The sequence below is a fragment of the Mytilus trossulus genome, chromosome 8 (genome assembly GCF_036588685.1).
Source record: "Mytilus trossulus isolate FHL-02 chromosome 8, PNRI_Mtr1.1.1.hap1, whole genome shotgun sequence".
Classification (NCBI taxonomy): Eukaryota; Metazoa; Mollusca; class Bivalvia; order Mytilida; family Mytilidae; genus Mytilus; species Mytilus trossulus.
In genome coordinates this window covers 35,749,160-35,877,361 of record NC_086380.1, presented here as the reverse complement: position 1 = coordinate 35,877,361, position 128,202 = coordinate 35,749,160, and the positions used below count along the sequence as shown (strand labels likewise).

At 31.9% G+C, this 128,202-nt stretch overlaps 5 protein-coding genes across 7 annotated transcripts; 3 read left to right on the top strand and 2 right to left on the bottom strand.

Annotated features, from left to right (window-relative positions):
• Positions 1-6,784: 6,784 nt before the first annotated feature.
• Positions 6,785-16,412, top strand: LOC134680904 (14-3-3 protein epsilon-like). The gene is made up of 5 exons (XM_063540197.1): positions 6,785-6,981; positions 11,879-12,078; positions 12,621-12,727; positions 13,466-13,809; positions 14,774-16,412. Exons 1-5 carry the CDS (start codon positions 6,918-6,920, stop codon positions 14,827-14,829), a joined length of 771 nt encoding a protein of 256 aa, XP_063396267.1. The 5' UTR covers positions 6,785-6,917; the 3' UTR covers positions 14,830-16,412.
• Positions 16,413-21,066: 4,654 nt separating this feature from the next.
• Positions 21,067-58,947, bottom strand: LOC134680903 (probable RNA-binding protein 19). 2 transcript variants are annotated; one of them, XM_063540195.1, is made up of 27 exons: positions 58,821-58,947; positions 55,265-55,447; positions 54,351-54,476; positions 52,170-52,229; positions 49,888-50,047; positions 47,691-47,746; positions 46,843-47,109; positions 46,183-46,251; positions 45,362-45,440; positions 40,707-40,778; positions 40,111-40,202; positions 39,767-39,805; positions 35,686-35,761; positions 35,249-35,379; positions 34,489-34,549; positions 32,635-32,689; positions 31,964-32,060; positions 31,006-31,116; positions 29,683-29,883; positions 28,949-29,059; positions 27,503-27,604; positions 27,106-27,172; positions 26,182-26,317; positions 25,527-25,643; positions 24,747-24,852; positions 22,293-22,416; positions 21,067-21,320 (listed from the first exon to the last, which is right to left on the bottom strand). In XM_063540195.1, the coding sequence occupies exons 1-27, from the start codon at positions 58,854-58,856 to the stop codon at positions 21,253-21,255; spliced, it is 2,802 nt and encodes a 933-aa protein (XP_063396265.1). In that variant the 5' UTR covers positions 58,857-58,947; the 3' UTR covers positions 21,067-21,252. The 2 variants fall into 2 exon arrangements, with proteins under 2 accessions (XP_063396265.1, XP_063396266.1); XM_063540196.1 differs by having other exon boundaries at positions 49,894-50,047.
• A 9,827-nt stretch (positions 58,948-68,774) lies between these two features.
• On the top strand, positions 68,775-77,551 carry LOC134681873 (uncharacterized). The gene is made up of 2 exons (XM_063541518.1): positions 68,775-68,860; positions 75,752-77,551. Exon 2 carries the CDS (start codon positions 75,758-75,760, stop codon positions 77,543-77,545), a length of 1,788 nt encoding a protein of 595 aa, XP_063397588.1. The 5' UTR covers positions 68,775-68,860; positions 75,752-75,757; the 3' UTR covers positions 77,546-77,551.
• Positions 77,552-84,169: 6,618 nt separating this feature from the next.
• LOC134680902 (uncharacterized) lies at positions 84,170-94,643 on the bottom strand. Of its 2 annotated transcripts, none has more exons than XM_063540192.1 (5): positions 91,657-91,777; positions 90,865-91,415; positions 87,057-87,171; positions 86,293-86,438; positions 84,170-85,508 (listed from the first exon to the last, which is right to left on the bottom strand). In XM_063540192.1, the coding sequence occupies exons 2-5, from the start codon at positions 91,407-91,409 to the stop codon at positions 85,313-85,315; spliced, it is 1,002 nt and encodes a 333-aa protein (XP_063396262.1). In that variant the 5' UTR covers positions 91,410-91,415; positions 91,657-91,777; the 3' UTR covers positions 84,170-85,312. The 2 variants fall into 2 exon arrangements, with proteins under 2 accessions (XP_063396262.1, XP_063396263.1); XM_063540193.1 differs by lacking the exon at positions 91,657-91,777 and adding an exon at positions 94,575-94,643 and having other exon boundaries at positions 84,171-85,508.
• Positions 94,644-94,693: 50 nt separating this feature from the next.
• On the top strand, positions 94,694-127,863 carry LOC134727611 (centromere protein J-like). Its single transcript, XM_063591993.1, has 25 exons — positions 94,694-94,800; positions 98,164-99,214; positions 99,578-99,775; positions 100,134-100,294; positions 101,969-102,190; positions 103,108-103,335; positions 104,303-104,402; positions 104,675-104,730; positions 105,378-105,722; positions 107,143-107,607; positions 108,099-108,188; positions 108,579-108,586; positions 108,753-109,513; positions 110,012-110,106; positions 113,242-113,397; positions 113,806-113,909; positions 114,308-114,401; positions 115,228-115,401; positions 116,001-116,112; positions 118,072-118,423; positions 118,910-119,054; positions 119,873-120,013; positions 120,524-120,597; positions 121,728-121,923; positions 123,165-127,863. The coding sequence occupies exons 2-25, from the start codon at positions 98,221-98,223 to the stop codon at positions 123,291-123,293; spliced, it is 5,400 nt and encodes a 1,799-aa protein (XP_063448063.1). The 5' UTR covers positions 94,694-94,800; positions 98,164-98,220; the 3' UTR covers positions 123,294-127,863.
• The last annotated feature ends 339 nt before the right edge of the window (positions 127,864-128,202 follow it).

Genomic DNA, 128,202 nt, shown 5'->3' with positions numbered 1-128,202 from the left:
AGTGGTCTGGCTGACCAGTACAAAATTGTCAATTAAAAATCACTGACTGCAATCACAATGCAAAGAATTGTACAACATGTGAAAAAATTGCATTGACAGGACTAGATTGTATTTTGTAAGGGGATCTTCAAATTTTAAGTTTAATACTTTACTTGCTCATGAATACCAGCACAGCCAAAAAAAATCCACAGGAATAAAGGCTAGGGATGTACCTGAGGAATTAAAGGCAGGGAAAACCATTCAGACTTGAATCAAAACATTTTCAAAAGGTTGGTGAACATATTAAGAAATGAACATGCTATTGCTGAGAATAGAAGCTCATTTACAGATTTTCTTTGGATGTGAGAACCTGACGAGATGAAAGGTGTAAATATTGGACAGCCATACGGGAATGACAAGCAAGTTATAACTTTTGTTCATTTCATTGCAAAAGTGAAACATCAAAAAGTTGTAAATTATATAAATGAAAGTAATTTTATAAGCATCTATCACTTGTCAAATGAATGTCATTTTAGCAGTACCAGTAGATTTTTAGTCCACTGGTCCAGCTGGCCAGTACACAAAAAACTTCAATTTGCCCCTATTAATAAGACAACTTTTCACAAGAGATCAAATGACATAGAAGTTAACAACTATAGATCTCCTTACAGTCTATAACAATGAGCAAAAGCCATATACTGCACAGTTAGCTACAAAAAGTCCTGACATGACAAATATTAAACAATTAAAACAGGAAAACTTGCAGTCTGATTTATATACAAAACAATGAACAAAAAACAAATATGATATACGGTAACAGAGACATATATGTCTCTGACAGTAACAAGGACCAACACTGAATCACAGAATCTAGTCTGGGACTGGCTATATTACCATTGCCAACACACTTATTGAAATCGGCTTTAAAGTATTTAGAAAGTTTACTAGATTACCGTAATTACAAATCTACTGTACCAGTAACCATATATGATCAGATTTTGTTACTTGTATGAAACCTATGCAAGAATCTTCGACATAATTTTCAGGCACACATATCCAGAAGTTTTAAATGTGTTTCTTATGGATTCTATCCCAATGACTCTGATTTTTACTTATTCAAACCTCACAGAGTCATTGTTTTGATTGTAAATTACCAGAATCAAAAACCAGTACTGTGAAACCAGATGCACATCCAGATTTTAGAAAGATGAAATGACCCATGTATATGAAAACCAGGTCAGGTGAACCATGCCCAACAAATACGTATACATCTTACAATCATTCCTTTTACCAAATGTAGTGGTTTTGTAGCTTATAGTACCGAAGTAACAGATCCAACCAAAAAACTTGAACCATAAAAACTTAACATTAACCAGTGAACCATACACGCATACAAATAAGGTCAAGATCATATGAAACCTACCAGTCGGACAAGAACCCCTGTTTGTCATTTTAGACATCAAATATATCACATGAAACCTATCAGTCAGACAAGAACAACTTGCAATCACTCTATACATCCAATATATCGGCCACATATTGTTTATAGTATCAGATACATAGACAAAAACTGAACAGTGCTGAATGAACCATGAATATACGGTCAGGGTCAAATAAAACCCGCCAGTCAGACTAGAACATATTACAATAACCATACATCAAGTACATCGGCCACACATTGTTTATATAGTATCTGATAAACAGTCAAAGCCACAACTTAGCAAATAAACATTGTTTTAAAATGAACAAAAAAAATAAGGTCAAGGTAAGAAGAAACCTGCCAGTCGGACATGTACACCTTGCAATCATGCAAACACCAAATAAAGTGACCCTATTGATTTTAGATCATTTTAATATCTAAGATATAGACCAAACCATAAACTAAACATTGTCCAATAAAGTAAATGTCGGATGAAACCTGCCAGTCGGACATTTAATTTATACTAAACAATTCTTCCATACACCAAAATGATAGGTCTATTTCTTATATTATAAGAGATTCAGAATTGACCACGAAAAAATAACCTTGCTCACTGACTAATGAAATGAGGTCGAGGTCAGGTGAAACCTGACTGACAGACACGTAGACTTGCAAGTAACCCATATATACCGATTTGTCTACCATTCGTTTGATGTTTTTAGCTTTTAATTTTCAATTTGTTAAAGGATTTTCGGTTTTTAATTTTCCTTGAGTTCGGTAGTTTTGTTATTCTACTTTATACCAGATAAACTTATCCTATTACTCACAACGGAGTTTTTATATGACAAAAAAACCTTTAAATTTTCCAAGCAGTCAGTGAACCATGAAATCGAGGTCAAGGGCAATAGACATGTGACAGACAAAATATTATTCCATAAGGTATCTGTATAAATGGTATAAAATTCCGGCCGGTCTTCCACCATTCGGACTATTTTAATTTTGCAACGTTACTTTCAGGATTATATATATCTTTGATTATATATATAATGTTATCTAATACAGTGTAAATGTAGTAAATAATGTCTATAGCGATGTCACTTCTGGTGGAGGATTCCATCCCGAGGTTAACACCATCACAGTAGTCATTTTAATTATCATTGATGAGGCCCCTCATGGGGGGTCCTAGTAATCACATAATCACCATTTTTTTGCCAATATAATCACATAATCATTAAATATTTGCTTACCTTTAGTAATCAAATAATCATAAACTAAAAATACAGTCCTAGGTAATCAAATAATCATGAAATATTTGGCTTAATAATCAAATAATCATTAAAAAAACGGCCAAGTAATCACATAATCAAAAACCCCATGAGGGCCCTCATTGATAATGCCGCATAATGGTCATATTTATGAATTTGTACTGTTCTTAAAATTGTTTGAAATACTATATTATAGTATCAGATTATTATAACCCAGGCATGGCTCCATTTGGCGACACTGGGGAGTTTTTATACGACCGCAAAAATTGGTCGTATATATTAGCGTCAGCGTCTACCGAAGACGGATGGTTTCCGGATAATAACTTTAGTATAAGTAAATAGAAATCAATAAAATTTTAACACAATGTTTATACCACAAAAGGAAGGTTGGGATTGATTTTGGTGGTTATGGTCCCAAGGGTTTAGAAATTAGGGGCCCAAAACATATCGTGCATTTATCTAGTTTCAGGACAATAAGTTTTGTATAAGTATTTCAATTGTTCTGAAAATGTACCACAATGTTCATACCAGAAGAAGAAGGTTGGGATTTATTTTAAGTGTTATGGGGCAAACAGTCTAGGAATTAAGGACCAAAAAGGGGTCAAAAACAAGCATTTTTGAAGTTTCGGGACAATAACTTATGTTTAACTGTATGGATCTCTCACACAATGTTCCATATAATGAATGGAAGGCTTGTTGTCAGTTTGGGGTTAATATCCCTGAACATTTAGAAATAAGGGGCAGAAAAAGGGCCAACAAGAAACATGTTTCTAGTTTACTATTTTGCGCCTGTCCTAAATCAGGAGCCTCTGGCCTTTGCTATAAAAGTAGAACCTCGGGTAATATGCAAGTTTTGACTACTACTTTGAAAACCCGAGTTTATAAATCTATAATACTAAAAAGACGAGGTCCAATTTGTCAGCCGTCATCACGTAAAATCGACGAATCAAAGAATTCAACTTTATATACAACTAATATAGTACAAAGGTGTAGATTAAAAATTACATCACTCCAGGTCCTTTTGTGTTCCACGTAATTAATATAGCCAATAATTAAGAAGTTCCGGGTCGGGTCCGATACCGATACCAATAGTATAGTCACCTGTTACCTATTACCTTATCTGTACGTTCCGCATCTGACAGGCGCACCACCAAACGGTGTATTTAAGATTAATATGCTATATACACGGGTCATAATCACAGGGTTGACACTACTAAATTGTCAAATTGTTACCTATTGTAGTATTTTAATCAGTAAGACTTTCTAAGAGGTTAACAATACGAATACTAAAAATCTGGACTAAAAATAAGGCGTATAGGTACAGTTTTCAATTTGTCAGCGGGTATGACGTTAAACAGCGAATCAAAGAATTCAACTTTATTCATAACTAATATAGGACAAATCTGTTGATTAAAAAATACCCCATTCCAGGACCTTTTGTCACGTTTCCAAATAATTAATATTACCAATAATTGATAAGTTCCAGTTCGACGGGTTCAAACAGAAAGATTTGAAAGCAGAGAAAACTGTGTGTCTTAAAATCGGCACGACTTTATCATATGACAATACTAATACTAAAATAAGGCTTGCGCATAGTTATATACTTTAATTCAGTCACGGACCCGCGATATCACGGGTGTGCTCTAGTATATACAAAAAATCTGACATGGGCGAAAACGTTCAGAATGGTTTGCTCTTCCAATATATAGTCCATATATGTCAAATATGTCAGACGACTTCATTTAGGAGTTATTGTCCTCCCATGACTTTTTTTAAATCTTTTTCATTTAAAAATTGCGTATTATCTTGAAAACTATACTTGAAAAAGAGAACCTTTTTAAAAGAAGTGCTACAAATAAGGCATAGTGGAAATCGTTTGTCGACGCCTTATTATAGAGGTGTTGCCCTTTAAGGGTTTTCGTTTTCTATCTTTATAATAGAATATAAAAATATCAGTAAGTCAAGAACTTAAATTAAGACAATATATGGGAAATATTTGACCACTCCAAAACAGAATTTTTTGTCATGAATTCTATTCTCGTCTATAATGTTGGAGAATGTCCGTTGTTGATTACGCACATATATACTTTAAGGTGAGCGGCATAGAAAAATACTACTTTTAGCAACGATCATCCGTGATTTTCTTTGCATCCAAGTTCAGCTGTTTTCTTTAATACTTTGCTTTGACAATTTTAATGATAATCTACTGATACTTTGATAATATTTGTTTGAGGCAAAACATATAAAGGACAATGTTTGACTTGTTGAAATTCAAGGACAGAACTGGGGAGGAAGAAAACAAAATAGAACTGTGGTGTCTATGAGTGACGCAATATGCATGGGAGAGGCCACAGATCTAAGGGAAGGACAGCTTTATTTGGCAAAACTTTTAGGAATTTTGGTCCTCAATGTACTTTAACATCGTACTTTATTTAGATATAGGAAGATGTGGCATGAGTGCCAATGAGATAACTCTCCATCCAAATAACAATTTATAAAAGTAAACCATTATAGGTCAATGTACGGCCTTCAACACGGAGCTCACACCGAACAGCAAGCTTTTTTTTTTTAACCTTTTTGTATTCGAGCGTCACTGATGAACTTTGTTTTGTAGACGAACCACACGTCTGGCCGCAGCGTTAATATATAAAATTTCAATCCTGGTATCTATGATGAGTTTATTTACACTGGTCTGATGCCACTGTTGGTGGAGTTTTAATTCCCCGAGGGTACCACCAGCCATGTATATAGTCAGCACTTCTGTGTTGACTTGAGTTATCATTGATATGTTCATAATTATAATTTAACTGTTAACAAAACTTTGAATTTTTGAAATACTTAAGGCTTTTCCATCTCAGGAATAGATTACTTTAGCTGATCTTAGCTGTATTTGGCAAAACTTTAAGGAATTGTTGGTCCTCTATATACTCTTTGAACAACGTCCTTTGTTTAGCCTTTTTAACATGTTGTATTCGAGCGCAACTGATGAGTCTGTATAGACCAAATTAAAACGCGCGTCTGGCGTAAACTATAAATTTAAATGTTCAATCCTGGTATCTATGATGAGTTTATTTTAAGGCTGGACACAGATTTTAGGCTATCACATATAGAAGCTAAAAGGATGCGTTTAAGGTGGTAATTAAAGTAAATTACCAGGCATAAAAGAAACTCGGAGCACTGACTGCCAAATAGAAGATCCGCTCCAGCTATGAATATAATCGGCAACCATCATGTATCTGTTTCCCACATCATCATGATCATAGGGCGGATCATAATATTGCTACTTCTAATATACCTCATATAACGGAATATGGTTTCCAAGTAAAGTTAAAATAAAGGAATATTAAGAAGCGGGTTGGGACAGAGGTCGATCCCTAAATAAAACTATAAAGAGTTAAATATGATAATATTTTACTGAAAAAAAACTCAGAATTCGTGACTAGGATTTTGTAATCTTAAATAGATTCAGCATTTGATTGAAATGCATGAAGGCTTTGACAAAACTGCATTCTAAAAGAGATTATTCACTGAAGTGTACGATAAGATAGACCATATATTATAAAGTTCCGTGATTTAAGTTGCCTTGAATTGACTATGACACGAGAATAAGACACATGACAACCGTTATTAGATCTGATTAATCAGATTGACTAAAATTTGCCGACCAGCTTGAACCGGAATTGATTAGCAGACAGTTTTCTGACTAACATTTATTTAAAAAAAAAACACTTCTCCGCAACATGTTTTCCATCTGCTCAGTCACTTTTCAAGTTAATGCTTTGACAATACAAAAGCTGCATATCTTCAGAGGGTCCTTCACGAAATTGACATTCCAGCTGACAACCTAGTTAACGCAACCTCCTCCTGCGTGGTATTTGTTAAATTGAAAAAACTGTGAACAGCAAGATGCGAAAAAAAATGCTAGAAATGATGTGTCTATAGTTGCTTTTTATCTTTTTAATAAATTACGTTGTTATGAAAGAGATTTTTTGACATAAATGACTAAATTTGTACATTTTTTGCATTCATATTGAAGTCAAGGTCAAATTGACAATCGTAAAATTATTAATATATCGTACTACGTCCGTGTGCAAATGGTGAGTAAATGAATTAATCATGAATGGGCTTGTTCCCGCGCATGGATACAACCGTTAGTAAGGAACTACTTTCATTGGCGGCATCGGCCATTTTAGAACAGTTTACGATAGTAATTTACAATCTTTCTGAATCTTTGGTAAATTGTGGTCATCGAAATGGCTGATAGAGAGGATTTAGTTTACATGGCCAAGTTGGCTGAACAGGCCGAAAGATATGATGGTATTTATTCGTTTACGATACATGTCAACGATTCAATCAAAATATGTCGGCTATCTTGCATTACTTCCTCTCGCATAATTTAAGACGAGGAAGCAGTTAAAACTTCTAATTTATGCCTCTTAATTACCTTTATGTCTGATATTCTGATTGCATGTTATGTTTTATAATTTACTGGTTTATGTTTTAAACTGTAATTGTCCGCAGAGGATAATATTTGCAGTTGTGTCCATGGATATTGACATGACACTGACGGTCGCCATTTTGGGTGATTCTAGTTGTTTCTAAATGCAGATTTTAAATATTAAATGCCAGTAAACTGTTCTAAATAAATGTAAAATATGCACTACGCCCATGTATCGTTAGGTTTCTTGAAGTTCAATCTACCAATTATATATTGTTTTGCAATGGTGAACATTGGAAAATCATTTGAAATGTATTACACATTTGAAGTTTGAACAGTCATTCTTTAAACTCCCAGACATATAATTTAATGTTAAATGGTGTACCCTTCTGACTGCTCATAATTCAAAGAGTTTTCCTTACATGTGTATGATATAATTTTCAATCCCCCTGTAGACGAGTTATAACTGTTGATTGTAATAATAAAGGAAATAAAACTTGAAGGAGTGGCCTCGGTAGAACTTAATCTGCAATTTTTTACTATTCCAAAAATCTTATTTACTATTTCAATTGTGTGATGTTCTATAAATAATGCATCTATAGACATACCGCCAATCCTGAAATATGTCCTGTCAAAAATTGGTCATTGTATAGTCAAACGAAACGTCTTAATACCCTTTATTGGGTTTGTCACCATCTTTTCTAATAAACATTGATGAAACAACTATTTGGTAAAAATCTTAGGCCCAAAAGATGTTCACTCAATGATTGTCCAACCAAAAACTGGTCTTGGATACCATTTTTGTTCGCTGTAATACACCTTATCGCTATTTCCGCTTGACCCGAGAATCTGTTCCGCTTGAACTATTGGCGTCATACAACAATCACTTTTCCATTGTGGCGTCAGACATTTTGAATTATGACGTCAAAATTTTACGGGACCCTGTGTGATGTCCAGTAATGGCGGACAAATAGCGATAAGGTGTATAGAAGTCCATCACTTCTACCCCATATGTACATGTAGTGCAGATTTGTCCAGAAATTGTTATGATCTTATTGGTAATATTGACCGGCTAACTTTAAAATGTCAACTTGAGTTAGTGAGCTTATCTTTTGGTTGATAAAATCGAACCATAAACTCTAAAGGAAACATTTATGGCGCTGACAGTTTAACCTTTAAAAAAATGCTTATAGAAATCAATGCAAGCAGGCAAAATATAAATCATGATCAACTGACTATTTTTGCGGTATGTACATGATGTATAAACAGGAACCAAACCTATTTTTATTTTTTTTGTAAGCTCTAAAAGTCTTCACTATGCACTTTAGTTGTTGGGAAATTTTTGTATTCTAATGAACATAAAAAACCCCAATCATAATTAATTCTAGGAAGCCTATAGAGCTTACACTGTTGCCACTTTTAATATTTATTACAAAATAAAAAGATTTCTTGTATCCCTACATAACCCAACATAGTCTTCACACATGGCCACAGACTCTGCATCCAAGGCTTGTTAAATCATCTGTACAGGCCATAAGCATCTTGACTAAAGTTATATGAAAAAGCGAGACCTAGCAATCCTACATTCAGTCACCAACAGTGTCCACAAATATTCACACTGTGGTTATAAGTTTTTGAAATTTAAATAACTTTCTAAAACTGTCCTGGATTTGTACCAAACTTGGACAGAAGCAAGTTGATGATCATAAGATAGTATCCAGGGATAAATTTTATAAAAAATAAAATTCCATTCTGTAATTTACTTATAAATAGACTGTTTTTCGCTAGGAAACAATACATTCACTCTGAGGTTAAAGTTTTAAAAAATTTAATTACTTTCTTATATTTTCCTGGATTTTCACCAAACTTGGACAAAAGCTTGTACAGTACATTCCGGTTATTTGCATAGCCTATTTGTCAGACGAAATTATGCAATAAAGCGGAGTATGCTTATATCCGAAATGACAAATTACGGAGTCAAATGACATCGATAGTGCAGATCAGCAAAGAAGAAAGATGTACGTCCATAGTCCACTTACAACATAATGAATGCTTATTTATTCTAATAAAAGTTATTTGTCTACTGTCATACATTTTATTTCATTGTGTATTCTTTCAATAAAGTTTATAAACACATTTTGTTTTTGTTTATTTATGTACCGACTTTTCCTTTACCTGAGATACGATAATAAAATTGTTCTAAAATTAGATTTGTTTCTATGACCCGGATGTACAAATTAAATTGTTACGCTTTGTTTAAAACAAACTGTTTAACAATACTACAGTTTATAATCATTGTAAACAATAATTGTGTAATGAACTGCCTTTGATATTCAGCATTTACCAATTACACAGTGATGTGACACTGTTACTTTAACACCGCTAGTTGTGTTTATGCAAAGCAGTTAACAGGTGGTGGGGCCATGCACGGGTTATTTGCTGGACACGAGTGTTAAAAGTGAGAAAATATAATAATCAGAAGTTAATTTTCTTTTAGAAAAATATTAAAAAGGAAAGATTGATGTATAAAATTCTTCAACCATATATAAATGCCCTGTAATATTTAACATAAATGTAGATCACCCAAGCTGAATTACGAAATTACACATTGGATAATGATCGATAATTAGCAGGCGTTAATGTTTTAAAAATTCACCCAAAATATAATCTATGAACAATGTTTGAAATCCAATCAATAATTAACACCTTTTGAGATAGAAGATCATAGAATGGTTGTGTTTTTACAACAATCAGCTGATTGACATTTTTATGACCTCGAGGCTTAAAATAGAATATGGGAAACTTTACCTGTGTACACATCGAGGCCTTTTCTATAATCATATAAACACGAAAGCTACTGTTTTAAAACTTTATTTGAATAACACACAAGTAAATGTGAAATAATAATAAAAATTATGATGCATTCAAGAAAAATATACTTACCAAATTGCCGTTTCCGGTCAAAAATCTCGTCAGTTTTAACTCAGCATATCTAGCTGGCGATTATTTTCTATGCAATAAACCGAAATGCCACTTGTAAGGCTATGCATATAACCGGACAATTTAACATTAGGTGAATGGGAAATGGTTTTGTGCAGGAGAAAAGTATGCAATTAACCGAATTATGCTATTAAGCGGTATGCAATTAAGTGGAATCGACTGTATATGATTTTATAATTAAAAGCTAATATTTAGAAGGATATTTTGTCTTGTTTATCTGTATTTTACTTATAAACTTATTTTTCTTCCAGTTTAACAACATAACATAGTCTGCACTCTGCAGTTAAAAATCTTAAAACATTTGTTAGATTCACAACTATCCTGGATTTTTCGAACTTAGACAGAAGCTTCTTACAATCAAAAGATAGTATCGAGTGGAATATTTTTATTGATTTTTTTTGTTCGTTCGCGATTAATAGCAAAAGTAGGCGAGACACTGGGTTCCATGGAACCCTTACAAAGTTTTACATGTATGTCTGTCATATATAGGTCTTTGTTGGTCTAAGGTTTACGTTTTACGTGCCTGCTGTAGCACATGGGGCATCAAGTTTAACTGCTCGTAGGTCCTGAAACTGGTTTCTGTTCTTTAACTTTAGTTTGCCTCAGCCTAATTCAATGAAACTTGTACACAAGGCTTTTAACAGCTTTAAACATGATCAGGTTTGAATTAAGGTGGCATCAGTTTAATATTTCTTGAGATATAGATATAGGAAGATGTGGTGTGAGTGCCAATGAGACAACTCTCCATCCAAATAACAATTTAAAAATTAAACCATTATAGGTTAAAGTACGGCCTTCAACACGGAGCCTTGGCTCACACCGAACAACAAGCTATAAAGGGCCCCAAAATTACTAGTGTAAAACCATTCAAACGGGAAAACCAACGGTCTAATCTATATAAACAAAACGAGAAACGAGAAACACGTATATATTACATAAACAAACGACAACTACTGTACATCAGATTCCTGACTTAGGACAGGTGCAAACATTTGCAGCGGGATTAAACGTTTTAATGGGCCCAAACCTTCTCCCTTTTTCTAAAACAATAGCATAACATCACAACATATAAAAACATACGATAAAATATTGTAAAATATATGTCCAATTACAAATGGACAAATTGCGGAATATTCATTTCTGTTCTCACTTGAGTTTACCTCGACCAAATATGAAACTTATCAACAATGTTTATTACCACAAACTCCTGATCTAGTATGTGTGAATGTGTGTAGCACCACTTAACATTATTCTTGAGTATGCCTCTATATAAGACCCCAAAAAAAATATGTCTGTTTTCTAATTTTGTTTTGCACTCCCTGTCAGTCTGCAGTCAGTTAAATGTCATGTTTGGTTAGGGTCCTGTACCCCAAAATGATGTAATCTCTTCAAAGAAGCTTTAATTGACTTATCCTTCCAGTGTTGCATTTTTGAAACCTTATGTAATTAATTGTAGCACATTTGTGCTGGGAGCAGTCATTTTGATTGTTTGGGCATGGTAAGATACAGATGTTGATCGGACCGGAAACGATTTTTTTCCAGAATTGAATAAATATCTAGGGTTGAGGGTTTTGAGTCAGGGTTGGTCGGAAATGTGAAACTGACTTATATTTTTTTTAGCCTAACTTTAAATGTAACCAGGGGAGTTTCCATTTAGCTTAACTAGCATACTATATTTGTTAAGGGGCCAGCTGAAACTGGCCTCGCTTAAGTTATTTTCTTAGTTGTAGAATAGCCATATATATATATTTAGCATTGAAACCATTTTTTTTACAGAAATGGTGGAATGTATGAAGAAGGTTGCACAAATGAATGTGGATTTATCTGTAGAAGAAAGGAACCTCTTATCTGTAGCATTTAAAAATGTAATTGGAGCAAGAAGGGCATCATGGCGGATAATGAGTAGTTTAGAACAAAAGGAAGAATCGAAAGGGGAAAGTGAAAAGAAAGAACAAATGAAAGAATATAGAACTAAGGTACAATAGAAATAAATAAGTCAAACTTTGAAGCTTAAATATGTTGAGTCCATGAAGTTTAACACTTCAGATTCTGCAGGTCTAATTTGTTAGGTACACAATGTTTTAGAATTACAAGTTGCACAATTTATTCATACAGCAAAAAACAGAAGTGCAGACTTAAAAAAACATGATTATCAGAAATAAGTATTGTTTTATCTCAAATTGTGACCATGTACAAATATAGCCCCCAGCTAAACAACATTTGTTCAGTTTTGTTTTGTTGTACTCCCACATTCTTTTATAACACAAGATCAGTGTACAAAGGAAGTTGACAGAAGTTTTCTGAAAATTGAAACTCCTTATGTTATAAAAATCAGATCTTTTACTTTGTCCTTTATGTAGCACTGTTGTATAACTTTAGATCTTCACTCTCTAACATTGTTCAGTCCAAAATTGAGTTGGTAGATATCTAGCCAATTTATGGAACCACACATATATTTTTATTTTGCCTTAAATAAACCTCATTCCAGGTTAGCCTTTACGTTTTATTTCTTTTATAGATTGAAGAGGAGCTTAAAGGCATTTGCAACAGTGTTTTAGATATATTAGATAAAAATCTGATCCCACAAGCAACAAATGGTGAATCAAAAGTATTTTATTATAAAATGTGAGTGTAGTGTATTATAAAGTACTAAAGTAGTGGATTAAGAATTTCCTGCATATTTATCATTTGGATTATATTTTGTTATGGTAGACTGAAGTGACAGATTGCATTACGAAATAAACTGAATGTTTATACATAATCTTCCATGATATAGATTAGACAGATATATTGAGGAATCTTAAAGTACAGCGCAAGTTTGTTTTTATTGTTGGTTTTCAATTTAAAAAAATATCTTTCATAATTGTATCTGACCTATGCATACATACTGAAAGTAAAATAATGTAAAACAAATTTATTTAATTCTAAAGAACATTTTCATGATATTCACATGTAAACTACATGTATGCACCATTAATTGAGCATTTCCAAAATTACTTCTGCTGACAAAAAGTTCACTCGATTTTCTGTGTGATAGTCAGGTGATGTACATGTTAGGAAAGTGAAATTGTGAGTTTCATTCATTCAGGTTTAAAATGTGTTTTCAAACAGAATGGGTCTAGAAACTGAAAATCAATACAGTATACATGTACACAGTTTAAAATTCTTCTTCAATGTCCATTAATTGCCATTGAAATGTAGATTGTTGACAACTTTTGAGTGGTTTATGCTACCACTTAGCTCAGTTTGAATATTCTATATTCTATTCAAAACACCTTGTGCATTCTACATAAATCAAGATACATGTACACATTGATGTATGCATTTGTATTGTACTGTAAAAAACAACCTATACATTTTCAGGAAAGGAGATTACCATAGATACTTGGCTGAATTTGCTACAGGAAATGATAGAAAGGAAGCTGCAGAAAACAGTTTAGTCGCCTATAAAGCTGCTAGTGATACAGCTCATACAGATCTAGCACCTACTCATCCTATACGTCTAGGTTTAGCACTGAACTTTTCTGTGTTCTATTATGAGATCCTAAACTCGCCAGACAGAGCTTGTAGGTTAGCAAAAGCAGCATTTGATGAAGCTATATCAGAATTGGATGCTTTAAGTGAAGAGAGCTATAAAGATTCAACGTTAATAATGCAGTTGCTAAGAGATAATTTAACACTTTGGACATCAGATATGCAAGGTGAAGGTAAGCATTCAACCAAGACGTAACAGTAGAATATATTTCTTTATTGAATTAGAGAATTGTCCCATTCTATAGTGGGAAAAGAGTCTGGGGTAAAATAGAATGACTAAGACACATTGAGAAAAACTTTCATTCATTAAAAAAGTCTAATTGATTTTGATATTCTTAGAATTAATAGGACTAGAAAAGGAAAAATATATGGGTGGCCTAACCAGACAAACATTACTGTTCTCTAGCTTCTATTCAACTTGAGTTGATAGCAGACTTATAATTATCCAAGTAATGAATATAGTATTGCTAAATGGATGGATTTGAAAGTTCACAAAGAAATTGAGTACATATTTTCAAACCAGTTTTCACTTGTCAGACGAGGAATGTGATTATTGATTTGTTGAAGTATTAAAGTGACGCCAGCTGTTTCCATGCAATAACTTAATAAGAACTTTTTAATTGATGCTTTTCAAATTTTAATATGGTGTTGCTGATGACAAAATGGAGGTAAACCTGGATATTGACAAATCTTTTTTTTTTTGTCAGAACACTTGTTCTAAATCCGTGTCAAGTTTGATTGTGTTGTTTCTAAAATCAAAAATCCAAACAAATGAAGGTGTTCACATATATAAAGAATTATTGCTAGAAGTAGAACTTGAGGACCTCCTCTTCAAAACAAGTCGAAACATATTCTCAATTGTCAAGAATAAAAAACATAAGCAAACGAATGAAATCTTTTTCAACATAAACAAGCAGATGTGCTCAAAGCCTTCATGAAAACTCCCTTGATGCTGAAGTGATGTAAAGCTAAAGCCAACACCAATCATTGAAAATAATTTTTTACTACTTGTCTATTGATGTGTAAAGATTGAAAGGGAAACTTGTTTTAACAATCCAATCACATTCATGTATTTGTATTTGTAAATTTGCAAATCATGTAAAAACTTTTGTTAAACTATACAATTTGTTTTTGCAGATACAGAACAGAAACAGGAACAAGTACAAGACCTAGAAGGAGAGGATGCATCATAAGGAATGTAGTGACCTAGTTAACGATGAATTATTCAAATTTTTATTAAATTGACACATTAGTGTGATTGAAGACATCATCTGTATGGAAATGAGGAAAAGGTCACCTGCTTACGTCACATGGAATAGTTTAAAAAAGACCATATTCCTACAGGTTGTAACTGTGACGTACCCTGTATTGCCCCCCATTTGTAATCTTTCTTTGTATTGTTCAGAAATCTCATTAGTATGTGAAGCATGGAATATTTGTCAGCTATAGATTTTTTTTCAGTGCACATGACTCAATGTACTTTTGCATTGTTGTCGATTTAGCACCTTGAAAGTAGCTATCATTTACTTTATTTTATAATTTTCATATTCCCTGTGTCTATTTGAAGTGCTCTATCTTAGTTGCATAGTATTCCATGCTTCTTTCTGGTCTTTTTTGTTTTTTTATCAAATACCTTTCTTTAACAGTAGTAGGTTATTTTCATTGCTTTCGTAATTGTGCTTTGGAAAAATGGTGACTTGTTGTATACTAGTAAGAGGACCAAATACTTTCATCTGTGACGTTTTTGATACTATTGTGACACGTAACCTAGATTTGGAAAAGCAGGTGTGTATTTGAACTTTTTTTTGTGGGGATATCTGTGACATTATTATTGCGATATTGTCAAAATGCATGATATATATGTGTCCATTTATTTATTATCAGAATTCAGACAGTTGTAACCAGGTAAATTGATGTTGAAATTCTCTATTCTACTAAATTTTTCATGTTTAACAAATATCTATTCCCCAAATCTGTACCTCCAAATTGAAATTGAATATTATAGTGCTTATAAGAAGGAAAGCAGTTAAATTTGAAATCTGGATGTATTTTGATTGGAATTAGGCCAGTACACCTAGAAAATATCCTAACGTCATCTTTATCATGTTTTTTGACAAAATCCTTGTGCATTTCGATTGATATTCCTTCTTGTTGAGGGTTGAGATATCTCTTTACCTGGATTAAAATTGTAATATCTATTGTTCATATATAGTGTAGACAATTTGATGGAGTTTATTATATTTATATGTACTTTTTAATTAAGTGTGAAAAGGAAACAGTATTGGATGTTTACTTAAAACAGCAGCACACAATGTTGTACCTCGTTCTTCTCCGTAACAGCAGTACAGTGACAGTTCTGAAACATCGCTAGAAAATTGGCTTTTGGAAGAAAAAAGGTGTTTGAATATTAATTGACATGTAGACATTTATAAATGGAACGTTGAAAACAAACTTTATTCTTGAAATGTTACCATGACAATCTGGAAATTCACTCTTGTGGTAGAAATTATTTGAAACAAAAATCTGAACTAATTAAAACCTAACTGTAGTTATGAGTGATTTGTTAAATGATCTGATATAATAAGAGAAGATAATTTTTGTGATTATTTTTTATATTGTTTGTTTAGTCTGGCTGTCTGGTGTTGTGATCAAATCTCACAATCTTCTCTCTCTCACCATTATTGATAGTTTCAAAGCATAGATTATTCTAGATAATACATTTATATATGATAAATTTGTAAAATGTCATGCTTTTAACAGTAAAACATGCTGATCATTACTGTGTCATGTCTATCTGCTGCATTCTGGAAAATAAAGATAATTAGAATATGGGGTAGACACTGAAGAACTGGCAGCTAGGTATTACTAGCGAGCAATAGCTCACAGATTCACTTGTTGGTATTGGGACTTTATCAATTCAGGGAGAAAATATTGTCACTATAGAGTTGATTGAATTTTCAAATAATGTTCAAATGTAGATACAAGAAGATGTGGTATGAGTGCCAATGAGACACCTCTCCATCCAATTCACAATTTCTAAAAGTAAACCATTAGAGGCAAAGAAGTCTTCATAACAGATCCTTGGCTCACATCGAACAGCAAGCTATAAAGGGCCCCAAATATAAAATTGAGAATGGAAATGGGGAATGTGTCAAAGAGACAACAACCCGACCAAATAAAAAAAACAACAGCAGAAGGTCACCAACAGGTCTTCAATGTAGCGAGAAATTCCCGCACCCAGAGGCATCCTTCAGCTGGCCCCTAAACAAATATATACTAGTTCAGTGATAATGAACGCCATACTAATTTCTAAATTGTACACAAGAAACTAAAATTAAAATAATACAAGACTAACAAAGGCCAGAGGCTCCTGACTTGGGACAGGTGCAAAAATGTGGCGGGGTTAAACATGTTTGTGAGATCTCAACCCTCCCCCTATACCTCTAACCAATGACTATATACAAAAACAAGAAACACTTTTGAACCACATCAACTGAACATCAGGTTCTTGACTTGGGACAGGTGCAAACCAATGCAGCTGGTTTAAATGCTTTTATAGGTACCAACCTTCACCAAAGAAGACACATGATCATTTGCATTATTTTCAGCTAAGAATAGAAAGATGAAAACATTTGTAAATTAATTTTGAACACGTTCCAATCATCACAATTAAAACATGGAAAAGTAGTTATTGGAAACGGAAAAATCGTGTAGTAATGCATATGACAAACAAATACAGTACTTCTGAGAGGGTATGAAAATTCCAAAACTTGCGTAATCAATTTTTATGTGATCTATTATGTTACAAGAAACATTCCAAATTATGAAATACTTCTATTGACTTGCGCACCACTAAAACCAGATGCTTCGCAGGGCGTAGCTTTATACGACCGCAGAGGTTGAACCCTGAACGGTTGGGGCAAGTATGGACACAACATTCAAGCTGGATTCAGCTCTAAATTTGGATTGTGATTAAATTGTTGACACAGCATAGGTTTCTGACACAGAATGAATGTGTTCTAATGAACTTAAAATTTTTGTTTTCTCTTAGAGCAATTCACTATGCTGTTCAATATTAATCCTCTCAAAAAAATGTTTGAAGAAATTTTCTTTTTATTTATGAAATTTCAAATGAGAAAAATTGAACCCAATTTTTTAATCACATCCCCCTTTCCCTTATTCCAAAACTAATCTCAATTAAAATATTCTAATGGAGTTTGCAACAATAACTACTCATTTAAATACATTATAAAATATTAAGATGTAAAAAAAACTGCTTGTTATTACTGAATGGTAAAGATTATTTAAATTTACCAGTTGGTAGTAAAAAGTGAATATACATTGTATATTGTATATAACAAAGATTTAAGTTGATTCTGGACAAAGAAAGATAACTCCAATTAAAAAAAATTCTTGCAATAAGATATTTCTTGCTTACTATTTTGGACAAAGAAAGATAACTCTAATTAAAAAAAAATTGCTATTTCACAATATTGTGAAATTAGATATTTCTTGCCATTGCACAATACTGTGCAATTGGAAAGACTTGCTATTCAACAATACTTAATATAATAATTTTAGATCCTGATTTGGACCAACTTGAAAACTGGGCCCATTATCAAAAATCTAAGTACATGTTTAGATTCAGCATATCAAAGAACCCCAAGAATTTAATTTTTGTTAAAATCAAACTTAGTTTAATTTTGGACTCTTTGGACCTTAATGTAGGCCAATTTGAAAACGGGACCAAAAATGAAGAATTTACATACACAGTTAGATTTGGCATATCAAAGAACCCCATTTATTCAATTTTTGATGAAATAAAAAAAGTTTAATTTTGGACCCCGATTTGGGCCAACTTGAAAACTGGGCCAATAATAAAAAATCTAAGTTAATTTTTAGATTCAGCATATCAAAGAACCCCAAGGATTCAATTTTTGTTAAAATCAAACTCAGTTTAATTTTGGACCCTTTGGACCTTAATGTAGACCAATTCAAAAACGGGACCAAAAGTTAAGAATCTACATACACAGTTAGATTCGGCATATCAAATAACCCCAATTATTCAATTTTGATGAAATCAAACAAAGTTTAATTTTGGACCCTTTGGGCCCCTTTTTCCTAAACTGTTGGGACCAAAACTCCCAAAATCAATACCAACTTTCCTTTTATGGTCATTAACCTTGTGTTTAAATTTCATAGATTTCTATTTACTTATACTAACGTTATGGTGCGAAAACCAAGAAAAATGCTTATTTGGGTCCCTTTTTGGCCCCTAATTCCTAAACTGTTGGGACCTAAACTCCCAAAATCAATACCAATCTTCCTTTTGTGGTCATAAACATTATGTTTAAATTTCATTGATTTCTATTTACTTAAACTAAAGTTATTGTGCAAAAACCCAGAATAATGCTTATTTGGGACCTTTTTTGGCCCCTAATTCCTAAACTGTTAAAACCAAAACTCCCAAAATCAATCCCAACCTTTCTTTTGTGGTCATCAACCTTGTGTCAAAATTTCATAGATTTCTATTAACTTAAACTAAAGTTATAGTGCGAAAACCAAGAAAATGCTTATTTGGGCCCTTTTTGGCCCCTAATTCCTAAAATGTTGGGACCAAAACTCCCAAAATCAATACCAACCTTCCTTTTATGGTCATAAACCTTGTGTTAAAATTTCATAGATTTCTATTCACTTTTACTAAAGTTAGAGTGCGAAAACTAAAAGTATTCGGACGACGACGCCAACGTGATAGCAATATACGACGAAAATTTTTTCAAAATTTGCGGTCGTATAAAAAAAGGTCATGGTCGGATTATACCTGCCAAAGATGCACAGACCAAATACAGTTGAGAAAATTATCTTTTGTACAAAAACTTGATATTGGGCAATGAACTGAAAATAAGGTCACGGTTCTGTGATATAATTTTTCACCAAACTTCACTGTTTTAGCCACTAAAGGACAATGGAAAATTGTACTCTTCATTAACAGAATTGCAACCTATACATGTACACCCTACGTAACATTACATAAACCAAATGGGCGGGAGCCCTTATGGCTACTGTATTTGATATATAATGTTGACACTAGGTCAAGGTAAAGTAAAAAATTGCTTTACATGCAAGAGAACCTTGAAAGGTAGGCCTATACCAAAAATATCCATCCTATTGCATATAAGAAGAGAATTTTAAATTATAAAAAATATTTTTAAAGGTCTGAATCGTGAAACAATGGTGATGGTGGACATGCAACAATATTCATAATATATGGCATCCAGAGAGTCATCATTCTGAAATACATTGCATTTTGGTTGTTAATTGAAGCTGCCACTGGGGGAACAGTGTCTCCAAGTCTTGCTTGCTGCAACTGAAATCAAAGGGTTGAAAGAAATTGCTTCACATATTTTTGCTGGTCTTAAATATATATTGAAATAGAAATGTATATCATTGAAATTCTCATCAGCACCAAGAACTGCAGGTTATGATGATTATCAAACCATCTAGGTACAGGTTTTATAAAAACAAGCTATATTATGGCACAGTCAAATAAAGCCTGCTAGAAGTACATTCTTTGCACTCAATATAGACTAAATATATTAGTAAAGCACCATAGATTTTGAAAATAACTCTCTTTTGATTAGGTCAGTTTTTCAGATACTGTTACATAGTTTATAGCAATAGGACAACTAGATAAGTATGAAAGTCTTTTACAACACATAACATTGACAATAATCCATTAAAATGAGCTCCAAGTAGGATAACTCTGAAAAACAGATATGTACACCTTACAATCAAACCATTCATCAAATATAGTTGGCCTACTACTTATCGTGTATATGAGAAACTGGCATGTTGGCCCTGTGTTACATGTTTGTTTTTGTTCATTATTTTGAATGTCTGTAGCTGGCTTTGCTGTAATGGCTTTGTTCATTGTTGAAGGACATACTGTAGATTTTAATTTCTGGGTCGTGTGGTATCTTTGGAGAGTTGTCTCGATGGAAATCATTACCTATCTTTTTATAACTGATCTCACTATTACAAGGAGGTGTTGACCACTCACAAGGGTCCAGCACGGCCAGAATTTAAACAGATTATTGAACCATAAAAACTAGCTCAATGACACACAACCATATATTCCTTAGAATCCATTCACCAAATATAGTTGATATGCAGACTTTTCAAAAAAATCGTAACCATGATCACTTATCCATGAAATATTGTCAAGGTCAGGTGAACCCTTTTTGAAAATCATGCAGACCTTGCAAAGTTCCAATATATCTGGTTAATGACAAAAAATAACTCTTCCATAGACTAATACTATCAAAATAATTAAAATGAGAACGACTTCTAAATGGTGGAAGGCATCATTTAAACTATGTGCCACCCAATGTTGCATAAAATGGAATAACATATAGACCAAGATATGCAACTAAAATTCAATTTTTATTGACAAGTTTTAGTCACATTCAATATCTTCCACTTGACAATCTGTTATTCTTGTTAAATGTCCATGAACCCATGTATGCAATACTTCACGTAGAAAATGATGGTTTTTTTTTGTAAAATTTTTGTGCAGCATTTACATTGAAGTTTTTCTCAAGCGTTACAATCAATTTTCATTTCAATTCTGAAGATTCCAACTGTTCCATTATACTTGATTTCTTCATCTTCTTCCTTGGACCATCTACAAAATATGAATTAATTACATACAATTTGTAAGATTTCAAATTTTCATTGACACAAGAATATTACTTTTAAAAACAAATGATATGCCACAAGAATGGTTTTTAACAAAAATCTACTTCAATGCGGTTCAGCTTATCATGAGGACCAGAATGTTAATTTGTTCTATTGCCATAAATTCTGATTTTTTTTCTTTTTCACATTTTTAATTGTTAAATGAATTTCAATGTTTAGGCATTTACAATTTAATTCATTGAAAACAATGTCAAAGAAATTAGTGTTCTGAAGAATAAAAAACAATTTGCGGTGGCGAAACATATTTTGTACCATTCATTTTAGAAAAATTGGATGATCTGCATAGTTAAACAAACATGAACCCTCCAGTATCAAATGTCTCATGCATATTTCAGAACAATCACTGGGAATAGAAGAATCAATACCAAATATAAAATCACCATTGTATCTTTTCAAATATTACATTAATAATCTACTAACTTAATTATTTAAAATGTGCAACTGCATAAATAACATGATGCTAGTAATAGATAACGTTATAAAATAATCAAAGTCATCAAAAATTAACATATTGTTTTAAAGTAATTTGAACTATAAATCATTTTCATATTGATCATGTTTCCTTTATTTTTATTATATCATAAGGACCCTTTTGAGATACTAGTACTCAAATAATTGATTAATTGATGGGATTTATTTCATGACAGTCATTTTGTATTGGTGAAAGAAGTTGGAGTGTCTGGAGAGAACATCTGATTTTGGTACAAAAAGTCATTGGTGGATCCAATCCAAGGGGGGGGGGTTCGGGGGGTTGGAACCCCCCCTTTTTCAAATGGCTGGATCTGTCCCTGAAGTACATACATGTAAATACAACCCCTCATAGAAAAAAATGCCTCACTGGTGGAGGGGGAACATAGTATTTTCTGCTTCAGCCCTTAATATTTTAATCCCAACATACCGTCATGGAAATGTTCTGCTGTCTTTTTACGTAATTCATCCAAATCTTCAGCACTCTCAGCCCATTCTAGAACTAAACGTCTACCATACAAATGAGTACTATGACACAGTGCTGCAAATGCTCTCTGTAAAATTAACATAAGTTCTATTCATTTTAAAGTAAAACAGATTATTTTTTAGACCTTTAATTTAAGTGGTGCAGAGGTATGTTTAATTTCTGCAACATCAGACCAAAATAAAAGCCAAATTGTTTTCTATGAACGAAATGAACAATGGTTCTGATCATTTTGCTAGAACATTTGTACACCTCACTCCAAGGAGAGTTGCATATTGGTTTACTTTTTTGTCCATAATAGATTTCAGTCACAGATTTTTGATATGTATCAAACTTCATCTGGTTTATATACATGTGCAAGCATGTGACACATTTTCAGTATGCTTGATATTTTACTTCCAATTTATTGAAAACTTGTACCTCTTAAAAGTTCATAGAGTCAACAATTTTGAAGGACAATAGCCACAACTTAGATGGACAAAAGCCACTACTTAGATGGACAATAGTCACAACTTTGAAGGACAATAGCCTCAACATAGATGGACAATAGCCACAACTTAGAAGGACAATAGCCACAACTTAGAAGGACAATAGCCACAACTTTGAAGGGCAATAGCCACAACATAGAAGGACAATAGCCACTTCTTAGATGGACAATAGTCACAACTTTGAAGGACAATAGCCACAACATAGATGGACAATAGCCACAACTTAGAAGGACAATAGCCACAACTTAGAAGGACAATAGCCACAACTTCGAAGGGCAATAGCCACAACATAGAAGGACAATAGCCACTTCTTAGATGGACAATAGTCACAACTTTGAAGGACAATAGCCACAACTTACGACAATAGCCACAACTTAGACAGACAATAGCCACAACTTTGAAGGACAATAGCCACAACTTAGATGGACAATAGCCACAACTAAGAAGGACAATAGCCACAACTTAGAAGCACAATAGCCACAACTTAGATGGACAATAGTCACAACTTAGATGGACAATAGTCACAACTTTGAAGGACAATAGCCACAACTTAGATGGACAATAGCCACAACTTAGAAGGACTATAGCCACAACTTAGAAGGACAATAGCCACTACTTAGATGGACAATAGTCACAACTTTGAAGGACAATAGCCACAACATAGATGGACAATAGCCACAACTTAGAAGGACAATAGCCACAACTTAGAATGATAGCCACAACTAAGTTGGACAATAGTCACAACTTTGAAGGACAATAGCCACAACTTAAATGGACAATAGCCACAACTTAGGACAATAGCCACAACTTAAATGAACAATAGCCACAACATAGAAGGACAATAGCCACAACTTAGATGGACAATAGCCACAACTTAGAAGGACAATAGCCACAACTTAGAAGGACAATAGTCACAACTTTGAAGGACAATAGCCACAACTTAGATGGACAATAGCCACAACTTAGAAGGACAATAGCCACAACTTAGAAGGACAATAGCCACAACTTTGAAGGGCAATAGCCACAACTTAGATGGACAATAGCCACAACTTTGAAGGACAATAGCTAACAATACACCTACTGAATAGAAAGGAAAGGATATGGAATATCCATCCATGACACAAAATCATTAAGCACAAAACTCAATAAGCAGAGGAACAGAACTTGTATTGCTGTTCTTCATTTTAAGTCACAGTGAGGCCTTCAACACTGAGCAGAAAAGTCTAACCTCACAGCAAGTTTAAAACGGCTCATAGCACAGGTTTGGGCAGAATTCCTTAAAAATTAATTTGTATCTTTTCCAAACAAATGATAACCCTAATTGCTTTATTGCAAACCCTTGTTTTAACCAAAATTTGGGTAAATCTGTGGTAAACTGATACTAATAATCATATTTCCAGACTCACAATTTTTTTAACTGATAAAATTACACAAAACTGATCATTCAAAAGAAAGTGAATGGACATTCAATTCAGGAGCATGATAATGTATGACTTGCAGTTTATCCAATAAGCTTTTTGTTTATTGCTGGTACAATTTGGTCTTATGTTGTTCAGTTGAATCATTGTCCTAGGTTTAGGGGAGGGTAAGGCCCCATCTTACATGATTGACTCGTCCCATAGCAGGAGCCTGTAATTGAGTGGTTGTTTGTTGCTCTATACCTTAGTTGCTCTTCATTATTTAATTGTTTTGTATACCTTTCAAGCCATTAGATATCTCACTTCAAATATTTTGCATGTGCCAAATTGGGACCTTTTATAGCTTGATATGAGGCACAAGTTTCGCTCATTGTTGAAGGCAGTCAAGTGACTTATAGTTCCTTTCTTCTATTTCACTTGGCTCTCTGGAGGATGTTGTCTTATTAACAGTCATCAATATCTTATTTTCATACAGGACTTTTGAAAATTCTTACCTTAGCGTCCTGTCTGGTTAAAAAATCTACAAAGCCAAATCCCCTATGTGATCCAGTACCACTAAGTTTCTTGGGTAATCTGACAGACTTCAATTCACCAAACACTCTAAAAGTAGTAGCAGAGATATATATTACAATATGATAACAAAACATGCGATTTCAACCTACACACATTTATAATATTTGGTCTTTTAAGACATACATGTAAAAGCTGACATGTATACATATTTAATCAAAATGAATGGAAAAATGACAAGATACATTTCTGGCTTACCGGTATATATAATTAGGAGATGTGCTATTATTACAAATGAGACAACTATTAATTTATAATTTACTTGTTATCTGTCAGTGTTTTCAGCTTGTAATAACCAGATGCTCAGCAGGGCACAGCTTTATACGACCATAGGGTTCAAACCCTGAACATTTGGGCAAGTATGGACACACCATTCAAGCTTGATACAGCTCTGAATTTGGATTGTGATTAAATAGTTGAAGACGACGCCAATGTGATACCAATATACGACCAAAAAGTTTTCAATTTTTTCAATTTTTGTCGTCGTATAAAAAATGCATGTCTTTATTAGAAGGCAAGGTTATAAAATTGCAGTTGTATTGATAACCAAAGCATTCCTAGACTGCTGGATACGTTCTGTTGTCCATTTTACCAGAATTAACTTTGTACTGCCGAATTTTATAACCAGTTTCGTGTTATAAAGTATGTACTGGTTGGTGCATTGTACTTTAAGCTATGTTATGTTTATAAAATTCTGCACTTACTTAAAAAGCTCATATATTTCTCTCCGTGTAGCTTCAAAGGGTACATTCCTTACTAAAATCTTAGAAGTTTTGATTTCTTTCTTTGACTGTTTCTTTTTTTTCTCTACACCTGGCTGACTGCAAACATGAAATTATGAATATATTAAATAAATAAGTTTTTTGTTGGCAATTAAAAACATGAATGTGCATGTAGTACACAGATGCCTTTACGGGCACTTTCATTTTCTAAGTTCAGTGGACTGTAAAATAGGGGTCATAACTCTAATTTGGCATTAACATTAGAAAGATCATAGCATAGGGAAGATATGTACTAATTGACTGTCTAATTCTCAAGTTGACTGGACTTCAACTTCATCAAAAACTTTAATCTGAAGGGGGACAGACAGACAGACAAACTGATGGAGAAACGAATGGAAGGACAAATAGACGAACCAACCAAAAACAGACTGAAAACATAAATGACCATTAAAGGGGCATGATAATTAAAAATAGATTCAAATTCATTTGCTGATGTTAACATGAGATTGATTTGTATATGGTGTTTAGAAAAAGAAAGAATGTATTTATTTTAATGGCACAAAATTCCTATAGATACACAATACTTATAGGAGAGAGAAGGTTGTACAACCATAATTGATTATAATAAGTATATTACATGGTAGCTTTGTTTGAAATTTTCAGTTCTAGCTGATGACCATCTAAATCAGTATGTTGCAAGATTTTCATGGCCTTTTCAGCACTCTGTTTTTTCATATACTCCACAAAACCATATCCCATTGATAGAAATTTTCCTGAAAAATAATAAACATTGATAGAAATTTTCCTGAAAATTAATAAACATTGATAGAACTTTTCCTGAAAAATAATAACACATATTGGATGGTAGACAAAAAGAACTGTCCCTTTACATGTCTAAAAATTGGCCAAATTGATATGATGCCATGTAACCATAGTTATAGTACTAGTAACAGGTAAATACTTTTTCTCTTTATTTTTATGAAAGTTTTATTTATAATGTGAAGCTTCAGGCTATACATGTAATAAATGAGACAACCACACAGAGCACCTTTAGACATCTTTTGGACAACATAGAGTCAATAATACACATGTGTTATACAATTTTTCACACTCATGAAAAAACAAGAAATCTATAAGAAGAATCCCTATTTCATTTTTAATTCCTCAAAATAAGTTATTCCAAAACAATCATAAAATCATAATTGTATCCACTTTATTTAACTCTTTAATTAATGTATATAAAAAAGAATCCAGATTCTTATAATTCTTGAAATCAAGCAAATTTTATAAAATTCAATTTCAAAAAGGATATAGCTTTTACTGCAGTTCAGGGACATTTTGGAAATATTTATGAACCATAAATTTCAAGTTATTTTCTACCAGTACTTTCAAGTCTAACTTATAATGAAACAAAGCCAATCAATGATATTAAAATTTAATTTGCACACAAGATCATTTTTTATGCTTTGTTGCTGCTACCACACAACAAACAAGCATAAGTAATATGTGTGTGGAGATTTCATCTTAATTAGATAAAAATTAAATCAAATAAAACATTTACCTGGATTTTTCATATCTTTCTTTTTAGCAATGTACGCTGCCTTTATTTTGCCGCACTTCTCAAATTTCTGAAGAATAAACAGTCAACCATAATACTAACCATAACATATATACATATTTATAAATTGATTTGAAACAGAAAACAAGATAGTCCTAAAAAGTTTTAACATTTTATATGGAATAAATTTATGTCAACTCTGTGGTCTAACAACAAAATTGAATTCATATTTTGAATTTCCTATGCTGTCATGTCTTGATATCTCATTCAGCTACATTTGAACAAGACAAAGAGTCTATATTACAGTAGAGCAAAGTAATTTTAAAGACTCATTTGTTGTGACAAGTGTTAGGTTCTAATCAAATATTTTACTTCTGATTAGATGTATAAATAAACTGACCTGTGTAAAATCATCATCTGTTGTATCAAAGTTAACATTCTTCACAAATAATGTACTTCCTGCTTCTGCAGTTTCCTCTTCTTCCTCGTCATCCTCTGACTTCTATAAATAAAAAAGATTGAATTTCTATTCGTGTATACCAATATTTACATTTAAAGAATTCAAAATCAAAGCTGTATCACTTATTACCAACTGTTTGCCATAGGGCCATAGTTTTGTTTATCCTTTCTTAAAAGTATTGAAAAACACCATTTGCCTTTCAAAAATACAAGCTAGATTGCCTTATAAAAAAAGATGTGGTATGATTGCCAATGAGACATCTCTCCACAAGAGACCAAAATGACACAAAAATTAACAACTATAGGTCACTGCACAGCCTTCAACAATGAGCAAAGCCCATACCGCATAGTTTTGATATTTTGAATTCAGATGACTGGAAACAAACATTTTCACAAATGAATAGGCTATTTGCCAATTCCCGTAATTGACCCTGTAATTAGAGATACCTTCTTTTGGTTGTCTCCCTTATGAGGGATATAATTTTTTATTTACAATGGAGATCTAGCAGAAAGAGCAAATTTACCTTTGCGTAATGTGAGTAATCTGTTAGGTTTTCAAATCTTTTATTACAATAATTTGTTGTTCAGCTAAATACTTTTGACATCAGAAATTATTTTTTTATGAAAAACTAGTTAACCGGCAGACACACCACTTTCAATTCATCATGTTTTGCATTGGCAAAAGCCATTTTGTCCGGTATGGAACCAGTCTACGATTGACAAAGGGAAGTAATTTGTTTAAAAAGTGTGTTATTATAGAATCAAATCGGTAATTGGCAAATGGGCTATTAAAACTAATGAAATAAAAGATTTTAAATGGTATCTAATGGAAAACAATGCCTTACTATCAGTAAGGTTGAAATTTGAGATTCTTGTCACAAAAAATCTCCTTAGTTATGCTGAATGGTCATGACATGGCAGAGTTCACGAAATCTTTTTTCCCCTGGTAGTCCTTGGAGAATCTGCTGGTCCTCACTATTAACTCTATTGAAAATACTAAAATTGTGTCAGTCCTATGCAAAATTTTGGTGGTAAAATCCTGAGGACCACCACTTTTCACGAACTCTGACATGGACTTTCTTCTTGTAAGATTTTTGTGAAATTCATCACAGAACTTTATCCCACTCTTTCACTATGTTGACAGATACTGTGGATTCATTATTATTCGTTGGATACCAATTTTCGTGGATTTCGTGGGAACAGATGAACCACGAAATTTAATGTTCAAAGAATACCAAATTTTTCATAGGCTTTTATGCATACTTCGGCAAAACCAGGAAATTAAATATCCTCGAACATGTAAGTTTTTATCAATCCACGAAAATTGGTACCCATGAAAATAAATGAATCTACAGTAAATGTGCATTGACTATTTTGTCTAACTAACCTGAGAGGTATCTTCCTCCTTTTTGTCAGCTGGTTTGTCTTCTTTTACTTGGTTCATTGGTTTTAATGCCTCAGTTGGAGCCCATTCCAAATACAATGGAACATGCTGGAACTGGAGATAAAAATAATCATCACTATTACAATTCAAATACTGTAAATTTAGAAATAATTGTGATAGTTGAGCAATTAACAAAATTGTGAAACATATTATTTTGCAAAAAGATCCTGTTAAAATTTTTTGGAAAAATAAAAACAACACAAACAAGAATGTGTCCCCAGTACAAGGATGTCCCACTCGCACTATCACTTTCTATGTCCAGTGGACCGTGAAATTGGGATCAAAACTCTTATTTGGCATTAAAATTAGAAAGATCATATCATCAGGAACATTTGTACTAAGTTTCAAGTTGATTGGACTTCAACTTCATAAAAAACTACCTTGACCAAAAACTTTAACCTGCAGCGGGACGAACGGATGTACGGATGCACGGACGTACAGACCAGAAAACACTAGAAAAGAAGGCAGATTTACAAATAAAAAAATTGAATGTATTTTGAGCCTGGCTTCATAAAAGAAGTATCAGAATATCTTTAATCTTATACTTTTCAATGTTTGAAGTCATCACAATCATAGATTTGATAGTTACTGCTTGCCGATGTTGCTTTCTAGGTTAGAAACTATTAAATTCATACTGAAGCTAGCATGTATTTTTTTTTAACCCAGAGTATACCTACTTTTGTGTATGCTAGTTTTTTGTATGCCAATTTAGCCTCTGTAGGTTCCAGAAATTCGACTATAGCTGTAATACCAGAAGGAGGCAGTATGACTCTACCCAGTGTCCCATGTTTAGAGAAGACATGTTGTAATTCCTCCATCTTGGTCCCTGATGGTAAGTTCTTCACTAATATCACCGTCTTACTTCTAGGACCATCAGCCTGTAAAAAGAAATAATAATTGAAACTTCAAGTAGTGACAATAGAAATCACTCATGTGTCTGGCTTAAGGTGGTATGGGTGTCTTCCTCCATCTTGGATTGTAAAAAACAGAGAACCACAGGTCCATATTTCTATCAGTTCAGCAAAATCTGATGCAGGAATGCAGATATTTAATGTGAAATTCATTTAAAAGAACCAGTTTAAAAGAATAAAACTTACAAATATTAATATTTTTGCAAATGTTGATTAGTTTTGGTTGTTTTAATTTATTTTTTTTAAATTGGCATTTCAAGGGGAGATAACTCTAAAACAGTGCATTTTCTGAAGGATTCTACATGAAATTTTCCTATTTTGTAATTTAGCCGGAAAAAACGTACGCTGACCCTATCTTTTCTTTTGATATTCTCAAAGCATTGTCTGAAAGCTATCTTTTCCTTAAGTATTGAACAATTCTATCATTTTGTTTAATTTTTAATCACAAAATGGTGTTTTTTCCTGTATAATCTATACAAAATCTGTCATTTTGTCACGTACTGTAGCTTGAGAAAATGCACAGTGACCTATTATTTTTATTAAATTTTTCAACATATATCAATAGATACTACATTTTGGCAAAGTATGAACAAATTCTATCATTTTTATTTTAGACTCCCTTAAGTCTGTTCAATTCATAACTATCCTGGGTAATGTAAAGCACTAATTTGATAGCTGGATTGATAATATAAAATCTTTAACAACTGACAGCCCGGCAAATTATAATAATTTGAACTAATGTGTGTACAATAACAGCAATAATCTTAACTTACTGCATTAGAAACATATCTTATAGAACTGCATGTTGGTTGGTTGATCAAAGATAACTTATGTAGACAAAATGCGCATCTGGCGTATTCAATTATAATCCTGGTACCCTTGATAACTATTATTTCTATAAAATGTCAAGTCACATATAACAAGTACATTATATTTTTACATCTTACTCATTTGGTATCTGCCGGGAAGATGTATAACTGGTAAAAATACCACTTCTACTTATTTCATATTGTATATCCTTGACACATAGATATATAAAATGATATGAAATGTTTAATGGTTCTTCTTTAGTAACTATCTTATGTTTACCTGACTAAAACTATCTAACACAACACCATTATCTATTAAGAAGTCTCTTGTTTCTGATACAATCTGTGTTTCTCCTAGAGCCATCCGCACACCCAAACTACCAGATATCTCCTGTAAAAAGATTGTATGTTCACATCAAATTTGGCTTAAAACTAACTAATCTACAAATCTACTTGCTAAACTTAATGGCAGTCAGTTTCAGTCAAACACTTATCTTACACCAAGTTCCTACTTTTACACCTCCTTAAACTTTTATGTCGTTTTATAATTCTGATTGTTAATTTGAGAAAGAAAAACCATATTTTCAATATAATCATATAGGAGGTTATTTTTTTTTTTAACCTCAACATGCATAAAATTTCAAGGTTTTCTGTCTAAGGGCTGATCCAGAAAATACTATGTCCCCCCCCCCCCCCAGGGACGGCACTTTTTTTTTAACCCCCACCACCCACAGAAATGAAATTTAATTAGAACAGCTCTCCCTTTGCATTTTGGTATTTCAAATACAACCACCCACATACTATTTAAAAAATTGCCTTCCCTGGGGGGGGGGGGGGGGGGGGGGGGGGACATAGTATTTTCTGGAACAGCCCTAAATTAACCAAACATCAAATTTTTAAGAAAAGTGTCTTCCCACAACCTACCGTCCTTATTAAATAAAATCTGGAAATCCCTTAAAATGCCTTTATGCATTAAATTTGTTCAGGTTCTATACACAAACTTCAAATTAGAAAAGTCACCATGTAACATACCATAAGTTAATTTTTTAATCAATTCTTTTTATTTTGTATCAATTATCAAGTATTCATTTTGATAAAAATACCCTTTTCTAGGATAAAACATGTTATTTTTAGAAGTGCATTCAAAGACATGGAAATATATGTTAACAATATGTTGAAAACAATAATTTTAATGTATGTGCTTATTAAAAAGTTAACATATGATAGAAAAGACTTACTGCATCAAGAATTTGACTCTTTTCTGTTCCATATTTTTGTGCCATCACATTAGCTACAGCATTGGCACCCATAAACAATGTATTCCAGTTGTGAGAGCTAATAATATAAATTTAAAACTACAATTCTCACATTCTATTTTGTCTATTAAATCAGTTAAATCAAAGATACTCTGACAATATACATTTGTTGTTTGTTTTGTATGAATTCAATTTTAAAAGCTTATTTGATAAATGTAATTTAATATTGATCATAAATCATCGAATATACAAATCTAATTGATGTTCAGTTCTTTTTAGCTACAAGATAAAAGAAATCAAACATGAAAACTTCAAAATATCAAAAGTAAATATATTTTTGTGTAAGTTGGTTTATAATGGTGTGCTGTTGCACCATTGTCCCAGGTTTTGGGCTGGTTGTACACTTACAAACATGTTTTAATTGCTAAATTATCTTATGTTATGTCCTGTCATGAACCTTATGACTGTAATAATTGCAATTAGCTTTAATCAGGCAGATAATTTACTCTTTTCATTGTTTCTCATTTGTTTCATCACCTTTTATAGCTCACTATACACTATGGGTTAAACTCATTGTTGAAGGCCATACATTTTGGTGGATATAATGCAACCATATCAAATCTTCCTTATTATTCTGCTATGATTGTACCTACCTGCCAGCCATGGCTTTCTGTTTTGCCTGTTTTTGTGTTTTAAAAGATGAACCCTCTGAAAAAATATCATAATTTTTTTTAAGACATTCATTCTCAATAACTAATCAAAATGATCTAATAAGTTACAAAATGCTTTAGTGGAAAACTGTATGGACCAAATTCTGCTATAATTCGGTTTGCTTAACAGTCTTAATGTCACAGGTCAAGTACAATATACATGATTGTAGTTATATTATATGAGTTTTGCTTGACACCAGATAGTTATTCAGAGCAGATAAAAAAGGTCATATGGAGATAAAAAATTCTGCTGAAACCAAAAGTGTAAATATATGATTATAACCAAGAACCACAAAAATGATCTCAACAATTGAAAAAAACTTTAGCTATTAACTAATATTTGATGGGCCTAAACTTTTATTTTGTATGAAAACAACTGATACAACTTGGATAGTTGTCTCATCAGCCCAGTGATATTGTTTGCCTTTAATTAGTGGAGAACACAGGCTTATTGCGTATAGTGGGTAAGATTTCGTACAATGGCATGAAGTAAAAAAAAGACGTCTTGCTAGTTTGATAATGTAATGAAAGCTAAAGGAAGTACGTCAACTATAGTGACATTACAATCAAGCGGCGCGCTTTACTATACATCTAGTAAGCAGACTTTACAACTCTAGTAAGCAGACTTTACAACAAGGCTTTTTCCCCTGGAGAAGAATCCCAATTTGAAAAAAAATGGCTTAAAATCATTCCCAAAAAGACAACTTTTTTCCCAAACAGTGCAGTCTCAGTAGTAATTGTGCATGAATACAAACTGAAAAACACTCATTTAATAAGATTTAATCATTAAGCATTAAATCAATTTAATAAATTAAGATTATCGTCTGCTAAACTAGAGTTATCTTTTCTTTACTTTTGAAGGACTTGAGCGTCTTTTATTTACCTACATAATTTCGTAAGCGGTTTTCCCGCTTTTATTTGGTATAAAATTGCATGCTTTTCGTGAATTGTTCATTGCGTGATTTCAACTGAAGGAACACAAAACCCACCCTATCCCACCCTTGAGAATATTTTCTGCTCTCTGTTGTATATTTTCAGATATCGTTAAAGAAGCGTCATGGATTGGACAGAATATGATCTGAATATATTGATTTACTGAATGGCTGAATTTATTACAGTTGGCGTCTGGTAGCCCAGTTGCCATTTGGAGAAAACATATGATGGTTGCCCTTCTATGTTTTTATCTTGGACATTAATGAGACATTGTCGATGAATGCAAATTCATAGGCCGGTTGATATATAGTTGAACTGTCCTAATAAATCCATGACAAAAAATTGCCAAAATTCAAACTTACTATTTGTTGTTTTTTATTATGATTATTATTTAGTTTGTCTTACAATTTATCTTCATTTGTATAACGAAGGTAATCTGGAGTCATTGGAAATATTACGAGTGATTTCAATGGATTTGGGTTATCTTTTATCTGGTATATCGTATTCCTGAATTTATATCTGATGGTTTCTTTCGAATATTTAATAAACATTTGTCATGCCTAAAATGACTATATGTGCACATTTGAGGGTCTATTTATGTATCATCACTGACAAAATAGGGTCTTATTTTAAAGCTGGGTTTGACTCTTGAAAATGGGTCTGTAAATTTAAGTTTCAGTCAAATTCATGGTTTATTTTAAATTTCCCAATTTGATAAAAATGACCCATATTTTCCCAATAAAAAAGGGTAGAGGTAGTTTTGAAAAAAGACAACAATATCACTGTCAGCAATCATACCACATCTCCTTATTTTTATATTGTATAATATTATTTATGTTTGTGTTATAAATGTTAAATACCAACCTGATGCAACAGTGTCTTCATCTTCCTTTGACTTTGATGGTAAAATATGTAACATTCTCCCCTATAAAAGAAGGATTTATTGAAAATTCATGATTAAAATGCTGAACTTTTTTGTTATATCTTTGTGGCTTATTTTTGGTTACTATGTCTGGTAAAAATAACAACTCACTTCAGTATCTTTCCAAGAAAGAAAATCAAATCAAGCCAAATCTTAACTTAATTGTTACAGTAAAATAAAAAAAACTTTTCTCTCATTTATACCATTAAGATTACTATAAAGTATTCAACTTGCCTTCCCTACAATAAAGACCATTTTACTAACATTATTAGTCACTATGTAACAAAATCAATTTTATACCAGAAAGATCCTGAGTTGAAATTGAATACTGGTAACTCAATTGGCCATCTCAGATTCAAAAGGATTGTTGGTAATTTGATAAATCGTACTCCAAATTGAATATAACATCTCATCAATGTTTGAATATATCCATTGTTTAAGATGCTTTTAACCAATCACAATGCTTTGGTGTACACATATAAAAATGTTACCAAGAACTCATTTATATTCTAAAACAGTGAATCACTATTCTTAATTTCTATGTGACCCAACAATACACGGTCGTTATTTTTGTTTGTCACTTGAACACACTCTTGATTTCCATTCACAATCTCATGATTACTCTATAATTATAAAATATAACTACATGTATATATATACATATTCAAAATTGCATGACTTTTACCACAGTTAGAGACTAACCATAAAACTAGTTCCATCAAGGAATGTGAAAGCTCTCACAGCATGTTCAGGCATCATATACGTTATAAAGGCAAAACCTTTCAGTTTCTTTGTTAAAGTATCTATTGGTAAATGTGTTTCTGTTAAAGGTCCTATCAAAATAAAATATTTATATTTAAATGAAACAATTAAATAAAAGATTTACATGCTTTAACTCATTGATATGTCCCAAATTAAAATCTTGGATAATTCTACAAAATCTTCTGAAATATTTCTGGAACGATAAATTGAAATCAGATATTTTATATTGAGTAAAATTTTAATTTCAATTTTAAAGTTGACTGTTCTAAGGTATGTTTGAATTCTTCTCAACTAAGCTAAAATATCTATGTATGACATTCTATTACTTGTACTTTAATCTTGTACCTTAAAAATCATTTTGAAGTAAAATAACTTACCAAACTTTGAGAATAATGCTTCTATATCTTCATCTTTACATATGTATGGTAGGTTTCTGACGAACAATCTGCCAGTCTGTAATGCAGAAAATATATATACCTTTTTTATACCTACAGTATCAAGAGATACCAATATTTTGAAAACTTAACTTATAAATGCAACTTTTCCCTAATTTATCCATTAATAGAGTCTTAATAGACATATCTGGATTTGCCTGTTCAGTCATTTCAGGGCCTTTTAAAGCTCACTCTGCAGTATGGGCTTTGCTTATTGTTGAAGGCAGTTCAGTAACCTATTTAATGATTTTTTTTAAATTTTCCAATAGCTGAACTTCTTTTCTTAGAAGTTCCATACCATTCAAACATTTATGTAAGAAACAGGTAAATTTCTAAAGCTTTCCATTAAGGTAGATTTGATAAGGTTGCTTGATCTCTGAATTAAGTTTCAAAAAGTCTTTATTTTTTTGTTAAAACTGTCAATTGAGGGCGTTTTAACATCTATGTTATAAATATATCATTAAGTGGTAAATAGTGCGGTGACAGAAGTGTAAAAAGTCGTCTAGATCGCGAGTTTAATCTCCCCAAATAACACACGGCTAAAAATGGTCTTAACTTAAAGATAAATATGTCTTCTTTAGTTTTTGCCCTGTCGTCAGAATTTCGTACGGTCACATTTTTCTAAAAAGTCGTTTTAATGACTATTAGTATATTGGAGAGCTTCAACCCCCCTTTTCAAAATGAAAAATTGTGTATGTTTGCTTATATTTAACTGAAATAGTTTTTCCTGAAGCTATGTTTATATGTCAAAATATTCTACTCAATATTTCATTTTCTTAAATTGTATAAAATTTGCAAAGTTTAGACTGTTTAAAATTGAGGTAATTTTAATTGCAAATTCAGACACAAACTTTAGTTTTTTCTTCATAGCAGTAATAAAAAGGATCCCATAATATTCTAAGCATATAGTATTTCATAAAATTAATCAGTGATAAAAATTTCGGAACCAAAATATGAAAAAAACCTTAAGAAATGAATGGAAAAAGAATGGAATAAAAAACTTCAATTTCAAAACGGAACTTAATCACTTGCCTTCCGTCCCATTTTGTGTATTAGTCAATAATTTGCTCTCAACTGATATATGATATTACTACCTTTTCGCTGTTATATACACATATTTTCAATTAAATTGCACTGATATATGATACATACTTTATTTGTATGTGTTTATATTCGATGTTTTTTGTTATAAAACATCAAATATACTTTGTCAGAAAAGTCTTATTGTAAAATCAAAATAATTGACGGATAGGTTCAGTACATATTCCGTAATATGTCAAGTCCGTTGCAACTGGCTCCAAAGAAAAGACAAAAGTTGTTTAATTTTTTTCAGTGCTTAATATGCCACGAAAAGAAAAAAAACTCGACGGAAATTTTGAGTCAATTTACCAGTATAGGGAAGTCGATTTTTGTATCTGCATTGAATAAAAGATTAGATGAGGTGAACATTAAGATATTTCATATGATAAAAGTTAATTTGCAGAAGTCCGTGCAGGCAGTTTATCATCTTTCGTGCTACAAAAGTTATACAAGTAAACATATTTGTTCCCCCTTTTAGAACGAGGAAGCTTCCAATTTGATATTTAATGACGACATACAATTATCGGACTGTTGTCCCTCAGTTTCGGGTATGTGTACGCGTTCTAAAATGCAGTCGTTCAACTGAAGCGCTTGTATATTTTGTTGCAACAAAACATTTTTAGAAAGATCAAAAACTCCTCAAGTTTGATTCAGATGAGCGTAATATTAAGAATGTTTTAACCGTGTCAGATAAAGTTTAAGTTGAAATAGTTTCCCGTCCATCTTTTAAACTTCAAGCACTCTGTCATTTTGTTTGCGATACAAATTATTTGCCAAAAACGAAAAAAAAATCGTGGAAGCAGGTATCTTAGATCACGATACTGCTTTTACTAATTTTATTTTGGCTATTGCCAACGATTTAATGGTCATTCCTCATGACACCGTTACTAGATAAATATAGATCTTTTCTTCCAGCTGATTCTAATTTAAAATATTCTACTCGTAAAATGCAGTCTAAATTCATTGATTTCTATAGAAATTAAGTTGTCAAACAACTTCAACAAGTTCAAGGCAAATATAACAGTATTTTGTAGCAAAGTAACATGTTTGATTTGTAGCAAAATAACTATTTGAGAAGTCATATCAGCTGCTAGTCAATTGAAAACTGGCCTCAAAATCTTAATGTTAAATGTAAAAGACACAAATAACGGACAGATATTTCATTCCGCTGCAAGTATACAATAGAAAAGACTTCTCTACAAACTCTACAGAAGTTTACCCAACTTCGGAAGAGTTGTCTCTTTCTTCTCCAATTCAGCCAATGCCTTCTTCTTTATTGTAATTCATTTTATGTTAACTCGATGAAACTGCATACAGCCATGACTATTCTCAGGAAATGGCACCAGAGAAATTGCGTAAATGCTAAGCAATTGTTGAGTCAACCGTTTGTGTGGCCATTTTTTTTTTAACTCCTTTTCATTTAGAATTGGCTTTACAAATGTACCATGAGTTTGGTTCGAAACAAATTGTTGAAACATTGAATGCCAATGGATTTTATGTTTCTCAAATTAAGTGCAACGCTATCTAATGTGTTGCAAACCATGACATTGAGCAAATTTAAGATAGTGTGTACGTCTCATGCATAATGTTTCCCCATCATCTTTGCAGACAAGCATATGGATGTCATCTTTACCCCATTTTAGATCTATGTTGAATCTTGGGTGAATTGAAAGGAATGGTTGGAAGCTGGTATTTGTTTTAGGAACAAATGTCTTCGGACTTCCTACAATACCTTGTCTGTACTTGAAAAGACAAACTCATAATAACGTGTTTGATTTGAGCAGAACCTGTCATGTTCAGACCTGTGGCCATGAGTGAAATGTGTAGAAATATTAAAACATGTCTTGTAACGGTTGATGAAAATGAAGATGATGGAGATAACGGTCGATTAGGTGTAAAGCTTGTTGCACTGATACACACGGTCCCAGTCCCCGGGTAAGGGGAGTGATGGCGAGCCCTTAAAAAAGTTAAAACCCGCCACATTCTGTTTGTGTCTGTTTCAAGTCACGAGACGGTAATGCAGTGTTTGTCGTTTGTTTCTATATTTTATATTTGTTCGTTTCTTCATGATTTATTTTGTACCTTAATCAGGTTGATAGATTTTTTGTTTATTTTACATTATTCATTTCGGAAATTGAAGACTAAGCAGTAAAAATTTTACTCATTGTTGAAGCCCGTACGGGACGTATTGGTAATCTATGCATCATTTGCAATCATATCACATCTGCAAGAAAAAAAGGGGGGATATAGGTACAAAACTTATAATATAATAGATATTAACCAGAGTAAAATACACAACAACAGATAATACTATATGGAAGCAGTAATAATTGTGGAAAAAAACAAAAGCAACGAGTAGTCTATAATAAAACCTGAAGTATCCGCAATTCAATTTGAGGTCATATTTGACCGTAGTGTTCTATTGCTTTGATTTGCCTCACCCAATATGACAGTTTAAGAAATAATTTAAAAGTATTGTCTTGCATGACACTTGATTTATACTTGAAATTGTAATTGTTCATAAGGTTAAGGTGCTCTAAACATTTTATAGGTCAAAAAGTTAATTTTTGAAGTTTGTTTATAAAACGTCGTTTTAAGATTTTTTTGATAAAATAATTCTTAATGATTAAGGTTTATGTATAATAAAAAACATTAATAAAGCCAAAACAGTATCATTTGTATTTATGTAGAGTTACGAAATAGAAAAGAATGTCAAAATTGAAACCCTTCCAAATTTTTACAGATTTTTACATATGACCTTTGACCTCAATTTAGAAAAATTGTGACTATATTAAGTCTTGACGACAGGCATATTATTATAGTACACAATTTCCCCTTTCCAATGATATATTATATAGGTGTGTGTTCGGTGGGGAGATTAAATTCCAAAAAATCTACCTTCAGTCACCGCACTAAAAGAAAGTTACTGTAAAGAATAACTTACATCTGCAATGGCTGCTTCTGATTCTGCTGTTTCTTGTCTCTAAAACAAATAATGACTACATAAGTAAACATGTATATAATAGCATATATTTCAACTAATTTAATGTTGTGAAAAAGAAGACAATAGGAACTGAAATTTAATTAAAGAATTATTAATCAATTCTTGCCCAGAAAACAATGCATAATAACAATGTCAGTATTCCTGATTTTTTTTATTAATTTCCCTGAACCACTTTTTGTTGTATAAATAGTAAAAACATATATAATAATAGTACATTTTACCTGTTAAACATTACTGTATAAGCATTGATAGAAATGGCAAAAAAGCTAATAAGTTTTTCTCACCTGTTTCTCAAGATCTACAGCAGGAATGTGAACGTCTGCAACATCTTCTACCGTATCTTCTTTCATCTTTTTGAGAAGTATCCTCTTACCACCTTGAATATAGTTAACAATCTGTTATTGATGCTGTAATCTCATAATTTAATGCATGTATGTATTATTACAGGTGAAAAAGTGGTGAGAAAATATATGATGTGATCTAGCCTGTTTTTGCATGTTTCTTGGAATAGTATGGAAAGAAAAAGTTAACTTCACTATTATACCAATAGATAGTCAAACATACATACATACTCTTCATTAAATACTATTTTTGAATTACACAATATTCTATTAATGTGTTCAATACTGTATATACTATAGGAACATACTGCTGAAATATTCAAAAGTAGTTATCAAAGGTATCAGGATTATAATTTAGAACACCAAACATGCGTTTCGTCTACATAAGACTCATCTGTGACGCTCATATCAAAATATCTATAAAGCCAAACAAGTACAAAAAGATTTGACCTTCAGAAGCACAAGTCCAGCAGATATTCAAATAAGGGAAGATCAGTCCAGATAATGTTAATAAGTTCACCACTGCTATTGTTAATTACCTATAAACAATTTATTTTTTCTCATGGCCTCATCCCATTCCTTTTCTGTACCAAAGTCAATAAAAGCTACACCTACAAAATACAAATGCAACAAACTATGAAAATCGGTCCCAAAATATAACGGAAATCATCCCATTAAATTTCATGCTTGGCAGAGTAAAATATTGGTTTTTAAACATGTTTAAAAACATCCAATCTAATAACATTTATTTCTGGAATTGCCCTAAGCATACTGGTTCCTTTTTTTTAAATATATAAATGCTTGTGCAACAAATTTTTTAGTTTTGTGTGTCAAAATTTTGTTTTTATCAAAGTAAAAGACACAGTATGCAATTGTTAAGAAAATCGGAAAGACAGCAATCATTCATCTAATACCGTAAAGTCCTATGAAATTTCCGTCTTTCAGTCGATAAGAAATAATGTAGTAATCAAGTTATCAACTGAAATAATTACTTTGGAAGTTTGATTATTAAAAAATTTGTAAGGGTTCCGCGGAACCCAGTGTCTCGCCTACTTATGCTGTAAATACATGTAGCAGGCTCAACAAAATGAGGAAAAAAATCATTAAAAATATTCCTCTTGATACTATCTTATGATTGTAACTAGAGGCTCCAAAGAGCCTGTGTCGCTCACCTTGGTCTATGTGAATATTAAACAAAGGAAGCACATGGATTCATGACAAAATTGTGTTTTGGTGATGGTGATGTGTTTGTAAATCTTACTTTACTAGTCTTGCTGCTTACATTTATCTCTATCTATAATGAACTTGGCCCAGTAGTTTCAGTGGAAAATGTTAATAAAAATTTACAAATTTTATGAAAATTGTTAAAAATTGACTATAAAGGACAATAACTCCTTAGGGGGTCAATTGACAATTTCGGTCATGTTGACTTATTTGTAAATCTTACTTTGCTGAACATAATTGCTGTTTACAGTTTATCTCTATCTATAATAAAATTTAAGATAATAACCAAAAACAGCAAAATTTCCTTAAAATTACCGATTCAGGGGCAGCAACCCAACAATGGGTTGTCAGATTCATCTGAAAATTATTGGGCAGATAGATCTTGATCTGATTAATAATTTTACCCCGTGTTGGATTTGCTCTAAATGCTTTGGTTTTTGAGTTATAAGCCAAAAACTGCATTTTACCCCTATGTTCTATTTTAAGCAGTGGCGGCCATCTTGATTTGATAGTCGGGTCACCGGACACATTTTTAAAACAAGATACCCCAAAGATGATGATTGCCAAGTCTGGATTAATTTGGCCCAGTAGTTTCAGAGGAGAAGATTTTAGTAAAAGATAACTAAGATTTACGGAAAAATGGTTAAAAATTGACTATAAAGGGCAATAACTCCTAAACGGGTCAACTGACCATTTCGGTCATGTTGACTTATTTGTAAATCCTACTTTACTAAACATTATTGCTGTTTACAGTTTATCTCTATCTATAATAATATTCAAGATAATAACCAAAAACTGCAAAATTTCCACAAAATTACCAATTCAGGGGCAGCAACCCAACAACGGGTTGACCGATTCATCTGAAAATTTCAGGGCAGATAGATCTTGACCTGATAAACATTTTTACCCCATGTCAGATTTCCTCTAAATGCTTTGGTTTTTGAGTTATAAGCCAAAAACTGCAGTTTACCCCTATGTTCTATTTTTAGCCGTGGCGGCCATCTTTGTTGTTTGACCGGGTCACGCCACACATTTTTTAAACTAGATACCCCAATGATGTTTGTGGCCAAGTTTGGTTCAATTTGGCCCAGTAGTTTCAGAGGAGAAGATTTTTGTAAAAGATAACTAAGATTTACGAAAAAATGGTTAAAAATTGACTATAAAGGGCAATAACTCCTAAACGGGTCAACTGACCATTTCGGTCATGTTGACTTATTTGTAAATCCTACTTTACTAAACATTATTGCTGTTTACAGTTTATCTCTATCTATAATAATATTCAAGATAATAACCAAAAACAGCAAAATTTCCTTAAAATTACCGATTCAGGGGCAGCAACCCAACAATGGGTTGTCAGATTCATCTGAAAATTATTGGGCAGATAGATCTTGATCTGATTAATAATTTTACCCCGTGTTGGATTTGCTCTAAATGCTTTGGTTTTTGAGTTATAAGCCAAAAACTGCATTTTACCCCTATGTTCTATTTTAAGCAGTGGCGGCCATCTTGATTTGATAGTCGGGTCACCGGACACATTTTTAAAACAAGATACCCCAAAGATGATGATTGCCAAGTCTGGATTAATTTGGCCCAGTAGTTTCAGAGGAGAAGATTTTTGTAAAAGATAACTAAGATTTACGAAAAATGGTTAAAAATTGACTATAAAGGGCAATAACTCCTAAACGGGTCAACTGACCATTTCGGTCTTGTTGACTTATTTGTAAATCCTTCTTTACTAAACATTATTGCTGTTTACAGTTTATCTCTATCTATAATAATATTCAAGATAATAACCAAAAACTGCAAAATGTCCACAAAATTACCAATTCAGGGGCAGCAACCCAACAACGGGTTGACCGATTCATCTGAAAATTTCAGGGCAGATAGATCTTGACCTGATAAACATTTTTACCCATGTCAGATTTCCTCTAAATGCTTTATTTTTGAGTTATAAGCCAAAAACTGCAGTTTACCCCTATGTTCTATTTTTAGCCGTGGCGGCCATCTTTGTTGGTTGACCGGGTCACGCCACACATTTTTTAAACTAGATATCCCAATGATGATTGTGGCCAAGTTTGGTTCAATTTGGCCCAGTAGTTTCAGAGGAGAAGATTTTTGTAAAAGATAACTAAGATTTACGAAAAATGGTTAAAAATTGACTATAAAGGGCAATAACTCCTAAACGGGTCAACTGACCATTTCGGTCATGTTGACTTATTTGTAAATCCTACTTTACTAAACATTATTGCTGTTTACAGTTTATCTCTATCTATAATAATATTCAAGATAATAACCAAAAACTGCAAAATTTCCACAAAATTACCAATTCAGGGGCAGCAACCCAACAACGGGTTGACCGATTCATCTGAAAATTTCAGGGCAGATAGATCTTGACCTGATAAACATTTTTACCCCTTGTCAGATTTCCTCTAAATGCTTTGGTTTTTGAGTTATAAGCCAAAAACTGCAGTTTACCCCTATGTTCTATTTTTAGCCGTGGCGGCCATCTTTGTTGTTTGACCGGGTCACGCCACACATTTTTTAAACTAGATACCCCAATGATGTTTGTGGCCAAGTTTGGTTCAATTTGGCCCAGTAGTTTCAGAGGAGAAGATTTTTGTAAAAGATAACTAAGATTTACGAAAAAATGGTTAAAAATTGACTATAAAGGGCAATAACTCCTAAACGGGTCAACTGACCATTTCGGTCATGTTGACTTATTTGTAAATCCTACTTTACTAAACATTATTGCTGTTTACAGTTTATCTCTATCTATAATAATATTCAAGATAATAACCAAAAACTGCAAAATTTCCACAAAATTACCAATTCAGGGGCAGCAACCCAACAACGGGTTGACCGATTCATCTGAAAATTTCAGGGCAGATAGATCTTGACCTGATAAACATTTTTACCACATGTCAGATTTCCTCTAAATGCTTTGGTTTTTGAGTTATAAGCCAAAAACTGCATTTTACCCCTATGTTCTATTTTTAGCCGTGGCGGCCATCTTGGTTGGTTGACCGGGTCACGCCACACATTTTTTAAACTAGATACCCCAATGATGATTGTGGCCAAGTTTGGTTCAATTTGGCCCAGTAGTTTCAGAGGAGAAGATTTTTGTAAAAGTTAACAACGATGACGGACGCCGGACGCAAAGTGATGGGAAAAGCTCACTTGGCCCTTCAGGCCAGGTGAGCTAAAAAGCTTCTGTCCAAGTTTGGTAAAAATCTAGGATAGTTAATTAATCTAATAAATGAAAACTGCAGACTGCAGACTGTATGTAATGTTAACTGGAAGAAAATCTAAGTCCATTTAAAAATAAAATACAGAAAAAATGGAGATATCTTTTTACAAAATTTACTTCTTGATACTATCTTATGATCATAAATAAGCTTCTGTCAAGGTTTGGTGCAAACCCAGGATTGTTTAAGAAAGTTATTAAAATTTTAAAAACTTTAACCACAGAGTGAATGTAATGTTCCCCGCAGAAAAACTAAGTCCATTTAAAAGTAAAATACGGAAAAATTGGATTTATTTTTTTACAAAATTTACTTCAGGATACTACCTTATGATTAAAAACAAGCTTCTGTCCAAGTTTGGTGCAAACCCAGGATAGTAAGAAAGTTTTAAAAATTCTAAAAACTTTAACCACAGAGTGAATGTTATTTTTTCCGAGCAGAAAAAACTAAGTCCATTTATAAGTAAAAAACGGAAAAAATGGAATTTAATATTTACAAAAGTTACTTCTGGTTACTATCTTATGATCATAAACAAGCTTCTGTCCAAGTTTGGTAGAAATCCAGTATAGTTTAAAAAAGTTATTAAAATTTCAAAAACTTTAACCACAGAGTGAATATTTGTGGACGCCGCCGCCGCCGCCGCCGCCGACGGAATGTAGGATCGCTTAGTCTCACTTTTTCGACTAAAGTCGAAGGCTCGACAAAAAGTATGTATTTGTAGAATTTACCTAATGGTTTCTTCTTTGCATTCTTAGGTATTCTTACACCAATCGGTTCAAGTGGCTGGAAAAACTCTCTGATCATTGTCTGAAAAAGGGAAATGATAATGAATGAACCAAGTCAGGAGCCTGTAATTCAGTGGCTGTCGTTTGTTTATGTGTTACATATTTGTTTTTCGTTCATTATTTTACATATATAAGGCTGTTAGTTTTCTCGTTTGAATTGTTTTACATTGTCTTATAGGGGCCTTTTATAGCTGACTATGGGGTATGGGCTTTGCTCATTGTTGAAGGCCGTATGATTACCTATAGTTGTTAATGTTTGTGTCATCTTGGTCCTTTGTGGATAGTTGTCTCATTGGCAATCATATCACATCTTCTTTTTTATATTTCATGGTTAATATATAAGATTTTATGAGAATAGCAGTGTGCTCATTTAAACATGTATACAACAAAAGATTTATGGAAATTGAATTGACACGATTTTTAATCAAGACTCTCTAACTTTTGTTTATTATTCACATATTTGAGAGGATTTTATAGTTTCAAAGGAGACAACTTTAGCACTTAAATGTTGTTATTAGTTTTGTTTATGATGATGTCGCAATGGAATTTAACCATCTGGTGTAAAAATATAAAAAAATGGCAGCTGCAAGTTTATTTTCCATTGACATATATTTTTGTCAAAAGTTATAAGTCTGTAGAAATAGTCATGTTTACAATTTTGAGCTTTTTTTTCCAGACATAATATTGTTAAACTTTCCAGCAAAGTAATAACCCATTAATCATAATCACAGAATCAACAACTTGAATTATCAAACAGCACTTACCTCGTCAACATAACCAGTAAATCCTCGTAACTTAATCAAATACTTCTGTTTGACTGGTTCCTTGTCGTCCTAAAAAAACCAAGGAAGCTATAATCTATTTCACATGAAAATGCAGTTATCTTATCTTAACTGCAAAGTCTAATTGATAGTTTATCAAGAGCTATATAAATATTACTTTCTTTAATCAAAATTTAGAAAATATACGATACAACTTTGTTTCATACAACACTATTTTTTTTTATCAAAATAATGATAAAATTGAAATAAGAATTATATTATATATAACATGAATAACATGTATCCCGCTTACATGTTTAACCCAACACATTATTTATGTATGTGCCTGTCTTAAGTCAGGAGCCTGTAAATTCAGTGGTTGTCGTTTGTTTATGTGTTACACATTTGTTTTTCGTTTATTTTTTTACATAAATAAGGCCGTTAGTTTTCTTGTTAAAATTGTTTTACATTGTCTTATCAGGGCCTTTAATAGCTGGCTATGCGGTATGGGCTTTGCTTATTGTTGAAGGCAGTAAGGTGACCTATAGTTGTTTATATCTGTGTCATTTTGGTCTTTTGTGGATAGTTGTCTCATTGGCAATCATACCACATCTTCTTTTTTATATTGCATTTGTTAGATGTAAATGTACAGAATAAACTTACTTTTGCAGGTATTTCATCCTTTTTTAGTGTGAGAAAATCATCATCATCATCACTTTCAGACTTGTCATCTTTGTCTTCACTTTTAGATTTGTCATCTTTGTCCTCACTGTCACTACTGTCACTTGTGTTACTTTCGTCATCACTGTCATTCTTATCACTATCACTGTCACCCTCCTTGTCACTTGTGTCACTGCCGCTATCGTCTTCCTTCTCACTGTCATCTGAATCACTCAATAAATCCTTGTCCGCCATTTTAGCTTTTAAGTACTGCAAAATAAATGTTATGTATTTCTTTTTAAATTTTATTTTTAAAAACAAAGCTTTGTAATACACTTCTTGATATAATATAAAGGTAAATTGCTTGAAAACATATCATATGAAATAAATGAAAGAAAAAAAATCCTAAATTTTAACACAATTTCATAAAGTATCCAATTTTTCTTTCAACACAGGATATCATCTTTCCATAAATGCATGATTGTGAATAAAATGTTAAGGTGGTACCCAACACTTTCACTAAAATTAATTTGGCTCGTTTAATTTTCATAAAATTTTGTCAAAGTATTTACTTTGACCCTTAAACATAAATATAAAAAATTCACAAATTTTGAACCAACCGTTTTGTCAGAAAAATTACACTGGTTATATACCAGTTTGACAAATACCAATTTTGATCATTGAGAAGCTTAATATTCCTCTTACAACACAATGTAATTAAAACATTTAGCTGACTTTAAAGAGTTATCTTCCTGTAGTGTTAGGTACCACCTTAATTTACAAGTGGAAGTGTACTTGTCTGTAGGACAACATATTTAATATATTCTTAACACAGATTTCTTTAGACTTACATCAAGATCAGAAACTTTCTTTGGACTTTCTTCATCTGTTTTATCAACTTCCATTTCTGTTAAAAAATTAGAATACTCATCAACAACTATGTGACTGTTACATAAGGTCCTATAATGTTATATTGAAAATTTGATTCTCTATTTATTTTTCATTTGGAAAAAAAATTCAAACAATAATGTGTCTATAGTCATGATAGTACATGGATGCCCCACTCCCACTATCATTTTCTATTTTCAGTGGATTGTGAAATTGGGGTAAAAACTCTAAATTGGCACTTGTATTTTTGTCCATCTGATGAGTTAAGCCTTTTTCAACTGATTTGTATAGTTCGTTCTTATGTTGTACTGTTTTACCACTGTTCAGATTAAGGGAGGGTTGGGATCCCGCTAACATGTTAAACCCAGCCACATTATTCATATATGTGCCTGTCCCAAGCCAGGAGCCTGTAATTCAGTGGTTGTTGTTTGTTTATGTGTTACATATTTGTTTTTCTTTTGTTTTTTTATATTAAAAATGTTGAAGGCTGTACGGTGACCTATAGTTGTAAATGTCTGTGTCATTTTGGTCTCTTGTGGACAGTTGTCTCATTGGCAATCATACCACAGTCTTTTTTATATTGAATTTAATAGATCATATCATATGAAATATAAGTGTCAAGTTGATTGGACTTCAACTTCATCAAAAACTACCTTGACCAAAAACTTTAACCTGAAGTTGAACAGACAGACAAAGGGACAGGCAGATGCAAAGAACAAAAAACAGAATGCGCATAAGTGGGGCATAAAAATTATTTATTAACTATTTCTCCATTACAATTCATTATTTGTTATTCAGTTCTTTTTTTCTTTTTTTAATAGTAAGACATTATAGCAGTTCACAAGGTTTAATGTAAGCCCTCTAATTTCATAGTACTGGTACAATGAAACTGATGATATCTACTGATTTCATCGTGTTAAATAAAAAAATTTGGTTCCATCCAATCAAGCACCTGATTTCACATGTTTCAGGTTGTCAATCCTTGGTAGGTTCAAATCACACTTTAAAATTGATATTTGCTTACTCTCAACTAAGCACAACATTTTAAGAGTTAAGGCAAATTCTGCAAGCACTTGCAACTGGGTGACTTGCTTCGTACAGATATTCATTTCAATTTCTATCAGATCAAAGTTTAAGCTTAACATATCAGCCCAGTATAAATAAGGTCACATTCACATCACATTAACATTTGATCGTTCTGGTTATGCATATTACATTTAGTGGGGGTCTCATTGGGGGGTTCTGATCCCATATCCCGCTTACTGTTTTGTCAGATTTCTGTATCCTGCTTATACTATGTACCTAATAAAGCAATTCTCATTTTTTTTGTAATTTCCTGTGTCCCACTATACTTTAATTCCAGTTTTCATGGCACAATAATTTGACTTTCCCGTGTAACACTTACGAAAAATCGGCAATCCCGCGTCACGCTTAAACACCAATGAGACCCACCATAGTATGAACAAATGTACAAATAACAAATATACAATAGAACCATAGGGATTCATAAAAAAAAAAAAAATATCTTACAGTTTGATGCAAGACATTAAGGAACAATCAAGAAACAATGTAATTACAAAAAGGGGGGGAAGGACTTTTTTTGGGGATGTTGGGATTTCACCTTTATATTTTTGCAGGAATTTGTGATTTACACTAAACAAAAGACTCTCATTACAGATGTTTCTGGGTCTGGGAAAAATTGCATTATTTCTTCTGGAATTCCGGATTCAGTATTTATTCTTTTTAATCTAAGACCAAACCTCCTTCGTGACAGTTGTGGCATAATTATTTAATTCAATTAATGAATGGTTGTTATTTATTTTGAATTTATTGAACCATAAAATTAATTTTTGACTCTTTACATTGAATAATCTGCAAAGTGGATTATGTTAAATGTGAAGAGTCAAATATTAATTTTATGGTTCAATAAATCAAAAATAAATTATTGCCATTCATTATAAATAAATTTCTATCAAAATAAGGCTCAAAGATATATATTTATACGAATAACAACGTACACAGATGTTTGCATATGAATACACAATGTTAGAGTGAGCGTGTCACCATAAAAATTGATAACATTGAAAATAAAGCTAATTCTTTTAACCAATCAGAAGACAGTAAATACATTAAATTTATTTATTCAAAAATGATATTTACCAGTACCTTCAACACCACTGTCAGAATTCTCATCATCACTGTTGTCAGATTCTGTCTTTTTTGTTGTCATGGTAACTATCTCGTCATTGTTCCAGATTTGTTTTTTACCACCTTTCATATGAGCATCAAGAAATTCTTCAAATTTTGGATCATCTTTTAACTGAAAAATATGAATATTGTAACATATTGAAAACAATTTGAAAGCATAGCAAGTAAACAAATGAATACGAAGAAAAGTAAACAAAAAATAAAATAATATTGAAATATTTTAGAAGTGATACATTTGGAAAGTAATTTTCTCAAGGCCCCTGTCATGCTGATTCAAAGACTGCTATGAAATCATTAGCACGCTTTTTTTCCCGATTTGTTACTGGTTACTGGTTGCTGTTATTGTTGATTAGGTTGCAATGTTTTGGATTGAATAAATTTGCCAATGTAATGCACAAAACTGCCAAGCTTATAATGAGATATATGTGTTGTATATTACTAGCTTCATCTTTTGACTTTGTCAGATTTTAAGGGATTGAAGCACCAGCATGATTGGCAGTTATTGTATGATTTGACTGTATTTGCCATTATTATGAAAGATTCTGACATGGAATCCAGAAATTTAGTTGACAATTTCTTTTCCGTTTGTTCCAGAGGTCATTCCTGATCAACAAAAGTTGGATTCTATTTTTTTTAACCAAGGAATCACAGCAGAAATTAACTTGCAATGATTATTTCACTGCATGATCATTATCCTTATAAAAGGTCTAAATCGATATTTGGAAATCAAGTTAAATGTGTAAAATCCTTTTTGGAACTATTTTAATGACTGAAAGGAGGTTGTAAACAAATCAAGAATAGATAATGTTTACTACTTTCGGTTTAAAATGAAACGAAAAAGGGAAGTGACATGTGGATAATAAATTCAAAATAAGTCTGGATTCATCAGGAAATAATCATGTTTCGATTGAAATTCCTTTAGAAAGAGATATATATTTGTCTCTCTCGTTTAATTGATTCTAAATGATTTCGTATTTTACATTTTTAATGTCTATACATAGTCAAAGGAATATTTTCACGCATGCATAGAACACAATACAGGAAGCACCTGGTTAACTCTAAAAGTTTTGAATAAACACATTAAAGTTCTTTATTTTAAATGGAAATTGTCGAAAGTTTTTTGTTGAAAATTTAAATCAAATATGACGAAAATGCCTTTGAATGACGAATCTACCACAAAAGAACTACAGATTGTGATCGTTTGAGAAATATTGAAATTCAAATGCGAACTGTTCGGGTTGTTATTATTTTGATTCAATGAAGAAACTATACTCCTGGTTGTTGAAATGCCAACTGACTGATTTTCCTGGGGAAATAATTATGATGGTCATTCAATTATGGTGTTTATTAATAATCAACAGATTAGTGACCCATCCGATGGCGATAAGCGGATTAGTTGTAATCACAACTTGTAACACCTGTTGAAAATGTTAATGACCTGGAGGTCATAAACTTGTCAAAAACATGAAGACAGGTAGATTTATAGTTTTTATTGCGATTTTTTTTTTTACACTATCAAAATTAAAGTGACGAAATTGATTTGAAATACTTTCGTCAATGAGAAAACCCTTTTGAAAATAGGAAAGTGACGAGCGCTAGCAAAATCACTGCCTTAGTGTGTTTATACACATGTTTTGGATGTTGTTATTTTTTTTCTTTTATTTATTCTGCATCTCTGTATTAAAAGTGTTTGTAATATAATGTTTGTGTGTTCTGAACAACAGTTACTGGCATATCATCTAGGACAACATAACAAAAGGCTCACAAGGGTCTAAATTGCTCATCTGGTAAAAAAAATATGCTATTCAGATATCGTTTTTTTCCCCTATAGTCAGTTATGTCCAACGGGCAATCACTCCTGTAAGCAGAAAATTTCTACAAAGTTGACTTATAAGTTGTTCCAATTTTGCTAATCATTTTTTTGCCTTTTACAATTTCTCTCTGCTTTAGTTTTAAATTGAATTATAAACCCAAAACTGTATTTTGATCCTATGTTCTATTTAAGCAACATCCTTCATGTTTGTTGATGTTTCAAATCTCTTTTTAAAAAACATTATGACAAGAATGGATGGTAAAGAAAATTATCTCTACAAACCAATTTGACGCACAATAGAGACAAAAAAGAAAATTAAAACATTATAAGGTAAACACAGATTAAAGCCAATGAGGAACAAATAAGTAAGTATTTATTAACTGGGTATCAGTTGAGCACGGGAACAGGTTCACATCCTTACCTCTCCCATCATGTCCTCTAATGCCTTGTCTTTAGCCGTTTTCTTCTTTTCAGACTTGGACTGGAAAAAAAAATTAAACATTAAATTTTCAAAAGGCTGATCTATTCATTGAATGATTAATGAGATAATAATCAGAATTGTTTTTTTGTATTCATATGAAATTTAGTGTATATAACAGTAAAAATTGGTTAGACAAAGAGAAATTGTTCTTAAAAATTGCAATTTAAAGCAGAGGCATTGAGTGTATAGTTCAAGGTATAATTTTTGGTTATAGCTGAACCTAAAGGCATTAATAGGTTAGATATACATGTACTAACCTCCTTTTGGAGTAGTCTAGTCCAACAGACAGATAGATTGGTTATCTGTTGGATGAGTCTTCGATAGTAACCCAACCTAACAATGACTTCACGGTTCACCTAGCAAGTAAGCTAACCAAAAAATATTACCTTAACCAACACACTCATTGATACATTCTGCTGTAAAGGAAAGTTAAAGGAACATTTGTATCAATGAATGCTTTGCCACATTTTAATGCAAATGTTCAGTAGCTAACTGAATCACATAATGTAAAAGCATGAATAACATAAGCATGTCCCAAGCTGCATTGAGATTCTAGAAATCAAACCCATACACACACAGAAAAAAATAGTCTGTTCAGTGTGAGCCGTACCTTGACCTATAATGGTTTACTTTTATAAAATGTTACTTAGATGGAAATTTGTTTCATTGGCACTCATACCACATCTTCCTATATCTATTACAGTGTTCCAGCTAGGATTTCAAAAGGGCAGGGTGCCAATCCTGAAAAGGGCATTTAACGCGCGTTATGATAATATGAAAAGGGCATATTTTAATAAAAGATGTTAATCAAACATTGTGTTTATTCGTTGAATCACAGGTTATACAAGAACAACATCATTAGCCCATATAGAACTCTATCTTTCTACTTTTTTAAAAGGCTGAAAAACTTGTCAAGCAGCTTGTCACACAAGTTTTTTTTATCATTGCTTGGCACAGTTGAACTTTATATGCAGTATGTTTTGAAAGGTGACCTGTTTCATACTGTTTCTATGGTCTGCCACATTTTACCAGTTTCACCTTTCTACCCCTGCTGTGCTTAATGGCAATACAGCACAAAGCAGCTGTGCTTAGTAAATTGCACAACTTTAGGATATATAGCAACAGTGAAAAATTGCATCAAAAATAAAGAATACAGAAAAAGATGACCAAGGCACCCTACCAACACTGCTACTAAGACCCTCTTTAACTTTTCCCATAACTCAAAATAAATACCTAAACATATATATTCCTAAGCAAGAAGTATGTAGACATATTTTAGAATATGTAAATGGGTTACTCAATGCTAGGAAAAAAATCAGATTGAGTTATCTTTCTTTATTCGGGTGTGCTCCTTCTTTGGAGGATTATAAACATCACGTAAATATGATGTTAATATGATCACAATATGGCGGCCGATTTTGTTATTTTCGTATCAAAAATGAAGGCAGTCAATGACAAATACGTCTGATTTTTTTGTTTTTTCATGGACAACAAGAAAAAAACAATGTCTTCAACGAGTTTATTATGGTTTTCAACTTTCTGTCATTACGTTTCCTCCATGAAACTACGGCAAACATCGCAAATTGTGCCCAAGTTGTTGTACGCACATTTCTTCAAAGATAATTGCCGACTAACCGATTCTATTTGAATGAATTAATGTTGATGATCACTAATGACCCATCCGATAAACGGATTACCTATAACAACAGACACCAGTTGTAACCGTTGATTAGCTTGGGGTCGTAAACAAAGTTAAACTTTTCCCCAGGTAAAATTTAGTAATTATCGTATCATATCAATTATATACGAACAAATTAATATGCAATCGATCTTCAAAAAAGGCAGGGCGCCCTGGAAACTGTAAAAAGGGCACAGGGCGCCACTCGGAAAAGGGCGGGCGCCGCGCCTTCTGAAAACGGCCTAGCTGGAACACTGTATTAAACTAAATTTCTCCCAGTTTTTATGTGAATATCAAATATTTGCAGAATTATCTTGCCTGGGTAAAAAATTGTGTGTTCCAAGACTGACCTGAAAATTTGTTGGTGAAACTCTATATGATTGGACAAAAATACTTGACCCCTCCTGTTCCCTGAAAAACAAGAGAAGAATAAAAGCACTCACAGCTTTATCAGGCTTTTCCTCTGTTTTGACAGCAGCTGTTTTGGCTTGGAAAGCTGAACTATCCTTAGAATATTTACTCCATGATCTTGGTTTATTCTGATCTCCAAAATCTTTTGCATATTCAACCTTTAAAAAAACAGAACTTCAGTAAGATTATGTTGTAGTTTAAATACAGCAGAAAGTAACCTGTAAGTTACCTCTAATTCTCAACATTTTTGTGCATTCTTCCTACTTAAAATGGGGTCTGTAGGTTCATTGCATTATTTAACCTTATATTGAATCAGATAATAACATTGAGAATTGAAATGGGGAATATGTCAAAGAGACAACAACCTGACCATAGAGCAGAAAACAGCCGAAGGCCACCAATGGGTCTTCAATGCAGTGAGAAACTTCTGCACCAGGAGGAGTCTTGTCAGCTGGCCCCTAAACAAATATGTGTTTTTTGTGAAAACTAGCTGTCATGTTATTATGTAATTTAATATGTTATCTGAACTTTCAATTGGAAAAGACAGGTTAAAAATAATTAACTTTTACTGAAAAATTAAGTATAGTTTTGTTAAATGTAAATCCAATACTGGAAATAGACAATAAGATTATAATACTGTTAATTCAGAAATTATTGTGTGCATTTATCATGTTTATTGCGATTTTGTCATTTTAGTCTAAAAAGTGATATTAATTTGCTATATTCAGAAAAAATCCTGTTTGATTCAAAAAAGCAAGATTTAATTATTGCGAGGATATCCCTGTTGTATTTTACCCAATAATAAAAACATTGCAATAATTTCGGAATTTACAGTATATGTTTTTCTTCCTTTACTTTCCATATATAAATATTGATATATGTCATGCATGTTGATCCTTGTTTAAACCTGAGTGACAACTTTTATCTATGTAAAACGTACACATACCTGTATTCTAGCTGTGTCAATAAATGTTTTGTTAAGAGAGTTTAAGGCATTTTTAGCTTCTTCATCTTTACTATATCCAATAAAAGCAAATTTCCTGAAGCGACCATCTTTAGTGAACTTCAAGGTACAATCAGTTATCTCCCCTTTTGTACTAAATACAGTCCTCAATCGCTCTTCTTTTATCTAAAATTATACAATTGAATAAACATAAAAAAATCAAAAAAATTCTGAATTTCACACAGGGGCTGATGGAAACCTTTATCTAGTCTATGGCTGCTACTCTGTCAGTCATAAAGAGTAAAATTTTACTGCTTTGAAATAAGTCTATTTATCAGCCATGTCAGTAAAATGTGGAAAATGAAGAAAAATAATTGTCTCAAGATTCTATCTCGTATTATGAAGAAGCTTTTAAACAATTTGCTGAATTCAGGTTTTAAACTATTTAACCAAAATGTTAGACTTGCTACATGTCCCTTCCTAATTATGTTTTTTCTTTTTTTTTCAATTTTGCCCCTTTAATAATTTTACTGCTAGGAGATTACAATTATACTGACATCTGCAGGAGACAATCAGTAGGCTGGCACTTATCAGTAAACATATTAATTAGTAAGAGAGAAATAATAGAAAGGGAATTGTAGCAAGTCTACCGAAATGTATGTAAATGTTGACTTAAAAATACAAAGCCAAAAACATCGCAATAAATTCTGAATTTACAATAATTAATATGTACATGTATGTAAGGAATTAAATTGCTTCATTCTAAAAAATGTTTGGAGCTGCATGTCCAAATTTTGATTTGTTTCAATACAAAGAGAAAGAAATAAAATCAGCTGGACATTAGAAAGGTTCCGTAAAATTTTGAAGTCTAATATTAAATATCTGACGCCACAACATGCACAATGGAAAAGTGATTGTTTTCTGACGTCAACAGTCCAAGCGGGACAGATTCTCAGGTGATAAGGTGTATACACAGCAGACGCAGCACCAACAGTGTATTTTGGTGTATCCTGCTCCTCATGCATCAGGGTAAAGATACAAATTAAGAATCAGTCATCAGTATGACGGTGGTTTGCGGAAATGTAATGTTATAGATTTCCTTTACTGTTTTCGACGTGTTCAATGTACAGTGAAACTTCTCTAAACCGGTCCCTCTTAATACCGGTTCTCCCTTCATACCGGCCAAAACCGCAAGTCCCAGCCGGCGTGTATGTAAATAAACGGTCAGGTAACCTTATAAAACCGGCCACCCCTTTAAACCGGATACCGGCCGTTATTTGTGTATTTGTGTAATCAAAATCAATAAAATATCACCTCATAAGACCGGCCTTCTCATTTGTAATCATTAGTCCATATATAATACTGTTATATAAACAAACAAGTTAATCCGGTCAATTAGACACCTGCATGGCCACTGAGTAGTGTTCACCTGTCAATGTCAAATCAATACCCGAATAAATATTATCGGTTGAGAGATTTTGATGTTCACCCACGCTAATCAATGATGAAAGTTGATTATTATTAAATGTTTTAGCTTGGCTACTTTATTTGATCATTTAAAAAAAAAAAATTTAGGCAAATTATAAAAATTAATCACTCACTTCGACTTTTGCAATTAAATCGTAATTCGTTATCGTCGAGAGATTATATTGAAATTTAATAAACCTGTTTAGTTTATTTAAAGGGTGAGTTATTAGTTTGAGGTGTCAAGATTTAATGTGTATGCAATGCTTATGAAGTATGTTTTTTTTCTTTAATGCTTATGAAGTATATGAACATCGTATGGTACCGATGTGAGGAGCTTACATTTTCAATAATATGTGATATTGATATTAAAATTGTTTTGTTATATAGTTGCATTTTATTTGTTATTCCTGCAAAATAAAAAATAATAAAGATACAAATGATGTTTTAATATTTATTTCATAATCAATTTAGAATACAAAGCTAAATTTACACAACAAAACAAACTTTATGATTGAGGTACAATACATGATAAAAAAAACAAATGCACACATATTGAAGGGAAGTAACTCTTATATTGAAGGGAAGTAACTCTTGTTAATTTCAAATTCATTAAACCGGCCACCCCTGAAAACCGGCCGAATCCCGTGGTCCGACGGGCGGCCGGTTTTGAGAAGTTTCACTGTAGACATATTTGATATCTTAAACTTTAATTTAATATGATTTGTTGCATTAGTAACTGAAATAATACATTTGTTTATTGAGGTCACAATTAAAAAGCTAAAACAATTAATTTTTTTTTAAATGCGCTGTTCAGCGATATGCCATGTATGCGGTTTGGGATCGGTGATGAAAGATTTACCGTCTAATTAATATTAGTTCATGCATTTTGTAAAGTTATTTTAATACCACAGAACACTAAAAATATACCACTGAACATAAAAACAAACAACATAACAACTTCTGTATAGTCGCCGTCAGCTGAAATTCGTAGCGGTTATCGGTAAAAATAATCTAAACTATCAACCGCGTTCTCTCGAGATATAGTTTTTCTTATTCCATTCATAAATCGCGAAAAGAAAAACCACTACTGACCTACCTTTTAAGTGATCGCACTGTAATAAATTATCCTGACCTTCACATTTTCCAGAATGTTTTCCATTGTAATTCCGCCATCTTCGTTTCTACGAGGATCATTTGTTTACATGTGAAATTCGTCATTTACGCAGTTTCCTGAAATGTTCTTTCATTGATGTGATACGGTTTCCCGCGCTTTATGCAAATGTTATGAAATTGAACTCCAGGGGAACACTTCCGGAAAAAACAATGGCGGATTCCACCATTCAAAATAGTCTTGGAAAATGTGAAGGTCAGGATTATCACAGTGCAATCACTTAAAAGGTAGGTCAGTAGTGGTTTTTCTTTTTGCGATTTATGAATGGAATGTGAAAAACTATATCTTGAGTGAACGTGGTTGATAGTTTAGATTATTTTAATTGATAACCGCTACGAATTTCAGCTGACGGCGACTATAGTATACACCTTATCACTAATCCCGGCTGACCCTGTCGCTTGAACTTTTGACACAAACAACAATCACTTTTTCATTGTGGCATCAGATATCTTGTTTTATGACGTCAAATTTTTACAGGAACCTGTGTGATATCCAGTAATGGTGGACAAATAGCGATAAGGTGTATTCTGTGGTGTTCTAACTTCTGACTCTGTGGTAAAAAGACGGTCTGGTCAGCAGTTGCTAATAATAATAATATCCGATACAAGTTTTGGATAAATTGTAGAAAAGAAGAATGAGATATCCATAACATCAAACATGATAAGGTTACATCAAGAGTCGGGCAGACTGGCAAATAGTCCAAATAATTATGACGTCTTGAAAGGCTATTATATTTTTTTTCCTAGAAAAAATTATAATAGCCTTTCAGGCGTCATAGAAAAAAATATAATAGCCTTTCAGGCGTCATAATTATTTGGACTAACTGGCAGACTGCCAGAGATCTATGTCTATGACTATGTTTCACTCGTGAATATTAGGCTAGTTCTTATATCAAGAAGCGAATCTCGCTATTTTTCTTACCCCGTTAGGAAGATTTTTAACAATCAAACGAGACATTTAGCTCTTTTAGGGACCTTTTGTCCCTTTTCAGGTAAAATGATCCTTTTAAATTTTGTAAACACGTGAAACGTGAAAATCTACCGGAAATGATATAAATTACCTCCCTTGGCAAAGATAAATGTCATTATCGGCCTAAATGCATTCGCCCCTAAAATGTACCGTTTTTAGCCATACTTGTGACGCAGGAAATAAATCTCCATGCGACTGGCGATACTTCTAATAGCTTTTATTTATATTGAAATAATTGCATGCGTTTATGTTATTATGATTCATACAATTATACTTTTATTCATGTGTACAGTCAATAACGTTACAGTACTGTTATACTTGCTCGAATAACATTTAAGTTAACGTTATCGATATAACAGTTGCATGGGATGCGTACACTATTTTCTTTTTCTCTTTTTAGGCAGTAATGGAACACACCTACATAAATAAATAAATTTGGAAATAACGTACAACCCTCCCCGAATTTAAAGCCAACGTATTTGAAAATCTAAAACCCTTTCTAATTATGAAAAATACAATTTTGTAAAAATCAAACAATATAAATGCCTTATACAAACATTGATAAGTTGATAAAACTAGAAACATATATTTTAGGCCCTTCCATTCATGCATTAATTTACTTAAATTACTACACGCACATGATGCTTGATAGAAAACATTACGGCTATCATAATCATTAGTAAAGTACAAAGCAAATACCAAACTACAAAAAAATCAGAAATGATAAGCATATAAGTTGATAGTTGTTAATCACGGATCTGATCTACAAGCAGCTCTGACCAATTGAGCCATATAGACGATCAGATCTTCCTTGAGTTAGGGACCGTGGCCTAACTCAACTAGTGCGCTCGATCTAACCAATTGAGCCATAGACGATCTTCCCTAACTCAGTCCGAGAGCCCAATAATCCGACAACCGATATTTAAAGTCCGACACTTATCAAGTCAAGTATCAGGTTAAATAAATGTTTGTCTGTATTATTACGTTTATGTATTACGTATATATTACATAAGAATAAGGTAGTTCGAATACTTTCTACACAGTACTCAATTCAAAATTTGTATATAGAATAGAACAGAAAATAATATTTCATTTTCCAAATACAGGGTCTATAAAGAGCATATAAATCAAGACCAACTAGTGATGGTGCGAGCTACTGATGATATCCACACCGATAAACAGAAATTGTTGAGTCTGAAATTGCATCACACGATAAAGCCGACTTTAATAAACTCTGAAACCAATTTTCAGAAATCCTTATAATATTGTTTATGAAAAAGATGCAACGAAAATATTTACGGGACGGACGGACGAACTGACGGATGGACGGACGGTCAGACAGAGGTATAATGATTGCATGGGTCAACATTAAGACATTTTAATACTAATATATACTAGTTATCTTTATTTCACCATAACCTCAGTCACAATCAGAGCCAAAACAAAATAGGAAAAATAGAACTAACACATTGATATAAAAAACACAGTCAGTATCAAGACCTGTACTACATACATGAATTCAAATGAACTAGCGTACAATCATCATTTTTCCCATAGTAGTAAAGTTTTCTTATGTTAACATCGAAGATTAATAAGTCATGTTTATCTAACTTTTATCTAACTTTTTAAAGTTCTGACAAGTTCTAAAAATTAATATGCTGAAAGAGCTCACCCCCTCAAATTATTATAAGGGGAGCATTCGATTGAAAAATGACGCTCATCCTCAATTTCATCAGCTGTACAATTCGTTTTTTTTAGTATCTGGCATTTTTAATTCCTAATGTAATGAGTTCTTAATTAACATATGAACAACCTTTCTTAAAATCTATGATATCTAAATATTTGTCTCCTTGAAACAATCTTTAAATGAAAAATAAGTGTCAAGTATGCCACAAAACACATAATGTACTAAGTTTTTACAATCAGATAATTTGACAAAGACACAAGCGTGGCAAGAATGTCACACATTGTCTTAGAATTTTTACTAGTTGTTATTGGCTTTTATACTGCATGCACTCGTTCTATTTAAGCATTCCAATTGTGTTGACTGTACGTTTCTTTGTCATATACAGTCACTGACCCTATATCACTTTTCCTCATGAATATTTAAATAGAAGTTGCTGAAATGTTCATGTCCGTCATATTTGTTTTTCGTAATAAGTTTAGTTGTAAATCATAAGTCCTGCACCCCCCCAACCATTATAAATGAGGCATATTTTTCTAGATTTTAAAATAAGCTCGGGATATAAAATTAGTGTCCCTACAAATTTATTGAGTGTCATCTCTCAGACTATGTCTGATCTATAGCTATTGGAAGTGACTTGTAGTTGTCTACGTATTTCGTGGCTTTATTATGAATATATGTATTAAAACGTAAATATTTTTAATTCAATATACTTCTCTTATGTATATTCAAACAATTGACAACACATTATTTGTGACTTTTTGTCCTATCGTGACATAACGTCCTGTGACTTTTAGATTTTTGGTGTTTTAACGCCTACCTCAGTGTTGACTGGCCAGTGATTACAGTAGTAATTACCGTTTCACATGGGCATTCCTTAATCTTAATTGTTTTTAATTGTTGAAATTGGTCACTATTAGCTTGATTAGAGATCCTGTCACTGTTCCTGATCATATGAGTATTTGGACCATACGCGTATGGTCATGACCATATGGGTATATACTCATATGGTCGGGGTAATTAACAGGAACATCTATGCTTACCTCTTTATTATTATATAACCCAACTAGTTGTCACGTCATTAAACAGACACTACTAAAGGTCATTTTTTCATTAAAAATTAGTAATAACAAGATAACAAAATAAAATAAGCAGTTTCACACAGTAAATTTTATCCCTAGAAAAACTATATTAACCACATTTTTTTTCATTACCGATATGTTATTACGAGTGAATGCATGGTACAATGTCGACCTGGGAAGATAACTTCCAAAAATATTTTAATGAACCGTTACACAAAAAGTCAACTGTTATACTATAAACTGACGTAAAAGTCTAATAAATTGCTTACTTTTGAAACTTAATATGATCCGCATTAGCAGTGCAATATTCATAATTTTCTATACTTATACGTGTTTTGTATAAAAAAAAAAATATGAATGACGTCACCGACAAGGACACTAGTTTATTTTTTAAAGTTGTCTGGTGATATGATGTACTTCAGTCATGTTACGATATTGGAGATCTAGAGCTTTTTCACCGTAGACACATCGGAATGACCAAGGACCAAAGAAAAGCTATGGTACCGTGTGGACGTAAATGTCATCCTACGCATCCATGCAAGAATACAATCAGCGATGAAAAATAACTTTGTCATCAATATATTTAATGTTATTTGAATTGTAAATAACACAATTGCATGTAGCAATCATTGTTATTTCATATCGGTTGAGAACAAGATTCTCTTATTGGATGAAAAAGAGTCACATGACATTCATTAATCGTCAGTAATAAATTCCATCGGTCATTAACAGAACAATACGGACCAGAAAACCGGTCGTTAATGAACTTTTACATGATATGGACCGGTGGGGCGTGGTTTACGTCTGAAAATGACCGTTGGGGCGTGGTTTCCGATTGATAATCACTTTTGGGGCGTGGTTTCTCTGTTAATGACCGGTGGGGCGTGGTTTCCCTGTTTAGAAAGATGTACCTTTTATAAAACATGTTCCTGCTTTTAATATTTATATAATTACATTTAAGTTGTTGAATTGTTTATTACATTTTTTCGTTAATGGTAAAATTAAAGAGAACTTAATTAAGAATTTATATACTGAAAAGTTGCACTAAAATGAATGGCAGTGACGTTACGCTCGATGTTGGTGTCACTTTTGGTAACGTCGTATGTTAACGTCAAAATCATATTTTATTGACGTTTTGTAATATTGACGTCCAGTATATTCGTTAAACACTTAGTTTTCTGTTAATTAAAGGAGAAACGTGTGTATACCAGGTAACCTCTAGACAAAGGAAATACTGATAATATAAATGCGTATGGTGTTTTGTGAAAAGGACGGAAATTGTGGAATTTACGCTACATTCAAATCCACGCGTAACATTCATGCACAATTTGTTTTAAAATAATGTTTACCGGTTGAAAAAAACAAGATTTTTTTTTTATTATGAAAATCGTACTGAAGAGGAGAAACGCTTTACAATTTTAGATTTTTTTAATACTTGATCTTTTTGTTTAAACTTAAAATATGGTTGTAGGGAGGTCCGGTATATTTTTTTTTTATATCAACCTTAAAGTTGTTTAGCAAATTAATTTTTGCGTTTTTTCAATGATTGTAAGACTTGATGATGTCTGTCAAAATTCATGTAGTATACATACAGTATTTAATTGTCTAGTTTTAATTTTTTGGGAATGGGTGGTTATTAAAGGCTCGCCTCCGGGTGCAGGAATTTCTCGCTGCATTGGTGGCCTTCGGCTGCTGTCTGCTCTTTAATTTGGTCGGGTTGTTGTCTCTTTGACATATTCCCCGTTTCCATTCTCAAGTTTATATTTGATGTTTTACTTTGTTCTGCATTTGTTTTGTATTTTTCTTTTCTCTCTCTCATTTACCTGTTTTTGTCGTTGATGGTATCTTATATATTTAATTGTTCTCATGTTATGCATTTTTTATTTCTCAACGATCGAAATGATTTTCTGTTCCTTAGAATACAATTTAAGTAAAGATATACTTTAGTGTCATGTGATTTTCTTCCGAGTAAAGTTTTCAATTTTGCATTTCTCTCAAATATCACAAACAAAGTACTCATTGTTTTATACAAGATTTATCTAACGCGAGAAAAAAGATAAATTACGCGTCATGCATTTCTAAATCACTTCTTTTAATATCAATTGGAGAAATAAAATAAAATGAAAAAATCTTCAATGTAATAGATTTTATTGCTTTGGACAGTATTGGATCAATATTGAGAAAGTTCTATGTAGTGCTCTCATCCTGTGCCGTGACACATTACGAAGCCGTGACACAATATAAATTGCAAATGAGTATTAATGAAGCAGTTAACATAAATTATCACATTCCAAAATATTTTTATTCTCTTCTTCGGTTAAAACGAGCGTACTTCTTTTCAAAATATTATCTTAGCATACATACAATACGGAAGCGCTTGGGACAATTGTTTTTTGATTTTTCAAAAGACTGTCCTGTAAACCGTGATGGTTTTATTTTGTGAAATAATGTCCATTAATTACACATCTTGAAGTTCCTTCAGGGAAAGTTGGACCTTCTTTTACTTTAAGAGTCCCTATACTTTAGAGGTAGGGTTCATTCATGGTAGGTTAGAGGATATTTTAGGTTAGGGTTAGGTTATATTGTTAGGGCGAGTGTTACGGTTAAGTATGGGTTAAGGAAAGATTTGGGGTTTAAAAAACTTTAGTAATGCTCTATAAGTGTTGGGACCCCTAAAGAAAAAGAATGCCGAAAGTTGACCCCTTCTCAATAGTTTCTTCTCCTAATAACATAATTATGACTCCCCGGTGTACCTTTAACAATGTTTAAGGAGGAATAGACAATTTTTCCCATCATCACATAAAACCGCATAAATTTGACCGGTCTACTTTGACTTCCAACGAAATTCCAACTAGAATCAGAAAACAAACAATTTTCACGATCAAGGCACCCGTCGCAATAACACGACACGGTTCGAACTAGTACCGTTTGTAGATTTTTTGTTTCTACTCGATGTATGGTCCGTATACCCTTTATTGGTTTAAATGATTTTCTATCTCTAGGAATTTCTTCTACATATTTAAAATTCTTCGTTTGCAAGCATATGACCATAGTGTTGTTAATCGTGACTGCGTGAATTGAAACAGTTATACAGCCGAACATATCTGAAATTGTCCGCGTATAAAACGGCAATATCTGCTTGATTTTTTTCAAAAGTCCACCTTCGGCATACTGTGGACCCTTTCTATGACAATTTTCAAAATAATTCATAATTATTTGTTTATATCCAAATTCGGCTACAGATTCTACTAGGATACCAATGCAATGACCTATAATTGCATTTGTCTTCGTCATTAACATTTAAATCTTACTGGCGGACATGTCAACTTAAAAATATCAGACATGTTGAGGTGAATATTTGACATGCCAAGCTAAATATCCAACATGTTGATTTAATGTCCTATACTTTCTTCGTCAATATCTATGTAAGGCAAAATAAAGTTTCGATGATTTTTATTTGATACATAAATACTTTTAAAATATCAATCATATTAAAAACGGAAAAAAATCCGCCTATGTTTGGAAATATTAATATCCAATTAGCTGTACGTATAACATATCTCCGTATTTGATTGTTTACATATCGATATGTGTCCGTGTGTCCGTATTCGTACACATGCTTGATGATTAAAACAATAATGTATACACAATGTTCAATTTTCTTATTCAATACTTTAATTGATACAAATATCCATAATGTATGATATATGCTAGTTGTACTTTGAGGCGATTATCTCCACTGAAGATATATTAATTTTGTATTTGTATGTATAATTTTGTTGTTGTTGGGTTTCTGTTTCATTAGCTTTAACAAAAAATGACATGAAAGAAAGAAAAAGGAAAAAACATTTGGAAGAAAATGTATGTTCCGAATTTAAGTTTTAGATGTTTTGATAATAAAATAAATACGTTTCAAAAACGCCATGATGCAAAAAACGGTAACATTTAATGGTGAACGTCAAAAACGTCAAATAAGCGCCGCTGTGACATTTTGGTAGACCACCATATGACCACTGTATTTTGATAATGTGTACATTAATCTTTATCCTATTTATATCTAAATGTGCCTTCGGTTTGAGAATTTCCGATTATCGCTTAAATTTTCTTCTTAATCATACAGTTTTCACTTATTTCTAAAGATTTGTAACAACTTGTTTTTAGTATTTTAGAAAAAAATTTAAGATGCCATGTTTGTGACATTTTGGTAGACACCCTTCCAACGCATTAGAAATCGAAATAAATTGACAAAAATATAAACGAATGCATACTACCGTTTCTTTTTTATTAGGAATTTATCTTATTGGCTTCATTTCTCCGTTTTAAAATGCACAATCCCGTTTTTTCTTCGTTTTCTTTAAAAACCATCGAAATTACTAACGTTAAACGTTAGTAAAAAGTTTTGTGACGGGAGCCCTGTAGGGACTCATATGCAAAATATGATTTTATGTAATGCTAAAAAAAGAGACTGCGATCTGAATAAATGCCGTTCAGATGTTCTAGATTACCTGACATGTACTTTTTTCTGACTAGATAACATGCTTTACATATTTTTACGCGGTATTAAGAATTTCAAGTAGAGCATGTTTTTTTAAACGTTGTTGTGACAGTGTTTTAGGGGCTTTGATTTTGATTATGATGTCGAAGTTCTCAGTGAATTCGTTCTTTTAAATTGGGAATCAATGTTTTTAAAGCATTTTCCAAGTTTGTTTTACGTAATGATATTTGAAATAAAGACATTGAGGAAAAATAATCTCGCTGTCGATCGATTCTCACCTGTTATGCCGCAAAGGGCTTATATTTTTCCTTCAGTGTCTACAAGCTGAAATGGCTTTTTCCAAGGTCTACTCGATTCGAAAATTGTGTCGATTGCGTTATACAAGTATGACATCACAAAGCCCTAACGTTCCTCTTCCAAATGGTATACATTTATTTATATATGTTTTACTTGTGGGTATCCGAAATTAGGAGGAACCCTCAAAAACAATAATAGTATGTTACCCGTCTACACGCAAAAACATATGATTTGTCTTGTTTGTTTTTGGAAAGCTTATTGACAAAAGTTAATAAAAACTGATAAGCCACCGTAAAAATAATGTTTTAAGTGCTCCGAAGATTTTAACGCAAAAAAACATTTGATATTCCCGGTATTTTTCTTATTTTAAGCCGATTATTGGTCAGAGGTACATGGAATCAGAAAACGTCACCAACATCGAGCGTAACGTCAGTATTATTACGACTGGTCGTCACTCTTTGCTATAGAAATTGTACAACTACTCGAGTTCGCTTTAGGCGTTTTGAATTTATGAGAATTTTCCAAAACATGGTTTCTCAATGAAATAAACATAATAGTTCTTGAAAAACTGGTCATTATCGTGATACATGGACTGCCCGTAGGACAGTGGTATTGACTGCGACAGCGATAATGACCTCGCCTTCGGCTCAGTCATTATCACTATCTTAGTCAATACCACGGTCCTGTGGGCAGTCCATATATCAAGATAATGACCAGTTTTTCAAGAACTATTATATATTATTTTATAAAGTTTTCTCGTGCATATTATCGAAAAATATACCTACATGGTCCAAAAACTCATATGGTCCGTCCCGTTTATAACCAAACGAGTATATACTCATATAGTCCGACCATACGCGTCCGATCGGACCATATGAGTATACGCATATGGTCATCACCATACGCGTATGGTCCAAATACTCATATGGTCCGGAACATCACCATTAGCTTGATAAATTGTTTATTTATTTTAGCTAAATATAAAAATCTCTACGTTAAGAGAAAATTTCTGTCATTGAAAATAATTAACAGGTCATAGAATTCTGTCATATTACCCATATCATCTAATTAATACCATCAGTTTCCAGAATCCAAGTTGTCATACCCGTAGCCAGGGGGGGTTCGTCCCCCCCCCCCTTGAAAACAAATAAGCACTGTTAAAGTCAATGTTCTGTTCGAATTGTGACTGTTAAAGTCGAGTTTGTGATTCAAACGAACCCCCTCTTGGAAATTCCTGGCTACGGGCCTGCTCAACTAGTGCGCCCAAACCAATTGAGTCATAGACGACCTTACCTAAGTCAACTATAGTCCGCTCTAGCCAGTTGAGCAATATGGACGATCTTCCCTAACTCAACTAGTGTGCGTTAACCAATTGAGCTATAGACGATCTTCCCTAACTCAACTAGTGTGCGCTAACCAATTGAGCTATATAGACGATCTCCCCTAACTAAACTAACGTTACCATTACTAGTGCACGCTAACCAATTGAGCCATATACGATCTTCCATAACTCAACTAATGCGCACTAACCAATTAAGCCATATACGATCTTCCCTATTCCCTAACTCAGCGTGCGCGCTAACCAATTGATCCATAGACGATCTTCTCTAACTGAAATATATCTCCAGGTCAACAACAATCTTCCCACTTTTGTAAAAAAAAAAAAGGGGGGGGGGGCTGAGTACCATTCATTCCAATAGCACTCTGATCCACTATTGTACAACCCCGAATTTTCAACTTGGAAACCATCATGCCATTGCCCTGCATATCACTTGTTATCCAATTGCAGTCCTAGTCACACTTTTGATCTTTTTACTACATCTAACTCAGTGATTAGCATACAGGCAATATTCTAACTACAATCGTGTGTACCATTAGAAAGTAAACGCACCGGCATTGTTGTGAACATCCATCGATATAGTACTAGCAGGACTTGAAACCTCAAGTTCGGAATCTTAAAGTAGCTAGCGCTTTAAACAATTGACTACATTTATATATCCGGGCCTGCAACAATATCTTTCGCCGCTCCTTTAGCCAAGCACCATACACTGATCGATTCTGAAACTGAAACAAGGGCGGATCCAGCCATTTAAAAAAGGGGGGTCCTAACCCAGGACTAAAGGGGGGGGGGGGGTTCCAACTACATGTCCCCATTCATATGCACTGACCCCCCCCCCCCTTTCTGGATCCGCGCCTGTGAAATATATAGAGACATACCGGTATACATTAAAAAAAGTAGGGACAAACGATTTAGTCCCAGTAATAATGAACAAAATCCGTTCGAACGACTTTATCATTGACTTGGGCCGAATTGACCAAATCTAGGACGAAAAGGGTAAGAACGAATTGACTATAGCATTTTATCGAACACTGATAAGCGTGATATCTATCGTATGACCTATCTTTACAAAACGGAAGCTTAAAAGAAACACAGGTTTGCAAAATTCTACCCTAGCAACTCTAGACTTTCTACGCTCGTTTATAGTTTTATTGTATATATACTATACCATTGTCCGTCTGATTGTCCGTCTGTCCGTCGTCAACATGTCGGAGAGTAATTCAAAAACACTTTCACCGATCTTCATGAAAATTTGATAAATTATTTGCTCCCTTTCGAATTTTAGCCATGGTGTTTTCAGTTTATTTTCTATCTATGAGTTTGACTGTCCCTCTTGTATCTTTCGCCCCTTTTTTATATATATTTTGTAATTTTACGTTTTCGAGTATTATTCATAAAAACTATTTTCGGAATTTAATCCAAAATTACTTTGAATAACTTTCATAAAACTTTGGAAATTTTAAGTTTGTTTCGAAAGACATGATCGTTCAAGTCGTGTGGAAATCTTTAACGATCTCTGACTTGTCTGTCCTTATAGTGCAGTATAACTAACACAACACAGAATGTTGTACACATTCTTTATTGTCGATGTGGCATGTAGTATGTTTGCGAGACAGAACAGCACTTCAAAAAACGTATGAACGGTGAAGGAAGTGATTACACCTGCAAGCATTTGAGATAACCTAGCTAGCTGGGCACGCCAAAAAACTGATATCATATAAACCTAGATGAATGACGATAACAAATATATCAGTAAACAATACCACAAATATCCAGTTCAAAGTAAAACTCTTTCTCTAAAGATACAATGTTAAATATAAAATAAATTCCCAAACTGCTAAATAAAAAAATCAACCTAATTTCAAAATAAAAACGGCTAACATAAGAGTCAACACTACAAAGTCAATCGGTAGACTTGTGAACAGTCTTGTAGTCCAGTAAATTACACGTGTAGCGAGAGGTTACGGTTCCAATATTATGACTGCATTTAAAATTAATAATTATATGTATACTCACAAACAATAGATAGACCAATGCATGTCACTCAACACGCAAATAATACTCTCATTAGCAAAATTAGTCACAATTAACACAGACTAGTCCTAAAATGTTTCAGTAAAAAACTTGAAATATCCTTAGCGACATGCTTATTACATTTGATATTTGAAAACAAATTACTTTATTCTAACTGTGACATGTCAAGTACTTACTACAGTAAAATTAAATTCAGTAAATATAGATTAGTAAAACTTTACTGACAACACAAACATAAAATTTTCTCCTAAAGATTAAACATATTAATTATACAAGATCCTACTATCAAAAATATAAGCCAAATAATTCCCCATAGATAAAGACAACAGTAGTATACCGCTGTTCGAAAGTAAAAAATCGATTGAGAGAAAACAAATCAGGGTTACAAACTAAAACCAAGAGTAACACATCAACTATAAGAGGAAAACAACGAAACAACAGAAACACCAAATAGATATAAGAAGATGTGGTGTGAGTGCCAAGGAGTCAACTCTCCATCCAAATAACAATTCATAAAAGTAAACCATTAAAGGTCAATGTACGGCCTTCAACACGGAGCCTTGGCTCACACCGAACAACAAGTTATAAAGGGCCCCAAATTACTATATTAATAATTTCAATAACATTCAGGACTGAGAAATACACAAATAAACATTACAATAGGACATTTCTACATACTAATAGTCATCAAAGGTACCAGGCTTATAATCTAATACGCCATAAACATTCCTATCTATGTAACGGTTTATTTCTTCCTCTGTGATATTTTATCCTGAGGATGATTTGTCACGGTAATTTTTTTCCTGGCATGGTATTTCACAGGAAGAATTTTTCCAGAGGAGTGAAAATCTATCTGTGTTATGCGGATAGTATGTACCGGTATATATTTGCCGTATCATATTACACAGAACCTTGTGAAATATAGCCCCATTAACTAGTATGTACGTTACTCTCAATCAATATATACCTGACTTTAATTATAAAATGTTTCACAAAGGTAGAACAAATTTGCATAATTTATCCAAGGGAGGTAATTATGAGCAATTTATATTTTAAAGTATATTCCTGAATCTATTTCATAGTGAAATTTTTCTTTGAATCTTATTTTGTATATATTCATTTATATAACAAGATGACTTACAACATGAATTTTTAATAAGACAGATAACATTTCACAGGTAAATACTATCCACCTGTTAAAATTGCTTTTGTTCCAATATATTGTTATGCTATAATTTATCTGATTTCCATATAATCAACAACAACATCTTTGTCCCCAGACTATTTATATAGTTAAAAATATTATCATTATCAAATTCTTCCATTACTGTTAACAGTAGTAATGCAACTATATTTCTACCTTTACGTTTTAATGTATATTTGTACTGAGATCTGAAAACAACTCACTTTTACATGTATTTCCCTTACCTTATCTAATCATGATATTATTTCACAATTACAATCTTTGAAATTATTTCTGGTTGTCTTTCTTACGTTTAATGATAATTTTCTTTTTAAAAGAATGATATTTATTTCATTTTTTTTTCAGGAAATTTGTTCAATGATAATTTGTGCAATAATTCCCACTATTATACCTTTTTTTTACAAAATAGGTTTAATTCAAATACACTATTATTATTTTATATTATTTGTAAAGGATAAGTTTGTTTCTAATAACTATTCAATAAGTTAACTACCCAGATAGAATTTCACGGCAAAGGAAAAAATATCCCAGGGAAATATTTTCCTCCGGATAAAAAAATAACAACAACTACTGTGACATTTTTTCCTCCGGATCAAATTTCACCCGGATATAATTTTGCTTTACATCTACATTTATATGTTTGTCCCCCAAAATATATATATATATATATTTAAAAAATCACATACTTTCTATACCTAAAAATATTCGAAATATACACTCTGTACAAACTATAACCCTACGCCAGTAAGAAAATATATTTACAATAATTTTCATCCAGCTAGCTTCTCACAATCTATACATTTATACATCTTTTTTTAAAGATATATATTGTTAAGTTCTGGTTCTTGTATTTAAGTTTGTTGAATATTTGCGATTTTATTCTCCTCACTTTCTCCGTTATCAAAAACACCGTTTTGATGTACTTCTTTCTATGATTCCTATTGTAGTTCGCCAACCCTAAAAAACTTTTAACTTGTTTTCATTCTTCGGAGTTTGAAAATTGTTTTCTTTTCTCTATTTACTAGGGGCAATTTACTTATATTTTTTATGAAATAATGTGTTCTAAATATTCAAACTCCTTCTTCGCAAACTTGCATTTTGACGGATGTAATTCTAAGTTAACACTGCGCAAATTGGTAAATACTAAATTTAAATGTCGTAAATGTTCCTCGAAATTCTTGGAAAACATTAACACATTATAAATGTAGGCTAATGCAATTTTAAAATTTAGATTGTTCGTTCAGCACATTTGTTATTTAAAAGACATGGTTCAATGGTACCTGCCAAAATCCGGAACGAAGATCGATGTTTGAATAGAGCACAAACTTGGCATCAGCTAATATAAAAGTATCCAAAATGTCAGACATATGTGGAATTTCGAATGAAAGTGGCTCGATCATCTTGTTTAGCACACGAAAATCCACACAAAACAAAATTCAGTATTTTGCTTCTTTACTAGTAACTTGGCTGTGGAATGGTGATTTAGACACTTCAATGATACAATGTCTGTCCATCTCATCTAATATCCACTCTATCACAGTATGCATCTGTGGCGATTGAAGATAAGATATTTAACTAACAACCTTATCACCCTTTGTATGAGTGGTATGATAGTGCATTTCAGTTATACAAAGTTCAGATAAGTCCTTTGCAAAAATGTCCATATTCTGAGGGGGGGGACAGGGGGTACCCTTCTCCTTTATCCCAGCCTTCATCTCCTTTCTCCTACCCCTTTCTCCCTTACCCCTGTCCCCCCTCATATTCTTGCTTTGAAATTTACAAAGTTTCCGTTGCTGTGTCGCATTGAGTTTTGTATTTTCTAAATCTATTCCGTAGTACATCTTTCCAGTTATTGTTTGAATAGTTTTATTGTACAAAGCAAAGCATAAAAATTGTATGTACTTTTTCATAAACACCTATTGCACTATTATTGTTGACCTCTCTATAGCTGTAGTTGTGCTCAGACGGTTTAATTGATGTTGGGTGATATTTCATAAAGAAGCTCCACTGTCAACTAACCTCTCTCCTGAATATTCTCAAGTGCAATTTTGACAAAGTTACTTTGCATACATTAAGTTGTTGACTCCTGGAAACTTGCTTATCCTGGTATTACACTTAAAAGCTGTATTTATTTAATTTGTGTTTTGTTGAATGTGTTACTTGTCTCTGCTGTAACTGGTTCTCTCTTCTGGTGGTGTCTCAATTTTGAAAATTTTAATGAATTTTAAATTTGACATTTTAGCTTTGCCTTTTTGAATCTTATTTTCAGAGTCAGGAATATGACAGCTGTTATCCATTCGTTTGAATTGTTTTATCTTTTGATTTTGCCATTTGATTTGAACATTTCGGTCTTGAATTTTCTCCGGAGTTGAGTATTTGTGTGATGTTTACTTTTTATTTGTACATTGCTAAGTTAAAACTTCACCATATATGTCTCCAAGGTCACGATCACTGTTAGATAAAGAGGAGCTAACTCGTATGTACTTCAATCAATGAAGGAGCATGATGTCAGTCTGTTGTTAGAATGTTCTGATAGACATAGCTTATACACAAGGAATATTTCTACATTTGACAATGCCTGTACCAAGTCAGGAATATGACAGTTCTTGTCCTTTTGTTTTTGATGCGTTTTGTTATTTGATTTTGCCATGTGATTATGGACTTCCCTAATTGATTTTCCTCTGAGTTCAGTATTTTTGTGATTTTACTTTTTCCATAATATTATTTATGATCACAATTTTGATGAATGAATATAACAAATCAATAAGTAAACAATGCAAATACAATGAACAAAGTATGAAATCGAAGTATTTAGTCGAAAGTAACAGTCTTTCTCTTTACAATGTTACATATAAAATAGAAGCCAAAAACTACATAATAAAGAAATAAACTTCATTTCAAAATAAAAATGGAAAAGTCACAAAAATATCATAATTAAAAATATATTTGCAAAACACAAAATAAAAGTCAGCGATTAATTTTGTCTCCAAACTAAACAGTCAACTGATATAATTTTGGACAGTCTTATAGGTCCAGTATTAATGACATTAGTAGTGAGATTACGGTTCCGATTCACTGACTGCCTGTCCAAAATTTATCAACGATATGCTTACTACATAAAAAATTGATCAATGTGACTCAACTGGAAAATAGCCCTCTCATTAACAAAAATAGAAATTATTTCAGATAGCCTTATCTATTTTGTTTTGATAAAAATACTTAAATTATTCTTAATGACATGCTAATTACAATTGATATTTTAAAGCAAATTACTCTACTCAAACTGTCAAGTACTAGTAACGGCATACTCCCCATTTCCATTCTCAATTTTATACTAGGTGAAATAAAAATACAATCATAAAATTTTCTCTCTACTGATAAAACATCTTTTTTTATATACAAAATCATACCATCAAATAAAGGCAACAGTAGTATACCACTGTTCGAAATTCATAAATCGATTACGAAAAAAAATCCAGGAAATTACAACCTCAAATTTAGGGAAGCACATCAAATATAAGAGGAGAACGACGACACAACAGGAACACAACACTAAAATGTTACACACACAGAAACGAACTAAAATATAACAATGGCCATTGTTCTGACTTGGAACAGGACATTTTAAGAAATACATGGTGGGTTGAACCTGGTTTTGCAGCTAGCTAAACCTCGCGCGTTTATGGCAATGTTTAATAAAAAAATAAAATAACAACATTACATACAGTACAAATAAATGCAAGAACATTTAGGACAAAGAAATACACAAATAAACATTCCAGTAGTACATTTCGACATGCTTATAGTTATCAAAGGTACTTATGATTTAATACACCATACGTGCATTTCGTCTACATAAGACTCACCAAAAATATAAGCCAAATAACACACCATGACATGATGTGGAATGAATCGAATACAACATTTTGTGACCATTCATACCTGTATGATTATCAACTGTATGATATATTAAGATAACTGTGGCCAATTTATACTGCATTTGACTGGAGTTTAATCCAATTAATATTGAGTGTACTAGACTAGTACTGTTATATCTGTATCAATAATCTTTTTTCCTAATGCAGAAATATGAATAACAGCATTTCAAAATAGATCCAAAGGGCCTTATCGAACGTACTCCTTTTGATTTAAAAATGAATTATATGCCAGACTGAGTGTACATCTAAACTAAAAAAAAAGTTGTTCCCCAACCTTTTTTTTTATTTTCGGGAAAATTACGCGCAAACATTTGCATTTGATGATTAAAAGTGTGTATAAAGCTTCTGCAAGTCATAGAAACACATATTTATTTTCATGACATGTCATCATTGTATGGCAACACAATTTTACTACTGAAAACATAGCCTTAATTTCATATGTTAGTCTTTCTCTCAAAACGTACTCCAACATGTACAAATGTTAGTAGTATTTTGAACGTTTTAGTTAGAAATTGATTTGCTCAAATAAATATCCGGGATCATTATTATATTAATATAATATACAACATTATATACAAATGCAGTTTTGAGAGCATCTATTGGCAGACAAAGTCAGTTTGCTTATAGTTGTACCTAAATCAGGAACACACAAAAACATAAAAAAACACACTTAGTAAGGATGTATAAATATTGAATAAACAATTGACCAAAAGAGCCATAAAAAGATTGTTAAGCCAATATAAGTCAACTTTGCCTGAGGAAGTTGCTAGTAATGAAATCAAGTTAAAATATTCAAAATTTCTTTTACAGGCTAATATGGCATCTGCATCTGAAATTGACTGTGGTCCTTGTAAATATCGCACAATTGTAGTTCCTGGTATAGTTTGGTGTCCAATCTGTGAAGAGGGACTATGTAGTGAATGTCTGGATCACCATAAAGCCGTAAAGGCACTAAGAAACCATGATACTATACCAATAGATTGCTATCAAGATATTCAAAAGGAAGTGCGTGATTTAGATTTGCAGTGTACACTTCACAATGAAAAGTATGAACTATACTGTCCTGTTCATGAAGTTCACTGCTGTTTCCAATGTGCAAATTCCGAACATAACAAATGCATAGGAGTAACCCTTCTTCATAAATTCATAGAAAACATTAAATCATCAGCTTCTCTTGTCAGTCTAGAACAGGCATTACAAGAAAGAATAACACACTTTGAAAAGATAAAGTTAAATAGAAAAGGAAACATAAATAGAATTGAAAAGCAGGCATCCGATATGGAAGAAGGAATTGGTAATATTCGAAGTGATTTAGAAAACCGAATTGCAGCTACCGAAAGCCAATTGAAAACAGATTTAAAGATTCAAAAACAAGAACAAATAAGTTCGATACATGATGTCATCAATCAATTAGAAAGTCATAGCAATGTCTGCAGTGAAATGACTTCAACACTTTCAAAATTAAAAAAGAATGGGACAAACTTCCAATTATACACCATCATTAAGAAATATGAAGCTAATTTGAAAAAAGAAGATAAAGCCTTAGGGTTCACAGAAAAAGAAAAGGGAATGCAGGAAATTGATTTTTACTTTTCCAAATCATCTGAGATTGACCAATTTCTTACCAAAGATTCCAGTTTTGGGACAATAGAGATAAATCGTTTACCCCCAAAATGGGAAAAAAGTATCAGAAAAGATCACACTGCACAAATGCTTTCAACAGAATCGGTAAATTCTGCTGTTATTTCAAAGCAATTGCAAAAAGTTCCAGATCATGAAAATGCAATCATACATACAGTTAAGAAACTGGGTTCGGTTGCTTCAATGAAATTTTTAAAGTATATAGATACTGAATGCTTAACGACAGAGTGTGACAATATAGAAGATGCCAATTTATCAAATGCTGTAATACTACCCTCAGGGGATATTATCATCACCAATTCTGGTGATCAGGGTGGCATTTCAGTTTTTGATAAAAATGGATGTTTGATATCAGAAATTACAAATCTCGGTAAAGCTCATTGTGCCTGTCTAGTAGATAGCAGACATTTAGCATTTTCATTCCCAACAAATGAAAATGTAAAGCTAGTGAGCGTTGACCACATGACACTTCTTAAAACGTTTAGGCTTGGCTTCATGTGTGTCGGATTAGCATCTGCAAAAGGAAATATTGTGGTCTGTACTAGACCCTCTAGTATATTTATTATAGACATAGATGGCAACATTTTGAAAGAAATGGATTTACACTTGAATGGTATTACTCATGTGCAGTTTTACCAGAAGTACATGTTAATAACACAGGCAAAATCAAATATAATTTGGTGTTTTGATCAATATGGAAACGAGGAGAAACAATTTGACTTGGGTAATATGGACTTCAGAAACCTGTGTGTTGATAAATATGGAAACATTTTTTTTTCTGAAGTAAACTCGAACAAAATTTATGTACTTTCTTTTACAAGTGGAAAGACAAGAGAACTTTTGAATGAGATTGATGGCTTAGAACAACCAAAAGCCATTGCATATAACGACAAATCGAATTCACTGGTGATTGCTGGGAAGAATGGCGTTTTCTCTGCCATTTATGACATTGTCTATGAATAAAGATTAGAAATAAGTATTTAAAACCTCTAATAAAAATGAAACAAATCCGGAAATCACTTACTTGTATGCAAAGTATAATAGTTTCCCTTTATTTTCACCTGGACTAAAGGCAAATATATCAAATTGCCATCTCTTGGTACTCCGTCATTTTCTGTCATCTTATATGCTACTTTTATTGATCAATTATGTGAGAGTTTGGTATTTATTTTTTTGATAATATCATATGTCTTAAGTCAGTTTTCGTTGTGATTGTTGTGTCATCTCCGAAATGTTCGAAAGACAAGGTTTGTGCATGCTGTTTCTGGTGTTGATTATGTCAGTTAAAACTTTTAACGAAAACCACTAGTAGTATGTCAATAGTACTAGGTATGGTGTTGTACTGGCATTGGCACATTTCCTTTTGGTGGATATAAATAGACCTAGCCTCCAAAGTCATGGTCTATCGCCATTGCAACTTGTTTAAATATCAAGTTTATGATCAATGTCATTATACAGTAGTTTATCATAAGGTTAGTTTAAGGTAACCACTAATGGTTAAAATTAAAATTAAAAAAATACTGAACTCCGAGGAAAATTCAAATCGGAAAGTCCCTAATCAAATGTCAAAATCAAATGATAAAACACATTAAACGAATGGATAACAACTGTCAAATTCCTGACTTGGTGTAGGTATTTTCAAATGTAGACAATGGTAGATTGAAACTGGTTTAAAATTCTAAAGGTCTAAACCTCCCACTTGTATGATAGTCGCATCAAATTCCATTATATTTACAACGACCATCATAGTATTTGTTATGCAGTTGTATTAGCATTTGAAAATATTCTTTCCATGCATACTATTTTACCCAGCCTCAGTGGTGGTCTAGTGAATTTTGAAATTTGCTTGTTTACATGTTTAAGTTTGTGATCAGCATCAACAATCATGTTTTATGGTAAGATCAGCTTTGGGGGAATCACTAATGGTTAGTCAATAATATGTGGTATTCTAACCTTGACACATCTTCTTTCCATGGATATTATTTGACCCAGCCTCCTCGGTGATGGTCTATTTACTCTGAAATTTGTCTTTGTTTACATGTTCAAGTTTTAATGTGATCAGCATCAATTAATTGATTTATAACTAATTAAGTCAGCTGCAGGGCAAAATATAATGGTGAGACAATGATATCTTGTATGCAGATGGAATACCGGTATCATTTGCACATCTTCTTTCAATAAGTTTACCCAGCCTCCTTAGTTATGCTCCATTGACTATCCCACTTGCTTTTTTACATGTTCAAGTTTGTGATCAGCATCATTAATGTATGAGTTTATGATTTTATAGGTCTGTTTGATAAGATCGACTAATGTTGAGTCAAAGATATTTGGTATGGCATTTGCACTCTTTGGTGGGTCGGAGAGTCCAACTAGATTATCAAACTTAAAATTGTTAGCTATTGAAACAGCTCCTCCCTTTTCCCCCTGACTCAGTAAGTGACCTTATGAAATAGATAGATTGATTGGTTGATGTTTGACACCACTTTCAGCATTACTGTGGTTATTCGTGGCCGTCAGTTTTGATCTGGTGGAGGAAGCCAGTGTGCCTTCACTCCACCGACCTTTGACAATCGTAGAAAATGAAGTTCAAGCAAAGAGAACCTGCCCTAGTCAGGATTCGAATACACAACCTCAATCATGCAGTGTTAACTGGCTAGTGATACAGACGTTCGACCATTTAGACCACTGCCACTAATGCTCCATGAAATAGAGTAATAAACTTTAAGTTTCCTTTTTATGACAATAATGATATAATGATAATGAGTCCGACTCATATAGCTCATAGTTTTTTTTAATATTCTGAATTTTAAAAAAGGCTCATCCTTTGTTATTGTTTTTTTTTAATGTGAGATCTCCACTTCAATCAAACCAATTAAAAAAGGCATTGTTAATTGTGAAAATTGTATTCCAAGAGTAATTGCCATCACTTGTTTTCCATAGACGTATGAATTGAAAGAAAAATCTTCTCTTCTGAAATGTCAATGCAAACAAAAACTTAGCTTCGTCATAACTATCGTTTGGTGGCTACTTTCCAAAAGTGTTTTTTTTTCTCGATCAGTCAACCTATGAAAAATACAATCATGGTGAAATACAACATCATGTCATATAGTCTTGACTAATTTAATTAATAGGTAAACTAAATCTAAATGTTCACAAAGCAGAAATTTATCTTCTGTCAATTTACAACAAAACGTCAGATGTCTTTTTATATTTATAGGAGTTATTTGCCTAGAATGGTTCTTTATTATCAATTTTAGCCATTGAAAAAACTAATTCTGATTTCTGTTTTGATTTCTTATGCATATATATATATATATGTTGTATGCTTTCTTCGTAACAGAGGGACATTTTATAAGGTTAACCCTTGTTGGTTCGTACATATGCCACAAAATCGTTTCCATTCTCTAAACTAAGTTTGCCTCAACCAAATGTATTGAAACAAGTTCAAGTTTGGTTAGTGTCACTTTTACTGTTCTGGGGGTATGCCCCTTTTTAACGTGTATGCAAGACGAGCGAGACTTTGAGCGTTTTTGTATTCGACAGATTTTTCTATCTATTATGGTATTCAAACTATAATACAATTGATGCCGTTGCAACTTTGTTTGAAGACCAAGGGTAAAAAACAAAAATAACACAAACTGTATACTAGACACCCTAAGTAGCATTCACAGAAAGTTAAGTTTAGACGACAAGATCTTAGAAAAAGTTTACGACTCTTTCCAAATGTTGGCAATAGATCATATGGCATTATGAGCAAAGAAGAACATTCAATAGGCTACACAACATATTATCAATGATTCAATGTTAACCCTGTACACTTCAGCTGATTTTTGTCTTGCCTCCACCAAATTCATGAACAACAAATGTAGTTGACATATTGCTTATAGTTTAAAGAAAACAGACTAAAACACTTAAACTCTAAACTGAGCAATGAACCATGAAAATGAGGTCAAGGTGAAATAAAACCTGCTTGACTGACACATAGATCATAAAATATTTCCATACACTAAATATATAGTAGACATATTGCATACAGTATAAGTAAAACAGACCAAAACACAAAAACTTAACTATAACCACTGAACCATGAAAAAGGGGGCAAGGTCAGATGACACCTGCCAGTTGGACATGTACACCTTACAATCATTCCATACACCAAATATACTAGCCATAATGCTTATAGTATCTGAGATATGGACGTGACCACCAAAACTTAACCTTGTTCACTGATCCATGAAATGGGGTCGAAGTCAAGTGAAAACTGTCTGACAGGCATGAGGACCATGCAAGGTACGCACATACCAAATATAGTTATCCTATAATTTATATAAAGAGAGAATTTAACATTAAAAAAAAATCTTATAGTTTTTTTTCAAATAGTCACTGAACCATGAAAATGAGGTCAAGGAAATTGGACATGTGACTGACGGAAACTTCGTAACATGGGGCATATATATATACAAAGTAAGAAGCATTTAGGTCTTCCACCTTCTAAAATATAAAGCTTTTAAGAAGTAAGCTAACGCAGCCGCCACCAGATCACTATCCCTATGTCCAGCTTTCTGCGACAAAAGTTGCAGGCTCGACAAAAATGAGAATATGGCACAACTATGTATTGGAAATGAAAACAGCCTTCACAATTGCACATTCTTTCGTAGCAGAAATTATTACCTCATTCTTGATCTCAAGTAGCCTGGGTATCAATGACAATCAGACAGCAACCAATGACATACAATAACAAAAGTAGGTCTGACATAGCAAATAGCCCTGGTTATATTGAATGCTAGTCCTATTATGTCCTTTTAATTTGAATATGGAGTTGTTAAACAAGTCATACGCTGATTGTTTAAATTGTAGAGAAAACATCCAGTGGTAAGGTATTTGTTTTTGTGATAAGCCTTGTGTATTATTTCATTTGTTGAATTTATGGTCTGTTATTAGTTATGCAAGTCTTAAGATTACCATTTCTAAGTCGTGATTCCTTGAAATCCAATGTCTCTTTCGAAAAATAAAGTGTATATCTTTGTTCTGACAGATACCATCAAAATAATTTTCTAGAAAGATTTTAAATAACAAAAAATAATTTTATTTTGAAAAATATCAAACCATTATAATTTGATGGAATACATTCATTGCATAACAATATAAGTAGAAAATATATAAATATATATTAGTTGTATCAACAACCCACCCCTATTCTCTCATTTGATATTTTATTTATTTAGGACCTGGTAGAATAACATAGTTTCAATTAACATCTGCCCCCTCAAGTCTGCCCCCCCCCCCTCCTATTAAATATTTAAATATTCCATTCATACATCATCTTCTTTGACATTAAAGTACATTCTTTTAGACTTAGATGACTTTTTACAAACTTCTAGAAACTTGGACAAGAATTGAGTCAAAGAACATGGACAAGAATTGAGTCAAGAAACTTGGACAAGAATTGAGTGAAACAGAATTAAATGGGAAATAAACTCTGATTGGTTATTGAGAGGTGGAAGGACCTTTATTCAGATGTCTGCATTAGCTTTTTTTGTGGAATTTGTGGATTTTAATGTAACAAGACAAAATTAATGATTAATGTTTCCTGATAAGTGAAAGAGTGGTTAAAATTTTTGTGAAATTCAACATTCAAATTCACGTTTTCTCCCCTTATCATAAAACACTTTAAAGTTATATTTCAATATGCAGTTTTTAACTATCTGCTCCTCAAACAGGCAGATTTTTTCTTTCGTATTTGTTAGTTTGGTATTCAATTGTTAAATTTATAAAGCTAATAATATCAAAGAGGCAAACAGTTTCTGCACAAAAACTCTAAAAAGTAAACCAAAAAATATACAAATTTCTATATATCTCCACCCTCTTAGGTTGAAATGTAATGATTAAGTTTATTTTTTTACAGTACACTTTTAGGTTTGGATCACAACTTTATAAAACAATAAATATCTGATAAATATGTGAAATTACTTGCTTTCAATTGATATCAACCAAAAAAATGGAAAAGAAAGAATACGATTTATTAGTTCAAGACACAAAATTCCTACCACAACTTGACAAAAAACAAAGACATCGCTCCTTCAAAGTTGACCTAAATAAGATACAGGGTACATACGTATGGTCCATTAGTTTTGATTACATACAAAAATATTACTTCCTGCAAAACAAACAAGATTGTCAACAACACAATCAAACACTTCAACAAAAACACTTAGATTATAATAAAAAAGACACATATTGGTTTTACACTGCGACAGATAATTTCTTCATCTAAATACAGACAAGCATGTGAAATATGGTGAAAATTTTGCTTTGACATTCATTGCGGTTAATTATTTTACCTCAAATTGAGACTTCAGGACTTTTGACATTTATCATACATCACTTATATATGGGTGATGGAACTTCTGAGATATTTTCTGACAAAGAGGAGAAAATCCATTTTTTTTTTATACATGTTCAATCATCCTAGTGATAAGTAGGACTCTGAACTGTGATGGTTTGATGCTAAAGTGTGATGATCTACAAACTACATTGTCAATGCTTTTCACTTCCATATAAAAGACAATTTGTATGTTAGAGAAGAGTGAATAAGGGTTTTATAAACTTTTTATACTACAAAAACAGGGAGAATTGTTGATAGGACAAAGTTTATGTTGCTATTTCTTTTGTTTAAATCTACAAACTGTTCCTTTTACTGTTGATGAGAGGCATTCTTTAAATACATACATGTCCCCAGACTCTCTGTATTGTAAAAGTACGGTTAAAGAGGAACAAAATTAAGCGTCCCCATCACATACAAGGCCTAGATATGTAAGAAAGGTATGACCAATGTCAAAATCTACAAGTCTCAACATAAAAATTAGTTAATCAATTATCAACAATAAAAGCTTATTCCTTTTACAATGGGAATGATTGGTCAAGAGCAAATTTAAATTGAGTTCACCTTTTATCAGATACAAACATTTCCATGATATTTTTAAATAGAGCAAAGAAACAAATAAATTATCTGAAAGCTTACTACAGCAAAAAAGCTTTTAACAATGCTTACAAATCCATATACACACACACATAAACAGTATACTGTTATACACTTTATTGAAATAAATGGTAATTCTTGTATTTGTACAAATCTCTTCTTTACAATGTGACTAGTCAGGCATACATGTACAACCTTTAAGATTAAAAAATAGGAAAGTCTTCTCTGAAAAATACTATCTTCAATTGTCAAGCTGTCTTCATGTTTCCCAAAGATCCTTTATACATTTTACTGAACATCGAACTTTTATGAACAATTTAAAGAACTAAATAAATTACAAAGAGATGATGATAAGCGTGTTTTTTTATAACAACCTTGACTACTTTTATTACCTGGTTGATTGAGATGATGTTTAATTCAAAAGATGAAATGTGTTAATAAATTAATTTTTATTATGGAATTATTATTCAATATTCTTGTTGTTTATTTTTCAAGGTTTAAACTTGTTAATATGTGTTATATTATTGAATGAGTCACAACAAAGATATAACCAAACAAACAAACAGTCCTGTGAAAATTCTATTTCTATTACTAGCAAGTCCATTAAAATTCAACCAGAAATGACTCCACAATAATTTTTTTGAAAAATTGTAAGTGATGAGAATTAATGCCATTAATTTATGGTGAAAACTACTTTGATTGCTGCAATTTCTTGATGATTCTCTTGAAATCTTAAGCTTGAATGTTAATAAGATCTTTACTGAAATCTTTAAAATATATTTTGATTCATTTTATAATAAACATGAAAAAATCATTCTGAATCAATAAAAAACATGCCAAATAATAAATATTTAGACTTTTCTAATACTCAAAATCTTAGCTACTATAAATAATTTGAATAATGTTTTATATGTTTTTATATTATTAAGATCATTTCTGAGATCAAATAAATATATAACTGAAAACTGAAAAGAGATATATGCAATTCTAATAAATAAAATGACATGTTCTTCATAAATCTGCAGACTTTGTTCTCGACTTAAATTTCTATTACAGTGATGAGATTTCATTAATACTTCAAAAACAACTGTGATTAAAAAACAATGCAGCCATCATGAACAAACTTGTGAATATTTCACTGTTTGCAGTCATCAGTTAAACTTACATCAATACATGTGTAGCTAACGCTACCTACCCTTAAGATATTTCAAAATTGACAAACAAATATTTTTTGGCTTTTAAGCTTTTGTGGAGACGGATTACATAGGCTATGCCTGTTGCTCAATCCAATTCAATTTATTTGAATAAAATATTGTTTAAACAGTAAACCAGAAAAAAAAGGAAAAAATGCCTATCTACTGGCTATTTCTCTCTAAACATGTTGGAGGAAGAAAAGGTATATTTTTTAGGTCTTAGTGCATCAATGGTGATCAAAATAAATTAGAAACTATCAATCATCTTGTTTAAATTTTGCAATAAATTGAGAGAGTCACTAACAAAATATATTGACTGGTTGTTTATATTTAGTGGCCAATATCGGAAGACAAAAGACAATTTAAGTATTATGGGGCTGTTCAATAAAAACATATATAAGACCCAGGTAAGGCACTTCAAATTCTAAACATGGTTTGGGTGTCAAATACTTTTGTGTAAACTTAACATGTAAGTGATATTCTTAAAGTGAACCCATTTTAAAAAATACCTTTCCTGGGTAATGTAAGTTTGAATGGATATTCCTAAGCAGCTATAAGCTATCTTAGTTTTGCATCATAATTTGCATCCGTCACAAAGTTCAATTGTTTTGACTTCCTTTTCCTGTCAGTACTAGAGGTCTGAGGTAAAACCTGGTTATTGTTCATTACATAACAAACTTTATTCCATAGACCACGACACATAGCAATCAGTTTCACATCTTTGACTACTTTTTTGGCAAACTTGAGCTGTTTCCTGTAAATACAGAATGGGAAAAGTATTAGTATACAGATTATATAATAATTTGCTAAAATATAGTTTATCCCATGCTTTGTGATGAAATATGATTAAAATAATCTGTAACTGAGCTTGCTTTCAATGTATAGGGTGAAAGATGGACACATTTTGTTAAGATTTAACAGGTAAAAAACAATATAAGATAGATAAAAGAATGAAAATTAATAACTGAGTTTTAAAATAATTAAAACGAACTAGAAAGTTCCCGAGGTTAAAAAAAGAAAAAAAAACCATTGAGTCACAGTATTATTTTTATGCATTTAATCAAATTATCTGAGTTATCTCCCCTTATGTGGTTGCTTCAATCTGTTAAACAAATAATACCACATAAATATTATTTGTACAAGCTTTTGAAACTTCTATAACTTCTATTTGCAGCACTAATCCCATACTTTAAAACTAGAGGCTTCAGTGATCAAGAAGTGCTTATCTGGAAAAAATATGTTGATAATATTTTCCTTTTTTTTTTTTAAATTTTCTACTTAAAAAATAATCTGGAAACAAACTACCTTAAATACTGTGGATTCATTTATTTTCGTGGGTATTAATTTTCGTGGATGGAGAAAAACTTGCACTTTCCTGGATATTTGAATTAGTGGTATCCCAAAAGTCTGCATATAATCAATACCAATTTACATTTCGTTTAACATTTAAATGCATTCCTGTCCGAAGGAAATCCACGAAAATTGTTATCCAAGAAATAATAATGAATCCACAGTATATAGGTTAAGGATGAGCTTACCTGATTATATATTTACTCTCCTTGAAGTGACCTTGCTGCATCAGACTGAGGGCAAAGAAAAGTCTACATCTAGATATTGTAATTGGATCTGCCATCTCCATAGCAATTACCATCTGTTTAAATGAAATCTTTCCTGCAATGACAGCCTGGAAAAAAAGATGCATCTATAATTATATTTCATACTACCGGTATATCAAAATTATTTTAAATAAATAAATGTGCATACAAATTAATAAAACAGGGTCTATCTTACTAAATATTGTATTACCTTGATAAAAATGCATATTTGAATATAATAATTATTGCCAAAACAGATCTCAGTTCATCAATAGTGATAACATTTTTTTTTTAGAGATAAAAGTGTTTTTTTAATACTATGAATCTCTGACTTTATCAATTAGATACAATCTGCATTTTTTTAACTGAATACCTTTATCTACTGTAAATACATATATTTGTATGAGTTGGTATAAATGTTTGCAAGGTTATTAAAATTAGTCCCCTAAAGTAGAAACCCACTACATGTATAAGAACTTACATGAGATTCAAAATAGTCCCCTAATGAAGAGTAAGCACCACCTAATGTAGACAACCAAGCCATGGCATCTTCTAAATGGACTCTTTACCAATAGTCCCTGTATAAGTACTTACATGAGATTCAAAATAGTCCCCTAATGAAGAGTAAGCACCACCTAATGTAGACAACCAAGCCATGGCATCTTCTAAATGGACTCTTTACCAATAGTCCCTGTATAAGTACTTACATGAGATTCAAAATAGTCCCCTAATGAAGAGTAAGCACCACCTAATGTAGACAACCAAGCCATGGCATCTTCTAAATGCATTTTCTTTATCAACAACCCCTGCATTCTGTAATACCTGTGTTAAAAATAGAATGTAAATATGATAATATCAATTCAATAATTGTGAAAATAAACAACAGTACAGTAATGTTTAGTATTTTGAGGTTTTATACAGTAACTCTGATTATTGACCAGTATGTGAAATTGTGTCATGATATGATACACCACTATTATTATTTTCCATAAAAAATTAGTTGGAGAGCCACAAAGAAATCCTATTCTGTTAATCTTATCTATGTATTTAAGTATTGTTTAGGTTTGTCAACAGGGTAAGCATCTCATCAAAAATAATTTCCATTGGCAAGTGTCATGGTCAGAAACATGGCAATACTGTTACGTTGTACATACTAGACAATGCTCGCAAAATTGTGGTTCAATTGGGCAAGTGTTGAAACAAAGAATTTTTAAATTTTGAAGGCAGCGAGCATGTCAACTGATCATGAGCAAAAGCGTATATATGATACGGATAGTTAATGGTTTCCAAATTGTGTTATTTTCTCAAAAATTGGTGTTTTCTGTGGAAAAAAAATAGTTCAAAGACAAATTTGGGAATGTGGGAAGTACAAAACACTGTACATTTAAACGTCATATCACAAATATTTCTGACTTTCTATGGTTTCAGATCTAGAGGAGATGTGGCTAAATGAAATCTGTCTCTTCCTTAAATAGTGTAGAAGTTGTATAAGTGCTAGATGTGCAATGAATCATAGGAGAATTAAGAAATAATTCATGGGGGCTTGAATATATCGTGATTTTACCACGGGTTGGCACTTTATGACAAATGGGTGGAATCAGAAAAAATGAAGATTTTAACATATTGGGGCATATTGTTTGCCCCATTATATTTAGGAAAGTAAATTAAATGTCAAACCAACAAGTTCAATACCAGCTAACTTGCAGCCAAATTTCATTTAGATATCTTGTACCAGCCAAAAGTTTTATTAAAAAAACATGTCAAATTTGTCAGGAGTGTGACGCTTTTTGTGTGACAGGATTTTTTTTTAATAATTTACATGTTGAGTAAAAATTATTATGATGAATGCATGTATATGAAGATGGTTTATAATCATTCTTCAATACTAGGTTTTGTAGATTATAGATTGGTGTTATCATTGCACAAATATTATGTAAATAAATATACATTGTGAAAAGGTATGTACCAAAAATTAATATTGGCAAAATTTGATAATTTCTAATTTAAAGTGTTATGGTTGTATTTTAAAGGAGTATTTGTGTGTAAAACTGGTAAGTATTTATTGTATACATGTATAAGCTATCCATAAAAGGCTATACAGACATCCTGAGGTGCATAATTCACATATTGGATTAACTTCTATACAAGCACCCAAAAATGTCAGGAGTGTGACAACTGTCTTTAAACATGTACCAAATTTATATAATGCTTTTCATCTTACATTGTTATTTATTTTTCAGAAGCACCTGTTCCATAGAGAAGAAAAACATTTATTGCAGCTGTGATAATCTATATGTTGAATCTACACACTTGATTTTTAGATGTCAGGAGTGTGACACTTTTTTTATACATTCAATGACATTGTTTAAATTTTAATTACATATTAAAAAAAATGATCCATTGTTACTTGGTGTCAAAATTTTGATAGAAGAAGGTTAGTAAATACAAAATTTAAACAATATATGTCATTGAATGTATAAAAAAAGTGTCACACTCCTGACATCTAAAAATCAAGTGTGTAGATTCAACATATAGATTATCACAGCTGCACTAAATGTTTTTCTTCTCTATGGAACAGGTGCTTCTGAAAAATAAATAACAATGTAAGATGAAAAGCATTATATAAATTTGACAGTTGTCACACTCCTGACATTTTTGGGTGCTTGTATAGAAGTTAATCCAATATGTGAATTATGCACCTCAGGATGTCTGTATAGCCTTTTATAGATAGCTTATACATGTATACAATAAATACTTACCAGTTTTACACACAAATACTCCTTTAAAATACAACCATAACACTTTAATTTAGAAATTATCAAATTTTGCCAATATTAATTTTTGGTACATACCTTTTCACAATGTATATTTATTTACATAATATTTGTGCAATGATAACACCAATCTATAATCTACAAAACCTAGTATTGAAGAATGATTATAAACCATCTTCATATACATGCATTCATCATAACAATTTTTACTCAACATGTAAATTATTAAAAAAAAATCCTGTCACACAAAAAGCGTCACACTCCTGACAAATTTGACATGTTTTTTTAATAAAACTTTTGGCTGGTACAAGATATCTAAATGAAATTTGGCTGCAAGTTAGCTGGTATTGAACTTGTTGGTTTGACATTTAATTTACTTTCCTAAATATAATGGGGGAAACAATATGCCCCAATATGTTAAAATCTTCATTTTTTCTGATTCCACCCTTATGTTGATTAAAAAAAAAAGAGAACATATTCTATATATTCAATAATTTCATGAAATTTCGATAGAATTGCCTGCTGGTTTTTGATACTTTTCTTCCAACATGTGATAAATGCATTCATATTATATATTTTTTTTATATATATGATATGTGTCAAATATGTCAGGAGTGTGACAAAATCCCAGAAATGGATGCTTTTCTAAAAAGATGATTACTTTAAAAGTGTAGCCTATATTGGTATATTTTTTTTTGCTGATTGTTACCAAAAGTTGCGTCTTTAATGGAAAGGTGTTTTTGTTAATATTCTTAAGTAATTTTTTTCTGTATTTAAACTTTTATAACCAGGTCATTCATAATCTGCCATACATAAAGTGCTAAAACAGGATTTTTTTCAAATTGATGGCGATAATGTATAGAGAATTTGGTATCCAAATGTTCCTTAATCAACCTGGCATTAATAGGAAATATGTTTATGCTTTTAATGTATTCTTAATTGATGTAAATCATGTGTATATGTTTAGTTGTATTTGTTCAAATTACTGATTTTGTTAGTTATTAAAAGTTAAAATTATTCTTAATGTCTTAATGCTTTGTCTGGACACTTAAGTTTCATAAAATAAATGATATGGTGAAGGTGGTGAGACAAATCCTGAACCCCAAAAAATATGTTTATTTTTGACCATGCTCGTCACACTTTTGCCTCATTTTTTCTGATTCCATTTATATTTTACCCTGAGCGTTAGCCAGGGGTAAAATATCGGCATAAAGGGATAACCTGTGGTAAAATCACGATATATTCAAGCCCCTATGAATTATTTCGATTCTAATAGGACAAATACTGCAATTATTTTGGATCAAAGCGCTCTAGGTGGAGGCAAATATTTGCCGTTCTGGTAAATAAACGCATTATTAAATTGACGTTAAAGAACGGAACAAACTGAATTAGTGACATGTTTTAACTATTTAAAATAACGTATTTAGATAGTTTTGGATGAATTTAAATGATAATTTACTTATATGTCTAACATGTATAAAAAAAAGGCTTATATCACATTTAAGCATCGTTTGTTTACGTTTCCTTGTTGTGATGATTTTTGGATTCACAAGCGTGAATTTCCCCGTAAAATGCTTATATATTCTGACGTCATCGTTCTATGACGTCAAGTTCCTCATTCATTAAAAAACATATGACGTGGGGGTAAAATGGGAACAGCCCATGAAATATATTCATATTTTACCACGGGTGTGTACTCAAAGCGTTTGAAGGACGTCATGTTAGAATGAAAAATCCTTACCAAGCATAATCTATTTTCTGTGGTGGATATACTGGCTGTATTTCAATGACAAAAGGCACTGCTAAACATCCGTCAAATATATCAGAGAAGTCTCCATCACTGGGATAATAATCATAAATAAATGAATGCCTCTTCTTCAGCCTCCTTAAAAATCTTCGTCTAAACTTATATGACCATTTCAGTTCTGAAGCAATACATGAGGCAAAATGAGCTTCTAATTTGACAGTTGCTTTAAGAATTGGACAAATCTCTGTGGCTCCAACAGCACAGCAAACTCCCGGAGTAATGTTGATTTCGTTATACTTATAGTGTTTACCAACATTGTTATCTATACAAGTATTGTTTACATGTGAGGAGTCACATGGTCCATAAATGTTTGGCACAATCTTAAGCAGACATGGATGAATTTGCCTGTTGAAAGTATTCAGAATGAGAGCAACGCCTATCTCCTCAGGTCCAAAATTAGTATCAGCTAGTTCTTGTGAATAAAACCAGTAGTCATGAATCCTCTTGTCAATCACAACATACAACAGGTAATCAGCCATCACATTCTGAAATAAAACATCAGACCTTATACATATTATAATTAAACCAAAAATTTAGTTGCCATTATCATTTGATATACAACATTGTACAATGTACATGTGTAAATGCTGACTAATTCTGATAGTGTCAAAAATCAGAAGATAGGAAGGAGTTCTTTTAAAAGAAGAGAAACTGATACCACTATAGAAAAAAAATAAGAAAACAAAAAAATACTAGTATACTAAACTTTGACCAAATAAACACTACCAAAATCAGGGGGTTTAATTGTTAATTAACTCAGGACTCAAGTGCTCCAGATTTCCTATCGAAGGTCATGGTTTTCTCTCAGGACTCTGGCCTTCTCCACCAATAACAACTGGTTGCCACGAAATAGCCGAAAAGTGACATTAAAACACAAATAAAATGCTTTGCTAATTGCAACCTGATACGACTGCAAAGGTCGAACCCTTTAAGTTGGAAAAATTTGGACACAATATTTAAAATTGATTGTATGAATTTGAATTTTGATCCAATTTTTGACATTATATAGGTTTCTGACACAAAGAAAGTGTGGTCAAAGATCTTACAAATCTATTGTACAATACTGTGCAATTGAAGATTTCTTCTTGAAACTTATCAAAAATTTTGAAAAAAATGTGAATCCCTTTAAAAAGTTGGACCCCCTTTTACAACTTTATGAACAAAATTCATCCCAGCTTTCCCTTTGCTATATGGAACCTTGTGGTATTATGTCGGAGATTCATACACTTACACACAAGTTACTATCTGGAAACTGGAAAAATGCTTGTTTTTGGCCCCCCAATTCCTAAACTGTTGACCTCATAACCCCTTGAATGAATCTCAACCTTCTACTTGTGGTATTAATCATTGTGATACAATTTCAAGGCAAGAGAAATACCTTTGTTATTCCTGTATGATTTTTAATCTTAGTTTCTTACATGTATAATTCTGGGTTTAGTATGACGTCCAAGGGTCCGGAAACAGTCATATTTGCCAGTCATGTCCTAAACTGAAACTATAATGTCCTAAACTTTTAATTTGGATTTAGGTCAAATTTTATTTTTCAACCGTAATAATTTCGGTCATTTCGTTGAGATCAACTTTCAAAATCGCTATTTTGAACATATTTTTGATTTGTTATCGACTTCCTGTAATTAAACTGCCACTTCAATAAAGTGTTATATTCCTGCAGGCCCTCCTAATAACTATCTTAATGCCTCGGGGAGCTATTGGCTAATGATTGCTAATCTCTTTACCTGTGTTTTCAATTCACACCTGGCAATTAATCGCAAGCTTCAAAATATTATTATAAAGAAATAAAAATTCCATACCAACTGTCTTCATTATTTAATTACTCAACAGGTCAGACAATTGTCAATTATGATTTAAAATTTAATTAAAACTTCAATTTATGTAGAAAAAATGTTTTTTTACTTCTAACACACGTGCTTTGTTTACTATGTAATACGCATGCTTGAAATTCTCTTCCACAGATTTAGACAATTAATTGTAAATTTAAAATAATTCCATCCTAAATATAGCTAGTCATGCTAGTGCAACTATTTTAATTAAAATTCTTACACTATTAAAGGTATAATATTAAAAAGACGATGATTTTCTTGTGAATTGGATAAACAAAACTAATCCCGGAAATGAGTCCGGAAATGTTTGTTTTAGTATTGTCACAGTACATCCAGTTTGAATTTTGACTTCAGAATCAAAGGAAACGTAAGCAATAACTGACAATATTATCGTTTTGAGTCATTAAAATCATTTTATTTTTAAACTGTTGCCTTCCCTTAATTGCTCTTAAACGATTTTTGGAAAATGGTAGTACAAATCATAAAGTAAATGCGATGCAACAGTGAAACAAGTTTGTTGATGCTACGAACATGACAGTCGAGTAATGAGTCTCATGCAGTAATGTGATTTTGACAATCATTTTTTGAAAAGGGGCATCAACTTTTAAGTTGTATGAAAATGACCGAAATTAGGTGAAAAAAATTCCGGATCCTTGATGACGTCCATTATCACTGAACTAGTATACATATTTTTAAGGGGCCAGTTGAATGAAGCCTCCGGATGGGGGAGTTTCTTGCTACATTAAAGACCCATTGGTGGCCTTTGGCTATTGTCTGCTCTATGGTCGGGTTGTTGTCGCTTTGAAACATCCCCCATTTCCTTTCTCAATTTTATTATACACAATATATTATTCTCAAACTAGAAAAATGCTTGTTTTGGGCCCCTTTTCAGCCCCTAATTTCTTAAAGATTGGGACCAGCATCCCCAAAATCTATCCCAACTTTCATTTTGTAGTAATGAACCAGGTTCTTAAAAAATTTCATAGAGATCCATCAACTGAAACGAAAGTAATTATCCGTAATGACAGTAAACCAATCTGTCTTCCGAGGCAGATGATGAAGACGCAGATGACAACATAATACCATTATACGATCCCCAAATAATGTTTGCGGTCGTATAAAAATCAAATCAGGTGACCTACATGTATATTTTTTATATATACTTTTATTTTCATCATGAAATGGCCCCAATATATTTCCAACTTATCTGTGTGCATGCATGTACCTTTTAGAGACCTCTGAAACTGTGTCAATATAAGCCTACCTATAGACTAACAAAACAATCAACAGACTATTCCAAGTAATTGAGACGTCTTTTTCTGGGACACCTTCCTACGATATACAGAATATCCTCAATGTAGAAAGGCGTCCCAGAAAAAAAATCAAAAAGCCATGCCAGACGTCATAATAATTTGGACTACCAACAGACCAAGGCCAAAAGGTAATGGCAAAGCAAAATGACTGAGGAGTGAAGTGCCAATTAGTGACCAAAAATGTTTTCCAAATTTTTAATTTATACATTAACATCATGAACATCGGAGTTCTTAGTGTATACATGTATTATGACTGTAACTGATAGATACATGTATATACCAGTCCACACGCACTTGTTTTTATCAATGGGAAGGTCGAATATCTATATAAATGAATAGACACAAGTGAACTCAATGTGGTATTCACTGAGCCAACTGGATATTACGCATATATTTTGTAGTGTTGCGGGTTATCAAAGTATGAATGAGAATATCATGCATGCTGAATTATAAAGTTATCGATATATATTGTAAATTAAAGTCAGTATACTTATTCATGTGCAGCTCTCGACACATACCATTCCGTCTGCTTAAAAAAAAGTCTTTGAAGCGTTTTAGATTTAGCATTTTTTATAAATACATATTCAAGCTTTTAAACTACCTAGATCGTTTACATTTCCGGTAAATAAGAACAGGCTTGTTGACAAACATATCTTGTCTGTTTTTGAGTTTAAGTCGTTAATCCTCATCAAATGGTCAACTTTAAACCATCAATGGTATATTGACCAAAATAATGAAACTAACAAAATACATTTTGTAATGATCAAATTTCAGATAGGGACAAAACAAAGACCATGTCATGCAATGACTTGTCTGTTCGCTGTTCACCGTGTCAAATAATTCACAAATTCTATTTAAATCGTTCACTTGTAATGACCTCATTTTGAAATTACATATTGACATGCAGCATACAAAATGAATGCATACCTTTAATCAATTACTTGAGCTGGCCTTGATTCAGGAGGGTACTAACTTAAACAGTTGAAAGGAATCCGGGTCCATTCGCCCTGATTCGCGTTCACCATACTACCTGTTCGCCCAGGGTCCATTCGCCCAGATTTTTATTTTTTTCTATTTGTTGTCTAGTCACATAATTTTAAGTATTTGAACAAAATATGTTGAAGTTTGTAAAAAAATGACAGAATATTTACATTACCGTAATCATTTTTTCATTTTCCCTTTGATTTACAGAGTAGAATACTAATAATATAACAAAATAATTGTAATTTCAGTCAATCATGAATGTATGCAGTATGAGACTAGTCTCCGAGTATAATAATAAATGAACGTGTAAATCAACGTATTTCAGTAAAATACATATGATTTACAGTTCGTACATCATTGTGTTTTAAGCTGAATATCTTATGAAAACAAAACATTTGATTTTTATTAATAATCCATCAAAAGACAATTATCACAATAAGTATCTGATCTGAATTATTTTGTCATTGAACAATTAACGATCCTAAACAAGCCATAAACTTTTAAATATTTCCCTGTTTCCATAAATTTCAAGAATATATACTATAGAAATATCTGAATAAGTTTATTCAAGTTCAATGCCCTGAAAATAAAATTTTTTTAGTAGGGCGAACGGACTCTCTGGGCGAACGAACTCAGGGCGAACGTACCCAGGGCGAACATGTTATTAGGGCGAACATTCCCAATACCAACACTTAAAAACCTTTTACAGACAGGTGTCACACATCATTTTCTACTACAAATGTACTGTTAGCGTCAAACTGATTATAATTGTAACACTCCTCTGATTGGCTGACATTGTTTTGTTTAATATGAGACAGGCATTACCTGTAAATGAGGACTAAGTTTGTATTTTTTTTTTTAATTAAATCATGTTGACAAAAGAAACAGAAATACCGTAACGTTTCTGATATTGGTTCTGTTGTTAGGGATTTAGTTATGACGTTATTTAATGCCTCTTCACATGTACCTTTAATTCGAATCGAATTAGCTACAGTTGTAATCATTTTTGCTAATCGTGTTCACACACTCTTCTCTTTTAATTCGAATTGATTCAAATTTGCTAATTTGAATTAACTAATTCGCATTACAAATACATTTTTTTTCATACAAATTAAAAGTTAACATCGTTAGGACAGTAAAACGAATTTTACGCGCATTCCAATTCGAATTAGAATTGACATCAGGACGTTAACGTTTGGAATGCGAATTAAACTAATTGAGTGATTCGCATTAGTTAATGCGAATCGAATTCGAATTACGTGTGAACTCAGCATAAGTTATGAAGTCATATTTAATGTAACCAAAGAAACGCTGTAATCAGTTAACGTTTTTTCATTTCAAACAATTATTAAAAATGCGCAGATGCAGACACGAAAAGGAAGTAGATCTGAAAAAAAAGTTAATGATTTTGAGTTCATGAGCATTTAGTAGACTGAAAAATTCAAGAAATTTTCCAAAATTTTTTTATTTATTTTAAAATTAATTTTTCTACCGTAATTGGGGACTATCATAGACCATGACGACATCAACGTTTTTCATGATTTACGTTGGTTTAAAATGAAATTTTGAATTAGAATATAAAAGAAATTACTGTAACACAATTTATTTTGTCAGTCTATACGAAATAGCATACAAAATGTGGTGCACACTGTTAAGTAACTTGCTACACATGTTTTTTTAGTGTGCACCACATTTAACAGTGCATATTTCACAGTACTGCATAAAAAATTACTGTTTTTTAGTCTGGAAGGTACCCCATTACCAGCCTTATTCAGGATCACCCTAGTTGTCTACGGCCTAGTTCCAGGGATTATTTGCCTGAATACTTTTTGTACCTGTTCCCTTAGGATACATTCTCCTTGATCCTGATCAAAATTTATAATCACCTTTTTCAAACCATACAATTTATAATGAGAGAAGCAAAGAATTTAAAGTCATTTACCATGTTTACAGTTAAATTTTCAATCTGTAAAGATTTTGATCAAGTATATATGTTCCAGACTGCATAAATATTTGGACCGTACGCGCGTACGGTCTGGCTAATTATAAGAAGTGGGTCAAGTTAATTAGATACAAATGCATATAACATGTATAACAGATCAACATAACTTAACTCTCAAATTAATATACAAAAGTTCAATTGTAATTGAAATAAAAAAATATATTTATTAACTATTTAAAAAATTCACGCTTATTAAATCAGTTTATCTCTTGTACTTAGCATGCAATCTGTAATACATTAATTGAATCATTATCACTGAAATTGAAGATAATTATGGGAAATAAACATAATGTGGGAGGATATTTTTTAAGAATAGTTAGCAACTTTACCAAAACATGCAAATGCAACGGAACATGCATGAACTGCAAACGTGTAAATGAAAAAAAATAGTACGTTATACTTGTGGTAGCAAGTGTCACCTTAAGCGAGAGTACCAAAATAGTATTCAGATACAATTAAACAAATATTGGATTTCAATTGTTCGTTAATTCATTTTATCCATCTTATTGTAGTAATAACAATTTGTAAAACGAAAAAGAAAAGATTGTGATATGTATTTGTTTAGAATAAACCCAAATGATCAATTAACATGTATTGATAGCTCGTACTGGACCATACTTCGGCTGTTGTCTGCTCTATGGTCGGGTGGTTGTCGCTTTGACATATATATTCACCATTTCCTTTCTCAATTTTAGTGTATATTCATACGGTCCGGCCGTACGCATATGGTCAGACCGTACGCGTACAGTCCAAATACTCATATGGTCTGGAACATACATGTATTTAAAGAAACTTTATCAACGAATATACGAGTATACTTATACGGTCCGGACCGTACACATACGGTCCAAATACTCATATGGTCTGGAACATACATGTATAGACACAACTAATATTTATGTACATTTATTTAGAGAAACTTTATCAACAAAATTATTAAAAGTTATATATACATTTTCATAACCCCCCACCCCCTCCACTCCAAAAAAAAAAAGAAGAAAAATAAAATAAAATTCATAATTAAAAAATCAATGAGTGCATGACTGATTGAATGTAGTAATAGGATGATATGTTTTTTTTCTTCTAATTTTAGGTTTACTACAGGTACATTGGAACATCATGTAGAAGAAAAACATCATAATTTACAGACATGGCCAATTACTTTGGACCAAACTCTGCAGCTTGGACTGCAAGATCTGGAGTGGTTCTAGACCGAGAGAAAAATGGTCCAATGGCCTTCAATGGAGCCCCAAATATAAACATGATTATGTCTCAGACTGGGAAGATGGGGTTTGATGACAAACAGAGTGTACCTCACAATAACGGACAAAATTTACAATCACAGAGAGATGGTCAAAATGTAGGCCTGGCATCATCTAGTGAAAATATCTCATCTCACCCAAATGGTCCTCATTATAGTAATGCCAGTATTGCTCACAACTCAAACATGCAAACCATGGCTGCTTCAAACTCAGGAAATCATCAAAATATGATTCCGAATAGTATGACTTCTCAGTCAGGAGGTTTTTCTGTAATGAATTTAATGGATACAGGTGCATCAGATATGAATTTTGTGTCCATGGGTGGTCAAGGAATGACCTCAATGAATAATATGATGGGTGGTCAAGGAATGAATTCTATGGGAAGAACTATGACTTCAACAATGAATCCAGCATCCATGGGTGGTCAAGGAATGACTTCAATGAATAATATAATGGGTGGTCAAGGAATGAATCCTATGGCTAGAACTATGACTTCTACAATGAGTTCATCATCCATGGGTGGTCAAGGAATGACTTCAATGAATAATATGATGGGTGGTCAAGGAATGACTTCAATGAATAATATGATGGGTGGTCAAGGAATGAATCCTATGGAAAGAACTTTGACTTCTACAACGAATCCTGTGTCCATGGGTGGTCAAGGAATGACTACAATGAGTAATTTGATGGGTGGTCAAGGAATGCCATCAGTGAATTCCATGGGTAGAACTATGACTTCTACAATGAATTCCACAGGATACAATATGACTGGATTACAACAAAATGTACCTCTGATGAATGCCAATATACCACCTCATATGTTTATGCAGGCTGTAAACTTTGATTCTTCACAGAACCAAGAAGAAATGAATAAAACTATGGGTATGTGTAAATTGCGTAATGTGTGCAAAATACCCAAACACAAATAACTTATAATGATAATAGTCAGTTTTTCAACAAGAAAAAAACCTTACTGATGGCTTTTAAATTTTGTTAGCACATTTTGTTCCGTATCTTTTTTATATATTTAAGCCAAGGTTAGAACTGAGTTATAATTTACACAGGAGTTCATAAACATGATAAAACTATGTACACTAGTTTTTGAGTAGTTTCTTATATTATTTACTGAAATACATCGTCTGTTAGTTTAGAATTATTAGTATTGCTCAATTACATGTGCCATGATATATATTAAGTAATTACATGTATAAAGAAATAATGATAGAATTATTTATACCAATTTAGAAACCTCTATGGACATACTGGAACAGCAGCAGGCCATGGAACAAAGCAAGTTGTTACATAGATTTAAAGAACTTAGACAGTTACAGATACAACAACAAGAAATGTTAATGAAGCAACAGCAAGATCAACTAGAGTCACTCAGATATGAACAACAAAACGTACATTCTGTTATAGCTAAACAACGCAAAAATCAGTGGGGTATGAAATTCAAATACTTTACATTTAGAAATTTTTGAAATGTTTTGTTCATTTAGAAGAAAAAAAACATGATAGGTTTTATTTAAAAAAAAAATTAAAAAAAAAGAGCATTTTTAATTTTGACAGAACAATTTCTGTGCAAAATTTATTGATTATGACATGTCAGAAACACTAATTATTTTACATGCATGGATGAAGCAAATTATTTTGAAACTAAGCCTTATATTTTTATGCTTTAGAATTGATAGTATTTTGAATTTAGCTTTATAATACTTGTTTATTTAAAGTTTAACATTTTGTTATTAGTCCTTTTGCAAGAATATTTCATTTATTAAAGTTTTTTCAAAACTTTCATCAGGAGGCCAGGTAAATACAGATTTAGGTGAAACAAGAACACCACCCAAAAGACAGAAGGCACAAGGAAGTGGATTGGCTAAAGCAATGAGCATGACACAGCAATCTCACCAATCACAGCAAGCCAATCAATCACAAAAAAGTTATGTGGACTATGCTAATCAGGTCAGATTTGTTTGATTTTTGTCATATCATAATACATTGGTAAACAACAGACACAAAACAAAAAATATAATAAAATAAACATGTTTCAAAAACTACTGTATTATATTAGTTATTTTGGTGTAATCACATAGATGCCAACCATTACGATTTTTGCGTAGTTTTTCCGATTTTGCAATAAAAACTATGCTATTACGGTCAAAGTCGAATAGTTACGAATTACCAATCATCGCCGTTCAATTTTGTAAAACACAGATTTTTATCATTACTTTTCCGTCCTGGTCTTGTATTTAGAAAAAGCCAATGTAATGCTTCTGGTTTCTCGAGAGTTATCAACCTATTGTTGAGTAACTAACTGACTTCCGAAGAGGCAAACTTGCATTAATGAAGTAACTTTCCCTCTTTCTCTACTTCTCCTTGACAAAACGAAAATGTACTAGTCGAGAGAACATCTGAACAATAAATGAATGGAATACATACTACAGACAACATGTTAAACGACAAATTTCGTGCACATCACTTTGCAACAATTTTTATTGGTAAATGCACATTTATGAATGATTACTGAAAACTTTTAAAAAATACAGAAATTTTGATAGTTTGTTACTGATTGTGTCAAAAGGGGGTTGGCATCTATGTAATCAGGGGTGTACAGAATTTTACACCGTTGTTGAAAATTCATACACCCTGAGGCACAGCCGAATGGGTGTATGAATTTTCAACAACGGTGTAAAATTCCGTACACCCCTGATTACACATAGATAACAAATTTATTTCTTATGAACAATTCCTTTACTCATTTTGAAATTGTAAAAATGGTAATGAAAAATTTCCAGCGTAATATTTTTTCAATGTCCATGCTGCTGCAAATTGTAAAATACTTTTTTACTTTATTTTTGGAAAAAATCAGAAAATTTTTGTGTTCTTTTGAGTTTTTAGCATTTTCTTCTTATTATTTATTTTCTTAATTTATTCTTTTTCTTTATTTTGGCAAAATATTATATTTTTTTTTTTTTTGGCAAAATATCATTTTATTTTAAAATTTGGCAAAATTTTATTTATCCCCGGGTGAACCAGGGTGGGGTGTTATTTACACCAGGGTAGTCAACCAATATGATTGCAGTATTTTTGCTGCATAAGAAATAATTAATTTTATTATAAAGATCAAATATTTATCACTGTTAAAACACGGGGATATCTGACAGGCAATAACAATATAAAAAATGAAGTTTAAGAATCAATATCTGAGCACAATTGTCAAATAAAAGGACAAACATGGAAATTTAGTCATATTTTTCTAAAATCTGTTGTCTAAGATCTTCATGAATTATTTGAAAAATCACTTTTGCTTTCATAGTTAAACGAACAATCATATTTGAAGGTAAAGTTCGCTTTTCATTTGATGGCTATTAAGACTATGTTTATGTTTCTGTTCACTTCACAAAAAAGACCAAACAAATATATGAACAGCGGTATACTACTGTTGCCTTTATTTATATGTGTACTTACAACCCAGTGAAATACTTTATAGGTGACACTATAGAAATCTTATTTCCTATCCTTTTCACATTTAAGTAACTTTGGGAGTAAAAATGATAAAGATATTACTTCTAAATACTGGTATGAGAAAATTATTAAATAAAAAATATGCCTGTAATTTATAAAATCTATTTTCAGTCTGCCTTGCCATGCCCAGTGATGTATGTGCCACTGAATGAAGATAATGATGAGATCAAGACCAATCCTGACCTGTTTAGTGATACCAATTCTCATGTAGGGAGCCAGTGTACAGAGGATGGATTCAGACAGTTACCAGATTCTGCTTCTGAGGTGGGGGAAATCCCACAGCTACCAAGCAGGAAACCAGTCAGTAGAGTTTCAACCATGCACATGTCTATGGTATGATAATCTGTTAGATTTTCCAAATGAAAATTAGGGAAAAATCAATAACATGCAAAACAAACAACATGAATTTTGATGAAAAGGAATGCTATTTGCATAGCATCTGTATTAAGTAGTGGATACAGGATTTCAGTAGAAACCTGCCCCATTAGCCACCAGTCTGATGCCACAGACTAGTAAAATTTTAATTGGACAAGTAAATTTTTGCAAAACTTTGTTTAGACATGTAAGGAAAATGTCTTCGGACTAGTAGTTTGAAAAGATATTTGTGCAGACTAAAATTTAGTCTGTCTGAGTAGATAAATTAAAAACTTCACAACTCAAATGTACCCCCAAACAAAAAATTGTTACAGACATTATTCAAACAAGACTGTAAAAGGGTGACAGTACTGTCCTTTTAGTATGACCTTAAAAGATTTGTTCTCTACAGGATGTTGAGTCCGGGTAATTGTTATACGAAAAAGGAAATTCTGGTTTCTTCATTTTAGAAACAGTTATATTATATCCTAGATAAATTTTTAATTCAATTTGCTTTAAACTAATTTCAAATTTTAATATTGACATTTAGGAAATGAGCAGTATTTGTCTTGTTAAGACATATGAACCCTATCATCTATAAAAGTATTTACATATATATCAGTATAATCTCCTAAATATTTCCATTTCCATAAGCATGATAAGGCTATGTTATTACAAAATAAAATTTGTAAAGTTTTGCTTTTTGCTGTCTTGTTCTTCTTAGATATTTGTATAATGACCTCTAGTTTTGAATTGAAAATAAATATGGGGCATAAATGTGAGATAGCACCCCAACAACCCAAAATAACAAAAAAAAACATATATTTTTTTTAACAACTTTTCAACTCCACAAAATGTCTATTAGTAATTAAAAAATAATGCATTTTACATTGTAGAAGAAAAGTTTAACAGAAGATTTGGAGCACGATGAAGGTTTTGGTACCCAATCATTCCGGTCATCAGGTCAGACTGACCACCTCAGGCCTCAAAGACAAATGGACATGATGGATGGTCAAGAAGTTTATCACGAGGATGAGGACAGTGTCCAGTTAGAGGAGCAGAATCTTGACCAGGAAGAAGAATACGATGATGATGATGATGAAGAGGAGGAAGAGGATTTTGATGTAAGCAATAATTTGTTTGTTTGTTACCATAGCAATCAGTTTTTTGTTCCAATTTATTGTAGTGCAAATGATCAGTCCATGTTTAGTTAAATGAAGGTATGTTTAAATTATTTATTAGATATTGAATCCCAGTTACTTTGTTGAAAGAAAAAAAACCATAGACATGATAGAGTAGCAAAGGGAGAATAAAAAAATAATATAAAACAAAGCATAAAAACAATGACACTATTGCAAAAAACAATGAGAAAAATAAATAACTAAAGACTGAGTAACACAAATCCTGCCTAAAGATGTGGGTTATATGCTAGTGATCTGGAAGAGTAAGCAATTCCTATTCCAAATGTGCTGCACATTTATATTGGTCATGGCAATTAAAAAGTACAAAATTTAGATAAACCTTTGATAAACTTCCCTTAGAAATTTCAATATGATACACTTAGACCTATTGGCGTAGTATTGCTGTTTTTGAATCCATGACACTTGAACCTAGACTTGTGCGTCAGACATTTTCTCTTATTTTATTTTATGAATGGCTTTCATTTATTTTGACTTTATTGAACCATAAAACTAATTTTTGACTCTTCACATTGAATAATCCGTGAAGTAAAAATAAATTATTGCCATTCATTATAAATAAATTTCTATGAAAAAAATAGGCTCAAAGAACTTTTAATACTATTTATATTAAAACAATAACAAAATACACACAATTTGGCGTATGAATACACAACATCAGAATGGGAGTGTCTCCATAAAAATTGATAACATTGAAAATAAAACTAATACTTTTAACCAATCAGAAGACAGTAAATACACCAAATTTATTTATAACTGTATGGGACCGACTGTCATTACCAGTAATTGCAGACAAACAGCAATAAGGTGTATTCAATCATTATCTCCTTTGATTTATATTATAAAATTTGTACAATGATCAGGTTTGAGAATAACACATGTTTGATTTATTTTTAACAAGGAGGAAGACCAAGATCATGTGACCTCAGAAGAGGAGGACCAACCAATGACAGGTGCTACACTGGATGACAGACCAGTAATTGGATTGGGAGGTTGGCTTATTTCATAATATAATTGTGTGTCATTCTTAATGGAATAAGTAATTGAAAACAGTTAAAAAAAGATATTTGTTTAAGAATTTTTTTCTTGAAACTTATGGGTAACGGGTATGTAGAGAAGAATTTCTACTAAAAATTTAGATAAAAAAAAAATTTGATGTACAGATCTACATGGTTTCTTGAAACTACAAATATTAAGTTCATATTATAAACTTCATGTAAATACAAGTATGTACTATGTAATATCAAGATGTATTTACTTTTAGAGAAAAAGACTTTTGAAGAATTACTAGAAGAACAACTCAGAGCAGAGGAGGAGAGGGTGAATATATTTTCTGTCATATTATAAGAAAAAATAAAAGAGTCCAGAGCATTTGATCTCTGTAGTCAGCAGTAAGCTGTAATATTACAGTTATTTAAAATGTTCTGAGTATGAATTTCCATGTGCAGGTCTATCATGAAGCACTATGTAAGATGAGTTTTCTGTTCTTCTTATATCTTTTTCACCAAAGCAGTTGATTCTATTACATCATAGACCTTTATTCATTGATAAGTACATTTTTATAGAATCAATAAAATGACAGAGGGAGATAATTTGACAAAACCTCAGAAGGCTGGTGGTAAAGAGGCTGTTCAAGAAAAGACCAGTTAATCTTTTAAAACTTTTAGCTTTTCACCAAAGTATTTGATACTATTACATCAAAGATTTTTTTCTCTCTAATAAATATGTTTGCATTTAGAGACAACTTATAGTTAGCATTTTTTTTTCAAATTCTGACGATGTTGGTGAAAGGTGAATTTAACACATACATAGAGGCAACTTTGACTGATGTAACATTGTTTTACTTTTTTTTAGGTACAAAAAAAAAAAAACTCCCTTTACCTCCTTATACTCTGAAAAAAGGCAAATATTATTGAACATAAACTGAACATGAACCACATTTATAGTAATGCTTTATTTGTCTACAGATGAGGCTACAAGCATCAAAAGGAGAAAACATAGAAAGTCCAAAGAGATGTTTTTTGAAGAAAGGACAAGGAATAGCTAGGTATGGTTTGCAGTCCAAATCTAAACCAACAAAAGATTTGAAATCTGTGAAACCTAAAGTGGATAGTAATTCCTCACAACAAAACAGACTTTCGAAACCTGATACTCAACAGAATAAGTCTGCCAAACCAGACAGTAACTCTAGTCAGCAAAATAAAACAGCAAGGGGAGATAACAGACCAAATAAAATGTCAAAGGGAGATAATTTGACAAAACATCAGAAGGCAGGTGGAAAAGAGGCTGTTCAAGAAACCAAGAAAAGAGGGGTAAATCTATTTTAAACCTTTAGTTTATGATTTATATAGAAATGCTGACTTACATAAACATGAACATACAAGAAATTTTAAGTATGGACCAGGGTATTTTAAACCTAATTTGCTGAAGTGTCATGACATCTTTGATAATTTTATACTTGTGGTTAAACGATTTAAAAGCTTCTATGAAATTACAGGTCTTTCCATAATGCTAGCAAGACAAAGGTTTGTTTGGTTTGCTTGCTTTGTTTGTATTTATTAATGTTTGATCAAGCATTGTAATTAGAATTGACATTTGAACACAATCTAAAAAGGCTGATTTAAGGTGTTACCCATCACTTTCACTAAAATTAATTTGGCTCGTTTAATTTTCACTAAATCTTGACAATGTATTTACTTTGACCCTTGAACAAAAATATAAAAATTTCAAAAATTTTGAACCAACCATTTTGTCAGAAAAATTACACTGGTTATATAGCAGTTTGACAAATACCAATTTTTATCATTGAGAAGCTTAAATTTCCCTTTACAACACAACGCAAATAAAACATTTAGATGACTTTACGGAGTTATCTCCCTGTAGTGTTAAGTACCACCTTAACATTATATTTGAATTTGATTTAACATTATCAAATAATCAAATTTACCTATACACAGGTTTAACTCCGCCTTTTCCTATTGCTTGCAGATGGCAATATATATCTTAATTACAATGCTTGAGCAAACATTTATACAAACAAAGCAAGCAACCAAACAATCCTTTGTCTTGCTAGCATTATGAAAAGAGCTGTAAATTGAAAAAAAAATTAAGCACATTACGTGTGAGATCTTGCATTGTGTGATTTTTATTTGTTAACTCAGAAAAATAACAGAGTGATAAATATAGATTCTTACATTGGTACCAGTGGATTATCGGATTTATCCAATCGAGATAGTTAAATTATCAATTTTAAAGCCGGAGCCGCCTCGGCGAGGACTTTAAAATTTATAATTTAACTATTGAGATTGGATAAATCCGATAATTCACGAGTAACTATGTAAGAATCTGTTTCTCTAATGATTAAAAAATACATTTTCTTTTTTTTGTTAACCGAAAATCCCCTTCGAGTGCCTTTCACATTGCACGAAGTTGTCAATTTCATTAACACCTGTTAGCATATTTTGATTCATCCAATTAGCTAAAAAGGTCATGACCCTTAAAATCATCCAATGATGATCTGAGATCACCGGCAACCACACGTTGATTAAATTTTTTTATACAATGGGTTAGGAAAGCGATAAATTTCCATAGAATTAGAGAAATAAGTTGTACGCTTTGTGTCTAGAATTCATATATGATAATATTTGTTTAACTTTGATTTTTAACCATTTATTGAAAATGAAGCATACTCTAATTTTGGAAATCAATTATTCTGATTCTCTGTATTTGTAGACCTGGCAGGACAGGAATAAACTGAACTTAAAGACTTCACCAGCAAAGAACCAGAAATTAACTAAATCTCCACGAGAGGATACACTACCAAAATATCAGCAAACAAATAATGGCAATGATCAAAAAGTACAAGATAAAAGACTACTTAATAAACCTCCTAAAGGAGAACTTCCTAAAGGGAGACAACAAATTCAGAAACCAAATGGAAATGCAAATAAACAACAAAGAACTGAGGAAAGGGAAACAGTGTCAGATTCCCCTGATTTCATGTCAGATAATGATTCATTTGTTGTAAGGATTAAACAAAGAGCAAAGAATGATGTATTAGAGAAAGAAGAAGTTGATGAATTTGAATATCTAGAGAACTGTGCAGACAATATGTCTTTTTGTAGCCAGTCATCGTTTGTAACCAAAATATTACAGAAAGATAGAATGAAACCAGATCCTTTAAAACCATTACTACAGGTAAAATTACAGTCATTTTTACAAATTTTATAATATACGTTCAGAAGATTTTTGTGTTTTTATTTATTCAAATAATGGGGACTGGGTGAGTCCCTTTAAGAAGAACTCCTATTCTGATAACAGAAACATAGACCTGTATGCAGATTTTCTTTTTCGAAATTGCAAAAATTAAACTCACATTTTTATTCATTCTTGAAAAATCTCAATAATAAATGCACGCAATAATTTCTGAATTTATACTTTCAACTAATGCCTATAGATTTTAGAAAAACTAAATTGGTTGTGGGACATTATTTGCTGATAGTGTATATCTGATACACAATATAATGGTCTTTTTTTACATTGACCAATATAAGATGACATCTGTTTAAAAATGTTCAAAGTTATTAAAATAATCAGCAAAAATTAACAAGACTACCAAGTTGACTATGTAGCTCTTTGTCTGATGAAGATTTGAATCAATAATTTTTTTCGTTCTATCTTTCTTGTAGTCTCCCAGAACATCAGTGGCAATGCAGCTTCAAGCTACAATCAAAAATGCCACACAGCAGCATGAAAATTTACAACAAAATGTTCACAGGTAAGTGTAATTCAATTTTAAGTTTGTTGTTGGAAAAAAATGAAAAAAGAATATAAGTTACTGAATAAACTATAGAAAGTGCTTCGAACAGTTGAACTTTTAAAAAGGGCCTTAAAACCTGAATTATTAGCCTTACTTATGCAACTAGAAGGACACTTTTTCAACTGTCAATTACCAATGCATGAGTTTGAAATGTGGATACTATATTTTTTATTGTCATTTGAAACATTTGATAGGATAGACCAAAAATATTTGTCCTGCAAACATTATGATGTTTATGAGTGTAAAATAAAAATCAGTTATAGGAAAACCGAAGACTTGAAGCTGGTGGACAATGAAATTAGATTAAATTGTTATGTATTCAGTCATTAAAAGCCTTATTTTTTATTAGAATTTTGTGTATACAGTTTGCAATTTATGCATTTACATGTATGACTATGTAACTATGTTGTATCAATATGCAAAAAAAAAGTAAAATAATGAAGGCATTATTTTTCAGATTCATGAAAACATCAATATATTGTTTGAATTCATTTATAAAAAAAATCTTTATTCCTCTTTATAGGAACATCGAGACTGAAAATATAAAGCAACCAATGCTTCAGCCTGAACAGATGAAGAAACAAGAATTGAAGGTGACAAAACCTCAAGTTCAATCAGATGAGGAAGAAAGTTCTGAAGAAGACGAAGAAGATGATGAAAATGAGGATGAGGAGGAAGAAGAAAGTGAAGAAGAAAGCAGCGATGAAACAGAGAGTGAAGATGATAGTGACAGTGATGATTCTGATGAAGAGCTGCCAAAATCCCCTTCAAAGGTCATGACTAGAAAAGTGGCATCTCAAAACACTGTTTCAAATCTATTACAAAAACTGAAAATAAATTCACATAATGATTCTTCAGCTAGTCTAAATACAAGTTCGTTTATTCCGAATCCTAAATCTCCTTTAGTTATATCTAAAGAAGTAACTGCAGCAACTAAATCTAAGTCTCAAGGATTTAATGGTCTAGATGAAAGTGTTGATTCAACGGATTTTAAAATTCATAGTCAAATTTCTAGTCTAAGAAAATCAACAGATTCTACGTCTGACGATGGGAAAAATGATAGTGATGATAGCGAAAATTCTTATTCAAACTTAAAAATTCTTCCAAAAAGAACTGGGAAATATGATAGCAGCGAGACTGATAGTAAATTTACCTCTGACTCAGATAATAAGCATCAAAGTGAATCAGATGATAAACATTCAAGTGATTTTGATGATGAAGAGGAATGGGGAGACACAACATTAAAGGCCAAATCTCCCAAGGAGAAACGTAATGAACAAGAAGGTAAGAGTTTTATGATCTATATAAATTTTGTAAAAAAGCTCTCTAGATATTTAATCAATCCATTAGGAAAATGTTAATTAGTTTAATTGCCCTTACCTAGAGAAATCCTTATCAAATCACAAATTTGCCAAATTTTATTAATTTCTTTGATCTATGTTTATATGTATTTTATTTTATCAATCACTGTGTATGATCAAGAATCATAACTCTCATAAAAACATATCAACAGAATTATCGAAGTGTTTGAGAAAATGTGTGATACAGGAGAACTGAACAAAATAAAATTGAGAATGGAAAGGGGGAATGTGTCAAAGAGACAACAACCTGACCATAGAAAAAACAACAGCAGAAGGTCACGAACAGGTCTTCAATGTAGTGAGAATTTCACGCACCCGGAGGCGTCCTTCAGCCAAAGTTTGTATCATATTATAATTATTTGAAATCAAATATTACATGTATTACTGATAAATAAATATTTGAAACAACTTTATTTTGCAGAAACCAGTAATGGAAGTGAAACACCTCCAACATCAAAGTTGGTGTCAAAATTATTCCCGAAATTGAAACCTCAGCCATCTAAACAACAGATTCAGGTTTGTATGGTCTTAAAAGCTGTGACAAAATCATTCTCAAAATTTAACTATTTCAACTACGGGTAGTCTAGAAAAAGCACAGTTTTGCCTCTTGTCAAAATTAATCTCACATTTTGTAAAAAAAAATACACTAAAGCTTTGCTTTTTCTTTTCCTCCCTTCATGATCGTTTATGACCAACGTTCACTATACACTCACATGTATAACCTTAAGGGAAGTCATTTGATGATTTATATTGCTTCATCTCAAACAGTCAGGCCTTTACAATGAGCAAAAACAATTATTATCACTGCAAGACAGCCCCTAGCATTGATTTGAGCTGAGTTCTTTAAAGAAACACATCTGCAGGTTTATATCAACAAATAAAAAAATATTTCTCGCAAAGAAATCAAATGAGTACAAATTTTGCTGAATCTTATTTTGAGAAACTTGTTACTGGCAATACTACATTTACATTGTCAATAGCCTTAGCCAACAGTCTTCTGCCAAATTGAGACAACAGTTCCATTGGATATCAATAAGTTCTGCCCTCAATCTTTCTTTTTTTAATGTTGTCAAGACATTCAAGTAGAAAAAAAGCTGAGTTCTTTAAAGAAACACATTTGCAGGTTTATATCAACAAATGAAGAATTATTTCTCGCAAAAAAATCAAATGAGTCCAAATTTTGCTGAATCTTATTTTGAGAAACTTGTTACTGGCAATACTACATTTACATTGTCAATAGCCTTAGCCAACAGTCTTCTGCCAAATTGAGACAACAGTTCCATTGGATATCAATAAGTTCTGCCCTCAATCTTTCTTTTTTTAATGTTGTCAAGACATTCAAGTAGAAAAAAAGCTGAATTCTTTAAAGAAACACATTTGCAGGTTTATATCAACAAATGAAGAATTATTTCTCGCAAAAAAATCAAATGAGTCCAAATTTTGCTGAATCTTATTTTGAGAAACTTGTTACTGGCAATACTACATTTACATTGTCAATAGCCTTAGCCAACAGTCTTCTGTCAAATTGAGACAAATGTTCCATTGGATATCAATAAGTTCTGCCCTCAATTTTTCTTTTTTATACGACCGCAAAATTTGAATTTTTTTTTGTCATATATTGGTATCACGTTGGCGTCGTGGTCTGCATCGTCGTCGTCCGAATACTTTTAGTTTTTGCACTCTAACTTTAGTAAAAGTGAATAGAAATCTATGAAATTTTAACACAAGGTTTATGACCACAAAAGGAAGGCTGGGATTGATTTTGGGAGTTTTGATCCCTACATTTTAGGAATTGAGGGCAAAAAGGGCCCAAATAAGCATTTTCTTGTTTTTTCGCACTGTAACTTTAGTTTAAGTAAATAGAAATCTATGAAATTTGACACAAGGTTAATGAACTCAAAAGGAAGGTTGGGATTGATTTTGGGAGTTTTGGTCCTAACAGTTTAGGAATAAGGGGCCAAAAAGGGGTTCAAATAAGCATTTTTCTTGGTTTTCGCACCATAACTTTAGTAAAAGTAAATAGAAATCTATGAAATTTAAACACAAGGTTTATGACCTCAAAAGGAAGGTTGGTATTGATTCTGGGAGGTTTGGTCCCAACAACAGTTTTGGAATAAGGGGCCCAAAGGGTCCAAAATTAAACTTTGTTTGATTTCATCAAAAATTGAATAATTTGGGTTCTTTGATATGCAGAGTCTAACTGTGTACTTAGATTCTTAATTTTTGGTCCCGTTTTCAAATTGGTCTACATTAAGGTACAAAGGGTCCAAAATTAAACTTAGTTTGATTTTGACAAAAAATGAAACTTTGGGGTTCTTTGATATGCTGAATCTAAAAATGTACTTAGATTTTTTATTATTGGCCCAGTTTTCAAGTTGGTCTAAATCGGGGTCCAAAATTAAACTTTGTTTGATTTCATCCAAAATTGAATAAAAGGGGTTCTTTGATATGCCAAATCTAACTGTATGTAGATTCATAATTTTTGGTCCTGTTTTCAAGTTGGTTTACATTAAAGTCCAAGGGGTCCAAAATTATACTTTGTTTGATTTTAACAAAAATTGAATTCTTGGGGTTCTTTGATATGTTGAATCCAAACATGAACTTAGATTTTTGATTATTGGCCCAGTCTTCAAGTTGGTCCAAATCAGGATCTAAAATTATTATATTAAGTATTGTGCAATAGCAAGACATTTTCAATTGCACAGTACTCAGCAATAACAAGAAATCTTCAATTGCACAGTATTGTGCAATAGCAAGAGATTTTCAATTGCATAGTTTTGGGCAATAGCAAGAAATTTTCAAGTACACAGTATTGTGCAATAGCAAGTATTTTCAAATGCACAGTATTGCACAATATCAAGAAATATCTAATTTCACAATATTGTGCAATAGCAAGATTATCAATTGGAGTTATCTTTCTTTGTCCAGAATAGGTAGTTGAATAAACTTAAATCATTGTTTTATTCAATATACAATGTATATTCACTTTTACTACCAACTGATAAATTAAAACAATCTTTACCATTCAGTGATAACAAGCACTTTTTAACATTTTAATATTTTATGATGTATTTAAATGAGTAATTATTGTTGCAAACTCAATTAGAAATTTGAATTGAGATTAGTTTTGAAATAAAGGATAGGGGTGTGAAAAAAAATAATTGGGGGGTCGGGGGGGGATGGGTTAAATTTTTCTCATTTGAAATTTCATAAATAAAAAGAAAATTTCTTCAAACATTTTTTTGAGAGGATTAATATTCAACAGCATAGTGAATTGCTCAAAGGCAAAACAAAAATTTTAAGTTCATTAGACCACATTCATTCTGTGTCAGAAACCTATGCTGTGTCAACTATTTAATCACAATCCAAATTTAGAGCTGAATCCAGCTTGAATGTTGTGTCCATACTTGCCCCAACCGTTCAGGGTTCAACCTCTGTGGTCGTATAAAGCTGCGCCCTGTGGAGCATCTGGTTTAATGTTGTCAAGACATTCAAGATGAAAGAAACAAATTGAAAGAATGTAAATATTTATCAATTGATCTTTTTGGTTGTAAGGCTCCTGTGTTAGTCAAGTCAAATTGTTAATAATAAAACAACAAACAAAATCAAAATTGATGCAATTGACAAATATGTGCTCTCACTCCTCTTTAGGATCAGCAGAAACTACAGACAGTAAACCATACAGCAGCAAATGATGGTGTTCAGTCAAAAGTCTTGAGGGAGAAATTAGCTGAACTGGAGAAAGAGATAGAGAAGTTCCGAAGTGAAAATATAAACCTCGACAAACTACGCAAAGAAAGAGAGGAGGTATTTACTTTTAAATAATAGAAAAATAATGTTAGTTGTGTAGAAGATTAGAGTTTTTCGGTATGTTAGGAAGGAAAATTTTATTTTTGGACTCACAGTATAATGTAAAGTGTTTTTTTAAAGTATTTTTTTAAAATGTTATTTTGAAAGTATTTAAAAAAAAATGGTATTGTTGAAAATATTTAAAAAGAAATGGTATTCTTTAAAGTATTTTTTTTATAAAAAAATGGTATTATTGAAAATATTTAAAAAAAAACAAACAAATAGTAATCTTCAAAGTATTTAAAAAAAAAGGTGTGTTGTTTTACTTGCCATATTCCATTCTAATAAATATTCAAATATAATCATGATTGTTGTTCAATTTTTTTCTATGAATTACAGAATATGAAACTTTAAATAATATTTTAGGGCCTTTCACGTTTAAAGAAAGAAATAACAGATTTTGAAAAAGAGAAAAATAAAGAACTGATTAGAATACAGGATTATAAGACTGAAGAAATGAAGAAATTAAAGTAAGTAGCTGTTACAAGAATCATTTTCATTTGAAGTTCGAGTTCATTTCTTGTATGAAAAAAAGAAATTGAAAAATTTTGAACTGAATGTTATATATTTCTGTTGGTTTGAGCTTAATGTTTTTTTGTGTCATATTGAACATACCCGTAGCCAGGGGGGTTCAGTGGGTTCGGACGACCCCCCCTTGAAAACAAATAAGCACTGTTAAATTCAATGTTCTGTTCGAATTGTGACTGTTAAAGTCGAGTTTTTGAGTCCTCTTTGAAATTCCTGGCTACAGGCCTGTTAAATTTGAGTGAATATAAATGATGCATGCATTTCGTTTAACAGTTATAGACTAAGACTATCTATAAGAATGTGAAACACAGAATTTGATATTTGATCCTTTTATTTTTAGGCATGAAAAGAAAATGTTTGAAAAGTATCAAAAGGCAGCTAGAGACATACCTAATAAAAAGGAAAGAGAAGAAATAGAAATGTTAAAAAATCAGGTCAGTTTGCTTTTGGTCAATTTATATTGCCACTGTGATAATCAACGGGTGGGGTTCAAGGTATATAGTCACTATGATGGTGTGTCAAATGGATTATGCTAATCATCTGTTTAAATATGTAGGCTCTGTCAATATTTATCCACTAAAATGTGCATAGAAGTAAGATTAATTAACCAAATGCTTTTGGGACCCCAAGTAATTTATACCTTTTACTTAAAATCAGAAAAATTTAGAACCAATTCTAAAGTTCTTGATATCTTTCACTTATATAGATATAAGAAGATGTGGTATGAACCACATCAACAAACGACAACTACTGAACATCAGGTTCTTGACTTAGGACAGTTGCAAACAAATGCAGCGGGTTTAAACATTTTAGTAGGTACCAACCTTCACCCTTACCTGAAACAATAGTGTAACATCACAACATAGTAAGACACTCTATAAAACATTAAATGAAATGGTCAACTCAATCAAAAAACATATTAGTACAAGTGAACATACACTGAACAAATAAATTTGATCTACGACGCAATGTAAATACAAAATCAATATAGTTATTGCAAACCTCAGTTTTGTCATTGGAAATCCCAAATTACATTTAATTAGATGTTCTATATGGCATTAGATTTCTATGATGTTTATTCAGCATCTTAAGGATTATCTTATTCAATGACATTGTTTGACATAAAAATCGTTTCCATTTGAATTTTTGTACTCAAAGCTTGGTTGTGCAAGTGATACATATTTTTGTGAGTTATATGCTCGAAATAAACTAGATGCAATAATTATGGTAATTCAACTGTTTTGATTGTTTTTCACATAGATGACAGATTTGCAAGAAGAAATGAAGAGAAAAGAGACAAGATGGACGTCCAGTAACTCCAGACTTAGGAGTAAGATAGAACAGTTAGAACAAGAAAACACAGAGCTAAAAGAAGAAATAAAACTAATGGAAAAGAGGAGGCTGGAATGGCTTCAGAAAGAACAAAACAATAAGGTATAAACACTATCTTCAAAATGTAATTTACCATTATATCAAGAACAAGTTTTTATGGTTTTCAGTCTTCAAGCAAAGTTAAAACATATACAACATGTAAGACCTCTAGGTAATTTGTTCTCTTTAAAATTAGTTTAAATTTAAAGATAAGGCTAATTTCAGTCTAAAACTAATAGTATGTCTGAAAAATATTTGTTAAGCCTTTTGACAACATCGTAATAATAAATGCATGCAATTATTTCTGAATTTACAGTATATTAAACGGCGGATCCAGACATTTTAAAAAGGGGGCGCGGGGGGGGGGGTTCCTTACCCAGAACAAAGGGGGGGTCCAACTACATGTCCCCATTCAAATGCATTGATCATAAAAAAAAAGGGGGGTTCCAACCCCGGAACCCCCCCTGGATCCGCGCCTGGTTAAAGATTTGAACTTATTTGGTCCATAAAAACGCTAAAATTCAAGCATAAATATCTTAGTAAAAACGATATATTTTAGGTCCCTAGTGAGGTTTACCAGGCATATAATCCTTAACAAATATGAGTTCAAAGCACTACTTCAAATATCTGTGCTTAATTTAAAATATAAGTTGAATTTTCAGGGAAAATCTAAATCAGCACAAAGAAGTAGTACTCCATCACAGTTAGCCCCAACACAAAACTCAGCTGACTTTCAGACCACAGACTCTGATGAAGAGAAGGACCCTGTTAGAGGTTAGTCTAAATTTATATAAAGTGTAAACAAATAATTTAAGAAATTCCGTTATTTTTAGATGTAAAAAATTGTGGTTGATTAGTCTTGCATTGTACTTACACATAAACTTATTTATTGATACTAATTTTTTTTAAATGCATCGTTTTTCAGCCTTTATAATGGTAATGAATGTTGACATATGTTAAAGTCATAAGAAACCTCAAATTCAAAAAAAAATATGCATATGTTTTTTATAACTAAATGGATAATTTTCATTATACAACTTATGTACATATACTTTTTTTCTGAGGTAATCTTTTTAATTTGTCCACATTTAGAAGAAGTTTACTTATTTTTAATTGCTTGCTTCCAGGAATCAATTCGCCGACATATTTTCCGTATGCATAGTGACCCGAGCGTAACCCTCCTCGTAAAAATCCGGTGATCGCAATACGCATGGATCTGTCATTGAAATAAACAAATATCTGATTATACATGTTAAACACGTGCTCAATACCTATGTTTTTTTTTATTTGTTTACTATAAGGTGACAATCGTTAAAACTCGGCTTCAAAACACGGCATTTAATGAGCTGCCATATTTGTTAAATCATAACAAACAGAGAGAAGAAAAAATGACGATTATATGATATATTTGTGAAAATAATGATAAAATCGTGCATAGAGGACTAAGTTTATGATGTAAACATGCATTGGTTCAAGAATTAGACAAACTTTATTTTTCATCACTCACTCTTTTCATATGACCTAAAATATTTAAGGAATGATCTGTCTATGAAGAAATAACATAAAAAAAATTGGTGCACATTGAATAACATGCGTAGCGGGTTCTTTAAAAGTGTGCACCACTTTTTTTATGTTATTTTGAATAGACAGAAAAATATTACAGTCATTTCTTAAAATTTAATTCTAAATTCCATTTTAAACTGCAGAAAACAATGAAAAAAACGTTGATGACGTCACGGTCACATGACTAAATTATGTCAATGGGCTGATAACAAAAGAACGTCAGCCAATCAGTAGACGTGTTACATCCAAAATTAAATTAGTGAAATATTGATATTGATTTGTGAATTGTTAGTGATTAATGAAATATAAATGAAGCAATACATACTGATAGATCAAGGAAGATATTCTCTTTCATTTGAGTTGTGTTGAATAGAAGTCATCCTTATGCAAGTTAATTGAATATGTAGATGTACAAAAAAAAGTTAAATCACAAAAATACTGAACTCCGAGACAAATTCGAAACAGAAAGTCCCTTATTAAATTGCAAAATCAAATGACAAAACACATCAAACGAATGGACAACAACTGTCATATTCCTGACTTGGAATAGGCTTTTTCAGAAGTAGATGATTGAACCTGGTTTTATAGCATTTAACCTCTCACTTGTAGGACTGTAGCATTAATTTTACAATGCTCTGATTTATTTTAGAGCATTCAGTTAAGAAATACGATGAAATAAATGATGAAATTTTGTCCATTTTGTAGTATTTGAAAATCAAATTGACTTGCAAACATTCCCAGACTTTCTGTTGATTTTGTTTTCAAAACTTAAATAGGTTAAAATATGCATTCCCATTTGGTCGATTTCTATTTGATGCAGCTCATTTGTTGTTTTAAGGTGGTACCTAACACTACAGGGAGATAACTCTGTTATATCAGCTAAACGTTTTAATTAAATTGCATTGTGAAGGCAATGTAAAGCTTCTCAATGAACAAAATTAGTGTTTGTCAAACTGCTATATAACCAGTGTAATTTTTCTGATAAAACACTTGGTTCAAATTTTTAGAATTTTTATATTTTTGTAAAAGGGTGAAAGTAAATACTTTGTCAAAATTTTATGAAAATTAAACAAGCCAAATAAATTTTAGGGAAAGTGTTGGGTACCACCTTAAAATACAGGTTTACAATATATGTTATATGATATTTTAACATTGAACATATACTTTTAGACTCCTCTAGTTCTAAGACATCCTACTCTCAAATGTCTCTAAGAGCCACACAGTCTGCCACACAAGTCAGAGTTCCAAGTATCCCACCACAGCAATCATCGTCACAACCTTCGCTGCAAAACAGAACTGCCCAACCAAACTTTACCAGTCTTCCAGGAGGTTCCAAGGCAGCACAGCCTAGCTTCACTGGCCACCCAGGTCCATCCAGAACTTCCAGTCAACCCGGTCCAGCTAAGTCACCTCAGCCTGGTTTTAGTAATGCCCAACAGAAATCACAGCAGGACCACCTTTTGAGAATGTCATTAATGGAAGATGTCCCCAGGGGTGGAGCAGTGGTTGCCATGCCACAAGAGTAAGTATATGTAGAAACAAGATTATGTCCTACTGTTTGGAGTAGTAAAGTTTGACAAGTGATGTTTTAGAAAATTTAGTTGATGACTCATTACTTAAATAAGAAAAATAGCAACTTTCTGATAAATAATAAAAACAGCAAGAAAGGTTTACAGACAAGAAACAAATTGTCCCAGCAAAATAAATGACAATGGCTATAATTACCCACAAAAAAATGTTCTAGAAAATGTAAAGTGTAACAAGAACACAATTCCAAATCAGAAGAGAGCTAAGAAGTCTAGGAAAAGCTGTTCATGGACAGCATTTTGTTTAATTATTCAGAATTGTCATTTGAAAGAGTATATGGGCTTTGCTCATTGTTGAAGGCCGTACGGTTACCTATAGTTGTTAATGTTTATGTCATTTTGGTCTTTTGTGGATAGTTGTCTCATTGGCAATAATACCACATCTTCTTTTTTATATAACAAAAGTTTGATATATTTTTCAGTACCAGTTTATATACAGATACAGAAGGGGATACAACAAACAGTGCTAATGTTCCACGGAAGACAGCATCTAAATATAGTGTAGATAGGTCTATGATTGACAAAGGCAATAGTGGTTATGATGAATTTCAGCACAATGATGGCAAGGTTGGTTTTAATACCACTTTAGAATATAAAAACTGACACACATTTGTTAATAAAATGATTTTGATACAATAGTATAAGAAAAATCTACATGACTATTGAAACCTTAAACAAAGTTTCAATTAAGCAAAGGAAGCTATAAAATGAAATATTTCAATATTTTGAATGACCTAAATATTTGGAAGCATCATCAATAATTTAATGGTAGAATGTATCCATCGAATGGCTTTGTAGATGTTTTACTGGCTGAATGATTTCATAAAGATATTCAATATTGAGGGGGGATAGGAGGGGTGCTGATCTTGATCCCGGGCTTAAAAACATGAAATCCCGAAATCCCAGGCTTCAAATCATGAAATCCCGAGGTCCTGAAATTAAAAAAAAAAGAATTCTCAGATTCCTGTAAGGGTCAATCCCAAAATCATGAGCTTAAAAACATACGATCCATGAGTCCCGATAAAGGTCATCTGAATATTTTATATAAACCTGCATTTCATGTCATCGTTTAAAATCCTTATATATATTTAGATGAATGTGGATCATATTTAGTGGACTTTTACTGTGTTTTAATAAAAAAACTGTATCAAATACAAAAAAAATGTTCATTTTGTGACAAAGTTTTAGCTGCACTTTACAATTTTGGTTTAACAGGCCTTTAAAAATTGTATATTAAAAAAATGTTATGTTGGATCAATTTTTGATAACACTGAATTTAACTTGTTTTACAGATTGAGAGGATAAACATAATATATAAGACGATTAACTGTATATACATGTTGTATTTTTTATTTTTATTACACTGATTTTAACATGTTTTACAGATTGAGAGGATATATAAGACTGGTGCCCGAGAGATTTTATTTGGTAACGGAACCCGGAAGGAGATATCAGCTGATGGCAAATCTATTGTAGTATCATTCTTCAATGGAGACATAAAACAGATCATGCCTGATCAGAGAGTGGTAACATAAACCTTTTTTTTCCATTGCTATTTATAAAAAAACAAACAAATTTCATGACAAAATGATTTATATTTTGTTAATTCAAGAATTATTGTGAGGTTTTCATTAATTGAATTATTATGGGTCTTGTCTATTTGAGTGTCGCCATAATGTTAAGAACATTTTTATTTATATATTGTAAAAACTTAAATGTTGAAATCCTTATATACAAAATAACACACTATAGAAGTGCAGTAACTCAATATGTGTGTAGAATTACATTTAAGAAGTTTGTATCTATATTGTAGGGCGTATGATGGTCTGTATGTTTTTATGGGTCATATAAAACACATGCACACTGATATATTTGTTAAAAATTCGTGAGACATCAAAAACTGATCTGTTTAAATAGTAGTATCAATAATCAAGCTATAACTGGTTACTGATTCTTATTTATGAAGAATATTAACTAATGTTCATTTTAAAGATAAATCAAGTTGTGTTATAGTCTCTGACTGAATTATATTATAGGTATATTACTATGCAGAAGCTCAGACTACACATTCTCATTATCCTGATGGCCTAGAAGTTTTACAGTTTCCTAAGTAAGTAAAGATTTTACATTTTTATTATGCACCCTTTATGGGCATTGTGTTTTCTGGTCTGTGTCGTTTCCTCCCTCGGTTCGTTCATCCATCTGTTTGTCTGTCCCGCTTCAAATTAAAGTTTTTGGTCAAGGTAGTTTTTGATGAAGTTTAAGTCCAATCAACTTGAAACTTTGCCAACATGTTCCCCATGATATGATCTTTCTAGATGGAACACATTCTTGTTGATAACAAAAAAGAATGATCTTATCTCTGACATTAGAAATGTAAATTCATGTCAAGAATATGGTAATCCAACAGTTTTTAAAGTTGGCCTTAAAAGATAGCTAGTAGTCTCCAATGATGTACAGACCCCCAAATTGAATATATTTTGTAGAATGAATTTAACAATGATAATTGAATATCTAACCCTTCATTGTTCAAAAAAAGTTAAAGATGGCAACAAAATGTTTTGAGATTCTTGTCAAAGAATAGGAACAAAAACAGTCATAAAATTTTGCTCATTGCTCGTAGCACAAAATCATGCTCGAAACATGAAATCCAGCATTTTGATTGGTTGATTTTGGAGTATGAGTACAAAAGTTTTATGACTTCAAGACATGGTCACAATGTTCAAAATAAAATGTTGATGCATTGATGGCCTTTTTAATGATTGAGACATCTAGAGAGATATACCTCAAAACAAGTTCATCTGTTTTTCTCTCTAAAAATTATACAATGATGTCACACACTTACATCAGTACCGTTCTCTTTATTAAAATTATGATAGATTGCATTATATCTCTTAATAATTTAATTTTGGATGTAACGCGTCTTCTGATTGGCTGACGTTATCAGCCCATAGACATAATGTAGTCATGTGACTGTGACGTCAACAATGTTTTTGCATTGTTTTCTACAGTGTAAAATGGAATTTAAGATTAAATTATAAGAAATGACTGTAATATTTTTTCGGTCTTTTCAAAATAACATAAAAAATTTGGTGCACACTGTAAAATAACCCGCTACACTCATTATTCAGTGTGCACCAAATTTTTTATGCTATTTTGAATAGACAGAAAAAAATATTACAGTCATTCCTTCATTATTTTTTATAAAGAATCACATACAATTTTTGTTGATACTTTCAGCAATCAGCAGGAGAAACATTATCCAGATGGAACCAAAGAAATCACATTTGCAGATCAGACCATTAAATATTTATTCCCTAATGGGTCAGAGGAGAGCATCTTTTCTGATGGAACTGTTATACGAGTAGATAAGAATGGAGATAAAACCATGGAGTTTCCGAATGGACAGAGAGAAATACATACAAATGATTATAAAGTGAGTTTGTTATTTATAAGAAGAGAAAGAATTCATTGCATATTTCTCTTGTTCTTTTTGTTTCTTAATTCATAGTTTGTTATTTTACCATTATAGATATTACCATCAGAAATTTTACCATCTAAATTTACCATTAGAGACTTAAAATCTGTAATTTTACCATTAGTGACTTAAAATCTGTAATTTTACCATCAGTGATTTAAAATATATGATTTAACCACCAGTCAATTTATCACTATATACGTCTATTTGATTTTAGAAGACATCTCAGAAACTTTCTCTCATCATAACCATCATATTACGTTTGGTCAGCTTATTATGCCCCACCTACGATAGCAGAGGGGCATTATGTTTTCTGGTCTGTGACTCCTTTCGTTCGTCTCTCTGTGCGTCCGTCTGTGCGTCCGTTCAGGTTAAAGTTTTTGGTCAAGGTAGTTTTTGATGAAGCTGAAGTCCAATCAACTTGAAACTTAGTACACATGTTGCTCATGATATGATTTTTCTAATTTTAAAGCCAAATTAGACTTTTGACTTCAATTTCACGGTCTACTGAACATAGAAAACGGTTTCAGGTTTAAGTTTTTGGTCAAGGTAGTTTTTGATGAAATTGAAGTCCAATCAACTTGAAACTTAGTACATATGTTCCCTATAGTATAATCTTTCTAATTTGAATGTCAAATTAGATTATTACCCAATTTCACGGTCCATGGAACATGCAAAAGGATAGTGCGAGTGGGGCATCCGTGTACTTTGGACACATTCTTGTTTTAGTTTATGCATTTAGATGATTGTGGCATGTTGTACTTGGGCCTTTTAATCTTGGTCTTCTCTTCATACAGTGTTATATAATCAAAATTGATAATTAACGCTTCAAAATAGATAGATTACCAAATAAACAAATAAACCTATAAGAGTTCTGCTTCTATTGGTACTAATTTTGATTAAAATCTTACATGAAATAGTCCCTAAATATTTGTTATGAAAAAAAACCCCGTAGATTTTCTTGATATATTTAACTACAAATTTTTTATTTCATTTAGTCATTATATTCTCAGAAAATCTGAAATATGAGAAGTTGATCTATAAACGATTTGAATAATCATTGTAATATTCTCCCTCAAAGGTGTTCAGGTATGAAAAAGCAAAAAAATAAGCAAAATCAAAAGTACTTTTTGTGCATTTTTTTACATTAAGTTATTTAAGTATGGTAACTTTCACATAAGTTATATTTTATTTTACAGAAAAGGGAATACCCAGATGGCACAGTTAAAACTGTTTACCCGGATGGTCGACAGGAAACCAGATACTCCAATGGTAGAATCCGTGTAAAGGACAGAGATGGGAATGTTATTGTTGACAGACGATGTTGATGATACATGACATAACATAAAATAAGCAGCATTACAGAATATTTTATCACACAAAACAATTAAATATTATAAAATATTTTATCATACAAAATATTCTTGACAGTGTTAACTGCCATTGTCCTCGAGCCATTAATTTATTTTCGTATTTTTAATTTTATAAAAAAGCTGTGTATATTTTGAAAATTTGAATAGATTAGTAAATGAATAGATTTATAAAATCTTTATTTAGTTAGCATAGAATAGTTAATTTAGCTGAAAAACATCCAATCAAAAAAATCTATGTAAATTTACGCCATTCCATCAAATAGCCTTTATTCTGACTAGTAGTAAAGATTGATGTATACTATCAATTGAATGGCATCTTTCCAATCAGCTGAATACTGTAAACACACACATATATATACATATATATATATAAAGTTACCCTAGATCTGTTCCTACCAATTTATTTATTGAAATTTGAAATATCTGCTTGAAACATGTAATATTGTCATGTATGATCTGCATATATTTTTAAAAACCAGAGTCTTTCAAACTTTGAAATGTTGTAAATATACAATTGATAAATGTCTAATTTCTCAATACACTGGCATTGCTGTTACAGTTGTAATTGGTTCACATGTATTTTCTCATTATACTGCCATTACTGTAACATGTATTTTTTCCATTATACATGCATTGCTGTAACAGTTTCAATTGGAACATGTGTAATATCTCATTATACTGGCATTGCTTTAATAGTTGTAATTGGCACATGGTCGTTTTCTCACTTGCTGTTACTGTAATAATTAGCACATGTGCATTTTGTCATTTGATGCAACTGTTGTAATTGACTCGTGTGGTTTTTTTTTCACTTGTGCTTACTGTTGCCATTTTCTCAGGAACACAGTATAAAAGAAGGCAGCCATTTACCTGTATATACATCCACATGTATATAAAAATGTCACTAAGTGCCTGTCTATTTTAATTTGTTCCTATATTTTGGTGCTACTTCATGTTTACCTAAGTTACATATTATTTATTATCATTTCTCATCTGAGCATTCAAATATTTTTTGTAGAAGAGGCATATTTTATTTTTAGATATTTTGTTAAATATGTTTGTATCAATGTTGTTGAAAGGTGAAATGAGACATAGCATGTGTTAGCTTTATGAATTCAAATACTAAGGTAGAAAATGTTTAATAAGATTTAGGTTATTTATAGACACTGTTATTTTTTATACCTCTATTTTCTCAGAGGATTCAGTTCCCAGTGGTATTTATGTTGTCTGCTGTATCATCAAATATTTTTGGTTGTTAATCTTTTTATGTCTTATTTTTTCTACCCTTGTCTCTTTTGCAAATAACTGTGGATTCATTAATTTTCGTAGGTACCAATTTTCGTGGGAACCAATTTTCATGGATTAAAGAAAACTTACATGTACCTGGATATTTAATTAAGAGGTCTTGATCCAACTTGCATACAAGTGTACTGGAAATTTGTCATTCTTTGAACAACTAATCCTGTACCCAGGAAATCCATGAAAATCGATATCCAACAAATAACAATGAATCCACAGTATATGCATTTCTTGTTAAAAGGAATACAGGGTACAAATAAACCATATTGATTGAAAATGAAACCACAAAGTGTATGTAATGATAAGAATACATTTTTATACGACCGCAAATTTTGAAAAAATTTTCGTCGTATATTGCTATCACGTTGGCGTCGTCGTCGTCGTCGTCGTCGTCGTCGTCGTCGTCCGAATACTTTTAGTTTTCGCACTCTAACTTTAGTAAAAGTGAATAGAAATCTATGAAATTTTAACACAAGGTTTATGACCATAAAAGGAAGGCTGGTATTGATTTTGGGAGTTTTGGTCCCAACATTTTAGGAATTAGGGGCCAAAAAGGGCCCAAATAAGCATTTTCTTGGTTTTCGTACTATAACTTTAGTTTAAGTTAATAGAAATCTATGAAATTTTGACACAAGGTTTATGACCACAAAAGAAAGGTTGGGATTGATTTTGGGAGTTTTGGTTTCAACAGTTTAGGAATTAGGGGCCAAAAAAGGGCCCAAATAAGCATTATTCTTGGTTTTCGCACAATAACTTTAGTTAAAGTCAATAGAAATCAATGAAATTTAAACACAATGTTTATGACCACAAAAGGAAGGTTGGTATTGATTTTGGGAGTTTCGGTCCCAACAGTTTAGGAATTAGGGGCCAATAGGGACCCAAATAAGCATTTTTCTTGGTTTTCGCACCATAGCGTTAGTATAGGTAAATAGAAATCTATGAATTTAAACACAAGGTTTATGACTATAAAAGGAAGGTTGGTATTGATTTTGGGAGTTTGGTCCCAACAGTTAAGGAAAAAGGGGCCCAAAGGGTCCAAAATTAAACTTTGTTTGATTTCATCAAAATTGAATAATTGGGGTTCTTTAATATGCCGAATCTAACTGAGTATGTAGATTCTTAATTTTTGGTCCCGTTTTCAAATTGGTCTACATTAAGGTCCAAAGGGTCCAAAATTAAACTTAGTTTGATTTTAACAAAAATTGAAACCTTGGGGTTTTTTGATATGCTGAATCTAAAAATGTACTTAGATTTTTGATTATTGGCCCAGTTTTCAAGTTGGCCCAAATCGAGGTCCAAAATTAAACATTGTTTGATTTCATCAAAAGTTGAATAATTGGGGTTCTTTGATATGCCTAATCTAACTGTGTATGTAGATTCTTAATTTTTGGTCCAGTTTTAAAATTGGTCTTAATTAAAGTGCAAAGGGTCCAAAATTAAACTAAGTTTGATTTTAACAAAAATTAAATTCTTGGGCCTCTTTGATATGCTGAATCTAAACATGTACTTAGATTTTTGATTATGGGCCCAGTTTTCAAGTTGGTCCTAATCCGGATCTAAAATTATTATATTAAGTATTGTGCAATAGCAAGTCTTTTCAATTGCACAGTATTGTGCAATGGCAAGAAATATCTAATTTCACAATATTGTGAAATAGCAAATTTTTTTTTAATTAAGAGTTATCTTTCTTTGTCCAGTATAGTAAGCAAGAAATATCTGCAAGAATTTTTTTTAATTGGAGTTATCTTTCTTTGTCCAGAATCAACTTAAATCTTTGTTATATACAATATACAATGTATATTCACTTTTTACTACCAACTGATAAATTTAAATAATCTTTACCATTCATTGATAACAAGCAGTTTTTTTACATCTTAATATTTTATGATGTATTTAAATGAGTAGTAATTGTTGCAAACTCCATTAGAATATTTCAATTGAAATTAGTTTTGGAATAAGGGAAAGGGGGATGTGATTAAAAAATTGGGTTCAATTTTTCTCATTTGAAATTTCATAAATAAAAAGAAAATTTCTTCAAACATTTTTTTGAGAGGATTAATATTCAACAGCATAGTGAATTGCTCTAAGAGAAAACAAAAATTTTAAGTTCATTTGAATACATTCATTCTGTGTCAGAAACCTATGCTGTGTCAACTATTTAATCACAATCCAAATTTAGAGCGGAATCCAGCTTGAATGTTGTGTCCATACTTGCCCTAACCGTTCAGGGTTCAACCTCTGCGGTCGTATAAAGCTACGCCCTGCGGAGCATCTGGTTGTATCTGAAAGAAATTAATTAAAACAATATTGCATACTGAATTTAGTCAAAATGATTTACATTTACACATTAGCCTCAAATCGGAACTGTGTCAAATTGCCTAATGCTTTGTGTTTTTTTTTTCTTTTTTCTTAACAGATGACTTTAAATAAGAAAACAAATTTGTCTAAATTTGCTTTTTTTTGGCTAGATTCTCATGTTGATAGAAGTTTTCATTTGTCTTTTAAGGTTGTATCTAATTTCTGATGTGAACTGTTACATTAACATTTCCATATTAGATTTTCTGTTTATGTTTTGTCCATAGAATTGTATGAATAAATTAACAATATTAAAAGACCACCTCTGAATAATTTGTTATAATTTGTTGTATGAATAGTTCTGATGAGTCTTCTACTTATTAACATTTCCATATTAGATTTTCTGTTTATGCTTTGTCCATAGAATTGAATGAATAAATTAACAATATTAAAAGACCACCTCTGAATAATTTGTTATAATTTGTTGTATGAATAGTTCTGATGAGTCTTCTACTTATTAAAGTTGAAACATTTTTTGTTTATTTGAAATGCTATGAAGAATTTAAAAAAAAAGCAAAGTTCTTATCAAACATAAGGGAGAGTTTGAAAATGTTACTGAATTTCTTAATCTGAGAGTTTTTTGTCAACTTTTGCTGAAAAATATTTCTTTTGCACACCATAGTTGAATGTTGAACACATTAGCAAATTAATTAAAATCAATTTATTTCAAAATTACTGTACTAAAATTGTAAACTAAGAGAAGTTTTTTCACATGGTTCCACTTGTTTTATTGTTTATCATATAATTATTGTAGATCTGGCATTTTTCAGTATTTATTGTTTTAATGTATTTTGTTTGACATAATTAGTATTTTTAAGAGATGTTGAATTAGTATTAGATGTACAGAAATTGTAGTTCTTTTAGTGCTTAAGATCTGAGTAAATAGTTTTAGTGCTGAATTCTTATATTTGTAATAAAAGATAAGTAAATCAATAATTTTTTATTCGTTTTATTCATGTTCTAGATGCTATATGGTCAGATACACCTTATTATTGCCAAGCCTTCGACTTTTGTCGAAAAAGTAAGACAATGAGATCCTACTACGTTGGTGTCGACATCAACAAATATTCTCTCTGGTTTTCATCCAAGCTTGGACAGAAGCATGTTTATGATCATAAAATAGTATCCAGAAATAGATTTTGAGAAAAATACATCTTGTTTATCAGTATTTTACTTATTAATGGACTTAGTTTTTCCCTCAGTTAACATAAAA

What these genes read in the sequence shown, in the direction of transcription:
- LOC134680904 (XM_063540197.1), top strand. Translation starts at nt 6,918, where the DNA reads ATGGCTGATAGAGAGGATTTAGTTTACATGGCCAAGTTGGCTGAACAG. An exon ending in TGAAAGAATATAGAACTAAG is followed by an intron (nt 12,079 to 12,620) that starts GTACAATAGAAA and finishes TTTCTTTTATAG; the next exon opens with ATTGAAGAGGAGCTTAAAGG. An exon ending in ATCAGATATGCAAGGTGAAG is followed by an intron (nt 13,810 to 14,773) that starts GTAAGCATTCAA and finishes TTGTTTTTGCAG; the next exon opens with ATACAGAACAGAAACAGGAA.
- LOC134681873 (XM_063541518.1), top strand. Translation starts at nt 75,758, where the DNA reads ATGGCATCTGCATCTGAAATTGACTGTGGTCCTTGTAAATATCGCACA.
- LOC134727611 (XM_063591993.1), top strand. Translation starts at nt 98,221, where the DNA reads ATGGCCAATTACTTTGGACCAAACTCTGCAGCTTGGACTGCAAGATCT. An exon ending in AGAAATGAATAAAACTATGG is followed by an intron (nt 99,215 to 99,577) that starts GTATGTGTAAAT and finishes ATACCAATTTAG; the next exon opens with AAACCTCTATGGACATACTG. An exon ending in TCAGAGCAGAGGAGGAGAGG is followed by an intron (nt 104,731 to 105,377) that starts GTGAATATATTT and finishes ATTTGTCTACAG; the next exon opens with ATGAGGCTACAAGCATCAAA.
- LOC134680903 (XM_063540195.1), bottom strand. Translation starts at nt 58,856, where the DNA reads ATGTCTCGTTTGATTGTTAAAAATCTTCCTAACGGG. An exon ending in TTACTGGTTATGTTGACGAG is followed by an intron (nt 45,441 to 46,182) that starts GTAAGTGCTGTT and finishes TCCCTTTTTCAG; the next exon opens with ACAATGATCAGAGAGTTTTT. An exon ending in AAAAAATAAATTGTTTATAG is followed by an intron (nt 40,203 to 40,706) that starts GTAATTAACAAT and finishes ACTATATTCAAG; the next exon opens with GTGGTAAGAGGATACTTCTC.
- LOC134680902 (XM_063540193.1), bottom strand. Translation starts at nt 91,409, where the DNA reads ATGGCTGATTACCTGTTGTATGTTGTGATTGACAAGAGGATTCATGAC. An exon ending in CAGAAAATAGATTATGCTTG is followed by an intron (nt 87,172 to 90,864) that starts GTAAGGATTTTT and finishes TTTTTAACACAG; the next exon opens with GTATTACAGAATGCAGGGGT. An exon ending in GAGAGTAAATATATAATCAG is followed by an intron (nt 85,509 to 86,292) that starts GTAAGCTCATCC and finishes CTGTATTTACAG; the next exon opens with GAAACAGCTCAAGTTTGCCA.